Genomic DNA, 130,567 nt, shown 5'->3' with positions numbered 1-130,567 from the left:
GCGCTTGGAATACCTCGGGCACATCATCACGCCGGATGGGCTGTTGAAAGGCCCTCGGAAGGTGGAGGCAATTCAGCACATGCCACCGCCTCACGACAAGACGCAGCTGCGCTCGTTCATCGGTATGGCACAGTATTACCAAAGATTCGTGCGCGGCCTCAGCTCGCAGCTTGCGCCGTTAACGCGGTTGCTCAGGAAGGACGAGCGCTGGGCCTGGGGGCCTGCACACTAGGCGTCGTTCGACCGCGTCAAGCGGCTGCTCACAGAGGATACGGTCCTCCTGCACTACGAGCCTGTGCGTCCGCTCTTATTGGCATGCGACAGCTCTGCCTATGGCATCGGGGCAGTGCTCTCCCACACGATGGACGATGGTTCCGAGCGGCCTGTTTGTTTTTCATCCCGGACCCTGTCCACAGCAGAGCGGGAATATGCCCATATCGAGCGCGAGGCTCTCGGCCTCGTCTGGGGTGTGCGGAGGTTTCATCAATACCTGCTGGGGCGGCATTTCACTTTGCAGACGGATCACAAACCACTTCAATTCATCCTGAGACCCGAACGTGGGGTACCGGTGGTGGTGGCGGCCGCGCGAATACAGCGGTGGTGTCTATTTCTTGCTGCTTACAGCTATGATATTCAGTCCCGAAGCACCGAAAGGCATGCTAACTGCAACGGGCTCTCGCGCTTGCCTTGCGCGGAGGGTCCAGCTTCGTCTGAATCGGCCGACCGGGTTGATGTGTTTGCGCTGAGCCAGGTCCAAAGCGGGCCGATCACGGCCAAACAGGTCGCGGTGGAATCGGCTCATGATCCAGTGCTCGCCCGTGTCGTTCAGGCGATTTCTACGGGGAATTGTAGCAATCTACCTTCAACACCGGCATTTCAGCCTTTCGTGTCGCACGCATCGGAGCTGTCGTTGGTCCAACGGTGCGTTATGTGGGGAATGAGGGAAGTGATTCCATCGAAGTTCAGGCAGCAGTGTTTGGAAGAACAACATGTCAGTCACCTTGGCGTCGTGAAGACCAAGAGTCTTGCACGTAGCCTGTTGTGGTGGCCGGGGTTGGACAAAGACATTGAGCAGATGGTTAAGCATTGCACCATGTGTCAAACAGATGCTGATAACCCGCGTCGAGCTTCGGGACTGTGGCCAACTCCAGACAGGGCCTGGCAGAGGGTCCATGTGGATTTTGCGGGGCCGGTTAATGGCAAAATGTTTTTGATTGTGATCGATGCATTCTCTAAATGGCCGGAGGTTGTTGTAATGCAACAGTTTCTAAATTTATGCTGTGTCCCTCAATGTTGAAGGTCAAGGTTATACGGCAGTCCGAAAAGAATATGGATATCATTGGATCACGATCGCTGAGAGAAGCTTTCCCTTAGCGATCGCTTTGTGATCGCAGATCCCTAGTTTATACCATTCGTGCATTTTTCATCTATTTCTCCTACAGACTCTAAAAACGTTGAAAACAAAATGAGATTATCTTGAACTGTATACGGCTGGATGTATCACGGGGCTGTGACAGCATTATGGTGCATTACGGAGTTTAAAGATGTTGTGAAGGAACCCTAATAGAGAGGAGTGAGGAGCCTGGAGGCAGAGGTCAAGTGCCAGAGATAGCTGATCGAAAGATTGGAGGTCCTAGTGATAAGTATGAGCTGAGGAGAGTAGAGCCTTAATTGCAGACACCTGTATTACTCAACCTGTGCACAAAGCCCTGCCGCTTTGAGCGAGTTTGATTCCGGAGGCAGCCTCGTGATTATTGCTATCAGGCGCTCCAAACTATAATGGTGGACCTCAGTTTGTGCCACGTCACTTTCGTCTTGCCCAGAACAAACTGAGAAACTGTTGCTGTCGAAGCGAAAACCTGAGGCCTAAAAACTGCTCTCGTTTCCCATTTTAGTGTTGTCCCTTTGTTTGTGCCAGGTGTTTAAGCTCAAATAATTTTAGGTTTTATTGAAATTCCCTGCAAATACTACTTGCTTCTCGCTGGCTCCTGTGCTGGTTGACTTTAACATATTGGATTTTAATATCCGTAATATTGTGTTGAACTATTTGTTTGAGTATATACAGGGTGTTCCAAAAGTCTGGATCCATAGGCAAAATTTTACTTAAAAGTTTTATTACAGTAAATGCTCAAATTGACAGCCTTGGACTTCGCGACACTTGTTTATACGTTGAACATTTCTGAACCTAAAACGTTTAAACACTTTAACAGTGGCATGTGTTATTGGATGCTTTCTATTGAATTCGGCAGCAACTCTTCCATGTGAAGAATCCTGTCTTGCGCACGTGAGAATGAGTTCAATTCGATCTTCTATTGTTAGTTTCGAAGCCATCTTGGATCTGAAAGAAAAAGAAAAATATCAAATTGTATATTCGGTAAAATGCCTTTGGATCCAGACTTTTGGGACACCCTGTATATTGTTGCGATATTTTGGAAAGCTATCGCACTCAACATTCAGGTCCTTTAGCTCAGTTATATCGGTAAGTACATGTTGCCAGTTAGGGTCCCATCCCTTGTTTAATGGGTAAATATATGCGCTGCGATTTGTATTATGAAAACCATCTGCAACACCAACAGCCACAAAATGCCCGTTGGTGGCGGACACGCTGCGGAACAGCGAGCGTCCCCTGCGCGCTCGCTGGAATGCGGGCGTGTTCATACTGCATCCCCAATCTGGATTCCTTACCCAATATGGGCATAAAAGCAGTTTGCGGGGGGAATGGAATGCGACAGCCCCCACCGGCGGCGGATCAGTCAGGCCGGAAGAAAAGGCGCGCCTGAGAGGAATGCGAGAGCTCACGGCAGAAGGCGTCCGTCTGTGAAGGAGACGGAGAGCTCTGAGGAGATCGACGAGAGCTCTGAGGAGATCGACGAAAGCTCTGAGGAGATCGACGAGAGCTCTGTGAAGGAGACCGAGCTCTGAGGAGATCGACGAAAGCTCTGAGGAGATTGATGAGAGCTCTGTGAAGGAGACCGAGCTCTGAGGAGATCGACGAGACTCTGAGGAGATTTGGTCAGTCGGTGTGGGTCTTCTCCCACCAGCCTGCGCCCTGCCGGCTTCGCCAGCTTGGATCCCCCGGATCGTGCAAGGGGTCCAGTTCGGCCGCGAGGACCAGGTCCAAGATAGACCCTTACCTCCAGCTCACCTTCCCTCCGAGCTGGGGGTATTAATAAAGGCGATTGCCACCATTTCTGTCTGCGTGTGCGTGTGTCTGTTTGTGGCGCCAGTCTGGATAAGTAGAATTGTTGCTAAGTGCATGCTCATTTGTACATTCCGCATAGAACCGGCTGAAGGCTTTGCTCGTGTCTCGCCCCATTCCCACCATTCATTGATTGCTTACGTGCTTGTTTTAAATCCTTGCCCATTGTTTGAATGTATTCACCTGCTCGTCGTGTTGTTTCCTACCATTGACTGCCATGGTGCGTTCAGAGATTTAACTAGCTTTTTAAGCCAATAAACGTGATTATTTGGTCCGACGGGATTTGGCGATTTAAAACCGCTCAGCTTCGCACACGGAACGAGCACGCTTAAGCGGCTCGTTTTCATACAAGTCCCGTCGAAGTATAAACTCTCGGTATTTCTGTCCACGCGAATAGTTAGGTGTATCGACAATTCGGCGATTGACCCTGTAGTTGACCGCGTGGACAGAATAATTGACTAGTTTATGATGCGTTAAAGCATCCGTGGCTGGATTCCGGGGTTGCTCCGGAAAGCCACGACTGGATTGCGGCCTTCAGTGGGCGCGCGACCGCGATTTGGCTGAAACGGTCGTCCGCACGCCGAACGCGGCAGATATCCATAACAATATATATATATATATATATATATATATATATATATATATATATATATATATATATATATATATATATATATATATATATATTGATTATACCGGAGTTATTTTACTATTGCAACCCCTGAATAATTGTCCCTGTACGTCAAGAGAATTTGAAATGTTTGGAATGAATTTCATTTTTATCTTTTGCAAAACAACTTCAAATTGTGATTCCTTGCCCGCTTCTTTGCCACACAAATTGCGATATTACAGCAGCCAGTTTACTATATCACTCTTGATAGGAATTAAAATTGCCGCTTGGTTATTCTTCCAAAACAGGGTTGCAGCAAGACCAGGTCTCTGTGATCGTTTGATGGCATCTCATGGTGGTACCTGTTGGCAGATGTGGCATGTGCAGAGGATATTTACCGCTGACTGCATTTCAAGCCAACTTTTCAAATACATAGTTCCACAGTGCGAGGATATCCTTGCTGTATGTCCATCGGTGATGCTTCCTTACATGCGTGGCGTAACGGTTAGATGCCTGCCGTGAGTCTTGGAGGTCGGCAGTTCAAATCCCAGCGAAGTCGATGCCATAGACTTTTAAAAACAACAAAAAAAACATGGTACGTGCTGCTTACTTGCTTCATGCTCAGCTCAGCATTGCTTGATGCTCAAAAGAGGATGGGGCACAGACAAACAACCATATTTTGGCAGCCATTGCACAGGCTTGATGGGCTGCATATCCTCCTGCTGCATCGAAGTTCTTTGTAAAGGAACCGAGAGTATGACATGTGGCTTCGAGAGCATACAACGACCTCCAAATGTGCCATGGATAGGCACATGGCTGCCTTATATTTACTTTGCGCAGGACAATAATGCAGTGCATCTTTAAGTCACTTCTTTTCAGACTGGTTTTAGATGAAGAATGTTGAAACCTCATTATGATGGGTATTAAGGTACAGTATACAAGTGCTGTGTGGGCGAAGCTTTGCCAACCACAACATTCCCGCATTCAAAAACTGGCTGCAAAACACAGCAGGTTCTCTATTACCATGATGTAGGTGTAATGGACAATTTTTGGAGCTCTTTCTTGTTGCTCCTTGTAAATCCAGCCCTGGTCGCGAAGCTGAATGGACCTGCAAGTCGCGGCATCAGTTGCAAAGGTGTGCACTCATGGCATAGGTGCGAACAATTAAACCTCCGATTATCTTCGCAAATCTGACATCACATTTATCTGGACCCGAGCTCGTGTGAGTTTCTTGTTTCCCCACCGGCCGTGGCACAAACCTTTATCGTCGCTTCTACGAAGAAAAAAGGTTTTTGCAATCGCAAAACGCCTGCTGCTGCCACCCATTACATCAGTCACCCGCTGGGGTTTGTATTTGCAATGTCAGAAACCATTACAGCCATCTGGAAGTGCCTTTTACAGGGAAATTTAGCCATGATGAGGTTGTACAGTATTCATAAGGAAAGCAAGGAGTACAGACTCCCAAGATTGGTAATTTTCCCAAAGGAAGGGATGATCCATGATGCAGCACCCACTCTGTGCAGCCTCAAATGGTCTGCATTCCATCCTTGTTGTGGACAAAGCCGCAATGAGAATTGTCCAATATTCCATCCACTCACCTGCTCAGTAGAGTTTCAAGGGCTCCCTCACCTCATCCTCACCTTATTGCAGCATTTTTTAACTCTGATATTTTTTTTCCTTTTTTCTTTGTCTTCACTTCTGCAGCACTTTATCACATCCTACCCTTCCTTTATAATCCTCCTCACCATTAGTGTCTCCTCCTCGCATCATTTGTTCTATTTACTTCATTCTCCTCCTCCTCCTCCTCCTCATACCCCGATGCAATTAATTAATTCAAAAACTGATCGATTGGGTTGATGTGATGTTGATATGGTGCAGTGCAGGCCTGATGGGCCAAACGACCTCCTTCTGCGTTAAAGCTCCTTGTACATCCTCATTACCCCCCCCCCGCACAGCGAAGACGGAGTTTTGCAATCACTTCTGTCTGTCTGTCTGTCTGTCTGTGTGTCTGTCCAAGCCTAACTTTTTTATGATTTGAGCTTTTGTATTCACATTTTCAACAAAGTCTTATTATGAGAATTTGGAGAAGTCAAATTGATAAATTTGTTAAAACAATTTTCAATGCTATTATTTTTTATTAACATTATTATTACTGTTATTATCCCCCCCCCCCCCCCTGGAGGGAGGGAGCAGGATATTGTAATCGTCCGGTTTGTTTGTCTGTTTGTTTGTCTGTCTGTTAGCAACTTTACGGCAAAACGGCTTTAGCAAACACTATCAAATTTAATCCACAGGTGGGCAATGAACCTTGGCCGACCCCATTAACTTTTGGGTCCAATTGGATCAAAGGTCAAGGTCAAGGTCACGAAAAGATCAAAATCGCTTTTCCCTCATAACTTCGTCAAAAATGATCTGATTTACTTCAAACTAAGCTTATAGTGAACCTTATTCTGTTTGTCACTTATAATCCTACCCATAATGGGCGGGATTTGTTGTGCCTGGCACCAATTGTTATTATTATTATTATTATTATTGTTATTCGACCATTTTTGGGCCTTTTTTTTGCCCAATTATTTTTCAACATTTTTTTTTTTTGTCAACCACTTGTCTGATTGACAAAATTTTTCAGGGTAGGAGCGACCCCCCCCCCCACCGGGAGAATATTTTAATGATAATTCTGATGTCATCGGTAAAATTAATATGCAGCCATCTTGGATTAGACAGAAAAACATGAAAGCATTATATCTCTGAAAGCGCTGATCGGAAAAAAAATGAAAATTGACACATCTCATTCTAGTCCCATCGGGGAATAGAGGATTGTAAGGATGACATCATCAGTGAAGTGGTAGAGCAGCTATCAATATTTTAATCGAAATTCTCGTTTGCCATTGAGCTTCAGTGTGTATGTCCAGGCCGTAACATTTTTACCAATTCAGCTTTTGTAATGAAATCGTCAACAAACCTTTATTATGAGATTGTGAAGAACATAAATTAATAAAATGTACAAATTTTTTAGATCCTCATTGAGGATCTCGAAGTCTTACTCATGTTGTTCTTCATCTTCTTCTTGTGGACTTTTTTGTTTCACAGCCTACAGTTTTCATCGAAACTTCCTGAAACTTGGCATATGTAAAAATACCCCGCGCAGACAGTAACCATCTCCGATTTTGAAAATTCCTCCTAGAAAAAAAGGTATGACGTCAAAATATCTCCGCTAATGGAAATCGCCTAAAAATTATCTCCGAAACTAGGCAAGCTTTTTGAATTCTGTTTGCGGGAATCGAACGGGACATTAGCAGAGATGAATTACCGCACATATGATACATCACTATAATGTCATATCAATTTTTATGACGTCATTCCTATTTTTTGACATTTTTTGTTTCACAACCCAGAGTTTTCATCGGATCTTCGTGAAACTTGCCATGTATATGCAGAAAGCCCACGTGCAGGCAGTAACCATCTCCGATTTTTGAAATTCTTCCTAGAAAGAAGTTGACATAATATCGCCGCTAAAGGCCCTGTCACACCTTGACTATTTAGCCAGCGTATGCCTGACGTATGCAAAATTTGGCAAAAACGTTGGCACACGTCGAATACGTTATCGGTAAGTTTGTATACGTTAAGAGCACGCTGGCATACGTCGTAGTACACTGCCTTTTTTTTCGTAATACGCTGGCATACGTCGTAGTACGCCGAGGTGTTAGACAAATTTTCCATGCTTGAAATTTTTCGACGTATGCCAGCGTATGACGCACGTTCCGCATACGCTGGCCATAAGTTGTAGGCACGTTATGCAATCGTTGACACACGTCCAACACGTTACTTGTAAGTTACTCATAAGTCGAAACACGTTGAGGTAATGTTTAGCGTACCCGAAACTTATTTCTAACCTATGAGTAACATGTTGTAGGCACGTTACGCGATCGTTGACACACGTCCACACACGTTACTTGTAAGTTACTCATAAGTGGAAACACATCAAGGTAATGGTTAGCGTCAGTGTTTCAGACTCCCTGGCTTTTTTTTTTCGTTTTTTTTTTCTTCGGTATGACAGTGATGTTGACACTTCGATTTCGACTGCGGTTATAATATAATTAATAGGCAGCCGCTCAACAATTTAAATCATAACCGCACTAGAAATCGAAGTGTCAACATCACCGTCATACCGAAGAAAAAAAAAATAAAAAAAACAGGGAGTCTGGAACACTGACGCTAACCATTACCTCGACGTGTTTCGACTTATGAATAACGTGTGTCAACGATCGCGTAGCGTGCCTACAACTTATGCCAGCGTATGCGGAACGTGTGTCATACGTCGAGTACGTAGAGAAATTTTCAACCTGCTGAAAATTTCTCGGCGTATGACGACGTATCCCAGAAAACTACGACGTATGCCAGCGTGCTCTTAACGTATACAAAACTTACCCATAATGCAATCGACGTGTGCCAGCTTGGTTCGGCAAATTTTTCATACGTCGGCATACGCTGGCTAAAATGTCAAGGTGTGACAGCAGTTTCACACTTCGATGTCTTGTGCGGTTATGATTTGAATCGTCGAGCCGCAGCCTATGAATAGCCTACGCCATATGATCGTCGGCGATACGCTGCCGCGCTATGCATAAGTTAGACTATCGTTGGGCATAGGTTGTGAACGCCGACAACATGCTCAGCATTCGTTGGTACAAGTTATCTATATGTGATTAAAACGTTCTGTGTATGTTACTAATACGTTATGCATACGTCCAACACGTTATTATACGCCCAAAACTTTTTTTAAAAACATCAATAGTTCAGCGTACGCCAGCGTTTCACATACATTTTGAGACCTTGCCATACGCTGGCTAAAACGTCAAGGTGTGACAGCCCCTTAATGGAAATCGCCCATACCATTATCTCCGAAACTAGGCAAGCTGTTTGAATTTTGTTTGTGGGAATCAAGCCGGGCATTAGCATGGATAATTGATCGCAAACCTGATACATCACAATGATGTCATATTCGTTTTTATGACGTCATTAAGAGGACGAGGATCTTAGCTCATTTGAGCTTGTTTTGCTCAAGTTTACTTCAAGCACAAAGTCGACATGGACAGGCTTTGCATTTTGAGATGCTTTCGAGTTGTTTTCTTTGCACTTATTCTCCTCATCGTCATTGTTCCCTGTTGCTCAGACATGACTATTGTTACCTCTTCTTCTTCTCAGCCCACCTCCTCCTCACATTTCGGTTATCTTCATTCTCTTATTTTCATCACTGATCTCGTCATACATCTCACATCATTGTTTTTTGGGGCTTTTCTTTACCTCATTCTCCTCCTCCTCCTCCTCCTCCACTTGTTTGCCATCCTTCTCACCTTTTCTTGATCATCACTTTCCTCCTCCTCCTCCTCCTCCACTTGTTTACCATCCTCACCTTTTCTTGATCATCACTTTCCTTCTTCCTCCACCTCCCTCACCCCAAGCTCCCCACCTCCCATTCCTCGATTGCTTCATCCATCCTCTCATCCTCACCTCCTCGATCATCCTTCTCCTCACTCCCTTCAGGTCCCTTTTTTTCTCATTTTCTTATCCCTACACCCCTCCCCCTTCTCCCCTTCCCTTATCCCCCAAACCCACCCTTTTTCTCGACGTCTGTATTTTTTGTGGATTTGTTTTTCTTCCACCGTTCGCTTTATTTAAATCTCCTCAGCACGTCATTCCATCGCTCTGTATATCCGTGTCGGTGCGTTCAGACGGATCCTTGTGCACGGTTTACGTTCATTAAGATCACGATCTTGTTTTGGTTCGTGTCCTTAACGCTCTGTTTGTGCCGTTTGTTCTGAAATAAAAATCTCCGCACGGTGGATCCGCACTGCGCATGCGTACAACGCCGATCAGCGCAGCCTGCACGCGACGCCGCGTCTATCACGGATGTCCGAGTCAGACTCGTCGTACACACATTCCCTCCATCCATCTCACCGACCTTCAGCACCGTGAGGCGCGGATTGCACAACACGATGGGTCTCTGAGAGTGGAGGACGCGGCTCTCCGCTCAATGCGTCTCGCACGGTGGATATAGCGCCACGGCAGGTGTAAGTCTGGGAGGCAACCAAGAGTAATCCGGGTGGGGGTGGAGGAGGTTGAGGAACCAGCGGCTCCAAGCTGGGGTCGGTGAGGCCGTGAAGGTAGTGGTGTATCTCTGAGTTCGGACGACTGGAGGTCACGAAGAACCCGGGAGGCTCAAGGAGCCCTGGAATCCGAGGACGAGGAAGACTGCAGAACGCAATAGGAAGCCGTGTTCTGAAGATCCTGGCGTCGGAGACGGGCAGGGTCCGTGGCTGGCGTGATGAGGACCTTTTGGTCGACCCTAGCTCTAGGGCTGGCTGCCCTGCTATCTCCGGCCCAGGGAGCCTTTCAACCACAGGTAGGGAAAGAATAAATGGATTGATGAGTGCGTGATGTATTTGCACAGAGATGATGTATTGTTACATGTACCAGAGGGACAATGATAGGATTGTGATGCGATTGTGGAGAAATAGAAACGGTCAACATGTCAAGCTTGTCCTGAGAAGAATACAAAGTCTCCATGCTTTGTGAGAGGAGTAGGAGGTGCATGTGCCAAGCATATTGCTATGATCTGTGGGATTGGGATCTGTCCAGTACAATGCATGTTAATGGAAGAGGGAATGGTTCCTGTTCACATAAGTGGGGGGAAGTAGGAGTAGAACCTGTCCAGCAGATGGTGAGGCAGTGGGAGTGACATCGATGCACGTAGTGAAGGCAGTCGGATTGGTGCCACCTATCTTCGTAGTGAAGGCAATGAGATTGGTGCCACCTATCTCCATAATGAGGGCAGTGCGATTGGTGCCATCTCTCCACATGGTCAAGGCAGTGGGATTGGTGCCACCTATCTTTATAGTGAAGGCAATTGGATTGGTGCCACCTATCTCCATAATGAGGGCAGTGGGATTGGTGCCACCTCTCTGCAGAGTGAGGGCAGTGGGATTGGTGCCATCTCTCCACATGGTGAGGGCATTGGGATTGTTGCCACCTATTTACATAGTGAAGGCATTGGGATTGATGCCACCTTTCTCCAGAGTGAAGGCAGTGGGAGTGGTACCACCTATCTGCATAGTGAGGGCAGTGGGATTGGTGCCATCTCTCCACATGGTGAACGCATTGGGATTGATGCCACCTATTTACATCGTGAAGGCATTGGGATTGATGCCACCTTTCTCCAGAGTGAAGGCAGTGGGAGTGGTACCACCTATCTGCATAGTGAGGGCAGTGGGATTGGTGCCATCTCTCCACATGGTGAACGCATTGGGATTGATGCCACCTATTTACATCGTGAAGGCATTGGGATTGATGTCACCTTTCTCCAGAGTGAAGGCAGTGGGAGTGGTACCACCTATCTGCATAGTGAGGGCAGTGGGATTGGTGCCATCTCTCCACATGGTGAACGCATTGGGATTGTTGCCACCTATTTACATTGTGAAGGCATTGGGATTGATGCCACCTTTCTCCAGAGTGAAGACAGTGGGAGTGGTGCCACCTTTCTCCATAGTGAAGGCAGTGGGATTGGTGTCACTTTTCTCCATTGTGAAGGCATTGGGTTTGGTGCCACCTATCCACATTGTGAGGACAGTTGGAGTGGTACAGTATCTATCCCCATCGTGAGGGAATGGGAATAATGCTTTTTCAGCATGAAGGCAGTGGGAGTGGTCTGCAGAAAGCCACTATGGCACAAAAATGACGGACATACGATGAGGTGTGCCAGAGAGCATTTTCCATCCCCTGTTTTGTGGGTGTGCACATCAAAGGCCCTCTGAAATGCTTCCAGCAATAATATACTGATTACCAATGGGATCTTTTCCTAGATACCGACTAATGTCCATTTTGAAAAACTGAAGTATAATACCTTATCGTTGCTGAAGTTTTCACCTCATCTCCTTCAAGACAACGTGTTCTCTCTAAAAAAATCCCAACTTTACTTTGTGAATTTTCTGGGTGGCCTGGGTGAATGAATTTCCTTGCAGAGTGGCCTTGTCTTTGGAGGTTCCTGAACGGTTGTAAATAATGTTACTTATGGACCATTCTCGGCCCAACTCTGGTGGGAACCGTGCTGCCGAACATTCGTGGAAATGCACTCTATAAATTTTGTCATTTTTGAAATAAATTTTATTGATTACATGTCATGCTCCATATGTATACAATAAGAGAGACGTGTGTGTGTGTGTGTGTGTGTGTGTGTGTGTGTGTGTGTGTGTGTGTGTGTGTGTGTGTGACCAATTTCCTCAGAGATGGCCAAACAGATCTTTGTCAAACTTTCAGAGGTTCGTCAGTGAGTGCTGGGGATTGTTTTAGCCCCCCCCCTCCCAAAAGTCGGATATTCTTTTTTTGGGGATTTTTTTAACCACTCTAATGCCTAAGCTTTTGCAGCAATGTGAAAGGTGATATTAAATGATCCCTGGCCCCCATTTCATAGTGGGTGTCGGGAAATGCTTTCGGCCCCCCACAAAAATATAGAAAGAAAACAAAATTCCATTTCTTCAAAATGCCAACATGATTAGAACAGCACTGTGCAACGCCGGGTATCCCTGCTCGTTTGTACAAAAAGAGAGCCGTTTGTCTGTGTGTCTGCGTGTTGCCATTTTTCTCAGAGATGGCTGAATGGATCTTCCTCAAACATTCAGAGGTTCTTCAGTGAGACGACATCGTGAAGGGGAAAGTTTTAGGCAAAAAAAGTTGGATTTTGGAGTATTTTTTCTTTTAATCGCTAAAGTGTTTTAAGCCCCCACAAACAAATAGACCAGGAAATACCGAGTACCCCTATCCCTGTGAGTCTACTTTCTCAACAATCCTCTTGAAGTCCTTTCATTCAAGCTCCTTGGGTCTCTCTTTCTCCCATGATCTTTCTTGGGAAAGCCACATCTTCAAGCTGGCCTCAAAATCCAGTCGTCGACTACATCCTCCGTCATGCAAAGTCCTTCCTTGGCACACCTGAGCTTCTATCCACTTACAAAGCTTTCATCCACAGTCTGATGGAGCACTGCTCCCCCCCCCCCGGGATTGTGCTCCTGCCTCACACCAAGCTCGACTTCACGCTGTGGAAACCAACGCTTTTAGGATCGTTGATAACTCCCACGATGAAGCCGAGTCTTTGGGTCTCTCACTCTCTCAGTGGTCTTTGCCTTGGACCATCTCCTCTGCGGCCTCGCGCCCCCCCACCCGCCCCGCTCTGCCTGTAATCTGTTCCCCTGATATTTCCTCAGGTTTGCTCAAGGTCTGCCAAAAATCCCCTTCTGGTGAAACTGCCAAAATCAAGAATCACTGCTCACTTTCACTCTTTTATTCCCACCTCTGGAACAAACTCCCACACTCTTTTCAATTCCACTCCTCCCTCCAAATCTTCAAAACAGCTGTTCACCACAATCTCATGTCTTCCTCCATCCAAAATCTTGATCTTTACTACCCCCCGTTAATCCACCCCAAACTCACCTCCTTCATATTCCCTGTTTTCTTCCTGAAAATCCCTGTAATACCATTTTGTTTACCCCGTGTGCCCCACCTCATCCCTCTCCCTTCCACAGATCTCCGATTGTCTTTGTTTCCCACCATTTTGTACTTCCCTTTCCTGCCCCTCTTGTCTCCTACCTTGTTATATGTTTCTGTGTATAAGCTCTTAAATGAGCTTTGACTTAGTATTCCAAGAAATAAAAAGGAAAATGATTTGTAATACCGGCTACCACCAAAGGTGGCGCTATTCCCACCACAACACACACACACACGCACGCACACACGTCTATAGTCATATACGCATCCGCTTCATGAAAGATAAGAGCATTCATGCTGCCTTCACAAGAACGACTGATGTAGATTTACTACAGGTATCATTGCTGTGAGGGTAAAGTTAATTAAAAAAAACTAATCAATAATTAGATCGTGCAATTTAAAGTTTTAAAATACACGTTGAGTTCAGTTTCCCTTTAAATGGTACTCTATGGTGATAGTACACGATTCAAATATTTGTTAAAATCTATTAAAACTCATCAGCAGTTAACATTGTTATTTTGGTACTTTTGCTTATCTTAGTTGTTTCCAAAGGATCATTGGTATCCTGTTTCACTTTTATTCTCGGGTTGATGGCCGTTTTGATCACCCTGGCCAACCGAAGTGATGCTATCTACATATTATGTACAAAACAAGGGGAAAGAGAGGTGGATTGAATTGAGAATGAAAGGAAAGGAGGGACGTGGGCTTTCAAAAGGGAGGATGGGGAAGCTGATTGTTGAGTTGTGGAAAGCGTGGAGAGAAAGGTTAGTAGGAGATAGGGGGGTTGTGTTGGCAGAGGGGGAACAGTGGGATAGGCACAAGGACATCACCAGAGTGTTTCTTCCACTCCCCTCCCAACCGAGGGATGAAGAGGGCTGGGTGAGGGCCAGGGGTGGCAGAACGAATTTGAAAGTCGGGGAGGGGGGCAAAACTGATTAAGGTCACCCTCGCCTGGGAGAGGGGCACTGCAATATCCCATCCAACCTCCCCCCACCCCACCCTTCCTATGAACTGTGTATCATATTTAAAGTTCCACCATCTCGTAGATTTGGATGCAAACGAGTGGAGTTGGTGAGCAGAACTTTCGTAAAACATGTGGCGGGTTTCTAGTACCTTTCATAATTCTTGATTCAGATTCACCTGCACGGCTACGTCTACTTTTGGATCATCAAAACGTCAACCTTTGTTCATTGCCTCTGCATGATCTTGTGACTTGGAAGGCTTATCGATTTATTTATATTTTTTTCAGGGCATATTTTCCAATTGCGAAAAATTGCTGAGCAGAATGCACCTTCTCCATAGTTGCTGAAATTGATAAAATTGTTTGATTGCCCACATTTTCAGGAGCAACAGAATATTGTGACTTTTGATCAGCAATAGCTGACCCATGGGCATCCCGTGAAAATCACTAATAGACAAAGTCTGTTTCTGTTTTTGCATGAGCCTTGACTTGTTTTGCCGATGTCCGTTTGATTTCCTCAGCTGTTTTTAAGCTCACCTGCACTTTAGTCTGGTGAGCTTATGCGATCGAGCATTTCCGTAGGTGAGTGAGTCGGTCAGTCAGTCTGTAAACACTTCAGTCATTATCGCTTGAACCAAACACCCGATTTTGATGAAACTTGGCCACAAGCTTCAAATCTGATGCCTAACGAAGGTTATTGACCACATCAAAATCTGCACTCATTGAGGGAGTATACGGGAAGGGAGAATTTGATCCCTCCCCACCCCCCCACCCCCAAATAGGTATTTGCTCTCGTCTCAAACGACAAACGATTTTGATGAAACATGACCACAACCTTCATCACCCATGATCTACCAAAGTTTGTTCGTGGCATTAAAAAATTCAGATGTAAGGGGGTTTGAGTGACTGTTGCTGCTGATCCAGGTGAGCTTCAGGACACGCGGTCCTATTTTTATGATGAAACCTCGGCCGGGTACAGCAGTGAGCCTGATATGACCACGACAGCTCTGTTGAACCCTCTGTCGATTCTTCATGTCTCCTTTTCGTCTTTTTGGATACTCTTTCTCAGAACTTGTGGTCTGGTTTCCACCTTTTCATGTCTGGCAATCGGCTTTCCTTGTCTCATTGTTGGCTCTTCAGGTCTAAATTTAATCAGTTATTCTGGTGTGGAAGTCGACTTTGCCAGTCTGACACTGCTCTTGCAGTTTTGCTGCCTGCTCTTCTGATCTGATTGTCGATTCTTCCAGTCATGCCGCTTACTCCTCTAGTCTCACTGTCGGCTTCTCCATTCTTGATGTGGGCTCTTCTAGTCTGACCGTCAACGTTTCCCATCTGGCTGTCAGCTCTTCTGGTCTGTATTCTGGCGCTTTGGGTATGATTATTGACTCTTCTGGGTTTGTTTCCATTTTGACGTGTCTTCTAGCTTCCAACTGGATTGGACAAACTTGTTCCCAACTCTGTCTGTCTTAGTACTTGCAGAGCAGCTCACCAGATGACTGCATTGGGCCAAAGCCTTCAGGCCCCCCCATTCTTTGATGACAGGAGGAAAAGCGCGGGATAACCTTCCGAGTTCGGATTGCAGTGGTATGTGTCTGGGTGGTGCTGAGTTGTCCTCCACCAGATGGCAGTCTCCTTGGGTTAACAAGAGGCGATCCCTTAGGGTGGGTGTCTGCAATGTCCTCTCCCGAAGAGAGGATGATCACCTGTCTCTGCTATCATCTGAGCTCCAGCGTTTGGACATCGGTATTGCAGCACTCTATGAGGTTTGGAGACCGATAGTGGTGAGATCATGGTGGGTGGTTACACCTACTACTGGTCTAGTCACTGATTGTTACCATTCCCAAGGAGTTGCTCTATCTGTGTCCAATTGCTGACTCCCATGACAATTGAGGTAACACCAGTCAACAAGCATGTTATGAGAATGAGGATTCGTCACTCCTTGGGTGTCGTTTTCCTGGTCTCTGTAAATGCTCCGACTGAGGCGAGTGATCTCACCATGAAGGATGCATTCCATGCCACGCTCGAGTCTGTGGTTGATCAGTGCCCCAGGTGAGATACTCTTCTAGTCTTGGGGGATTTCAATGCATCGACTGGAACGGAAAGGGATGATTATGAACATATGTTGGTCCCCATGTGTCTGAAACTGGGAAGCAGAATAGCACTAAGTTTCTTGACCTTCTAAGAAGTCATGGACTTGGATGGTTGGTTCATGGTTTCAGTGCCCACAGGCTCATTACTGGACTTGATATTCCAACGCTGGTGGTGTGGCAACGGAGATTGATCATGTACCCATTGTTGGAGTTGGGGGTTGATCCAGAACTGCAGGGTCTACCGGAGTGCTCAGTTCCTCAATAACGACCACAGGCTTGTTTTGGCAACTCTGAAGTTTCAGCTTAAATCCAGGAAAATGGTTCCTTCCAAATCTTGGCTGAATGTTAGCAAGCTCAAGGATCACAGGGTTGCTGTGGAGTTTGCGAACAGGCTGAGTGGGGATTTGGGGGGGTCTGGTAGTTTTGGGGAATCCTAAAGGGTTGTGGAGTGCCTTCAAGACTACCTACCATCCTTGATGTTGACCGTGCATGTCTTGGAAGCCACTGCCAGGCGAAGAAGAACTTTGTCTCCCAAGGGACACTGGATACCATTGATACCCATGGGACACTGGATACCACTGGATCACAGGGCCTGGCTTAGTGCCTCAGGCCGATATGTAAAACAAGTTGATGTACATCCCCCTTCATGAGCCTAAGGTCCGCCACACATGAGTTGATGCAACGCAACAAGACAGTATGCGACAGTTTCGTCTTGGAAAGTCTTTGATTATCGTGTACTGTGCGTTGGTTGATTACCGTAGTCAACAAGGTTTTCAGGCGTGATGGTGATCGTCGTAAAAATTTAATATGTTCAATTTTTACGATTAAGTTATCGGCAAAAGTCATGCATCGTCATGTACTGTGTGGCAGTCTTCGACGATCAATGATTCAGCGCAATGTATTGACCAATCAAATTTCAGCTTTCAGTGACTTTTTAAAAAATTAAATAGAAAAAACATGCATTTTTTTTTTAAATTTCAGTTCCTCATGTGAACTTTGAAAGGCAAAAAGGTGTTATGAAAGTTCAATGTAGTAGCCTAAGTCTCACCTGTGTTTCCTAAGTTTGAGGTGTGCTTACCCATCACTTCACTGACTGGTTTAATCAAAGACAGCATGTTGTCCTTCTAAAACACATTGCATGTCCACCAGTGAATCTCAATGAGGATGTAAAATGAAGTGCAACAAAAAGAAAATTAAATATTAAATGAAATTTTTTTTTTTTTTTTTTTTTTTTTTGTATATTATATCACAGCAAGAACCTTTTAGAATTAAGGGTAATGCGTGCACGCACACACACTCACACACGCACACGCACACGCACACGCACACGCACACGCACACACACATGGACAAACGAATACTTCTCCTTTTAGTAATAGATTTAGCAAAGCTTCATCTATCTATCATATATATATATATATATATATATATATATATATATATATATATATATATATATATATATATATATATATATATATATATATATATATACTAGTAGTAATGCCCGGCGTTGCTCGGGCTTTCTTGCAAATTTCCTGAATAGCGGTTAGGGTTAGCTGTTAGGGTTAGTGTTAGGGTAGCTAACACTAACCCTAACCCTAACAGCTTGGCATAGCGGAGGTAAACAGCGCCCGGGGCAAAGTGGAAATTTGCGTCCCCCGTAGGCCTTAAACTTGAGTGGATTTGAATGGAAAATCCCATAAGGGATATCGATTTATCGATTTTTTTTTTCGAATATCGGAAGTGTTATGGAAAAAATTTATAGCCAATGACCTAAGTTGGACCAAAAGCCATAATCGTACCGAATTTGAATGGAATCCGTTGGAGTTTGTGAAAATGCATCAAAACGAATTTTGAGGGGCCTCTTAAGGAAGACAATAATATCATTAGTATATGTGCCAAATCTTGTTTCATTTCATGCAGTAACAAAAATCTGATGGTGGAACAAAGAAAGGGGCGTGCCGAAATATTTATTTATATATATATATATATATATATATATATATATATATATATATATATATATATATATATATATATAGATATATATATATATATATATATATATATATATATATATATATCCTGGTGTTGGCGCAGTGGTTAGGGCGGCGGCTTGGGATCCAAAAAGATCCTGAGTTCAAGCCCCGTTGGGCCACTGAATTAATACACCAGGGGGTTGACTCAGCCTGTCATCCTTCCGAGGTCGGCGAAATGAGTACCAGTCTACTGGGCCGGTGTATACCCTGGTTAAAATAGGTGTACCATATCCCTGTGTCGTAAGAGGCGACCAGGGTTGCGTCAGGAAGGGCATCCGGCGTAAAACATGTGCCAAATCACTATGCGGATCATACGGATGATCCGCTGTGGCGACCCCAAACGGGAGCAGTCGAAAGAAGAAGAAGAAGAGAGAGATGTGTGTATATATATATATATATATATATATATATATATATATATATATATATATATATATATATATATATATATATATATTGCTATGTTTGTGGGGTAGATGGAGGAATTTCATGAGAAAAGATAGCATCATGTAGAGTTGCTTGGCCCATGGATGTGTAAGGGACATCTCAATGTAAACTAACTCGGGAAACTGTAAGCTTGTGTTACTTGTCACCAGACGGGTGGGGGTGGTGGTGCGGTGTTAATTAGATAGGGATTAAGAATAATTTACCCCAGTATGTAATTAATTTTCTTCATTTTTGTGTTTACAAGCCAACTATGGAAGAATTACATTTTTATAATAACAATCATTACAACAGAGCTGCATGTCCAAGCAGGCGAGAAGCTGCGCCTTCCCAGTTTTCATGCAAACAAGACACGCCCCTGGAGTGGATGATTGATAGGCGTGACATCGAAGGGAGATCAGAAGCGAATGCACGAGGGGAGTTTGGTCTGAGCGAGGCGATCAGAGAAAACGGCGTACGTCTGAAAAGAGATCGGGGATTGCCGTTGTTGCAGGAGGAGAGAAACATTGTCGAAGACGAAGGCTCGAAGTGGGACAGAAGCGAGAGAGGCAGGATCGGCGGTCGAAAGAGCAAGGCATTTCAGCTGGTTGTCCTTTGATGCATGAAGAAGACGACACGATTCTTGTGTTCGTGCTGAAGTGAGTTTGCCCACGTGTGGGACGAGCGCCAAAGCCTCATGTTGAGCCATCGGGTGAAAGAGACGGTGCCATTCTGCAAAGCAGAAGATCGACTTCGGCGAGGACGATCGACGAAGAGGCTGCACGGCGGTTGGTGAGCCTTGGCGACGAATACCGCCTCACGAATTACCTCACGTACGTTCCTCGCCCAGAGAGCGGCTTGGCATCATTTTGGTGTGCACCCTCCCGTGCAGTGACAAAATGGTTTGGTCACCTTCAAGCTACTGAGAGCATCTCCTGGACCCAAAGCTAAGTGCTGAAATAAAGGAGGGATTTTTATTTGTTTTATTCTGTCCCCTTGGTTGTATTTGAGTCTGTGTAGAGGTGCCTCAAAATTAGATTTATATTACCTCACATCTTGATTCATTTCCATGATAATTGTTGATCTTTCTTTTTATTAAATCATTATTTATTTAAGTTGCTGGTATCCGTGTATCTGTTGTGGGTTCGAGAGTAAAACCTCTGTGCTGTGCTTCCTTCCTGGTGAAGCGCCTCGCTGTTTCTTTCCTGCGCACACCATAATCTCCGAGACTCTTGGCTGTAAGCCTCCAAGGGAGAACCGTTTGACCATCTGTCCAGGTAGGGGGATAGACCAAATGGATGCGACTATATATGTATGTATATATATATATATATATATATATATATATATATATATATATATATATATATATATATATATATATATATATATATATATATATATATATATATATATGTCTGTTTTGGCCTGTCTGTTTGTCTGTCGTGTTGTAACTTGAGAACGGATTTAAATAAATGCAAGTACAGTGGATTCAGGGAACGCTTGGGAAGGTTTGTGATGGAATTTTTTTCTTTTTTTTTTTGAAGGGTACATTGGCACACGTAGCAAAACTGAAAACACCAACTTGCAATGCTGGTTATCCCTGCACTCACAGGAATCCCTTTTTCTTCTTATGTTATTGATTCGCCATCAAAGCAAAGATTGGTATTTCCGTCAGCGAAGCGACTGGTCTTATATTCTTGTAAACAATAAAATAGTGCCATTCTTGGTACATTGTGTTGTAAAAAAAACTTTTAATGACAAAGTGTCGACCTTTGAATTCCACTGAGTGTGTGAATTTGGGCGTGCCAGTGTGTGGGTTTATGTGTTTTTGGGGTCAATGCTTGTTTAAGTTGCAGCGCTGCATTACCTGTGCCCCAAAATGCATTACCTGTGACAATTTTCCTACAATAGTGTCCGACAATTGTGTCGTGGGTGGCAGTCTATGACAAAATAAGATTGTACTAGAATCATCACAGTAAGGCTTTAAATCACAGTAAGGAGGGGTAAAGCCTGCCACAAACACACCAATATGACAAGACCTAAAGGGTTCCTGCTGTTGTAGGATAATAAAAATAGGACTGTTGGAAAGCTAATACAGTAATCCATTTACTTGGTTGGAAAGCTCAAAATTGATTTACTTAGAACAAACATTTGTGGCCATTGATTGTTAAAAAATAACCGTTTTAAAAGCCTGTCTTTTCTAGATTAAAGAAGAAGCGGGACTGTGAGCTTCATGCAGTGATTCGAACAGTAATATTAATTGTACGACAGCAGGAACTCTTCAGAAGGACACAGAAGGCGCGCACAAAATTATTTATAGTCATACCAGTACTTCTCAGAACAAGAGAAAAATAAATGTAAATGTACACGGAAGGAACATCCAAACAACAACAACAACAACAACAACTACCATGACAGCAGCAACATCTACGTGTTATGAAATATGCTTTTTTTCACGTTTCACTTCATTTTACATCCTCATTGAGATTCACACATAGACATGCGCTATGCTTGGGAACGACAACGTGCTGTCGTTTAATTAAACCCGTCAACTGACGAGTCGGCATGCCATGTACTTAGGAAAGGTAGGTCAGGCTCAGGCTACTACAATTAACTTTCATAATAGCTCTTTGAGCTCCAAAGTACACATTTTTAAAATGCCTGTTTTGTATTTTTATTTTTTAAAGTCACTGAAAAGCTGGTTGTATTGGTCAAAACTTTGCGCTGCGTCTGTGATCGTCGAACACAGCCACACACTGCACGACAATGCACGACTGTTCCTGACAACTAGTCATAAACGTTTAACATGTTGAACTTTTATGACGATCGTCGCCACACCTGAAAACCTTGTTGACGACGGCCGTCAATCGCTGCACATTACACGATTATCAAAGACTTTCACAGACTAAACTGTCGCTGACTGTCTTTTTGCATTACGTTGGCTAGTGAGCGGTGGGCTTAAGGGCCACCAGGACCACCCTAAACTTATGGCCATCATGTTAAGGCCAGCAGAACTACCCTTTACCCTCTACTTGGAGTAAGGCATTTTATAGTGGATGCATGTCATTAGCATAATGGCTGAAGTCACTGCTCACATCAAGAGAGAGTTCTTCTTAAAGTGAAACTACGCTCAGTTCAAAAAATGTGAATTGCTCTATCTTGTATTTCATAAAGTCTCCACTTCAAATGCTGCACTTCAAAAAAAATGAGTGTGAGTATTTTCTGTTGCATGCCACCACTTCTTGCCAGTAGGGGTCACCAATTGGCCATGAAGATCATGTGATAAATGAAGCATTTCACAAATGGGGACCTTTCAATAAAAGGCATGGCTGTGTGCATACAAATTATTGGAACCTTCACTGAGTTGTATTTTCTGCTTCGTGAGTTTTGACAACACGATGGTGCAGAGGTAGCTCATTCGTGCCTTGTCTAGTGTGGGTTCAATTCCCGACCCGACCATAAGCCGTTAAATTGATGCATCACAGGCCGGATTTTCTGCTCCGCAGGCTGGATGTTGCACCAGATGAATGGTAAACTGGCGTCCTGTCTGCTAGCATTAGCTGGTGGACGTTAAAGATTCCCACTTGTACCCTGGCCAAATTTGTGCTCTAATGTGCAGAGACACAGCATTAGCGGCCTCACCAATATGGAATAGCCTGGTGTTGGCTTAATGGTTAGGGTGGTGGGCTTTGGATCATAGGGTCCTGAGTTTGAGCCCCGTTTGCCACTGAATTAACACCAGGGGGATGACTCAGCCTGTCATCCTTCTGAGGTTGGCGAAATGAGCACCAGTACACTGGTAATAGAGGCACTGCATCAGCGGCATAGCCGTGCCCCTAACCAATGATGCAACCAGCAGCCAAAAAGACAGCGACACGATGAGAAGCAATATGGAATAATGATGCAACCAATGGGACAAATTCGTAATTCAATGCAGGTCCAACATCAATTTGCGAACACCTGTTTCATGGTGCACCTTTTTCGTCTCGGGTGTTAAGTGAAATATTTGATGAAGATCAGATTTAATAACTTTTATTTTAAGGAGCTGGAGTTTAGTTCCCCTTTAAGATTACCAAAGACCACAATCTGACCGTGTGTGTGTGCGTGCATGTGAACCTGTTTCAAAGCATCGGTGATGATTGTTTCTGGCGGCTTGTTGAGCAAGTGAAATTGTCTTAAAATGCAGAGCTTGCCACCAGGCGGCTTATATGCTGAGAATTTATTTGGGATGGGACTAAAAAAAAAAGCGAACGTGATGGATGAGGGAGAGGGAGGGGGTCTGCAGACAAGTCATGGCTGGAGTATGGATAAGCAAGTACGTGGAAGGAAATTAGTCGAGTACAAAGTGGGTTATTGATGGGAGAGAGAGCAACAGAAAACAAAGTGAGATTAGAGTAAGGCAAGATGATGTGATGTGTGTAGTTTTGTGGTTTGAGGAAACTTGAACCATGTAGAGGAGAGGAGATGAGGTGGAATAAGAGGGAAGCAAATGGTTAGCGATGAAAAAGCAGGGTCGTGCAAAATGAAGAGGAAGACAGCAGGCCAGTGCGAGTGGGGTTGGACAAGCCTTATCGTTTGGAATAAAGAGAGGATAAGGGGAAACCTAACAATATCTTGGACTTGTTTATGCAGAAAGGGAATGTAGTGGCTCTTGAAGGGGGATGAGAGGAGGAGGAGGGTTTCGGGAGATAGGATGGGGGGACGGAGATGGGAATGGGGAGAGATGACTATAAAAAAAAATGCTTGACCAGCATATTTTTCCATTATCTGTGCCATCTTGTTTCAAATAATGTGATGTGTTGGAAACAGCTGACCTCTTAGTTGGTGCTTTACTCATCATTATGGAACATTAATATTGATTTAATTTGGCCATCCTGAAACTACTCTGTTGTGCGTATATTGCCTTTGACGTGACTCTATCTGACAATATTCATTGTTGATGCTTTTACAGTTATATACACCGTATATGGTTGTTCAGCTATGTCGTGAGTTTTTGGTTGTATTATTTTGCTCATTGTTTTATTTGGAAATGAACAGGAATAGAACATCATAGATATATGTGGAAAAATTACGGGCCCATACCGGGAATCGAACCCAGGTCCTCTGGCAAACCGTATCAGTACTCTGTCATCTGAGCTATCTGGTCGACCCACCGGCTGAGCAATTGGGGGAAAGAGAGTGGCACTTGTATCTGTGGAAGAATTGCGTTGCTCAGCCGGTGGGTCGACCAGATAGCTCAGATGGCAGAGCACTGGTTCGGTTTGCCAGAGGACCTGGGTTCGATTCCTGGTCTGGGCCTGTAATTTTTCCACATATATTTATCACATTGTTACAGTGGCCTGCTTTACAATAATCTTAACCACATTGTATGTGCCCTTGAGGTCATGGACATTGTACATGTCTCGGAAGTTGTGGATAAAGTATGAGGTTATGTAGATTCTGTATCTGTGAGGTTGCATATTGTTACATGCATGAGGAAGGGTGTGAGCTCCTGGTGATGTCTTGATGTCATCAAGAAATGCCATCACATTCATACTGTTTGCCTCGCCTCGTCTTGCGGTGCGGGGCTTTTTCACTATGCATGAGGTCATCTGTCAATCAAATAGTAGCATCGAATAGAGTCAGGTAAGTCTGAGTTGAACCATCGACATCCCTCCTTTTATGATTATAACTCCTCCTAATTCATAACCCACGATAAAATCCCCACCATTCCATTGGGTTTGGTTCCATGGCTTTGAATTGGTGTGAACTCCTTGTGTTGGTGCCGGAACATTATGTGGAGCAAGCAGAACTTCACTGCTGTTGTGATATAAAAGGACAAATGCTGTGGGTGTGCAGTGAGTTCGCTACAGATGGCAGTGGAAGTTGAGCAGAGTTGGAAATTAGTCATCAAAAGAGATGGAGTTGGCAATTGAGAAGAGAATGTGTTTGAAACCTACAGGAATATGGGAGAGTGGAAACTGCCTTGATCATCCGGTGCGAGACAGTTTACACCCGTGCAAGTCGCTACAGACCGTTCCTCCATCAGATCTCGTCTCCAGCCTTGTGCCCTAGTGCCAACTCACAGCCACAAAGAGAGACGGCATTTCCCCCCCCCCCCCCCCCGTTACCTCACATTTACCTTCTATTGCCCCAGCTATTTTTCTTCTTCTTTTGCAAAACCGTCCACCTCGACATATCCCTTTGTTGTTCGACTTGCGGCTGTAGTCTTGTAAAAATTTAAGTACATGTTTAGTGTTGTCTCGTTGTGGCTCCATTGTGATCTGTACCCTTGTCATGGAATTTCGTTTATGTTGTAATTTATTGAATACCGCTGTTTGTTAGATTTATGATTGCCATAATTTTCTTGTAATTAAGACTTTCTGTTAAAATGAGTGAGTGGCGACATTTTCCCTTCTTGGCTTTGGTCTGTTGGAAAGAGAGGAAGCCTTCATAGAAGCATGGGTTTACCAATTCCCCCACGCGCACTATCAAATTTGGTCAGTAATCGTTCGGCTATCCTGGGGCCATACCCCTCATATAGGGTAGGTTGAGCGAGAAGTTTTCACACCCCATGCAGGAAAAAATCTATTCTGTGGATGGTTTTGGCCAATGATAAATCATCCCCATGGAAATTGCACAAAATGACATCCCATTTGGATGTGGATAGAGTAGTCTCTGGGCCCAAGGAGGCTCCTTCCCTGGCACTGCACCAACCTACATTCTTTTATCGTGGTTGTGCTATGACTGAATATAAGCCCTCAACCAAGAAGCGTAGCAAAACACGAATGTTGGTTGACACCAACTATGGGATGAAGCTTCAGTGGGGCTGTCCCTACCCAATGGGGGATATCTTTTTTGTGCAAGTACCATTAGGATGCTTTTCTACTGGACCAAAACTCCATTAAATTCCCATGGGAATTTTGTTGTACATTTGCATAAGGGATATTGAGGTTGCATACATGCTACGTACCTGTGTAGTTGAGTGCATTATTGGTTGTCGTGTGGTTTTGTGCCTCGAATCACCTCACTCCACAGTTAGGTGCATTCTTTGGGATAGTGTGCTTTTGTACATTTTAGACTCTTAGAAAGGAAATTGTTTTGAGGAAACTCTCGCAAATTTGATTGATCGTAGCTCGTTGGCTATAACGCTTATGCAGTGCCCCACTCATCTGCGGGCATTAGTTGATGAGTGCTAAAGATCTCATGGTGCCTCTAAATGAAGAGTAGGCCATCGCCGACTCCCTCGCGGAATTCCAATGTTCTTTCCCAAACGTGCAGTGCTCCTCATTAGTGATGCAACCAGTCGGTCGAATTTGTAATTGAATTGCCGTCCAATATGCATTTGCTAATGAAGATGATGCAATGTCCCAAGATGTCCGAGAGTTGTTCAATTGGATTGAAGTTGATTTTTCAATTGTGGTGTCCTCGAACCAATTCCTGATAGACACAGCATTAACATAAATTGCACCCTCACTGTAGTGTTACTTCAACCCAAACATTAATAGGGGAGCATTATTTTCTCTAAAAGTGATCTCAGGCTCTTTGTAGAATTTGGACGTACTAGGGTATGGGTAAGCAAACTCGTCATACAAGTACATGCATTACAAAGGCACGAGGAGCCAACAGTGTATTTTTAAATAAATTACAAATAATTTGGTACACAATAGATCCATTTAAGAATATTGGATTTAAAATTTTATCCCAATGTGGGAATGCCAAGTAGGCCAACTCAATTGTTGTTAACATTGTCAGAATGCCAAATAGGAGATGCGGCTCTTCATTTTGGGGGGAAACATACGCAGGCAGGTGGCGAAGGGTTCCTTTTAAGTTCAGGTGTGCGATTCCAATAATTTTGAACTTGAAATATATTTTATGGACATGTGTGGTTATTTATGGCTGTGCATGTATTTATGTTGTAATGGAAATGGATGGATGGGTTCTTCCTCTTCACCTCTTCAATGATTCTTTCTCCACACCAATAATGTGGGCGGAGCGAAGGAGAGTTGGCTTAACGAGGATGGAGATGAGATGAGAGGGACGTGCACGTAGGCCAAGGGGGGAGCTGAAGGACATTTAGGTCAGCAAGGGAAAAGAAAGAACAGTTGTTAGCAAATTAATTTTTGACTGCAATTCATTTCTGAATTAAACTCACTGGTTGCATCGTAACTTAGGCACAACTGTGGCATTGATGTGATGCAGTGCCCAATGTCAGTCCATGTAAAAATTCGAATATGGCCAAAGTACCGCCAATAACTTGCTTCCTCTTCATGAAAGATAACATCGGATCTTTAACATTCACCAACTCATGCTCGCAGAAGGGGCAACCAGTTATTTTTTTATACAACGGTCTACGCTCATGGAGTTGCTAAATGGAAAAAGGCAGCAGGTTGACAAACTTCTAAGGGATATGGGGAGATGTTCATACACAAGGAGGAATAACACAAAATGGATAGCAATGGCCTGGAAATGAACAGAATGGGAAAAATGTATCATGTGTCGAACAGATTGTGCATATGTATGAGGTAGTGATAGGCAATGCATTTGAAAGACTGAAGTGAGGAGGAAGAAACAACGGACATGTGGAGATAATTCCACAGTTGGGAGGATAAAGCGACAAATTAATACAGGTGGGCAGCAAGCCTGGACTTTAACATGGTGAGCAGGTGAGGGTTGCTCGAGGAACCCGTGCCACCTAGGTTGACTTCGAGAAAGCAGACGTACGAGAGAAGAAGAGGAGCAAGGCCAGATGTAAGTTATGACAGAGAGTGGGCACAACATTCTGCCTGTGGGAGAGTGACAGTCCTTGGGAGTCTGTCGCATGTCTTGAGATTACAATGGTGTGAAAGGCCTTATTTTCGACCAATTTAAGAGCAGCAAGGTGAGGAGCCAAAGTCTGCCCTGCAGAATCCTCGGCGGGACAGAGTCACGTAACAGGCCGAGACACTAAGCCTCATCATCAGAGACTCAATTAATTTGAGGGCCTTGGTTTCCATGGCATCAAGCTGAGCAAGGTGTGAGGCAGGGGAGCCAGCCCAGAGAGGAGAGCAGTACTGCATCAACCTGTGGATGAAGGCCTTGTCGGTGGATAAGAATTCAGGAATGCCAAGGAAGGACTTTGTATGATGGAGCATGCCCAATCAGCAGCTGGCTTTTTGGAGGCCAACTTTGAAATGTGGTTTGCCCAATCAAGATTGTGGCTGATAATGTAACCCAGGAGTTTGAGTGACTGAACTTCCTCAAGAGGATTATTTAGAAAGTAGATCAGATGGTCCTTCCTGAGAGAGAGTGAGAGTGTGAGATTTGTCAGAACTGAAAGACATATTCCAAGTGTTTGACCAACTTGTGATTTTTGTCAAGGTCTGAAGAAAGGGAAGAGGCTGCTGCCTGCCTATCTGAAGGATGAGGGATTTCGCAGTAGAGGGTGGAGTTGTCAGCAAAGAGATAAGTATGATTTTACAGGGAATCAGAAACAATATTGATGAAGGTGTGGGACAAGATTTGGCCCAAGTTACTGCCTCGGGGCATGCCAGCCTTTCGAAGGAGAGAAGATGAGGATCCTGTTAAGAGCTACATGCTGACTCAGGACCGGAGGAAGTCAGTGATCGGTGAGAGGAGGTGGCCTTAGATGCCATAAGTAGAGATTTTAGAGATCAAGGTGGGGTGCCAGACTGTATCAAAGGCTCAAGATATGTCGAGAGAGACGACCCTGATGTCATGTCTGAGATTGAGGACTTCCATCCATTGTTGGGATAGAAGCAGCATGCCTAAGGTAGAATGACTGGGTCTGAAAACAAACTGATGATCTGAGATCAGGCTTTTGGAGAAAAGGAGTGACTTGATGTCAACTGCAATGATATGATTCCATGACGTTGCTTATAATCTGCGACTTTTGAAATATGCGACTAATCTGCCCCAGAATGCTCAGCTGTGTCCTGAATGAATGCTGTAGCTGTGTCCAATAAGCTGACCCCAATGATAATTGAGGTAACACCGGTCAACGAGCATATTATGAGATTAAGGATTCGTCACTCCTTAGGTGTCATTTCCCTGGTCTCTGTTTATGCTCCGACTGAGGCGAGTGATCTCACCGTGAAGGATGCATTCTACGCCATGCTCGAGTCTGTGGTTGATCAGTGCCCCAGACGAGATACACTTCTAGTCTTGGGGGATTTCAATGCATCGACTGGAACTGGTAGGGATGGTAATGAGGTGTGTGTTGGTCCCCATGGGTCAGGCACTATGAACCAGAATAGCACTAAGTTCCTTGACTTTGACTTTGCAAGAAGTCATGGACTTAGGGTGGCTGGTTCATGGTTTCAGCGCCCACAAGTGCATCGCTGGACTTGGTATTCCAACGCTGGCGGTGTGGCAAAGGAGATTGACCATGTCCTCATTGACGGTCGTTGTAGGATGATCCAGAACTGCAGGGTCTACCGGAGTGCTCAGTTCCTCAATACTGACCACAGGCTTGTTGTAGCAACTCTAAAGCTGCACCTTAAATCCTGGAGAATGGTACCATCCCAGCCTAGGCTGGATGTTGGCAAGCTCAGGGATGAGAGAGTAGCTGAGGAGTTTGCGAACAGGCTGAGTGGACACTTGGGGGGGTCTGGGTGCTTTGGGGGGTCCTGAAGAGTTGTGGAGTGCCTTCAAGACCACCGTCCTTGATGTTGCCGGTGGATGTCTTGGAGCTCACCGCAGGGCAAAGAAGAATTTTGTCTCTCAAGGGACACTGGATACCATTGACCAGAGTCGCAGGGCCAGACTGAATGGCAGAGCTGAGCTGTTCAGGGAGCTGAGGCATAAAACTGTACGTGCACTGAGGGTGGACAAGGAGGCCTATGTGCGAGGAATCTGTGAGGTGGTAGAGCATCACCTGTGGACAGGTGATTCTCGTCACGCTTACAGGGGAATTCGCGCATTGCGTCCATCCAAGCCCATCCCTCGGAGCACTGCAGTTCGAGCGGAGAGTGGTAGGCTCTTGACAGAGGAGTCTGAAGTGAAGGCCCGCTGGGCCGGTTACTTTGAGCGGTTGTACCAGGCTGATCCCCCAGCTGTCGAGTTGGACGTCAAGGGTGTTACAATCCCTGTTGCTGACCCTCGAACCAACTGTGGTCCACCTTCGCTTGTAGAAACACGGGCTGCGGTGAACCATTTGAAACGGGGCAAAGCTCCAGGGATCTGTGGCATCCATGCTGAACTTCTCAAGGCTGGTGGAAATGCTGCACTCGTGTCGTTGCATGCAGTTTTGTGCTCTGCCTGGAACACAGGCATCATTGCAACTGACTGGAAGAGGGGCCTTGTTGTCCCTCTCTGGAAAGGGAAGTGTGATCGCCAAGACTGCAACAACTACCGAGGGGTGACGCTGCTCTCATTGCCGGGCAAGGTCTTTGCTCGGATAATTCTTGATGGGGTTCGCCACCATCTGCTTGAGCACCAGCGTCCAGAGCAGTCAGGCTTTACACCAAAGAGGTCAACAATTGACCGTATCCTTGCCCTTCGTGTCCTCACCGAACGCAGACGAGAGTTTCGGCAGGGGCTGCTTGCAGCCTATGTCGATCTCTGTAAAGCGTTCGATTCAGTGAATCGGGATGTCCTCTGGAGGAGTCTTGGTCTTTGTGGGGTGCCACCAAAACTGATCGATCTGATGTCTGAACTCTACTCTGTTACTGAGAGTGCTGTGAAGTGTGGTGGTACCATCTCTGACTTATTTCCAGTTGTTACTGGAGTTCGTCAGGGGTGTGTACTGGCCCCCACACTTTTCAGCACTTGTATGGACTGGATTTTAGGGAGGATGTCGGAGAGATCTAGCTGCGGTGCATCGTTTGGGAATGTCAAGATCTCGGACCTTGATTTTGCAGATGATGCAGTCATCTTTGCGGAGACTTTAGACATTCTTTTGGGGGCCCTCGAGGTGCTGAATGAGGAATCGGAGCCGCTGGGATTACGGGTTTCTTGGGTCAAAACTAAGATCCAGGCTTTCGGTGACATCTTGGATGCTGCTGTCCTGTCTGTGTCTGTTTGTGGTGAGGATGTTGAGGTCGTGGAGAGATTCACTTACCTTGGCAGTGATATTCATGTCTCTGCTGGCTGCGAGTCAGAGGTCAATAGACGTCTGGGTCGGGCCTGGGGAGTCATGGATTCACTGGATCATGGGGTGTGGCACTGCCGGTACCTGTGCGGGAGGACGAAAGTCCGAGTCTTCAGGTCCTTGGTACTTCCAGTCTTGCTATATGGATGCGAGACTTGGACTCTGACCAAGGATCTGAGACGGAGACTTAATTCCTTTGGTACCAGGTCTCTTCGGAGAATCCTTGGCTATCGCTGGTCGGATTTTGTGTCCAACGAGCGGTTGCTGAGAGAAACTCGGATGAGATTTGTTACCTGCATAGTCCGTGAGCGTCAGTTGCGGCTGTATGGACATGTGGCTCGTTTTCCTGACGCTGATCCTGCTCACCAGATTCTCTCAACGAGGGATCTCATGAGTGGAGGAGGCCAGTGGGCCGACCACATGCCTCGTGGTTGCAGCAGGTTGACCATCATCTCAAGGAGATGGGGATGGGCCTGGCATCTGCCTGGGGGATAGCCAGACGGAGGCCCCTGGAGTACCGGCGGAAAGTGGACGCAGCGACGCGCTGTTCTGGCACATGCTCCCATACCTGACCTGACCTGAATGCTCAGCACGCATGCGCAGAAACCCCTAGCAATAGGGGTCATCAGGGCAGCCTAATGTATATTGTGTGTGTGAGATAAGGATTGTTGTCTAAAATGGCTCACAAAGCTTCTAAAAGAAGCCAAAAGTACTTGGAAACACACCTGCAAGAAAGGGCTGTCCCTCTGCCTAACAAAACTTGGAGAACTTTCTGAACTCGCACAAAGAGTTGATCGCTTGAACATCCTCATACTGCAAACTCTCGAGGCCACGTGAATCAGTGCAAGGACTGAAGATGTGTAGATGGGCACATCCTACCCAAACCTTCGACCATTGCTGCCAGTGAGTGGACTATGAACTTTGCTGGTTTACCTCATGTGAACATGGCAGGCTTGGTGATTTATTTAATGGACGTCTGCAATCGGCAAGATGATGCAGTCATTCCCAACATTCAAGCAGACTTCCCAGAGGGAGACACCTTATCTGGTTTGCTTGCTTCTTAATACCGATGGGAAGGTCATATATGGGGCTTGTCAATGCACGGTTTTAGTTTAAAATTATATTTACTATTCATCATACTGGAGAGGAAGAGGGGGTGGGAGGGGTAGCTATGAGGGCTGTTATAAATAAATAAATGTATACAGTATACATATTTGTTTGGTTGGTTCAGGGGTCAAAAGATAAATTCTACTAGATTTTTGTATTTATTGGTAAAAGTTGAAGTGTATACGTGTTTGGAATATCCATTGCGGTTGCTCAGCAATTGTACGAACAGGAAAAGGTATGAACTCAACACCTCTCATCCACGCATATTTCCCACATTTCTGCGAGTCTGATTTGCATTCAGGAACAGATCAATTATGGTGAACCATTTTTAAATTGCCCCTCTTTCGTCTAAATGCTAAAAATTGTGTTAAAAAGACTTTCACGCTACCAATGGTAGGTTAAAAGTGACCAGCGATCAGAACCGAGACACTGAAAATGCACACGCAGCGCATGTACAAAAGGCCTCGTTAGCATTCATACGTCATTTTGAAAGTCGCATTGGAAGCAAACTTTTCGGCCTGGAGTTAAGAGGATCTGTTTTAGCGCCATGTTTGTGCATTGCAGTGATGTTGGCTATCTTCCAGGCAGATGGAAACTGACCCAAAGAGAATGATCGAGTGAAGAGCACAAAGAGGATGATCAAGAGCAGCAGAGCAAGTTTTTAGCACACATGCACTGATGCTGTCCAGGCCTCTCACAGATTCAGAGTCGAGATTTGCCAAAAACCTGTTCACCTTCTCAACTGTGAAAGATAGTATCCAGCAGCAGTTGGGTATTATATGTGAGGGTGAGGTAGATGTAGTGGTTGGTTCCAAAATGTTTGGAAGCAACCACAGAATTGAGGCATTCGGCTTTCTCATGAACAAAGTCAGCTGTGGTACCATTTGAAGTGAGGGAAGGGATTGAGCAGGAGTGTACACCAGAGACAGACTTGCCAACATGCCACCAGGTTTTTGAAGGATACAGGTTTGAGAGTTCCACCTTGAGGTTGGACAGATGTTGTTTTCTGATTTTCCTGAGAGTGGACACACACTTATTCCAGGCTTTGTGGAATCGTCTGGAGTTGCCTTCAGTCAAATTTGCCTTCCGAGAAGAGAAGGAAGTTATTTGAAGGCAACTGCTTCACCACAGGATTCTGTGTACCAGGGCGAGAGGTATAATAACTGCTGATGAGATGGTACAAATCTGTACTTAAGGGAAAGCACGCTTGTGTGGACGTATTCCCAGGCAGTGTTAACATTAGGAGAGGTGGAGATGTAGGACCAGTCTTGACATGAGAAGGAAGCTTGAGTGACCTCCCAGACCCGATGGCACTGAAGCAGCTCTCTGACAATAGCCAGAGAGATATTAACTCTCAAGCACATGATTAGATGAACCAATTGGAGCAGAAGTGGAACAGGAGACATTAGCAGGAAATTGTCATGTCCAGAAGAGAGGATATGCCATTGGGAGAAATCCAGGTCAGTGAGTTCATGTATTGGGTGAGGCCCATGGAGTCATAGAAGTCCTTTTCTGCAATGCCATGGCTGGTTGAAAAGGTACCAACACCTTCGTGTGAGCAGGATATCTTAAACCATTGTGGATGGATTCAGATGAAACTTGGTGGACAGGTTGTGTGTGACAAGGACTATTTGATTCGATTTTGGTGAAGATATGAATCTGGATCTGGATACAATAATTTTTATGTGATTCTTCACCATTGAGAGATGGGGCCCCAAACTATATACAGTATAGCACGATATCTCAAAAAGTTGTGGACGGATTATCACAAAACTTGGTGGGTGGGTTAGGAAGGATAAGAGCAAGCCGATTCGATTTTGGTTCAACAGCAGATCCGGCCTATCGGTGGGATACCGAGTACCGTTCTACTTTGTAAAGCAATACATGTTTACTGATTTTCACAACCTTACCTCTTATACATAATTAGATATTGACAAAATGTAAGATATTTACCGTTTTTGGATGACTGTGAGAGTCTCATTATGAAATCCCACTTGAACGCCACTCATAACTCGAAGTCAAGCTTCCATATTGAAATCTTTAGATTGTTGCTTGCAGGCAGTCTATGTGTGATACGATAACCATTCCTCCCTATCAATACGATTACCACAATAAAATACAACGCAAAAAGTCACCATTTAAACTCCCATTTTAACAAAGGTAAGCACAATTATGTCGTCCATGTGTAGTTTTGCTTTGTTTGCAAGTACTCCAAGATGGCAGATCGCAAATGTGGTGACGTCACACACACACACCATCTTTTGAAGGAGAAGTTGTCAAAATAGCATCTCATTTGTTATTTAGATACAATTCTTTCATTATTGGGATTCTCACTTACGTGCTCATTGAGGACCAGGGCACTACCTGCTTTTTAAAAGGGGGGGGGGGTCTGTGGCATTTGGCGGGTTCATATTCTAAACTGTGGCTGGAGGTTGAGGCTGCACTATTGCCAACAAGATGTCCAAAATAACCACAGCGGACGATGTGCGGAGCACACTGTGCAAGTCGTGCTCCCAGGATTCACCGAAAATTGGATGTATTTTACTGTTTATCATTACCAAAGATCTCGAGTATTATTTATCCTTTTGCAACACTCAAAGATTTTAATGAAAATTTCTGGAGAAAAGAGGAGGTTCGATCAATCAGGGTCTGGAGCCACACATAAGTCTGTCAAGAGGCTCATGCGGCTTCGGGGCCGCAGGTTGCTGACCCCCTGTCAAAGCTATCTTGAGAGGGCAATTTCGTTTCGATCGGGCAAGCATTGGTCGAGTTATGGTGAAAATTGTTAAAAGGGCTATAATTGGGTCATGACCTTAAAAATTGGGTCAATGTCAAAAATGTCAACCCCACATACTTTTTATTCCCATTATTGATGCAAATTTTCATTCCAAAAGTCCCAGCCGGATCCTTGATACAGCTTGGGCATTGACAGGAACAAAAAAGGGAGAAAACATAAATGTTGGTTTTGTACTCCTTTGGGTGTAAGAAACTCAGTGGTACCATTTAAATTGGGGGCACTAATTGAAGAAACAAACCGGACAACACATATAAGCCTCCCCCTATATGACAGAGGGAAGCTTAATGATTGTTTTCACACTTCCAACGCTGACATCTAATTCTTCTGCATTTCCACACACACATTTAATGTTTGTTTGAGTGACTGCAAGTGGGTTCACGTGAGAAAGCTCAGGATAGTTCACTAGCGAATGACAATTTTTGAATCCACTACAACATTGAAACATCAAATTGCATGAAAGACATACATCACAAAATTGTGCAGACAGTCTGTTGTGCATTTCAGCTCGTTTGATGTGTGCCGAGCACCCAACTTGTCAGTTTCTTAGTCCGTGTTTACATGTCATCGGACATTCCCAGCCTTCATTACATGTTGTTTACATCTGCAAGCATTTCTTTGTCATGATGAACATGCAGCAGTGGCTGCTGTTGGACAATTTGATGTCCGTCATTGAGCCAAATCATTCAACATGGCTGTTGATTAGGTTTGCAATGAAGGTGTGTGGAGGCTATGTTTTCACCGCTGTTTGTCTGTCTGTGAGCAGAATATCTCAAAAAGTTATCGATGGATTCTGACGAAACTCGCTGGACAGGTTGGGTGTTTGCCAAGGACAAATTGATTCGATTTTGGTGAAGAAGCAGATCTGGATCTGGATATTAGAACTTTTTAAAAACTGATTCTTCACCATTGAGAGATTGGGCCAAAAACGATACATAGCATATCTCAAAAGGTTTGCGATGGATTCGGATGAAACTTGGTGGATGAGTTGGGTAGGTGACGACAACAAGCTGATTCAATTTTGGTTCCGGTCCACATGCAGATGCGGCCTATCAGTGGGATACAAAACGTAAACTGTTCTGCCGTGGCAGAGGTACGTGCTCTACCGAGTGTCGTTCCAGTTGTATAATGTGTGGCTTCGTCTGATTGTAACCTCTCAGGGTGTAATTCTCAGTGAAAGGGGTCCAAGCTGTTATTAGACATCTTGCTCATTAGAACCCCCACTGTGCTGTTTTGCCTGGCATTATACAGTTTTCGATTTGTGTTGAATGTTTCCCAGCATTGGAAGGTTCATTTGTTGCTATTTCAATCCTCTACGCAGGCAGGACGAGAAATTGAGGGTATGTATACTGACGACTCCCATAACATGCCACAATGATCACCTGGAGATGTTTGCCACCGATGCTGATATATAAGATTCTGAAGCCATAATGGTTTGCATGCAACCCAAATAACCCTTGTTGGACATACAAATCAAGTCGTTTATATCATCGCATCATTTGTAAGCTATTTTACACTCGAGTGTAGTTTTGAGGATTATTACAGTCGACAAAACATGTGACAGACGTTAAGGATATATGGAATTGCATTCGTGTTGAGGCCAAGTTGGGTAAGGGTGCCATGGCTTTGTCCACCTGGTGTGCCAGGTGAACATTGCCTGACTGTACTTTTCCAGGTCATGCACTCTGTGGCATTGTGCTAGTAAATAAGCCTCAATGATAGCAAAGATACAAATCCGTTGCCTTGATACGTGTGTGCTATGATCGGAGATGACGATGCACTTACTGTAAAACTCTTTGGCTCAACCCCCAGGTTCCCTCATCCAGAAGTTATATTTGCAGTGATTGTGCAAATTGGAGGCAGAGTATCGTCGTAGTTTGGTGATTGGACACAGCTGGCCGGACACTGCAAGACATTCCAGTAACCCTCTGGCCTTCGGCCTTAAATCCTTGCTCATTGTGCCAAAACAATCCATGAACACACACTGTGCACCCGGCCAGCTGTGAGTGGGCTCTTGAGGAAACAAAAGCAATTAGGGAGCAATTGAAATTGTACAGTGATGTGCTCGCCATAAGAGCTGCTTTCTCGTGGCCTTCAAATCCATTGCAAATTACCATTCTTGACGGATTCCTGTGCTTAATCAGCTTGTATTTGGCTCGATGAAATATTTCATAAATGTGTCATTACTGTATTAAAACGTGGGTACTTTGATGTCTCCACCGTTTTAACCTATTGCACTACAAAGCAATAAAACAAAGTTTTTATCCTAATCGTTTGGGTAGTCTGGGTTTGATTCCTGTCCCAACTCTAAACTGTCGGATTGGTCTTTCACAGGCAGTGTTGCATTTCAGTGTGTGTGTGTGTGTGTGCGTGCGCGTGTGCGTGTGCCATCGCTCAGATGGATGTGAACCCGACGGGTAGCCGTTTGCCAGCATTAGATTTTTGAAGATAAGACCCCACGGTGTCTTCTGCGAAGAGTACGCGGATTATCACCGCCATCCTCATTGGAATAATGGGTAGATGGTCCGCTCTGAGGCTGGGAGGTTGGTGGTTTGAAACCCGGCCGAGTCGTGCCAACGACCTTTGAAATTGTACGTGCTGCTTCCTTGCTTGATCCTCAGCATTTAAAAAAAGATGATGCATGGACAACCAACCATAGGTTTGCAACAATCTCTCAGGCTTGATGGGCCCAATGGCCTCCTGCTTTGATGCTCCTTGGAAAGAAAAAGTGTTTTTGTTTCATTACGTGTCAAACAAGTTTTAAATTCCTGTTCAGATCACCTTCAGTCGAACATCAGGTCTGGCCAGCCATTCCCCAGCCGAACCCACGAGAAGATGGGAATTGTTGGAGCCGATTAATGAGGTCGTAGTAGTAATAATTTATATGTTCCCTTTACCAGGATCCTCGATGCAAGAGGAAACCATTGGGCCCATCAAAGCCTGCACTAGTATTGCCTAACTATGGTTGTTTGTCCATTCTCAATTCTTTTTAAATGCTGAACATCAAGCAAGGAAGCAACACATCCCATTTTTAAAGTCTTTAGTACGACACGGACGGGGTTCGAAATACCGACCTCCCAGACTCGGAGCGGATGCTCTAACCATAACCCCACTGAGTCTGGTGAAAGGGATGCTTGTCCTTTTGTTCCTTGTGTAGTCATGTGGATGTAAATTGGTCCCTAGGGATGTGACCATGGCTACATGGACTGCTGGGACATCAATTTGGATATCGATGTTCAATTAGGGATAACTTTGCTGAGAAGTTTGAACAACATTTAATCGTGTCTCTGAGGTCTTCAAACATTGTTGAATGCCCTTTGCATTTAATCTGTATTCAGGTTTTTAGAATTCTGTGAAAGTTTGCAATAAATCAATTCGCAATTTGTCCAATGTTCATTTGTCTATTTAGGACATATTTCACATTTTGAGCGTCTCCAGGAGGTGCATGTTTCATATGTTGGTTCGGTGATTGCTAACCACGTGCCAAGCGAGCCGTTTCTTATCAACCGTTTCATTGGAGTGCTTAAGCCACTTGGTGAGCACCCTACAATATTCGCACTGTCACTGGATACTGTACGTCGATCACCAATTATATATATATATATATATATATACAATGTCAAGGCTCATATAAGAGCTAACACACACAACGTATAACAAGGGGAGCAGGAGACAAGAGGGATGGGAGAGGGAAACACAAAACAGTGGAGAATAGACACATGAGATCTGTGGAAGGGAGAGGGATGGGGCGGGGTACAGGGGGTAAACAAGATGGACACTACAGGGACTTTTAGGAAGGAAAGCAGGAAATTTGAAGGAGGTGGATTTGGGATTGATTAACGGTGGCAGAAAAAGATCAGGTTTTGGGGATGGGGGAAGATAAGAGGTGGTGGTGAACAGCTATTTTGAAAAGACCTGGTGGGAAGTGTGGGATTGAAGAGAGGGTGGGAGTTTGTTCCAAAGATGGGAAAAAGAGAAATGAAAGAATAAATGTGAGCAGTGATTCGTGATTTTGGTGGTTTAACCAGAAGTGTTGCTGGCGGTCCTTGAGTGGGACATGTGGAAACATGGGCGGGACAGATAGCAGACAGAGCAAAGGGGGGGGGGGCGAGGCTGGAGAGGAGATGGTAGAAGACAGAAAGACCACCAACCTGCCTGCGGTGAGAGAGTGAGAAACCTAAAGACAGCTTCTTTGCAGGAGATACAAATGATCTTAAATGCCTTGGTTTCCACATCGTGAAGCCGAGAAAGGTGAGAGGCGGGAGCACCAGCCCAGAGGGGAGAGCAGTACTCCATTAGGCTGTGGATGAAGACCTTGTAAGTGGTCAGGAGCTCAGGTGGGCCAAGGAAGGACTTTGAACGACGGAGGATGCCCAATCGGCAACTGGCTTTGGAGGCCAGCTTGGAGATGTGGCTTTCCCAGGAAAGATCATGGCAGACTGTGAGACTCAAAAGTTTAAATGAAAGGATTTCTTCAAGAGGATTGTTGAGAAAGTACATGGGGGTGGGGGCTTCTCTGTAACCAACCTGTCCCATTCTTCCCTTCAGTAGCAAAAAGTTCAGTTCATTATCTTACTTTTCATTCTTCGACGTGATTTTTTTTTTAATCCTCATCAAGCAGCCTCCTCTTTTCCTACAATACCCTGCATTTTCCATTTTAATCACAGATGCTAATGTGTCATATGGAATTTTATCTACAGGTGTGGTTGGAGAAGTATGGATACTTACACAAAGGTGATGCCGACTTGCAGCAGCCGAGGTTGCTGGCCCAAGCCATCTCTGCAATGCAGTACATGTATGGCCTGAACTCTACCGGCTGGCTTGACAACACTACCCTCATGTAAGGCTATTTCTTCACAACTGAACCAAATTACCTGCTTCTTCGACTGATAAATCCTGCTTTGATATATACTATAGTCTCAAAAAGTTGTGGGAACCACAGAGCGGGAAGAAAGCCAAAAAACAACCATTTTGAAGGTTTGTTAAAATTGACAAAGGCTTATCCACTTTCTGAGCCTTTTCCTTTTGAATAACTTCGATATGGTAGTACATGCGCATTCACTGCTCTATGATTCCCGCAAGTATGGTGATTATAGAATCTCCCAAATATAAACTTCTCTTTGACTATCATCTCACTATGACTCCTTTTTTCTACTTTCTACATGTCTTCCAAAGTGATCCAAGTAGCAAAAGGTAAGCTCTTCCTCCTCACTGATACTTCTTTCCATAATTTTTACCAACATCTAGCTTTTCAATGAAGAATCACTTTCTGTGTAACTTCCCATTGGATACTAATATGGGTAGAAGACCAACCAGTGGTATTGTTCTGCAGGTGGATGAGACGACCCCGATGTGGCGTGCTGGACCGACCGATTTCTGGAGGAGTTGTGGGTCGACGTAGACGCTATGCCCTTACTGGCCAGAAATGGCACCACAGACGGATCACTTACAGGTGCACCTAACATTACTGACACTAGGTGGCATTGTCTGATAGATGTTGAGTATGACTTGCACTTGGTGAAGTTCAGTCAGTGAATTTAACATGACAAAGACTCCAGCGGTCGACATTACATTGCCGTGCTTCCAGTGCTTGCGTTGCAAAAAAATACAATTTCTTTTTCAAACCAAATGTTTTTCCAAAGTGTAAAACTTTGGTATCAATAAACTACTTTGTTTGCAATACTGTATTGTATACTTCCCAGCGAGGGCACCATTATTCATATCCATGACTAATTGGATGTCACCAAACCTACTAGAAAAATAAAACATCCAGGAACACACAACTCTTGTGAAAATATTTATTTGCCCACCTCTTCAAGTTTCATTTGATTACGCAAATGAAATGCATCAATCACCGGACACCACTGGAAAATCGACCAGTTGGCACCTGAGGCGAGCAAAGTGAAGGGCGAACCCTTTACTTCCAGTATGACAACTAAGTTGACCGTTTCATACTCCTGGATGCTTCCCCCTGTCACGGCAATGCTGTCACATTCCATGTCGTGATTTCAAAAGCCAACTGATTGAATTTTGAGACGAAGAATACTTAAGGTATGATGGATATTAAAATATGATTTTGAAAAATGTTACATCCGATACAGTTTAAAGCGACTACTTTAACATGCAGTGTGCAAGATCTGCTGTTTGCTGCACGGTGATTGCGAAACAGGTCTCGGAGCAATAATAATTAATGATAAAATTACGATAAAAACCTTTAAAGTGTACATTTTTGTACCACTTTTGAGAACATCGTAAAAATGGAAGCTATTGATATACAAGCTGCAACTTTTATCCTTGGCACAAAACATTGCCTTGTAGAAAGTTGTTCAACTTGTTAAACACATCTTCAATCAACTCGCTTAAGTAACCACGTGTTCTTTTGACACGTATCATGAGGCAGTGCATTCCATGTTGTCACACTATTGTGTTCAATGACTTGCAGGCAACGACTCTACTTCTCAGTTGAATCGGTGTGTGCCAGACACGGTTTGCATCTCGTTTGGTTGTGGTAGCTGCTGGGAAACTTTGCGTGATTATTAAAGGATGTGGCATACTTCATGTTGGCCTTTCAGGTGATCAGGTGATTTGATGCGCAAGTTGATCTTCACTTTTCCAAGGATGTGCCTCACCAGGCTGATTGCTAAGATGAACTACAGATCCGCCACCATGTTTCATAAGATATTGTACATTGATTATGATCTCCTCTCCACTGTCAAATAAGCTGTTGTTGATTTTTGCTGAACAATTCAAACTTGGATTAACCTCTATAAAGGGCACACTCTCCAGCCTTGCTCATCCCACTCTTTGTAGTCCGACGCCCATTTCAACATTTTGCTGTGGTTCCCTTTTCTCAGCAACTGTTTTCTATCAGATGCATGTCTATTGAGGCCATATTTTCCCCCTGTATATCGCTTCTCTTGAGGTAACATTCCCACCTATATTACAGCTAAATCATTGGCAAGATTTGGACTTATGCCTGGTGTTGGCTTAATGGTTTGGGTGGTGGGCTTGCGATCCCAGGATCCTGAGTTCAAATCCCACTTGGCTCTTGAATTAATACCAGGTGGGGCTGACTTTGCCTGACATCCTTCTGAGGTTGGCAAATGAGTGCCAGCTTGCTGGTATCCTGTGTCGAAGTGGTGACCTGTCCAGGATTGTGCCCAATCGCCAAAGAGACTGCTTAGGCAGCACCAACGCTCTGCACAGAGTATGGTCCCAATGGATGGATGGATGGATTTGGACTTGACTATCATCTGTCATGTGAAGAGCACACCCACTGTTTAGAGAGTTGTGGCATTCTACCTGAGCCACATCCACTTTTAATACGGCCAATTTAATGGACATACGACTGGGTATGTTGTAGTTGTAGCTCCTAATTGAAACATAATTTTCCGATGGATTGTCCTTCATCAGCCTGGATAATGCTTTTTACATGTTTTCCATACAGTACTTCAGTCCAGGAAACCATTCCTGGATTTGCACTAATACTATTGAGCCTAGTATTATTCCCTGTATTGGTGAGATGACAACGAATCAGCATCACCGTGTGTGTGTGTGTGTGTGTGTGTGTGTGTGTGTGTGTGTGTGTGTGTGTGTGTGTGTGTGTGTGTGTGTGTGTGTGTGTGTGTGTGTGTGTGTGTGTGTGTGTGTGTCACTGCTGTACATTCTAAAAACATTTTTAATAACATTTGTTTGAAAGTTAAATGTGTCGTGTAATACTTGGAGTTTCTTCCTTCATCATATCACTCTTTACCATCTACCTTGAACCACCCCCAGTCTACAAAACTACACGCCAAAGGTGGGAGAAGTGAAGACTCATCAGGCAATCCGGCGTGCCTTCAATGTGTGGCAGCGTGTCACGCCACTGTCTTTCGAAGAAGTAGAGTATGCTGAAGTGCAAAGTGGGCGCCGTGAGGCTGACATCCTCATTTTTTTTGCTTCTGGATTCCACCGTGATAGTTCTCCGTTTGATGGTGAAGGTGGCTTCCTGGCTCATGCATACTTTCCGGGTCCCGGGATTGGTGGAGACACTCACTTTGACGCCGATGAACCCTGGACTCTTGGAAACAAGAACAATGATGGTTGGTGTAATGCAAGGTGTACACTTCTCCAGTGTGATGGACTAATGGAATTTCTCATGGGTTGAATGTGTGAAAACTGGGTACGAAGCGTCTGCAGAGTTTAAAATGCTGAGGAACCTATGTTGATGCGACAAACATCTTTTCCTCGTCTGACAATTTCTATTTGATATTGCCTCGCAGCTGAAATAGGACTCTGAATTGGACCAAATACTGGAGTACTTTAACCCAGGTTCAAATCTCAGTTCTTTATAAATTGGTCCATTGCCTACTAATTGGTCCACTGTCAATTCGTCCTTGGTAAATTAATGGGTGCAGGGGGTAGTACATCAATGCCTACTTATGTCATTATCCTTCATATGTTGCATACAAACTCTTCTCTGAGCCTTGTGTTTCAAAGTTAAATGTAGGGTAATGTTTAGATGTTTCTTCCTGGGTCATTAAGGGTTGAGGAGTATTCGCTGAAACTTAAATCCTATCTACATTCATTCTGACGACTATATCCTTGCTCTTTGCTTGGTCGAGTTCCTTCTGCTAATTCCAATGCAGTATTTTATTTGGTCTTTCATTTGATTTGATCACTGTCGAGAAAATAAAAATAGAATGTGACGAAAACAAGAATTTCAAAAGCTGCAAAATCCTACTCGTTATAAGATATGCTCATTAGCTAAATTGTTGGTAGACAATGTTGAAGGCCAGAGCGAGAGGTGGACCAAGAATTGCGTCAATGGCCGTTACAGAGTAGTAGACAGGACTGAAGTACGCAGAATGTTCGAGGTCAGCGGACGGATGGACGGCTTGGATGTCTATGGTAGCCGAACTTTCCGTATTGGCTGCCAGGGACCTGACAGCGCCTGACTGGTGGGTCTGATGAGATGTTTAGACACGTGACCTGACCTGAATATCACAACCAACACAGATATGCAAAACTTCTGCCAATTGGTGGATTTATTTTTCTTTATTCTTGCCTCCAAATTGATCAGTATTTTAATTGGATTAATTTACTTCTTTGGTGATCGATATGATATCAACTTGGGCTGTTCAGGAGTGCTCTTGTATGAATGATTAATGGAAACAAAAAATTTCACGAAGCAACTTTCACGAAACTTTTTTTTTCAAACTTCACCTCTTCTAATTCAAAACTCCTTTTCTCCTTGTATGCTTCCGTTACTGCTCCTGATTCCCACCGTCATTTCAGCTCTAAACTTTGTTTGCTTACCCACATAAAGATTATGACGGTTACTAAGAGTGCATTTTTCCGTGCCACAGGGAATGACCTCTTCCTAGTCGCTGTCCACGAGTTAGGCCATGCCCTTGGCCTGGAGCACTCCAACGACCCAGCTGCCATAATGGCTCCTTTCTATCAGTACATGGACACAGAAGACTTTGTTCTGCCACGTGATGATGTCTTGGGTGTACAGCAAATTTATGGTGAGCATCCAAATTTTTTTTTTCAAAATCACTTTCTATGTTGTCTTTTCACTTTCCACAGTCCCGTTCCCTCCTCACATCCTCAGCTAAATTCCTACTTTTTGTTCACAAACTCTACAATATTTAAGCACACAAAACATATGGCTGTGAAACGTAGGCGAACAAAACAAAAAGGTGCAGCTCAACCATAAATTCTGCATTTCGTGTTCTTATTTTTCTTATTTATTCACCCTTTTACATTATCACTGCTCATCCTACTGCTTAACATGCCTGGGTCTCCCCACCCCAGTGGGTGCTCGATGCTGTTTCAACGTTAATCTTTTGGTGGAAATTAAGCTGTGACACTGAACAATAAGAATACACCAATTCAAAGTTGGTGATGGTTGTTGCAACGTATTTCTCACATGCAGGTTCTGTGCAAAACCATGCTCCACTATATGTGCATTCCATGAGGTCTGAGGCCCTGTACACATGGGGGTATTGCCCCGGATAACCGAGCGGTGGTTGCTTCATTTTAAAATGCAGTGCAGGAGGAAAACTCGTACTTTACCAACGGCTCTAGATTGTACCAAATAGCCTAATGAGGGAAAAGGAGACGTCTCACTCAAGTGATTTAAAGCATGATTTTATTAATAACAATGACAACAAAAACCATAATGGCACTCGGTGGAGCGTATAACTCCGCCAGGCTGAACAGTTCACGTTTTGTATCCCACTGATAGGCCGGGTCTGCATCTGGACCTGAACCAAAATCTAATCAGCTTGTTCTTGTCACCTACCCAACAGATCTATCTAGGTTTGTCATGACGCATCCACAACTTTTTGAGATATCTTGTTATATATCGTTTTTGTCCCCACCTCTCAATGGTGAAGAATCACTTAAATATATATTTTAATTTCTTATCCTGATCTGGATCTGAGTCTTCACCAAAGTCTAATCAATTCGTCCTTGTCACACACTCGATCTGTCCACCAAGTTTTGTCCAAATCCATCCATAACTTTTAGAGATCCTGTTCACAGACACAGACTTTTTCAGCAGTGAAAACATAACCTCTGTCCACCTTCGGTAGTGGAGGTACCTTCAGGAAATATATACGTGAGTTGGTTTGACGTTTCTTCTGGAGCGACAGGGTATGACGGTAAGACTTGTCAGGATTAAAGAGCATGCTCCATTGATCAGGCCAGTGTCCAATTATTCCCAGATCAACAGAAAGTGACGCAGCTGCAGTCTTCCTGTCAGTGGGATGACGGTACTGTATGACACGATGTTGAGTCATCTGCAAAAAGGATGAGAGATTTTTTTTTTCAGAGCACCAGAGAGGTTGTTTATCGATGAGGAACAATCAGAGAAATTCACATTTATGACATAGCCATAATGGTGTTATAATGTGGTTGTCTTTCTTAGGAAGACTGGTCCCAAGACACTACCTTAGGGTACTTCAGCCTTTATTGCAAGAATAGAGAAGAGGGTTATATTGATAGCAACGCAATGACTGCGTGAGTGAAGATGTCAGGCAGCCAAGTATTAAGGCAGCCTTGTATTACTGCATGGGCAGAGCTTCGCATGCTAGACTGTTGAACTGAGACAGTCATGACCTCTTGTGTTTTTGAGATTTAGGGCTGAGAGAGGAGCTGAACCATGTCCAGAATTAATTGACTGGGAAGGAATCAAAACTGATGGTCAAAGATCAGGCTTTGCTTTTTGTTTACTTTTTTTAAAATTGAGATTTTCCCGACACAAGGCTGAGTGCCATTAAATGTGTAGAGCTACAAAAGAAAAGAAAAGATGAACGATCAAAGATGACGGAGGTCGTAATTTATATTATTCTTGAAAGAAAATGGATCATAAGATGTGGGGAAGCATGTGACCGGCAAAGAATTCCAAATCGATGCAGCCTGTGGGGAAAAGCGACTTGCATCGCTCTTCGTTCTACACCTAGGTATGGCCAGAGTGTATAGGTGTGAAGTGGTGGCAAGATAAGTCTCCCGACCAATAACCCTGACAGGAGGTACCAAGTTTGAAAGAGCAGGAGAGCAATTACCATGAAAATATCTGGAAAACAAACTTGGAGTAGCAAAAGACATACAATGTGAAAGTGCTTGTAGACAAGAGCCGAGCTCGACTCCAACCAAATTGACTTCACGCTTATGGAGCCTGTCCAATAAGGACAGATGACAAGCTGGTGCTAAAGCCCAAATGTGGCACCAGTACTCCATAATGGAGCATATAGTTGTCTTTTACAAATAGAGGATAGCATCCGAAGGTAGATATTTCTGAGCTCGATCGAGAAAACCAACTCGTATAGAAGCACTCTTTGCAATACCTAATATATACGTCTCCCAGCTGAGATTAAGGGAGCTATCAAAGGCCAAGTAGACACAGTTCTGATGCTTCTGGCAAAATCAAAGTACCCATGTGCACAGGAGGAAAAGAGCCATTTCTAGAATGAGACAGGGACAGCGATTTAGTCTTCTTGGTATTGATCATTACCGTTGGCGTTGATTAATTAATCTAAGCCTGGTGTTGGCACAGTGGTTAGGGCAGCGGCTTGGGATCCAAAAAGTCCTGAGTTCAAGCCCCGTTGGGCCACTGAATTAATACACCAGGGGGTTGACTCAGCCTGTCATCCTTCCGAGGTCGGCGAAATGAGTACCAGTGTACTGGTCCGGTGTATACCCCGGTTAAAATAGGTGTACCATATCCCTGTGTCGTAAGAGGCGACCAGGGTTGCATCAGGAAGGGCATCCGGCGTGTGCCAAATCACTATGCGGATCATACGGATGATCCGCTGTGGCGACCCCTAACGGGAGCAGCCGAAAGAAGAAGAAGAAGAAGAAGGAGGTATTGATCATTACCAGCCATTCATGACTCAACTTCAACATGTTCTCTGAGGCACAAACCATTGTTTCGTGAGGCACAAACCTCACAATGAGAAGTGTTGCTTGAATTAAGGGATACACAGTAGAGTGTGGCATCGTCGGCATACATGGGTGAGCTGGGATGAAACGTTCTCAGACGAGTCATTGATGTATACCAGAAAGAGAGGACCAAGAACAGAGCCCTGAGGAACACCAGAATTTACAGAGCAAATAGGGGATGATTGACCATTAAGGATCACCTTCAACTTTCGGTTCGAAAGGAAAGCAGAAATTATGGATAACATTCCACTTGACACACCATATGACTGAAGATTGCACAGTAGTCCCTTATGCCACACATTATCAAAGGCGTTTGAAATATCCAAGGCAACAACGAAATGGGTCTCGCTGCTAAAATCTAAGGCTGTTAAATTGATCAGTAATTCAGGAGAGAAAGTTGCCAGTCGACCTGGAATGGAGAAAGCCACACTGACGGTCAGTAAGAAGTTCATTCTCCTCAAAGTGACTAAGAAGCTTATGATTGATAAAGCATTCAAAGATCTTACAAATCACAGGAATAAGATTAATGGGACGGTAATTATAAGCCAGAGAACGCTCATCGACTCCCTTAAAAGCAGGGACAACGGAAGCCACTTTCCATAATGAGGGAAACACTGAATCGGCCAAGCACACATTATATAGCTTGGCAATAATTGGTGCAAGTTCAGACCAACACGATTGCAATATAACTGCAGGAATCTCATCAGAACCAGCAGCTTTTGAGGCACCCAAAGAATGAATAATTCTGGCAACATTCTTTGGAGTGACAAGGGGGACAGGACCTTATCTGTGCGAGATGGAAAAACATGAAGAGAATGCCCATCATCGTTAAGTGAGGAATTGGAGGAAAATTGCTCTGCAAAAAGATTGGCCCTATCCAAAAGGGAGGTAAGAACCTCAGGACCATGAAAGAGAGGTGGTATAGAGGAATAGCTGAGGTTAAGAACACTATTGGCAATCCTCCAAAAGTCTCGAGATCCAAGCTGCTGAGTTGTGATCGAGCCAGTAACAGTCTGCATGTTGCTGCTTGGCATCTTCCAAAACTCTCCTACAGTGATTACTAGTTTCAAGAAACAGACGCTTTGAATCAAAGGTCCCCAGAAAATGGTGCTGCTTGAAAAGATGGTTACGATGAGCAATTGCTGCCACACAAGCAAGAGTGAACTCAGATTGAGAATGAGCCTTTTTCGGATAGGTACAGTGATGGAACATAATTATCAATGCCAATGTGAATCCATTGGGATATTTCCTCAGCAGCCTCAGCAGGTCCAAAACTCCAAATCTGGACCCAGTCTGAAAGCTGATGCCCATGGCACATCAGACAGAAAAGAACGAAATCCATCCCAATCAGCCTTCCCAAACTAAAAAACAGTTCAGTGAAAAGGATGGAAAGTAGTTGTGGGTGAAGAATATGAGATGTACAGAAAACCGTCGATTGATCCGAGTTACCAATTGGAGACAGAAGCTTCTTGGTAACACATTCATCCGGGTTGGAACACATGAAAATATCAAATCTGTGCCTTCCCTCAGAATCATGATAAGGAATACAAGTTAAGTAGGAGATGCTATAATTTGGGTGAGATTTTGAGAAACAGAAAAATTATCAGTTTCAATGCCAGGAGGGTCAGTATGACAAGATTATATCAGCCATTCTTTGTAGTGAACGTTTAAGTCACCAAATACTATGATCCGAGCTGAAGGATGGAATAAAATAGTCTGAGATGGCATCTAGTGCTGCGCAGGAGGATGAAGAAGGTGAACAACATCGAAAAAAAACAGATATGTTGTGGAATGGAGGAGAGCAAGATGAAAACACGTAAACTCATGAGTGTTGCATTCAAAGGAATTTTCATGAGCTACAGACAAAGAGTCTTTGACATAAATACCAAGACCATGAGATGGAGGATGATCAAGTCGATAAAAGATGTTACCAGATATTACAAAAGAGTCAGAAGAGATGTCATTAATATAAGAGATGTCAGGCTGTTTGAAAAGAGGAAAGACCACATCAGCAGCAATGATGGATTCTCCAACTTTGCTTGTAATTGGAAGTTCGTGTCGTGGTAGGGTTGGGCACACATCGACTTTTTCTCTGTTGTCCCGTTGAAAGGAGTGTTTTTTTTTATGGCCATTTTTCACGCTGATCACAAATCCGTTGAAATTTTTGACCTTGAATGATGTCTTAAAATTTCAATAATGAGGTCTTACTAAGACATCATCCTAGGTCAAAATTTTCAACGGATTCGTGATCAGCGTGAAAAATGACCATAAAACACTCCTTTTAACGGGACAACAGAGAAAAAGTCGATGTGTGCCCAACCCTAATATTACATGCCCTAGTAAGCCATAATTATCAAATTTTACGTGAAAAGTGGGTAAATTTGGCGGCCATTTTGAATTTTTGCATTTTACCAACCTAAGACATCATCCAATGTCAAAAAGTTCAACGGATTCGTGATCAGCGTGAAATTTGGCCATAAAAAACACTCCTTTCAAAAAAAGTATTGTTGTATGCCCAACCCTAGTAGTGGTCTGTATTTGAGAAGATTTGTCTTGGATCATTTTTGTGGACCGGAGTGAAAGTGGCAGACTTCCATTCAGACTGGAGGTGGCAAAAGGAGGACAGACAGAGGAGAAGCGAGAGCAGCAGAGCTGGATTTGAGAACATGGGCACTGATGCCATCTGCAGTAGATGGCCTTGCCTGTTACTGAAGGGACGGGAGAGACTATTGTAATCGGTTTCTTGGTCAGTGAGAACATGTGTGATTGTGCATGCAGTTCTACCTTATAGTAATAATCTATATGTTAAAGTAGCGGCAGTTTTCTTTCTGTCTGTCTGTCTGTCACGCTATGTTATTACCTCTGGGACGTCATTTCGGCATAGGACAGCATAATTTTAAACAGAAATATCATACATCCACCATTTTTATTTTCATGCCATTCAGGCCTGACACATCGTCAAGCCTGTCCTAGTCACAATCACCATGCCCTACCTTTATGTTTTCCGTTCGATGTGAGACACAAACAAAGCGATTGTTCAAGTGATCATCAAACATCGAAAGGAAAGGTGTCACTGGCCTTCCAACGACACAATCTGTGTCGGCCTAAGGCTTCATGCCTAAAGCCTCACATTCAAGCCGCTTCAGGTTTGTTTTTTTCTGGAGTGATCAATGCAGCCTTCCAGACTTTCTGTTGCCTATACACTGCCCAGGTTTTTTTTTCCTCGGAGAGTTGAAGGTAGCACTCCATTTTTCACCACCCGAATGAAGGTCTTCTCCCACGGCCAACAAGGGCTTTAACCGTGGAATTAGTGAATTCCCCTAGTTTTCTTCATGCGGTAATATCGTTTTTGTAATAATAGTAATATTAATAATAATAAATAATAATACTAACTATAAACACAACACTGCAATCCCTTTGCTGTGACTGCAAAGCTCCTGGATTAAAGCGGTGCACTATTTATGGCTCAATGAGAAGCAGTGTACTGATAACTGCTGACAAGCCATAACTAATTCGCTGGGGTTGAGGGTTCTTGGGGGAAGGGGGAAGAAAGTTTGGAGGTGGAGAAGAAAGTTGGGTTGGAGGGGTGGAGAGAGTTGACGGTGGTGGGGCAGAAAACTTTTCATTCTTGGAGGAGATTATCATCAAATTCTTCCGGTGGTCCGATGAGGGAGGTAACTAAACATCGTCAGCACCTGCATGAAAAAACTCTCCATTGTGGCGGCATTACACGATGCTAACTTGAAGAACAAATATGCACGTGTTCAATCAACTTGATGGTGCGGATGAAGGAAGTCGAAAACGACTCGAGCATTATGCCGATTGCTTGTTGCAACTGGGTGAAGGGCGCCTGCCTTCTGTGGAGGGTAACCTTTACGATGACGTAATTCCATAACCACCTGCTCTTTGTGTGAACTCTGAAGATGATGTTATCAACCATGTGTATGCCGGGCTTGAAGACCGTCCAATTTCTGAGTGATTGGCTTCACGTGCAATTTTAACCACAATTAAATGTTGAGAACATCAACATAGTTGATGTTCTCAACATTAAGATCATTGACTACCTGTCGGGTGACACTTGATCGTCAGAAATGTCGATTCTTTGGCCGATCAAAACCTATCTGCCCTTTATTCACCTGAGTTTCTCAACTCCTTCAATCTTTCAGCTGGTGCCACCGCACGAGATGTCACTGAAGGTTAACACTCCCATCATGCTGTTGCAAAATCGCAATCCTCGCAATGGCCACTGTAACGGGAACATGTTACATCTTGACCAAGGTCAATGATCATCTTCTTAAGGTGCGGATGTTCGGTAGTGAGCGTGCCGGGTCTCTTCTCATTATTCGTAGAATTCCTCTTTCTTCATCTGACACGGATCTTCCTTTCCAACAAAACCGACGACAGTGTCCAGTCAGGCTGGCCTTTGCGATGACTATCAACAAAAGCCTGGTTCAGAGCCTGCAGCAGTCTAGAGTCCTGCTTCCCATTCCTGGAGTCCTGTTTTTACACACCGACAGTTGCAAAGAGTAGAGTATGAGACCCACTCGATCTGCGCATCTTTGTCATCCAGAACGAATTCCAGATATGGAGAGGGACTGAACATGTTGAAGGCCGACAAACCCGCAACATTGTTTATATTGAGGTCGTATAAACTCAGGGGTAGATCCAAGGTGAAATTTGGAGGGTTAACAGCTCCCAAGAAAATGTTGCTTTTAAAAACTTAAAATGGACTCATTCGGCTCAGTCAACAAAACCTTTTATAGTTCATTACAACAAACGTAGGTTATATGTAAAAATTGAATTACAAGGGCCACCATCCCACCTCCCAATCCCCAACCTCGATCCACCACTGAAAGAAAAATTTTTGTTTTTCTTACTGATTGTCACTATTGCTCGCCATCACAAGGCATAAATGATTCCAATGGAAACAAAAGCGATGCCCGTAGAACGCTAATTCACAAAGTTTGTTTCGGTGAGATAAATAAAACAACACGTAAAAACGTGATTGTCACTTTAATTCGCCATCATCGACACTTTCATTTTGCAATTTATTATTTATTTTCATTTCAACATGAGATCGATCTCTGGAACATAAAACAAGCTCATAACATTTTTTGGGGGAATAAGTGTGCGGATGACGAAAATTAAAACTAGGTTATTAGCAGTAAACATAAACTTCCGGGAGCACGTGGGGCAGCGCTTCGTTGCCGATACACCGCCCAAAGAAAGGAAGTGTTTTCCGTGGAACGGGTCCCTGCTAGTAATAATAATGAGTTCCCTTACAAGAAACTTCGGTGCAGAAGGAGTCCATTAGGTCCACCAAGACTGTGTAATGGTTGTTAACCTCTGATTGTCTCTGCTCTAGACATGAACACTATAATTTAGCATGAATAATACTTGCTTTTTTCTGGGAGCAAAACATTGTGTCAATACCCTCGTCACTTCAGCAGGGGTCAGTGGTTAAAACACTTGAATTTTGCCATGTTTACAGGCGAAAAATGCAAGTCATCTCCCCACTTTATTGAGGGGAGGGGATGTGAAGGGAGGTATTTATTTATTGCCCATGACATGACCCTATGCAAAATTATATGGAGATCATCCAAGCTGTTTTTGATTCTATGAGGTTCACACATAGATTCATACATACTTAATTACATGCAATTGCAGGATTGTAGTGTGATCAGTCTTCATCACCAAGGAAAGTGGCTGCAGTAGCTTTCTTTGAGGAACTGCATGTGAAAAGTCAGAATGCCTAAACTCTGTGTTTGCATCTAAATCTTGTGTCCGAAACCCTTCGCTTTCTGTACCCACCTCACCCAGTCGCAGCCAGCTGTCCTTGGACTGTGTCCTTTTCTTCTGACAAGGTGGAGAGCTTGCTGTCAAACCTCGCCTCAGACTCTGCAACCGGTCCAGACGGCAACAGCCCACGTGACCTAAAAACCTGCTCCTTTGCTCTTGCTCACCCTCTCTCTGTTCTATTCACCCTCTCATTTGCTCAAGGTCATCTGCCATCTGCTTGGAAATCAGAAAACATTACTGCCCTGCATAAAAAAGGTTCAAAAACAGATCCCTGCAACTACAGACCAATCAGCCTTCTCCCAATCATCAGCAACGTTGTGGAATCCATCATCGCTTCAGACATTAAATCCTTCCTCTTCTCAAATGGCTTGATTTCCGATCAACAATTTGGATTCAGACCAAGTCACTCTACCCTGAATATACTGCTTCTGCTCTCCCAACAATGGATGGAGGTCCTCAATGCCGGACATGAAATCAGAGCCATCTCTCCAGACATATCACGTGCTTTTGAAACGGTCTGGTGCTCTGCCCTGCTCACCAAACCTTCTTCCTATGGTATCCAAGGCCTTCTCCACTCATGGCTCTCATGGCTTTCAGATTTCCTCTCCTGTCACAGTCAATGTGTGGCCCTTAATGGAGTTCTCTCATCACCTCTTCCTGTCTCGGCTGGAGTTTTTCAAGGCAACGTTCTGAGCCCTGTTTTTTTCTGGTTTTCATCAATGATCTCTCCGACTCTCTGGAAAATCCTCTTTATATCTTTGCTGATGACTCCACCCTCTGCCGTACCATCTGTCATCCCTCAGACCGGTAAGGAGCAGCTTCTTCGCTCTCTGCGGATCTGGGTAAATTCACAAACTGGTCCAACACGTGGAACGTCTTTCAATCCTGACAAATCTCACACTCTCACTATGTCTCTCTGAAAGGACCATTTGGAACCCCCCCCCCCCCCCCATCTACTTTCTCAACAATCCTCTGGAAAAAGTCCTTTCTTTGAAGCTTCTGGGTCTCACTATCTGCCATGTCCTTTCCTGGGAAAGCCACATTTCCAACCTGGCCTCCAAAGCCATTCGCCGAATGGGAATCCTCCGTCGACTGAGCTCCTGATCACCTATAAAGCTTTCGTCCGCAGCCTGATGGAGTACTGCTCTCCCCTCGGGGCTGGTGCTCCTGTCTCTCACCTTTCTCGGCTTCACGCAATGAAAACCAAGGTATTTAGGATCATTGGTAACTCCCGCGATGAAGCTGAGTCTTTGGGCCTCTCACTGTCACCACAGGCAGGTCGGTGGTCTTTCTTCTGTCTTCCACCGTCTCCTCTCCAGTCTGCCCCCCCCCTGCTCTGCTCTGTCTGCGATATGTCCCCCTATATTTCTGCAGGGCGCTCAAGGTCTGCCAGCTATCCCCTTCTGGTTAAACCACCAAAATCAAGAATCACCGCTCACCTTTATTGTTTCATTCCTCTTTTTTCCCGCCTTTGAAATATACTCCCACACTCTGCTCAATCCCATTCTTCCCTCCAGGCCTTCAAAACAGCCGTTCACCACCACCTCTTATCTTCCCTAATCAAAAACCTTAATCTTTTCCACCCTTGTTAATCCACCCCATCCCTCTCCCTTCCACAGATTTCCAAATGTGTCTGTTCCCCACTGTTTTGTCCTTATAGTCTGGCAGATATGGGAAAGGATTGTGCCTTTGATGATACAAGCATGAGCTTTGGCATACTGTTACAGCATGCCCTAAGGAAGATATGTAACAGGCCATCGCAGAATTGTCCTGTGGCCAAAATGGCAGCCATTTTCCAAAATGGCCACCACCGGTTGTTATTTTACCAGCAGCTCAGGTTCTAGACTCCCGAGGATATTGATTCTGGTGGCTAACCGTACATTTTCAAGGATGAGGATTGCAGTGGTACTATTTACAACATGCTATAACTACTCTAACAACTACCTAACTACATATATCTAGCTTTCAGGGAAATAAATAATAGTAATGCAGTTCTGTGTTGCATGCAGTTCTGTGCTCTGCCTGGAACACAGGCATCATCCCAACTGACTGGAAGAGGGGCTTTGTTGTCCCTCTCTGGAAAGGGAAGGGTGATCGCCAAGACTGCAACAACTACCGAGGGGTGACGTTGCTCTCAGTGCTGGCCAAGGTCTTTGCTAGGATAATTATTGATAGGGTTCGCCACCATCTGCTTGAGCACAAGCATCCACAGCAGTCAGGCTTTACACCAAAGAGGTCAACGATTGAGCATATCCTTGCTCTTCGGGTCCTCACCGTACGCAGACGAGAGTTTCGGCAGGGGCTGCTTTCCCCTAATGTTGATGTCTGTAAAGCATTTGATTCAGTGAATCGGGATGCCCTCTGAGAGATTCTTGGTCTTCGTGGCGTGCCACCAAAACTGATCAATCTGATGTCTGAACTACTCTGGTACTGAGAGTTCTGTGAGATGTAGTGATACCATCTATGACTTATTTCCAGTTGTTTCTGGAGTTCTTCAGGGGATTGCACTGCCCCCCCCCCACACACTTTTCAGCATTTGTTTGGACTGGATTCTGGGGAGGATGTCAGAGAGATCAAGCTGTGGTGCATCGTTTGGGAATGTCAAGATCTCTGACCATGATTTCGCAGATGATGTGAAGACTCGAGATATCCTTTTGGGGGCCCTCAAGGTGCTTAATGAGGAGTGGAAGCCACTGGGATTACAGATTTTTGGGGTCAAAACTAAGATCCAGGCTTTCATTGACATCTTGGATGCTGATATCTTGTCTGCACCTGTTTGTGTTGAGGATGCTCAGGTCACGGAGAGATTCACTCTCCTTGGCAGTGATTTTCATGTCTCTGATGTCTGTGAGCCAGAGGTCAATACATGTCTGGGTGGGGTCTGGGGAGTCATGGATTCAATAGATCAAGGGGTGTGGTGCTGTTGGTACCTGTGCGGGAGGACGAATGTCCGAGTCTTTAGGTCCTTGGCGCTTCCAGTCTTGCTCTATGGATGTGAGACTTGGACTCTGAGCAGGGATCTGAGATGGAGCCTCGATTCCATTGATATTAGGTCTCTTCGGAGAATCCTTGGCTATCGCTGGTTGGACTTTGTGTCCAACGAGCGGTTGCTGAGAGAGACTCAAATGACATTTGGTCCCTGATAGTCCGAGAGCATCAGCTGTGGCTGTATGGACATGTGGCTCGTTTTCCTGATGCTGATCCTGCTCACCAGATTCTCTTAGTGAGGGAGCTTCGTGAGTGGAGGAGGTCAATGGGCCGACCACGTCCTTCATGTTTGCAGCAGGTTGATTGGCATCTCAAGGAGATGGGGATGGGTCAGGCATCTGCCTGGGGGGTGGCCAGACGTAGGTGGTGGGATGGCGGAAAGTGGACACAGTGACACGCTGCTCCCGCGCATGCTCCCATACCTCGCCTGACCTGACAGAGAGATTTGGTGTGGAAAAAATCCAGAAGAATCCATTTTGGAAACCTTCAAAAGTGAAGAATTGAACCTGAGCACTACTAGTCAAACGAGAACGGCACACGGTGGAATGATTGCCTTTGCCAGGCTGAACAACTTACAATTTGTATCTCAATGATCGTCCGGATCTGCGTCCGGTCCGGACCTGATCCAAAATCTAATCAGCTTGTTCTTATCACCTATCCAACTCATCCACCTAATTTTGGCATAATTAATCTTGAACCTTTTGAAATATCTTGAAGTGAACAGGATATCTCAAAAAGTTGTGGACGCATTCTGGCGAAACTTGATGGACGAAGAAGAATCAATTTGATTTGATTTTAATGAAGATCTGGATCCGAGAATTTTTTCAAGTTCTTCTTCACCACTGAGAAATGGGACCAAAAATGATATACCGCATCGCATATTTGAAAAAGTTGTGGACGAGAAATGACACAACTTGGTGGATGAGTTGGTTAGCTACTTGGCCGAGAGCACCTGCCAACAAAATACTTATCTTTATTCTAAAGACATGATAGGGTCTGTCATGTCAACATGATAAAGCTGGCAAGTGTGTGCTCAGGTAGATGTCGCATCCCATGGATGGTGTACTCCGTCTGAGATGCAATGTGCTGCCTGCAAAGCATCGGGGTCGCAGTGTATCATCGGGTTCGGAATCAAACCCAGTCTGGACAGCTCGCAAGCAGGCCGATTCATGAATGTGTGTGCCGTCCCTCGGATGGACATAAAACTGGACGTCCCATCTGCAAGCATGAGTCGGTGGACGCTAAAGATCCCAACTGTGCCCTTCGGGAAAGTTGGTGAGTTATCACCGGCATCCTGAACACATTTCAAATTACTTCTCCAACTTACAGGAGGCCATGCATCAGCAGCAGCCAAACCTCCAGCAAATGATGCGACTTGCAACCATGTGCTGCATACAAATTTGAAAATTTCTTAGTGAGGTCCCAATAATCCCTTTTGTGTGAGGAAGGATGTGAACAATTTGGGGGTCTGTTTGTGTTTTTATCTGCAAAGGGTTAAAATGCAGCATTTATTTCAGAACAAAGGGCAGAACTTGGGAAACAAGAACAGCACTCGGGCTTCACCAGGTTGAACACTACATTTTGTTTCCCACCGATTCCCACTGGTAGGCCGGATCAGCATCCAAACCTGAACCAAGATTTAAACGGCTTATTCTTGTCACCGACCCAAATCATCCGCCAAGTTTTGTTATAATTCGTCCACCATTTTTTGAAATATCATGCTATGTATCATATTTGACACAATCTCTCAAGGGTGAAGAATCACTTCGGAAATTTAAAAATTGAGCATCCGGATTTGGTTCTTCACCAAAATATAATCAATTTGTCCATGTCACACACCCAACGTGTTCACCAAGTTTTGTCCAAATCGGTCCATAACTTATCGAGATATCCTGCTCACAGACAGAGAAACAATCAAACGGGGATTAAAACAAAACCTGCATCAACCTTCGGTGGAGGAGGTAACCAGAAATAATAAATGCGCAAGGTCAGAGACACAACAACAAAGGATTTAAGTAGATCGCAGGACTAATTCAATCGGACACGTGCAGCTTCTGTAACGTTGAAACAGGAAGCACCATCACTTCTTGAGAAGTAAAAAAAAAAAAATCATTTCTCGAGATGTAAAAAAAACTGATGTCAGAACAACTACACACAAAAAGGCACAACCATGTGTCAAAGTGGCAACCCATCTAGGATTGTGCCCAATATCCAAGGAGACTGCTTCGGCAACACCAACGCTCTGTACAGAGTATGATCCCAATGGATATATGCAGAGTGATCCACTGAGATATCTGCAAAAGCTCAAACATCAAGGCCCCAGAAAAGTCATGGCAACATGAACTAAGGGCAATCAATGGCAAGGAGGACATTGTGCTCACATACGATGTGACCATCCCGTCAAGTCTGAACATAAAAAAACAATGCATTGTTATAATACCCAGTGATTGGTCCAAAGATTGTGGGAATCAGAAAAATTACCCAGTGCCTTCACTATCTGAAAAATGAAGTCAAGTTGATTTGGAAGCTGAGGAGTCGAGAGAACATGGCAGCTGAGAAGCCAAGAAAGCATTGAATCATAGAGTTTGACGAGTTTAGAGAATGTGGAAGTTGTGGAGTCTAGAGAATGTGGAAGATGAGGTCTCAAGAACCTGGAAGTTGAAGAGTCTGGAGAACCTGGAAGTTGAAGAGTCTGGAGAACCTCGAAGTTGAGAAGTAGAGAAAACGTGGAACTTGAGGCGTCAAGACAATGTGGACTTTGAACAGTCAAGAAAGCATTGAATCATAGAAGTTGAGGAGTCAAGAGAACGTGGAAGTCAAGGAGTCAATAAAACATGGAATCTGAGCAATGCTTGCATTGTACCGGTAATCGTCAGAACAACTGTAAAGATAAAACGAAACCTCACTGAGATTGTGCGAGCAACATCAGGAAATGCTGGAACAAACAACAATCAGAGGGTTCAATGACAATCCTTAAAAGCTGTTGGAACAAAGACAGGAGAACAAAAGGATTTGTGAAAAACAACACAAGCTTGGTCCTCAAAATGTGATCCGAGTGAAAACAACAAAAAGGGCGAGATACTTTGGGACCTGGGAGGACTTCCTTCCTCTCCCTCACACAAGCTAAAAAAGATTTGAACCAAGGTGGAAAGCCTGGGAGAATCAAGATGAATAATTAAATCCGTTGAAAGATTTTAATTTTCCGTTGCAGATAATCTTTGGACTTTGGAGAAACATCATCTAAAAACGATAAATTATCAAAACAGTCTAGAGAAAGAGAGCTCTGCAAAAGATGAACACAAAGTAAATTGCACTTCATGTCAAGCAAAAAAAAAAACAGATGGAGGAACATGGACCACGAGCAATCTCTACTCATTCAGCATCCTCACTATGTTGTATCTTATTCATTTACATGCTTCTTCTTTTTTCATAAGTTGCAATGTTGGCTGAGAGCATGGATGTGTAACAGATACAATGCCCTCTGTCCGTTAAGGCATTAATTTGTAATTGGTTTGGGCTCACCTACTCTTCACAAAAGACACCATGGGATCTCTAATGCTGGCAGATGAGACTCCCGTTTAACGTCCATCCGAGGGACAGTGCACACATTGATGAATCACCCTGCCTGTGAAAAACGGGGATAACAGTTTATAGCTGTGTCAGGATTCAACCCCAGGGGAGACATAGTGTTGTAGATAGTAGAAAAATCGTGCAAATTATGATACAAGCATCAAATTTGGCATTTCTGTTCTGCAGGGCTTTCTGATCAAATCTGCTTGATTGGCCATTTGAAAATCCAAATTTTGAAGAAAAAAAAATTTGAAGTCACAGCTGGCTGAAATTGTTGAAGCGCAAGTGAACGTCCCAGACAGAGAACCAAGGGGAGATGCAGTCATCATTGATGGCTCAGCACTTATCAATGCCCTACCTCCACGCACTTCAAAGATATTTGATGACTATGCGAAAGAAGACATTATCCCAAAGGTGGAATCATATATTGTGCCAGGTACAAGAGGGTGGACGTAGTGTTTGATGTGTACAAGAAGTCAAGTCTGATGTCCGAGGCAAGGTCGAAAAGGGGGCAAGGAATCAGAAGAAGAGTGACAGGAACCAGTAAGACCCCAAGTAACTGGAGAAGCTTTCTTCGAGATGACAGCAACAAGACTGAGCTGTTTCACTTCCTTGCGGAAAAGATGTGTGAAGCACAGACGACAAGCACAGTCATTGTCACAAAAGGAGAAGATGTCATTAGCAACACAAGGAAGTCACTGGATGCTGTTTCTCCATGTTGTCATGAAGAAGCTGACACTCGAATATTTGTACACGCCAGGGATGCAACGAGGGATGCAACTACGGTTGGTAGCAAGTCCATTATCATTAAGGCTAATGACACGGACGTACTAGTCAAAGCAATATCTGTATTGCCATCCTTACAGGAACTAGGTCTTGAGAACATGTGGATTGCCTTTGGCCAAGGAGCCAAGGCGCGATGGATTCCAGTCCATGAGGTAGTTTCTGCAATAGGGCCTGAGAAAGCCAGAGGGATCCCATACTTCCATGCGTTCACTGGATGTGATGTCATGTCTGCCTTCCGCGGTAAAGGGAAGAAAACTGCATGGCAGACTTGGAACGTCTTTGATGATGTTTCTGAAACATTCACCAATCTCAGCCAGCATCCAACATTGATTCGTGATCTTGACTTTTTTGAAGTTTTTTTTTTTTTAATTTTTCAAAATTTGGATTTTCAAATGGCCAATCAGGCAGATTTGATTAGAATCCCCTGGAGATCAAATGTTCCAAATTTGATGCTTGTATCATCATTTGCACGATTCCTCTCAAAAATTGCTGTTATCTGCCCCACTAACAGCTGAGAGGAGAGTTTACACCATCCTGCCAGCCATTTACAAGCTGAAAACAAGTTGTCCAACATCATTTTTTTTCTGATGTGGAAATGGCTTTTGAAGAGCTTGTGTGGAGGTATGCTTTGTGTTGGCTTAATGTTTAGGGTGGTGGGCTTGGGATCCCAGGGTCCTGAGTCAAATCCTGCTCAGACATTGAATTAAAACCAGGTGGGGTTGACTCTGCCTGTCATCCTTCTGAGGTCAGCAAAATGAGTACCATCTTGCTGGGAAGATTGAGCTATTTGAGTCTCCTGCGTCGGAGTGGTGACCTGTCCAGGATTGTGCCCAATAGCACAGGAGACTGCTTCAGCAGTACCAACGCTCTGTACAGAGTATGGTCCTAATGGATGGATGGATGTGTGCTTGTGACAAGCACAAGATTATGACAATGAACAAAAATTATGTAAAACATGAAAATGGAACCATTAACTCAATGAATTTGAAAATTAAGTAGTTTTGGGCCATGTTCTTTTTCTGGTTTTCATCAATGATCTCTCCGACTCTTTGGAAAATCCTCTTTTCGTCCGGCAGATATGGGAATGGATTGTACCTTTGATGATACAAGCATGAGCTTTGGCACACTGTGAGAGCATGTCCGAAGGAAGATATTTAACTATAGGGCCATCGCAGAATTGTCCTGTGGCCATAATGGCCACCACCGGTTGTTATTTTACCAGTAGCTCAGGTTTTCGACTACCTAGGATATTGATTCTGGTGGCTAATCGTACATTTTCAAGGATGAGGAATGCAGTGGTACTATTTACAACATGCTATAACTACTCTAACAACTACCTAACTACAAAAAACTACATATATCTAGCTTTCAGGGAAATAAATAATAGTAAAATTATAAACTCATTTAATATTGGTGGAGTTATACATGTACATGTTTTGAAACTGTGACATATTCATGAGAGTACAATGCAGTCTTCGCAATGTTTCCTTTATAATATTTGGTAGTTTATTTATATGAGCACACAGTTCATGAGATTATGCTGTATCTTGCAAATCAATAGTGCATGTCCCATTGTTGTTTGACATGTTAGTGGTGAGGGCAAGTCTACGACAGTCCTTCCATTATTAACCAGGTATGGCCTTCCATGGTAATAGTACAGGTTTTCAATGAAATGTAATGTTAGTTTCGAGAACACAGTCCACCACAGTGGCAAAGGGCAGTGCACTGAAGTGCTGCCTTGACACATTTGCACTGTCCTCTGCACCCCTTTTTGCATCCACAGCATATGAGTTCTCGACAGGCCTGGGTCTCTTCTGGCAGTGTGGTCCAGTGAACTTCCCATCCACCTGTGTCCTTCTTCTTCCACCCCCAGTCACCTGGGGATGGGAGTTCCGGGACTGCAACCATCGTATGTCCCCTGCAGTGACCAGCTTGGTAGGCAGCCCTCTTTGTGTGCTGAATCAGTGCTGCTTGTGTTGGAGGGAGTCCTTCAATGTCTCTACCTTTCTGGGTGAACAGCTGATTGCGTGCCTGATTGACTGATTCCAGGCTGTTAGTGCGGTCATAGAGAAATACCATGAATCGCTCCAGAGACTCCATCCAGTTGTCTATGGTGTCTGGGGTGGCAGCCAAGGCACAGAAGGCTTGAGTGACATCATCAAAGGCTAGATGATCAAAGCTCTGGCTAGATGAACTGCATCATTGTCAGCATCGTGATCACATGCTTTCCCTAATGCAGCACCAACATCCTCATTGCACACGAGCACCACATCATGACCCTGCTTGTGAGCGTCCATGTCTGGGAAGTAACCCAGTATTCTGTTCTTGAGTTTAGTGGAGTGTACACGCCCCGTCACGTGTGCCCCCAGTTGTTCCAGCCTGGTACTGTACAGATTCACCAAGTCTGTTAACTTGAACACCGGTGCAACCATCTTGTCCATGCGCACTTCCTCAATATCGGCGACAAGTCCAGCGAATGCAATTCCATGGTTAAGTGTCTACATTAGATTATTGTGCCTTTGTGTCCCTTGCTTTATTGTACAGAGAGGCAAGACACTGAGCATGGTACTTAGCCTCTTGGGCAATGAGATCTCCAACACTGAGTTTGGATAGGAGGTGTTTGTCCTGCAGTTTGAGAGCACACTGTCTCACACGAATGTCAGGTTCGAATGTTGATGCATTACGCAAAGCATCTCTTGCTGCAGATTTGCCACAGAAGAAGCATGTGTCTGTTGAATGAGTTTCATGTTCAATGCTCTGATGGGTGAACTTGTGGGTTTCTGGGTCATCATCGTGGTGTGTTTCCTCTTTTCGGCCCTCTGAAGTTTTGTTTTGTTATACTGCAGTCTGCAGAAGTCATGCTATTTGGCTTTGTGAACCCAGAATGCTGTCTCGATGCCCTGACCCTCATCCAGTTGTGACAGTTTTAATGTTCTTGGCAGGCAACTGATCTTGTCGAATGCTACAAGATGCTCAGCTATGGTCCTGTATCCTGCCCCATCTGTGTCACTTGCTGAATTATATGGACATGTCAGCATCTCATCTGTTTCTTCCTGACACAGAACACATTTGTTCCAGTCTGTGGTCGGGCACTGTTTACCTGATGAGCTTGGCTCATCAGGGTCCACCACCTTGTATAGTTTGGCCATTGTCCCTATGCACTATGCTACTTTAGAACAGTATCTACTAGTTATAATATGAGAACAGTATGTACTAGTTATACCACCACCACTCTACCATGAGCTGAAATCTCTAGGAAAATATGTTGGCTGCCACCACAGTCACAGTCCAGGTCAACTGAAAGCATACAGATATACATGCAGATTAGGCGTTGTTACTCGGTGTACACAAGTACACAAAAGCTGTACTAACAACATAGATGATCATTGTTGTTGTGATGTTATTATGATGTTCTGTGTGAATATGCAGCAAAATATATGAATACACATAAACATAATTATGAGGACAGCACACAACTCATGGGCTGATTCTGAAATTCCAGAAAATGTGCATAACTCTGCTAATATTTGATGGTTTTACTATTATTTAATTCCCTGAATGCTAGATATATGTAGTTTGGTAGTTGCTAGCATGTTATAAATAGTACCACTGCATTCCTCATCCTTGAAAATGTACGATGAGCCACCAGAATCAATATCCTAGCTGGTCTAGAACCTGAGAAACTGGTAAAATAACAACCGGTGGTGGCCATTTTGGAAAATGTCCACCATTTTGGCCACAGGACAATTCTGCGATGCTCCGATAGCTAAATATCTTCCTTAGGGCATGATCTAACAGTGTGCCAAAGTTCATGCTTGTATCATCAAAGGCACAATTCCCCCAAATATTTCACTTATCTGCCGGACTATATATTGTTGCGGAGCCGGGCGTCGGCCGCGGGCACGACCGCGAGATGGAGCCACAAGTCGGCTCGACCGATCGCCCGGAATTCAGATCGTACTTCTCCGGAGAATACGGGTCCTTTGCTTTGGACCGTGAAGCGTCAATATTTCCACCACGTGGTACAGGGTTATTCGCCAAATCTCAAAATACCTAGAGACCACGTGGCGATCTACCGAGTCTTCACACCCTCGACGGCACCCGTATGGAAACGAGCCGCTTCGCGCGCTCGTTCCGTGTGCGATTCCAAGCGGTTTAATCGCCGAGAACCGTCGGTCCCGATTGTCCCGTTATAACGGCAATGACCAGCTAATTCCCCGACACGCGACACGCTCAGTCAATGAAAGAATAGACGCGAACGAGCTGAAAACATTTTACAAATGGGGGTTTATTTATACAAGAGGTGGGGAATGAGGGAAGCATGTCAGGCAAGAGCTAAACCGAATAATAGAAAGGCAAATAATGTACAGCAAAGCACTTATACAATTACTACTTAGAGGACGGGCCCACACACACACATACACACACACACACACACACACACACACACACACACACACACACACACACACACACACACACACACACGAAGTGGTGGCTGACGCCTTTATTTCGACCTTCAGCTCGGAGGATAGTGGAGCTGCAGACCAGGGTCTATTTTGGACCTGTCCACCTCATGCGGTCTTCAGCGGCTCGATCCGCAGAGGAGGACGAGGACCAAGGCGAGAGAAGGCCAGCCCGACGAGCCCAGCAAGATGACCACCCCAATGGCGACCACCACGCCAAGAAGAAGTCCCCCCTCCAAGACCAGCCAAGACGAGATGTGATGTCCCACGAGATGTGATCTCCCACGAGATGTGATCTCCCACGAGATGTGATCTACAACGAGATGTGATCTACCACGAGATGTGATGTACCTCATCAAGATCAGGGCCCGCGTACTTATTCACCCTGTTTCGGGGGAGGGGGGGGACGTCTCTGCCCTCTCCGTTCTCGATCTGAGGTGGTGAAGCCCCTGATTGGCCAAGGAGCCCACCCCTCTCATTCTGGGCGGAGTCCCGATCTGAGGTGGTGAAGCCCCTGATTGGCCAAGGAGTCCACCCTTCTCATTCTGGGTGGAGTCCCGAGCGAATTCCTGCCAACGTTCGTGGGTTGAACGCACGAAGAACAATGGCGCCGGTCAGAGTGAGGGGAACATGGAAAAATAAAAGAAAAACCCTATCAAAGTAACTCACAGCGAATTTACATTTATTTACCCATTCGACAAGGGAAAGTAAGCTATCTATAAAACACATACTTACCAATATAACTAATCTATCGGACCTTAATGTTGTGTGCGATAGGTTTCCAAATTCATAACAATATTACCACTCCCGCCCCTCTTGTCTCATGCCCCCCTAGCTGTGTGTTGTGTGTTAGCTCTCATACGAACCTCGACAATGTGTACAAAACGTCTGCCGTTTACATTAATACTTGTGTGGCAGCTGGAAACGCACCTAGAAAATCTAGTCGAGTGAAAATGGAAAGCTTAGGCCTCGTGTTCAGTGGAAAGGTAAGTGAGCATAAACTCTTACAAGTGCTGCATTCACTGGTGAAAGTACTACAAAACCTTAAAGAAGAGATTATTAGTCTTGCCCCGAAGGGGATGCGAGACTATTGTCGTGTGTGCGTGTGTGCGTGTGTGCGCATGTGCGCACGCGTCCGCATCTATATATTTTTGCTTTAAAAATGGTTTTCTCTGCAATCCCATCGTGAATCTTTAAACCAAGGACGGACTCCCCATGGAGAATATTTTAGTGCTAAGTCTGATGTGATGGGTCACATGGTATGGTAGCCATATTGGATTAAAGGGAAAAAATTGGAAATTATTTTCTCCGAACCCACTTAATGTAAAAAAATTGAGTTCCTCAAGGCTGCGTAATCGCAAATGTCATCAACTCGCCATGAGGTATATCGGGTGATAATGATGATGCTATCGGTGAAGTGGTATTCCAGCCATAATTGGTTGAATTGAAATCCTTATCAGAAAAATCTGAAACTTCATATATCTGATCTATGACCGGATGTGAGTGAAGAATTAAATTTGAGACGTTCATAACTCATGCCAAGAACATGTGACATCATAGGGTGCATGGATGGTACACGTATATGGTCATCGTAGCAGTGGGCCATATTCATAGCGTGTTCAGTTAAACACGGTGTTTCCGTTCAGAATGAATGTGTGAGGCGAGACTATGTGCTCTACAAGTTCCGTTCTAGTTTTGAAAAGTCATTAAACATCCAATAAATGACAACAATGAAGGCATTTCTGGTTGCTCAGAATTCTGCTGCTGCTGCTGCTGCTGCTGCTGCTGCTGCTGCTGCTGCTGCTTCAGTTCGATTATACCCAGTGTGTGTACACAATGTATGTCAGCAATAGCGCGTAAGCATGCGATGGATGCTTCCACTGTGTAAAACTATGGTGGATGTGTATGGTGATTACAATTCTTGAAAATGTCTTCCCCCTAGGTCCACCAAAAAAAGACTCTGAGCCGACAAAGCAGCCTTGGCCCCTTGCTCCTCATCGCCACGAGCTGCCGAGTTGGCCCAGCCGCCCTGGAAAGCGGCCACGCCTACCTAATCAACCTGCGGAGCGGAAGCCCGATTTCACCAGCTCTCTTCCCACCATTTGCCAAGGGAACTTTGATACCGTAGCTTTGCTGCGAGGAGAGCTGTTTGTTTTCAAGGTGCTTCTTGCATCCCCATGCACTGCTTTTAATTCCTTCTATCGACTGATATTAATTGGTACTTTATTGACATCAGGACAGGTGTTAATGTAAACCAGTTAAAATACATGTGACTGTTTCACAATGCCTCTTTTGTAAGGAGATTCATGGTAATGGCCTGTGGAGATATTTCTGTTGATTGATAGTTCAATTTCCTTAAGTTTTTCTCCCACCTGAATTCATTCTTCCGAGAAAGTGGTTAATTTTTCATGAGAATGAGACTGCTAGATTTTCCAGGATTCAAAGACCTGTTCCATTCATCCGACCAGTATCTAATCAATTCTAGATCAGAAAGTGACGCGGCTACTGTCTGCCTGTCAGTGGGGTGGGATATTAAACGACACAATATGGAGTCACCTGCAAAAAGAAAGTTTTTTTTTTTGGAGCATGGGAGGCAGTTTATTTAGACGAGGAACAAGACTGGGCCTGAGAAAGTGACTTCAGGCAGCCCAGCTTCCAATGGGTGAGGATGGGAGAGGAGATGGATTCATTGATAGCAATGCATTTGATGATTGCACAAGTTAAGTGGAGGAAGTCAGAAAGTTATGTGTGGAGGTGGTCTTGTCGTATGTCAGAGGCAGCAAGCTTCACAAGCATAGCAGGATGTAGACTGTGTCGAATGCTTGAGATATGCCAAAGAAGACAGTCCTGACCTCTTGTTTGATATTAAGGGCCTCTTGACCATTCCTGAGAGAGGAGCACCAGTATGTCCAAAGTTGAGTGGCTGGGATGGAATCCAAACTGATGCCAGATATTGCGCTGTTTGAAAAGAGGAAAGACTTGAGCTCAGCAGTGATGATGGATTCCATGACTTTGTATAAAATTGGAAATAAGCTTACAAGCCTGTAGTTGAAAGGATCTGTTATTGCACCCTTCTAGTCTATGGGAGTGATGTTTGCTGGCTTGCATGCAGAGGGGAGAGGGCCAAAGGAGAAGAACAAACTGAATAAGGCAGTTGGAATAAGAGCAAGAACGGCAGAGCATAAGAGAAGAACATGGGCACTGATGCCATCTGGACAGATCACCAAAATAGGGTCAAGACTGGATGGAAGTTTCTCTACCCACTCGGGTCAGAATGACACAAAGGCCAGTCGACATTGGTGTAAGATGGGAACATGGCTGAGATGTGTTTGGTACATGAGATTTGGAGACATGAAGTTGAAACATTCTCTCTATAGCAGATGGTGATTCTGTTTGAGGTGAGCGTCGAGGTAGAATGGGAGCATACCCCAGAGAGGGGCTTGACAAGGTGCCACCATGACTTTGAAATAGTCTACTTGGAGAATTCAGCTTTGAGATGCTTACTGTCTTGCCTCAGGATGGACACATGTTATTTACTCCCTCAAGGAATGATCTAAAGTTGATCTCCGTCGAATTATCCTTCCATGTTGAAAAGGCAAGCTGTTTGACCACAACTGTGTTGCCAGAAGAGTCTTTGTACCTGGGGTGAGAAGATAAATCGTTTAGTCAGGAGGAATGGAATAATCAATTGCAAGAGATTGAGGTGGCTTTTGTGAAAGTGTTGTTATGTTTGTGGGGTAGATTGAGGATCTTCATAATAAAGGTAGAATTGTATAGAGTAGCATGGTCTGTGGACAAGCAGGAGATGATTCAATGTGATTTAAGTAGGGAAACTGTCAGCTTAAGTTGTTACATGTCACCGCACGTGGGGAGGTGCTGTGTTAATTCGGGCGGGTTAAAGCCAATTTATCCCAGTAGGCGATTGCCCCCTGTGACCTTTTCCTATGGTTTTGCATTTACAAGACCGGCGATAAGAAGGAATCACATCCTTAAAACAACAACAACTGAGCCGAACGTTCCAAGCAGGCGAAACCCCCAAGCAGCCTCCAGGAATCACAACTAGCAAACCATGCCGCTGGGATGGATGAGGGATGGGTATGAGGTCAGAAGGTTCAGGGGAGAGGAGAGTTGTGTGAGGTACGCGGTGGAGACAAAAAAGGATCGAGCTCACTGGCTTCCCCTTGACACAGTGAAGAAGGCTGCACGATTCTCGTGTTTGTACTGAGGAAAATTTGTTCATGGGCTGGAGCAAAATGCTAGACATTGACTTGTTCGGCTGAGTCGTGAAGCATGTACATTTCTGAGGATTGAAGAAGAGCGTACCTCGTGGCCTTATCACAGGGCCTCAGAAATCGTCTCCTCGTATGGTCGAGGAGGAAGGTGGGCGATCGTGATGAACGGACCTGGTGCAAGAGAGGAACGGTCGTCATATTCGCTCGTGAAAAGAAGCTGCATGGCGGTTTCTGAACCCTGGCATTGAATACCACCGCACGATTGCCTCAAGTATGTTTCCCACCCAGAGAGCGGCTCAGTGCCATTTTGGGTGCAGTTTCCTGTGCAGGACAACATGGTTCAATCGTCAAGTTCTAAAATCTAAAGGATAATCTCTGGACAAAGCTAAGTGCCAGAATAAAGGGAGGGATTGCCTTTTATTTTATCTTTCCCCTTGTCTGTTTTTTAACTGTGTGTAGAGGAGTCTCTCTCGACTTTAGGCTGTAAATTGCGTCACGTTTCATTTACCTCATGCTTTGATTTATTTTCATTATTACGCTTTGATTTGTTCCTCTTATGAATACTTGATTTATGTTAATTAAACCCCTATTTATTAAGATTGCTTGTATCTGTCTATTCGTTGTGGGTTCGAGTATAAACCCTTGTCTTCCATCCTGGTGAACGCGTCTGGTACATGCTTTGCCGCCCTCCCGTCCCCCACATGCATTAATCTCCAGGGATCACGTGTTCGCCTCCAAAGTAGAACCGTTTGGCTCTCCGTCCATGTCGGTCTTAACTGGCATGGACATGACAGTATTTCCATGTGAAATCAATTTGAGATGCAGTGGAGATGATGGCCCGATCCTTTTGTTAAATGACAGGTTATCAGCCCTGTTAGTTGGCTGATGTGAAGAGCCAAATTTAGTGGTGCTGAGGTTGTTCCCTCACAAAATCCAGTGAAATATGCGCTTTGACAAGAGCATCGGGAAGCCAACAAGGGCGGAGGAACCGGAGAGGTTGGATGGAAAGTTCAGCATTCCTCAGAATGGCAGAGAGGATGTGCCATTATCAAAGATGTGTGTTGGGAAGTTTATCGATTGGGTCAGACCCACATTGTCGTGAAAAGCCTCGGTGACAATGACAAGGCTGGTTATTGAGAAGCTGACATCAACGACACCCAGTGTGTTCTGGGAAGTAACTCCCCCCCCCCCCACCCCAAGGTAAACATACATGTTTGGATGATGTCATGTACTTTGTTTTCTGTTGTCCCTATCTGCCTGGGAGTGTGTGAGACAGCTCTTCCATGAGTTTTATAAACTGCACAAAACAATTTCTTAGCAAGGACATCTTGACTATTGCTGGACCAAACTGTTAGGGAAGGTGAAGGAGGAGCAGTGGCTCACCGAGTGTGGGCAGCAGGAAGCAGGTGGAGAGCGTGGGGGTGGGGGGGGGAGGAAGAGGGAGAGGGAGATGAGGGGCGGTAAGATGTGGGGTGGTGGTACAGACATGAAAGTTAATGGCTGTGAGGCTGCACAATTTGCATGCCGAGTTTTTCCTCTTCATGCAAACTTTTTTTTTCAAATGAAGAGAGTCATCCTGATAGGGTTGAAGGAAATTAGCATTGTAGGTTCACAACGATGAGATATGGGTTTGAGTGCTTGCGAGAAATGGAACATTAAGTGTGTGAAGAAGAAGAAGAAGAAGAAGGAAAAGCTGTCTGGTGACATGGCATTTGGAGAGAACAGTAAAGGGAGATGTGAAGTCAATAAAAATATATTTTATAAGAATAGTTGAAAAGAATCAAAAAGCAATTGTATCTCTCAAGAAGAGAAACTGCACACATGACTGACTGACTTCCTGCACTCTCCTTAGCCAACGTGTCTCTCTCAACGGAATCCTTTAATCTCCTCTCCCTGTCAAGGATGGAGTGCCCCAAGGCAGTGCTCTGGGCCGAATCCTATTCTTAATCTTCATCAACCCTCTCTCTGACTCTCTGTAAAATCCCCTTTATCTATTTGTTGATGACTCCACCCTCTACCGTAACATCCCTCATCATTTCGATATGCAGGCAGCAACCTCTTCCCTCTCTTCAGACCTTGATAGAATTGCATGCTCGTTAAACACTTAGAATATGTCTTTCAATGAATATAAATCTCTCTCTCTCTCTCTCTCTCTCTCTCTCTCTCTCTCTCTCTCTCTCTCTCTCTCTCTCTCTCTCTTTCTCTCTTTCTCTCTCTCTCTCTCTCTCTCTCTCTCTCTCTCTCTCGCTTGGCACGCACGTGCAAACGCAAGGGGCTGTTGCTCAGTCTCTGGCGGTACGTGTGGAGCCTGTGTTGCTTTCTCTCTTCTTATCATCTTCTCCTCTCTCTAATGTATTTTTTGGGGGTGTTCCTTGTGTATAAATTGTTGTCAATGCTTTATCGATTACTTGAAAATTGAATTGGTTTCTTCTCTTCTTTTTTCCACTCTTGTATATAATCCTTTGCTTTGTTGTATTGAATTTTTACCTTTTATACTTTTTTGTAATAAAAGGACATAAAAGTCAAAGTCACTCTCACTCTCACTCTCACTCTCACTCTCACTCTCTCTCTCCAAAAGCACTCTCTCTCTCTCTCTCTCTCTCTCTCTCTCTCTCTCTCTCTCTCTCTCTCTCTCTCTCTCTCTCTCTCTCTCTCTCTCTCTCTCTCTCTCTCTCTCTCTCTCTCTCTCTCTCTCTCTCCCCCCGAAAGCACTCTCTCTCTCTCTCTCTCTCTCCCCGAAAGCACTCTCTCTCTCTCTCTCTCCCCGAAAGCACTCTCTCTCTCTCTCCCCGAAAGCACTCTCTGGCAAACCCTGCTATCTACTTTATAAACAATCATCTTGAAGAAGTTCATTCACTCAAACCTTTGGGCCTCACTATCAGACATGATCATTCTTGGTTGAACCACACCTCTAAGTTGGCCTCCAAAGCCTGTCACCAACTGGGCATCATGCAAAGTCCTTCCTTGGTACACGTGAACTCTTATCCACCGACAAGGCCTTCATCCGCACCTTGATGGAGTACTGCTTTCCCCTCTGGGTTGGCTCCCCTTCCTCACATCTTGCTCAGCTTGATGCCGTATAAACCAAAGCCTTTAATATTAATGGCATCTCGCGCCATGAAGCCGAGTCTATGGGCTTATCACTTTGCCATCGCAGTCTGGTCGGTGGTCTCTCTGTCTTCTACTGCCTCCTTTATGGTCTTGCACTCTCTGCACTTTCTGTGCTCTGCCACCCCCCTCCCCCCTCCCCCTCCCTTTCCCACCAGGTTTCTGCTGGGTGCACATGGTTCGTCCACCATAAACTTTCTTCTGGTGAAAATCCCAAAATCCAGGATCACAGCTCACCTCCATTGATTCATTCCTCTCTTCTCCCACCTGTAGAATGAACTTGCACATTTTATTCAATCTCATTCTTCCCTCTTTTTTTCAAGACACCTATTCACCACCATCTCAGATCTTCCACCATCCAAAACTATGATCTTTTCTTCCCCAAATAACTCTCCCAAAACCCACCTCTCTACAGCTTACCTGTTTTTCATTGCTGAGAGATTTCCCCTATGACCCCCCCACTCCCCGGGGGGGGGGGGGTTTCTTCAAAAGTGTGGTGAAAATAAAGGTTTATCAAATTGCATAGGTACCGTTTTGTGGTCATCCTTTATATAAAAGAGTGAGAAAGAAGTAAGGAGGAGGCAATTGATGTTAAAGAACAAAAAATGTGCTAACTAAAAGAGCAGAATGAGTTTTGGGGATTTCTTGGGTTTTTATATTTTTGCCTTGAAAAAGGGCTTTTGCCCAAAACTTCATTGCTCATTCTTTTGCTCATTCTTTCCCAGGGTCATGGGTCAAAACGGGGACAAAAAAAAAATTAAAAACTCAAAATTTGATATTGGGGCAATCCTGGTGGAATTTTATGCCATCTTTCAAGCATACCTCCATCGACACATGGTTAAGAAAATGAGTGGTACTTATGGTATGCAAGTACCTCTTCTTTAAAATGTACGAGACCAAACTCAATGGTGCATTGTCGCAAATCCCCAAGCTTCCTACCTCAAGCAAAATAAAAAGATGGCATGAAGTTCCACCAGGATTGACCCAATATCAAATTTTGTGTTTTTAATTTATTTTTCCCTGTATTGACCCCTGTGACCTAAATCCCTTCTCTCTAGGGTTTCAACCGAGGGTCAAATCTAAAAAAAATCGTTATTTATTTCATGCGTCCCCCAATGTTGATTGTTTATACAAAGTTTCTTGAAAAGATGTTTAAAAATGTGCCTGTAATTGCGTTTTTTTGGTATTCGACCTTTTCACCCTGCCCCAGGGGGCGGGGCCAAATGATACTGCCCTCACACCTTTGTGCCATGTGGTGATCATAACTACTAAGTTTGGTGAATTTTTGCACAACCGTTTAGGAGGAGACAGCGTGATGGACGGAGAGTCAGACAGACAGACAGACAGACAGACGGAAGGACAGACAGACTGAGCCGATTACAATACCTCTCCCCTGTGTTTTTTCAAAAAGCGTGGGTATAATAAAAACAAACTTTATTGTGAGAGATGCTCTCTATCATGTAAGAATGAAAATTTGAATCTCACTGCCCAGTTAAAGGTTGATTATTAAACTGAGCCGGGCCATCTCTTCTGGTTTGCTTTCTTTGCAGGACCGTTGGTTCTGGCAGATCCGGAACAACCATGTACTTGAGGGCTATCCAGTGCTTATTAACAAGTTCTGGCAAGGGCTTCCTCCAGGGATTGATGCTGCATATGAACGCCCTGATGGGAAACTTGTCTTCTTTAAGGGTAATAATCCATCCTTTCGATCCTTCACTGTTTGGCATATTTTTACTTCATTTTTGTTGTTGTTGTTATCGTTGTTGGTACTCATGATGTTACGTGACCATTGGTCTGACACCATTGTATTTTTATGTTGGCATCTGTTGTGGATGCTTGGTGTTGGCATCTGTTGTGGATGCTTGGTGTTGGCTTAATGGTTAGGGTGGTGGGCTTTGGTTCCTAAGATCCTGAATCCAAATCCCCCTCAGCTGTTGAATTATTACCAGGTGGGGTTGACTCTGCCTGTCATCCTTCTGAGGTCGGCAAAATCAGCTTACCAGCTTGCTGGTATCCTGTGTCGGAGTGGCAACCCGTCCAGGATTGTGCCCAAAAGCCAAGGAGACTGCTTATGCAGACCAATGCTCTGCGCAAAGTATGGTCCCAATGGATGGATGGATGGATGGATCTCTTGTGGGCAGCCTCATTTTTCTGCTTTTAACCAGAAAATTTTGTTCAGCCAAAGATCAAGTTTTCAAATGTACATTATTTTGTATTTGTCAGGGAGATCTAATGCTCAAACCTTTCATTCAAATTTCTACAAACATCATGTGAGAATAAAGACAGTCATTCTGTGATTTTTTTAGAAATTACAAAATTGTAGAAACTGGTGCCTGACATCAGGAACTGAATAAATCTCATTTGGTCAAACCCGCGCGAAGAGCAAAAATCATACTGTCAGAAATTCTTCACACATGTATTGAAGTAAAAGTAAAGAAGATATTCGAGAAACACAACATAAAATAATCGAAAATAAATAATGCACCATTCTGCAGCAGATTTCACTATGACTTTACATGCAGTTTGCCATTGTGGATGTAGTTTTTGTCTTACTTCTTTTGGATTGCAGCACAAGGCTGCAGGGTAGCATAATTGGATAATAAGCCGCTGATGGCCCGCTAGACTGGTTACTTTGCGCGGCTGCACCAGGCTGACACAGCAGCTGTTGATTTGGACGTCAGGGAGGGGTGTAAGTATCCCTACAGCTCCCTGTAGATTAAGGGAGGAATTTGAAATTTGTTGACTGTGCCAACGATAGGTCACCTACTCTTCGAAAAGGACACCATGCGGTTTTTAATGTCCACCTACTCATGCCGGCAGACAGAACACCCAATTTAACGTCCATCAGAGGGGCAGCACACACATTGATAAATCATTCTGCCTGTGAAATACCGGGATGACAGTTCATAGCTGGGCTGAGATTCAAACCTAGGCTTGATAGCTTAGAGGTGAGTATGTGTACCTCTGGGCCATCCTGCCAGCCCAGTGGATGCAGGGATTCGGCGGATATCTCACCCCCCCCGCCCCCCCCCAACCAGGTTTGCTGATGAGGAGGATGTATGGATATGGACACCCAGCAGGATTAAAAACAAAACCTGTCAAAGGGTAGAGTAGGTCTTTGTGAGCGAACGGTCATCCATATATCTAGTGCCCAACTATGCAGATGTCCTCCTGCAGTTGGGTTACCTTTTCATAGGAGGCTGGTGCCAGGATTTGTGCTCCGGCCACCGTAAAGCGCTTCATTCCGCAAAACACGCAAAAAACACAAGGAAAACGAAAAACCCACTCCACGAGAGTACCTCCTATAGAGCTGCCCCTTCACAGGGCAACTCACTGGATGACGGGGTTAAGGCAAAGCCTTCAGGATCCCCATTCTTTGATAATAGGAGGAAAAGCATGGGGTAACCTTCGTGGACCGGGTTGCGGTGGTGTGTGTGGAGGTGGTGCTGAGGTGTCATCCACCAGACTTCAGTCTCCTAAGGTTAACCTGAGACGGTCCCATCAGGTGGGTGCCTGGAATGTTCTATTTTGAAGAGAGGATGATCACCTAGCTCTGCAATCAACTGAGCTCCAGCATTTAAGCATCGGTATTGCAGCACTCTCCGAGGTACGGAGGCCGGATAGTGGTGACATCATGGTGGGTGGTTACACCTACTCCTGCTCTGGTCGATCTGATGGCTACCATGCTGAAGTAGTTGCTGTAGCTGTGTCCAATAACTGACTTGCATGATAATTGAGGGAACACTGGTCAATGAGAATATTATGTGACTGAGGATTCATCATTCTTTGGGTGTCATTTCCCTATTCTCTGTGTATACTCCAACTTAGGTGAGTGATATCAACTGAAGGGGGCATTCTATGCCGCGCTCGAGTCTGTGGTTGATCGGTGCCCCAGGCGAGATACTCTAGTCTTGGGGGATTTCAATGACATTGACTGTCACTGATAGGGATGATTATGAGACATGGGCCAGGAACTATGAACTACAATAGCACTTTGTTCCTTGACTTTGCAAGAAGTTATGGCTTTAGAGTGGCATGGTTTCAGTGTCCACAGCCTCATCACTGGACTTGGTATTCCAACGCTGGTGGTGTGGCCAAGGAGATTTACCATGTGCTCATTGATGGTGGGGGATTGGACCATGCTCATTGGTCGTTGGAGGATGCTCCAAAACTGCAGGGTCAACCAGAGTGCTCAGTTCCTCGATACCGACCACAGGCTTGTTGAGGCAACGCTGAAGTTACAGCTTAAATCCGGAAGAATGGTACCATCCCAGCCTAGGCTGGATGTTGGCAAGCTCAAGGATGAGAGGGTAGCTGAGGAGTTTGTGAACAGGCTGAGTAGGAATTTGGGGGGAGGTGGGGAGGGTCTTGGTGTTTTGGGGAATCCTGAAGAGTTGTGGAGTGCCTTCAAGACTACCTTCCTTTTTGTTGCCGGTGGATGTCTTGTAACCCACCGTCAAATGAAGAAGAACTTTGTCTCCTAAGGGCCATTGCATATCATTGATCAGATTTGCAGGGCCAGGCCTGATGGCAGAGCTGAGCTGTTCACGGAGTTGAGGCATAAAATGTACATGCGTTGATGGCGGACAAGGAGGCCTATGTGCGAGGAATCTGTAAAGGGGAAGAGCATCCCTTGCAGTCAAGTGATTCTCGTCCTGCTTACAGAGGAATTAATGCAATGCATTCCTCCAAGCCCATCCCTTGGTGTACTGCAGTTCGAGCGGAAGGTGGTGAGCTCTTGACAGAGGAGTCCAAAGTGAAGGCCCGCTGGACTGGTTACTTTGCGCGGCTGCACCAGGCTGACACAGCAGCTGTTGATTTGGATGTCAGGGAGGGGTGTAAGTATCCCTACTGTTGACCCTCCAATCAATTATGAACCACCTGCATTTGTGGAAACACAGGCTGTGATGAACCAGTTGAAAGAGGGGTGTGAAGCTCCTGGGATCTTTGGCATCCATGCTGCACTTCTCAAGTATGGTGGAAATGCTGTTTCTGTTTCTCAACGACAAATCATGTCGTTGTATGCGGTAATTTGCTGTTTGAAGCACAGGCATCATCCCAACTGACTGGAAGAGGGGTCTTGTTGTCCCTCTCTGGAAAGGTAAGGGTGATCACCAGGACTGCAACAACTACCGAGGGATGACGCTGCTCTCAATGCCGTGCAACGTCCTTGCTCGGATAATTATTGAAAGGGTTCGCCACCATCTGCTTGAGCACCAATGCCCAGAGCAGTCTGGCTTTACACCAAAGTGTATAGTCTGTGAGCATCAGCTGCAGCTGTATGGATATGTGGCTCATTTTTCTGACACTGATGCCGCTCACCAAATTCTCTCAATGGGGGAGCCTCGTGAGTGGAGGAGTTCAACAGGCCGACCATGCGCCTCATTGTTGCAGCAGGTTGATCGGCATCTCAAGGAGATGGGGATGGGTCAGGCATCTACCTGAGGGATCGCCAGACGGAGGCTGCTGAAGTACCAACAGAAAGTGGATGCAGCAACATGCTGTTCTGGTACATGCTCCCATACCTGACCTGACCTAACTAAAGTATCTTCCAATCGTATGCACCAATTGGAATCCACAAAAGCATCTATCTATTCATCCTGAGGAATCGGTAGGGAACACACATAGAAACATTTGGATTGGTTTGAGGATAATTATAATCACATGAAGGAGCTCAATGACCACAAACACACTGCATTTGTACACAAGCAAAATAACACAGACCGAGGCCAAGAAAACATTGTACCATGACTCATGGGCTTAATTGCTATGTATGATCCATGCGATTAATATTCTATGGTGGGTTCACAAAGCCCAGGAGATGTCAGACTTATATGCAGATGGCTACAAGACTCCTGACTTTATCAGTGTCATCAATACTTTGGGTGAGCTTGAAAGGAGCTGCCCTTCTGTGATAAAGTGACGGTACATGTATTGTCAAAGACTGTGTGGGAATTCTACAACATTGGAAGGAACACTTCCGAGATCTTCTCAATCAGGATTCAGACATTGATAACCAGAGAGCCGACGAGATCCTTCAGTACCAGCTCATATCCAAGCTCAATGAGCTCCCAACCTTCAATGAAGTGCACAAGACTTGAGATCACGTCCACAATGAGGTTGCTGGACCAGGTGGTATGTCGAGTGAAGCTTATAAGCAGGGAGGTACCCTTTTTTTCCCATCACCTTCACCTTCATCAACAAAGTGTCTTGGCCCAATATTTCATTCAAGACAAAAAATACAAGTATCACTGTCTTCAAGAAAGGAGAAGAGTCAGACTGGGATAATTATTGTGGTATTGCCATGCCCTCAATAGCTGATAAGGTTCTGTTCAAGGTGTTCCTAAATAGGCTACTGCCCATCGTGGAACAACTCCCAGAATTGAAATTTGGCAATAGACCCAGCAGGGGAACCATTGACATGACTTTTGCTGTTTGCCAAATACAAGAGAAAAGTGGAGAACACCACCATTTCTTTTACATGGTCTTTATTGGTCCCACCAAGGTCTTTGATTCGGTGAATGGGGAGATTTTGTCAAGGATCCTTCATCATTTTGGCTGCCCTAAAAAAATGTCTCGAAGTGCAAACAATAACAGAAAAGACACTGTCCTTCACTGTGGATCACAATCTGAGGTCTTCCGCCCACCCCTACCCCCACGCCCCACTCCCATCAAGACCAGTGCTGACGTGACATGTCATTGCCCTGAAACTTCTCCGTTTATCTGGCAGCTTTCCTCACCCACACCTCTATCAGGAGTTGACATCCAGAATCATTTAGATAGGAAGCCATTCAATCCAAGGTGCTTACAGGTGAAGACAAACATATACACAGCCACCGTCATAGATGTAGACTATGCTGACAACTGCAACTGTTGCCCATTCAGAACAATACCTTCATGTGAGCTTTGACAACTTTGTTGATGTTAACAATGTTCTGTTTTGCAGTGATGTTCCAACCTGCTCTGGACTCTGCTACTCATCCTTCCATCACCATCAATGAAAGCACTCTTGAGAATATGATAATTTTGCCTATTGAGACAGCCACTTTTCCAAGTCTTCAGTCATCAACGAGGAGATCCAACATTACATTGTGTCCCTCCACAACCTTTGGCCATCTGAGAGCCCACAACTTTGATGAAAAGGGTCTAACAAAAGTAACCAAACTAAGTCTCTATTCGGTAGTCATCACTCCCACCCTGTTATATGGTTGCGAGACATGGTTGATGTATGAAGGCATCTCAAGGTCCTGGAGCATTTCCATCAAAGCACTCTTCGTGCTTCATCCAAATGTGTTGGGAAGAGTACAGAACACAAACCCAACTGCACTAGCATAGAATACTCTTTCATTATAGCTAAACTTTGCTGGACTGATCAATTGTGTCTAATGCAATAATCCAGACTATAATAAGAAATAATAAACATTCCTTACACGCCATGAGGTGCGTAGGGTTACCGAGGAAGTTTAATTGATTAAGGAGTACAGTCCTGGACAGGTCGTCACTCCAATGCAGCATACTCAAATGGCTTATTACCCCAGTAAGCTGGTACTCATTTTTCTGACCTCGGAAGGATAACAGGCTGAGTTAACCCTCCTGGTATTATTTCAACGGGATGACAGGGGCACAAACTCATGACCCTAAGATCTTAAGCCAGCCACCTTTACAGTTAAGCCTTAATCAAGACAATACCAAAGCAGATACTCTTCTCTCAATTGAGCTAGGGCAGTGAAGTGTTGCTGGCCAGAGAAAGAGATCTAAAGACACTCTTAAAGCTATACCATGAAGCAATGCAGTAATAACATCAAGATCTTGGAAAATGTTGCTGCTAACCACTTCACGTGGACAACCACCTGGTTGGGGGAGGAACACCTTAGCCGGTTGCAGAAGGCACACCTTAGTGTACCAACCACCCAAGCTCTCATCCAACTGTGTGAAGTCTGTGTATGTACTGAAGTTGTAGATCTAGGACAGAACACTTAGGTCACCAAGGCCCACCATTTAAAAGGTCAACTGTAGTTGCTGCACTTCACCTTAATTGATACTAGCATAACCCGCGCTCTGCGCGACATGTTGGGGTAGGTGTGTTTGAGAAAGGAACTGATGCAGAGCATCAGTAGTAATTTTACTTTAATGCAGTAAGTGAAATACGATTTCACTGTTTCAGAACCATTTTATTTACTCTTTTTGTACCATGCACCTCATATGGTCTTTGAGATAATGCAAGCCAAATATCACGTTACTCGAGCGCAGAACAAAGTCGAAGATAGCGCGACACGAAACCACAAACTCGGAAATAATATATAAGATTGACCTGAATAGCTGAATTGATCATTTTACTCGATTGTTACAGAATTGCCAAGGAGGGGTGGTTGAGGACTAGTCTCGATTTCTGCAAATAATATGTGGTTTTAAGACTTCAGAAAGTGGCACAAGATACTGAAAAATGCACTGCAATGCAGTCTATTTAACACCGAAGTTTTTGTGGTAGGTGTGTCACCACATACCCAGTCCTCACAAGAAAGGCCATTCCTTCAGGTCAATGGTACTTCACTTGAGTTGTTTCAGACTCACATGTTACATGCGTTTGGCAGTGGGAATGTTTGTTTGTTTTTATTGTGGAAGGTTTTGGCCTGTCATAAAGGCTCTGATGGTTCTATAGTATCGTATGCCTTCAACTGAACATACTTGCATTTTCCTGCATCAGGAAATCGTTTTTGGGTTTTCAACGAGAATGGGCCAGAACCTGGATATCCGCGACCTCTACGGGAACTTGGCCATGGGGTTCCACATGATCGTGTCGACACAGCTCTCTGGTGGGATATCCCAAACAAGACGTACTTTTTTCGTGGAGACCGGTATGTCCTGAGACACAAACATTGGTTTGCTTCCTTGTGCTGTTGCTTTTGTTGTTGTTGTTGGCGAGACTAGCGGATGAGTTAGAACACCGAACAGATCAGGACGTGACAGATAGAAAGAGGGTGAGTGGTGGGGGTGGGGTGGGGGGCATGCCAATAACATGGTTGAGGGACAATTCAGAGGGAGACTTGGAGAAATATGGGATGTGGGAAAGAATGAGAGCAAGTGGAGGACAATCGGTGATCAAAATCGGTACAACCGCAAACTCTATCGCAGAATTGGAAGGACAAAATTGAAATCCAGAGAGAGTTGCACTTTGGAAGGGTTAATGGGTGTTGAAAGATCATCGTTGTGGATGGGGAAATGATTTGAGATGGTGGTAAACACCTGTCTTGAAGCCCAGGATGGAAGAATGAGATTGAAGAGAGTGTTGAAGTTGGTTCCACAGATGGAAAGAAAGAGGAACGAATGAGTGGAGATGAGCAACGAGTCTGGATTTTGGGAATTTCACCAGAAATGGGTTGATTGTGGACCGCATGCACCGCACGGAAAGAGCAGAAGGTGCAAGACCAGAATGGAGGCGGAGAAGGCTAAGGAACCACAGAACCTTTGTGATGTGGAAGTGATAGGGCCAGAGATTTGAGTTCAATGCAGGATTTTCCAATGATTTTGAAAGCCTTGGTTTCCATGGTATCAAGCTGAATGAGGTTTGAGGCAGGCGTGCCAGCTTAGACGGGAGAGCAGTACGACATCAAGCATCTGATGAAGGTTTTGTGGGTGGATAAAAATTGATGTGCTCTGGTAAGACTTTGCACAACAGAGATTGCCCAGTTGGTGACTGGCTTTGGAAGCCAACTTAGACATGTGGTTTTCCCACAAAAGATCCTGGCTGATGGTGAGGCCCAAATGTTTGAGTGACTGAACTTCAAAAGGATTGTTAAGGAAGTATATGGAAGGGTTCGCCAGACAGTCCTTATATTATGGAGAGAGAGTGTGTGAGATTTGTCAGGATTGAAAGGCATATCCAAGTGTTTGACCAGCTTGTGAATCTATGAAGGTCTGAAGAGAGGGAAGAGGCTATAACCTGCCTATCTGAAGGATGGGGGATGTTATGGAAAAGGGTGGAGTCATCAGCAATGATCGAGGATTTTCCAGAGAGTCAGAAAGAGCGTTGATGAAGATAAGAAATATGACTGGGCCCAGAACACTGCCTTTGGGGACTCCAGCCCTAACAGGGAGAGGAGATGAGAGGTTTCTGTTGAGTTCTAAACGTTGGCTATTAGAATGGAAGTCAGAAAACCATGTGTAGAGTTGGCCTTGGATGCCATTGGCAGAAAGTTTGGAGAGCAAGGTGGGATGGCAGACTATTGAATGCTCAAGATTTGTCCAGAGAGATGGTCCTGATCTCATGTCTGGCATTGAGGGCCTCCATCCATCGTTGGGAGAGTAGAAACACATTTCCAGGGTGTTTCTTTTACATATATATATATATATATATATATATATATATATATATATATATATATATATATATATATATATATATATATATATATATATATCCAGGGTGTATATTTAGGTGGACGAGTGACCTGGTCTGAATCGAAACCACGATCATCTAAGAAATGAAAGTATTTTATGTCAACTTTGATGATGGATTCCATGACCTTGCTGAAGATTGGAAGTAAGCTGATAGGTCTGTCCTTTTGTGTATTTTGTAAATACACCCTTTGTGTATTTTATTTTAAAGGCCCTGTCACACCTTGACGATTTAGCCAGCGTATGCCGACGTATGAAAAATCTGTCTAAAACGCTGGCACACGTCGAATACGTTATGGGTAAGTTTTGTATACGTTAAGAGCACGCTGGCATACGTCGTAATTCGCTGGCTTACGTCGTAGTACGCCGAGCTCGTCGACAAATTTTAACATGCTTGAAATTTTTTGAGGTATGCCAGCGTATGACTCACACGTTCCGCATACGCTGGCCATAAGTTGTAGGCACGTTACACGATCGTTGGCACACGTCGACACACGTTACTTGTAAGTTACTCATAAGTCGAAACACGTCGAGGTAATGTTTAGCATACCTGAAACTTATTTCTAACCTATGAGTAACGTGTTGTAGGCACGTTACGCGATCGTTGCACACGTCGACACACGTTACTTGTAAGTTACTCATTAGTCAAAACACGTTGAGGTAATGTTTTGCGTCAGTGTTCCAGACTCCCTGTTTTTTTTTTTTTCTTCGGTATGACGGTGATGTTGACACTTCGATTTCTAGTGCGGTTATAATATAATATAATTAATAGGCTGCCGCTCAACGATTTAAATCATAACCGCACTAGAAATCAAAGTGTCAACATCACCGTCATACCGAAGAAAAAAAAAAAAACAGGGAGTCTGGAACACTGACGCAAAACATTACCTCAACGTGTTTTGACTTATGAGTACCTTACAAGTAACGTGTGTCGACGTGTGTCAACAGTCGCGTAACGTGCCTTCAACTTATGGCCAGCGTATGCGGAACGTGTGTCATACGCTGGCATACGTTGAAAAATTTTCAACATGCTGAAAATTTGTCGACGAACTCGGCGTACTACGACGTATGTCAGCGTGCTCTTAACGTATACAAAACTTACCCATAACGTATTCGACGTGTGCCAGCATATTCGGAAAATTTTTCATACACTGGCGAAAACGTCAAGGTGTGACAGCGGCTTGACACTTCGATGTCTAGTGCGGTTATGATTTGAATCGGCGAGCCGCAGCCTTTTAATAGGCTACGCCACGTGATCGTCGGCGATACGCTGCCGCGCTATGCATAATTTAGACTATCGTTGGGCATAGGTTGTGAACGCCGACAATACGCTCAGCATTCTTTGATATAAGTTATCTAAACGTTCTGTGTACGTTACTAATACGTTATGCATACGTCCAACTCGTTATGAATACGTCCAAAACTGGAAGAAAAAAACATCAATAGTTCAGCGTACGCCAGCGTTTTACATACATTTTGATACCTTGCCATACGCTGGCTAAAACGTCAAGGTGTGACAGGGCCTTAAAACACGTATGTGAAGACATTAAAATTAACCACCAATCATTGGAATTCCAACCTTTGAAGGACCATGGCGCATGATGATCTTTAACCACCCTCGTGATGAATATGTGCTTGTTATGCTGTATTAATGTTTTGGAATCCCCAAAAACAAAATTCTGTGCTTTCTGAAATCTGTAGCTTTGGATGAAAGAATGTTCGTGTTTGCCTATAAGTTGGCTTTGTACTTGTGTGAGAATGTCAGGTAAGATATAGTTTAATTATGTGTCACAAATTCAGCTTATCACACGTCATAATTCCTTGGCCCTCACCAAGTCGATTATTTTGTTTATGTCGAAGCTTTTACTTACTCGAACCAGCATCTCGCCCAAGTATTATTGCAATGTTTCAAAAACACAAATAATGTGAACGAAAAGGTTCTACAAGGTTGAGTCGCAGTGTGAGCATGAAATGTTCTACAAACGTATGTCAACTGCTACTGACCCAGAATATGAGGGGTCACGTGCTATGTGATACCCATATGATGCCAGCCTTTTTTCTTTTCTTTTCTTTTCTTTTTGTATACACAGTTAGAATCAGTACACTGAACGGATCAGGGCACACCAAGCCAAAAGGAACGGTTGAGAGAGGGGGAAACACCAACAGGAGAGTTGAAGGTCGAGATAGAGGCAGACTTGGACAAACAATGGGTGTGGGGTGGAATGAGGAGCAGGAGAGGATGCATAGGGTGGATAAGATGGATACAGAAAGAAACTCTCAGGATGGAAACTGAAAATTTGGAAGGAGGAGGGATTGGGGTGGTGTGAGGAAGGGGGTTAATGAGGCTAGAAAAGATCATTGTTTTGGATTGGGGATAATCTGAGATGGTGGTGAACAGCTGTCTTGAAGACCTGGAAGGAAGAATGAGATTTGAACGGATGTGGAAGTTGATTCCACAGGTGGGAGAAAAGAGAAACGAATGAGTGGAGGTGAGCAGTGATCCTGGAATTAGATAGGCCATTTAGGCCTTGACCCCAGAATTGCATCTTTATCTTTGTCAATGAAAACAGGGTCTTGCAACTTTTTGGACAAGGATGGCATGGATATAGGAATAAGCATGGATGAGTCTAAATCTCTGCCTCACCGACAACAACAAGGACTCTAATCTCCAATGAGGGGTGAACATGCTCATGGACGCTGTGGTCAGAGAGATGGGCAAGTGTAACTGCAGTGTTGCTCCGATGTGCAAAAAGAAACACCTTAACCTGGCTTGAAAATAACACAATCCTCACTCTTGACTGGTCAAAGAGTCACTTACTTATTACACACCAAAAAATGATGGAATTTTGACACCTTTCCTTCCCCCTTCCCCCTTTTGAAATGCAGGCATTTTCATGCAATGGATGAATCGATTTGACGTTTTGTTGTATCAAAACACAATGTTGAATGGCAATCATTTTCCCCAGCCACACCAAAATTCAGGTTTTAGCCCCTAAGAATCCGAATTTCAGGGGTGGCTTTGTAGTACATTCACTGGATTACCATCCAAGAAGTTGAGTTCAAATCCAACTGAGAGCAACAGTATGAAGGATACGAATTCCCAGCTTCTGGATACTAATCATCTAGTCTTAAGAGGATTTCCACACTGATATCGGATCGAATCCATTGATCAAAAGCCCATCTGGCTCACTTGTGACCTTAACTGGGTGTGTATTGTCCCCCTCGGAGAAAAACTGCTGCATTTTGCTTTGACTACTTGCTCGATTATTGTAAACTTGTTGCGTGAGTCATTTACACACATATAGCCCCATGATGCACCCCTCACCCCCTTTTAGTTCAGTAAAGACAACACATCATAACATCACCCACAAACTCGACCTTTGAAGTGCTGTTTATCATTATCATCACGTACATCGTATCTTCGATACCTTTCAAACCGATTCATTTACGAAGGCAGTAGGAGATGTATTATTGAAAAATCATGACATTTGGTCACGGTGTCCTCGTGACATCTCTCAATTAAAATCGAATTATATTTGTTAAGTTGTGCTCACAGCTATTCTTGTGTTGAAGGTACTGGCGATTTAATGAAGAGAAGCGAACCGTGGATGCCACCTACCCAAAATCGATAGACATTTGGAAAGGTGTCCCCGATTCACCGAAAGGTGCCTTTGTGGACAATAAAGAAAGTAAGTGAAACCCATACATAGTATTGCGAATGATAAATGGTGCCATTGTATGACCTTGCCTGAGGCTGCAATCTTGCGTTTTTGGCATCATGGGAAAGCTTGGCAGAGGGGTGTAAATGAATCCTACAATTTCTGTCCCTCGGAGAGCTTTTTTCATGCCTAGCTTCGCCTAAGTAAAGGGTTAGTTCAACATAAGTAGACCCAAGCCTCTTATTGGCACAAAGACGAGCCAAAAATATTTCTCTACACTTGTATTGTGCAAAACGGAAACTGAGCTTGGTTCCACTTGGTCGTGTCTAATTTCCCTCCCTGTCCTGCATTTGTTGTGCAGCATATACCTACTTTTATAAGGGCAAGGACTACTGGAAGTTCAACAACAATCGGCTGCTCGTGGAGCCTGGGTACCCAAAGTCCATGCTACATGACTGGCTGGGATGTTCTCGTGCTCCGCACGCCCGCGGACCCGTGGCTCCCGGACTGCCGGCCTTGCCTGGGATGGACGGGGCGGTGGCCGTGGGTAGTGGTGTTGCCGGTGGCGGTGGCGGCGGAGCTTCAGCGAGTCCCATGAACGTTGTAGCAGTTGTTATCCCATCAACATTTGTGGTGTGTGCATTAGCACTCGCGTGTACGCTGCTGCAGCTAAAGCAGAAGGGTGCACAGGCGTATGTGGCACGGTGCAAACGATCCATGCAGCAGTGGGTGTGAAATTCATTCTTCATGGTGAACTTGGAGACTGAGTGTGAACATGGACGCAAGTGCCAGCAGTCAGGGTAAAGTAGGCAGACAAGCGACTAAAAAACGCCGGCAAATGGTCATACGAGGCAAAAGGTCATGCGAGGCCAGTTATACTAGGTGACACGGTTTCTTATCTCATCCTGTTCATTTTGGTATGAAGAAACGAATTTGGCGGTCACCGAGAGACGAAGTGCAACAAACGTTTTGGGATCAGGTGCAATGATCATGGAATTTGGGTGCAACAACCATGGAAGGAAAGGGGGCAGGTGGTGTGGGGGTTAGGAGGGGAGTGTAGCAACAATGGAGGAGTGTAGAGTGGCTGCGATTGCTTATCGGTGAAGGACATCCGGCTTTGTTCTTAAACACACATGGAAGTGAATCAATATGGAGGTATAAATGCCTACTATAATCAAACCTTCGATTATTTTTCCATTTTCACAGTGGATCCATAGGTGTTAAAGTTAAGTTCCAAAAGCGGTATTGTTTAGAATTATTCTAAAGGATAGCATATACACTTTGGCGACTTGAGTCGAGGTGCGAATGTTTCGTGTTCGGTTTCTTGGTCTTGGTTTACATTGAGGTTTGCAGGATGGGAAAACCGAGCATTTGCCTTTTCTTGTGCGGCCTGCAAATTTGAGCGTGACCTTTACGTGAGTTTGATTGGATTGCCATCAAGGTGCGATGTCTAAACTGCGCGATTTGTGATACAAGTATTGGTAAATTGAAATCTAACCCTTTACCACTGTTTAGCCTTCTTATTAGATGTGTGGTAAAATTAATAATATATTAACCGCCAGGGTTATAACTCCTGCTGCATTTTGGAATGATGATAAAACGGTTCACGGTTATTGTAAGGTAGATTTAGGGGTATTGGCGAGGTGATGTGTTCTCAGCGATTTTAAATTTTAGGCTTCTTATTTCGTATGTGGCACATGGTTGCAGGTGGCATCACTTGCTGGGGTCTCAGCTGTGTCACTGATGTAGTGCCCCCTGTAGATTAGAGCAGGAATTTGTAATTTGTTCATGGTGCCGGTGATGGCTCGCCTACTCTTCACGAAGGACACCAAGGGATCTTCAACGTCCACCAACTAATGCAGGCGGATGGGACGCCCATTTAACGTCCATCTGAGAGACGGCAAACATGTAGATGAATCACCGTCTGCAAAACACTGGGATGACGGTTTATATATTTTAGGCTGTTGATGACGAGATCCCACCAATCCGTTTCTCGTAACTCCGAAAGGGGGGAGATGAACAATGGTGTTGTCAAATTGCGAAACCTTGCAACAACGACCCGGGCGGTGATTTTTCTGAGTGCACGATGGAGGTAGTGTCGCCTGTCGGTAGTTGGATGGCGTGCGGTGGTTGACCCTAGTACTTATTCTGAACCCACTTGAAGAACCAACAAATATTCCGCCAAACTGCATTGCCGCATGCGTTGTGCACTGGTAGTTGGATATGACGGAGCAACGTACACTGCACTGTTTTATATTTGGGTAATTAGTAGGATAAATTTTAACCTCAAGCCTGGGATTGTGATCCCACTGTTATTCCCAATAACGGCGGCCATGTAGGACCTGTGCAGACGAGCATCGCTATCGGGTGAAAAGGCATCCTTGAGTTTGTTTCCTCAATGGCAGTCAGGTGCATTATTTAGCATCACAACACCTGTTAGTGTAACGCTTTCATACTACTCAGTTAGTCTTCACATCAGTGATGTATCAAGGAAAAGTGCACTTCCTTGTAAACAGGCCATTGAAGCCATCATCAATGGGTTTTTTTTTTTAACCTTGCAGTGCGTCAACCTCACAATTATGGACACCGGGAGATTAAACGAAGGTATACGTGCCCAGGATGTTCGGAAACCCTTGTGAATGTGCATGGAATTCAGATACACATACACTTGTTGATCACGAATGAGTCGTGATTTGTCGTGGTCATGTACTCATCAACAGACGCACGATACTTGGAGCAATGTACCCCAGGGGTGGTGGTGGGTATACGTGGGAAGCTCGTGGATCGAGTGATACAGTACAGAAAAAGGAGTCAACTTGTCGTCAATCGATTTTTGAGGCCTGCAAGCAATCTTCAACCCGCCTGCCCACCGCTACCGGGCATACCCGGCACACACAACATGAGCGGTTGTGTATATAACAAATATTGCGGAGCATAAAAGAAGCGAAACTTTTCTTTTTTGGGGGGCTGCCAGTTTGGAGTAAATGTTGGATTCTGGAGCACGTGCCCCAATTTCTCCAGGATTTGACATGGAGGTTTATGTTCTTGGGTACTCCAGTGGCTGAGAGGTTTTGTTTTATATATTCGACCAGTTGTGAGTTCCTAAGAATATCAAAATGTTTCTTGGATTTTGAGGCCTGTCCCCTGATGCCAAACACTCGACAGTACTGGATCCCCCAATGCTCTCTTTGCTCAATGATGATTATTCCGCTCCGTTATGTTCAATGGGAATTTGGATTTATTTTTAATTTTTTTTAATTTTTCCTACATTTCATTTTAATTTCAATTACGGTACTCTGTACTCGTGCATTTAAAGGTGGGAAGAATTTAAGATGGCCGTCTACCCAACACTGTACAGTTGATGATGATAGACTTTGTACTTGCACCGGAAGGATTTACCCTGATGTGAGATCAGGAAAATAACCAGAGAGTTGTAATGAGATGTCGATTGCAATGAAAGGCCATTGTGCCGAATCATCACTTGTTTGTCTCACTTGGGCACTGCCATATATCTGTGAATGAAGGTTCATGGGAGAACACCATTTGGCCCATCATTGTTGTGTTGTACCCCAAAGCTAGCCTTAATGCATTTACTTTAACTGCATTTTAACTTGACATATACTTTTATGTATTTATTTTAAGAATGAAGGCACCACCAACTGGTATAGCTGGTCGCCAGACAAGGCTCCTGATGTCTGACGTTTCCACCATGAGTGGTCTTCATCCAGGATGGTGCAGGCACCATTTGCCAGGTGTTAAGTATTCTACCAAGGTGGAGGGGGCATCACATGACTGGTGTGCAGATGGTGAGACCTAATGTTTTCATCAACGTGAGGAAGTGATATAACGAGTGTGAGGAAGGGATTCGTCATTGCAAGGAAGTGATGCATCATCCAAATCCCAGTGGTTCATGACATTGGGGACCCACGTACTTATACGAGGGACCTTTTTATGGCTTCAGGAATGGGGTATCCATGAGCAACCTCGAGCCATGGTTGTTTGCTCATAAACTTACATGTTTGAGGTCTGTCTAAAAAGTAATGGGACTGACTTCACAGAAAGTTTATTCCAAAAAATATATTGAAATCACAACTTGTCCCCTTCAAAATAGTTTCCCTCCAGTCTCACACACTTGTCCATCCTCTTCTTCCATGCTTCCATGCACCCCCGGAAGGCTTCTTCTGGAATCCTCCGGAGCTCCGTCGTCATGGCCCTTTTGATGGCCTCCACATCAGGAAATCGAAGCCTGGTGTTGGCTCAGTGGTTAGGGTGGCGGCTTGGGATCCAAGAGTCCTGAGTTCAAGCCTCGTTGCCTGCTGAATTACTTCACCAGGGGATTGACTCAGCCTGCCATCCTTCTGAGGTCAGCAAAATGAGTACCAGCTTGCTGGAATGATCGAGTCGTTCGAGTATCTTGCGTCGGAGTAGCGACCCGTCCAGGATTGTGCCCAATAGCCAAGGAAACTGCTTCGGTAGCACCGACGCTCTGTACGGAGTATGTTCCCAATGGATGAATGGACATCAGGAAATCGGGTCCCCTTGATCACCCCCTTGAGCTTGGGGGATAGGAAAAAATCACAAGGGGTCAAGTCTGGTGAATACGGAGGGTTGCTCCAGAGTTGGCACGTTCCACTCCGCCAGAAACTGTCAGATGCTCAGGGCACTGTGAGCAGGGGTGTTGTCATGGTGGAGCACCCAGGCGTTGTTCTCCCACAGATCCCTCCTCTTGTCCCGGACTGATCTCATGAGGCACCAGAGGATCTCCTTGGACACGTATTGATTCACTGTTTGACCCTGTGGTAGAAACTCGAAGTGGATGATGCCTTTGATGTCAAAAAAACGTGATGAGCATCACCTTGACCTTCAACTTCGACATCCTTGCTTTCTTTGGTCTTGGTGATGCCAGACTTTTCCACTGACGACTCTGCCGTTTGGTCTCTGGATCGTATTCGAATATCCACGATTCATCGGCACTAATGACTCTCCCAAGCAGGTCTGGATCGTCCTCGAGGCGCTCGATAATGTTTTGATAGACAGTGACTCTTTGCTGTTTCTGGTCCTCGGACAACAGCTTGGGGACCATCTTTGCGCACACCTTGTACATTTCGAGATTTTCAGGGATGATGCTCCAGACAGTGTCCTTGTTGATGTAAAGTTCCTCAGCAATCATCCGCACCATGAATCGACGATCTGCACACACCATCTGCTTCACACGCTCGATGTTGTCCGCCGTTCTGCTCGTTGAAGGTCTTCCAGATCGTGGATCGTCTTCAACCTCCTCCCATCCCTCTTTGAACCTCTTGTGCCATTCAAATGCACGTATGCGTGACATCGTTTCTTCCCCGTAGACTTGCTGCAGCATTGCGAAGGATTCGGAAGGTGTTTTGCCAAGCTTGGAAAGAAACTTCAGATTGGTTCTCTGCTCACGACTCATAGTGTAAAAACTCAGATTCGATGTGTAAAGCAAGACCTGTAAAAAATCACACAATGAGCGCAGTCAACCATCACCAATCATATATATTGCTGTAATGTTGCGAAAGACTGTGACACAACCCGTTCATTCAAGTTGTGTAAGTGGAGCACACAGCAGGCTCAGTCATGTTACTTTTTAGACAGACCTCGTATGTTTGTTCTATGCCAGTGTTTCTCAAGGTGGGGCGTGGCAATATTTTGGTGGGGCATGAGGATTCAGAACGAATGAATCAATATATGATCGCTTTCATAGCTTTGCTGTGAGTTCCCTTCTTGGTTGACTCAGCCATTTCTGGTGAATTTATCTAAAGTACCAGAGCAATACCAAGAGGAGTTATGCGAGTTGCAACAAGATGAGTCTGTGAAAACTCTTTTCAAGATCAAAGGAACCATGATGTTGTTGTCTGAGGAGAGCGAAAAGAAACACCCAAACTCGACTACTTTGGCAAGGGAAGTATTGATAAATTTTCCATCATCTTATTTCGTCGAATGTGGATTTAGTGTTGTTACCGATTTGCTGCAAGCTAAGAGAAATCGACTGGAAATCACGAAACGTGGTGATTTAAGGCTGAAACTGACGAAATTGGTTCCTCAAATCCAACAAATCTGCAGCCAGCGTCAAGGGCAGGGCTCCCATTGAAGTGAGTAGCAATTGAATAAAATTTGCGATAAAGTTTTAATAAAGCCTTTTGAATACATATGTAGTATATACTGGAGTGTCTCCAATCATGGTGGGGCATACGATATTTTTAAAAATCAAAGTGGGGCATGGGGCAAAAAGGTTGAGAAACACTGTTCTATGCCATTTGTTTTATTAATGTAACAATTTTCTTGTTTCAGAGTATCATCCAGAAGTTTGTGCATCACATCATTATGGATCTCACTGAAACTGGGCATTGAGGTGTCATCAAATCTTTATGTAAAGAAGATGCATCTCTGAAGAAATCCACTGACACATAGTCATGTATGGTGAAGGTGCACCCTCATAATCCATACCATCCAATACCAGCTGCCTTTCAGCATGGACAAGAGTCCCATGTGAAGGTATTAATTGTGGAGGATCGTTGCAGTGAGTTAAGGCCACCAACATCACAGGATTTGGAATTTCTCAACACAGCATGTTCACAATGTCCAAGATCTCAGTAAGTTGGGTCCCCTGAAACAGGTCAGGTCAGGTATGGGAGCATGTGCCAGAACAGCGTGTCGCTGCGTCCACTTTCCGCCGGTACTCCAGGGGCCTCCGTCTGGCCATCCCCCAGGCAGATGCCAGGCCCATCCCCATCTCCTTGAGATGATGGTCAACCTGCTGAAACCACGAGGCACGTGGTCGGCCCACTGGCCTCCTCCACTCATGAGACTCCCTCGCTGAGAGAATCTGGTGAGCAGGATCAGCGTCAGGAAAACGAGCCACATGTCCATACAGCCGCAACTAACGCTCACGGACTATGCAGGTAACAAATCTCATCCGAGTCTCTCTCAGCAACCGCTCGTTGGACACAAAATCCGACCAGCGATAGCCAAGGATTCTCCGAAGAGACCTGGTACCAAAGGAATTAAATCTCCATCTCAGATCCTTGGTCAGAGTCCAAGTCTCGCATCCATAGAGCAAGACTGGAAGTACCAAGGACCTGAAGACTCGGACTTTCGTCCTCCCGCACAGATACCGGCAGCGCCACACCCCATGATCCAGTGAATCCATGACTCCCCAGGCCCGACCCAGACGTCTATTGACCTCTGACTCGCAGCCAGCAGAGACGTGAATATCACTGCCAAGGTAAGTGAATCTCTCCACGACCTCAACTTCCTCACCACAAACAGACACAGACAGGACAGCAGCATCCAAGATGTCACCGAAAGCGTGGATCTTAGTTTTGACCCAAGAAACCCGTAATCCCAGCGGCTCCGACTCCTCATTCAGCACCTCGAGGGCCCCCAAGAGGATGTCTAAAGTCTCCGCAAAGATGACTGCATCATCTGCAAAATCAAGGTCCGAGATCTTGACATTCCCAAACGATGCACCGCAGCTTGATCTCTCCGACATCCTCCCAAAAATCCACTCCATACAAGTGCTGAAAAGTGTGGGGGCAAGTACACATCCCTGACGAACTCCAGTAACAACTGGAAATAAGTCAGAGATGGTACCACCACACTTCACAGCACTCTCAGTACCAGAGTAGAGTTCAGACATCAGATCGATCAGTTTTGGTGGCACCCCACGAAGACCAAGAATCCTCCAGAGGACATCACGATTCACTGAATCGAACGCTTTACAGAGATCAACATAGGCTGCAAGCAGCCCCTGCCGAAACTTTCGCCTGCGTTCGGTGAGGACACGAAGTGCAAGGATACGGTCAATCGTTGACCTCTTTGGTGTAAAGCCTGACTGCTCTGGACGCTGGTGCTCAAGCAGATGGTGGCGAACCCTATCAAGAATTATCCGAGCAAAGACCTTGCCCGGCACTGAGAGCAGCGTCACCCCTCGGTAGTTTTTGCAGTTTTGGCGATCACCCTTCCCTTTCCAGAGAGGGACAACAAGGCCCCTCTTCCAGTCAGTTGGGATGATGCCTGTGTTCCAGGCAGAGCACAAAACTGCATGCAACGACATGAGTGCAGCATTTCCACCAGCCTTGAGAAGTTCGGCATGGATGCCACAGATCCCTGGAGCTTTGCCCCGTTTCAACTGGTTCACCGCAGCCAATGTTTCCACAAGCGTAGGTGGACCACAGATGATTTGAGGGTCAGCAACAGGGATTGTAACACCCTTGACGTCCAACTCCTCTTCCTTCCTTCCTCTTCTCCAATGGCTTGATTTCCAATCATCAATTTGGTTTCAGACCAGGTCACTCTACCCTAGATATGCTGCTACTGCTCTCCCATCAATGGATGGAGGTCCTCAATGCCAGACAGGAAATCCGAGCCGTATCCCTGGACATATCACGTGCTTTTGACACAGTCTGGCACCCTGCCCTACTCACCAAACTCTCTTCCCATGGTATTCAAGGCCATCTCCACTCATGGCTCGCAGACTTCCTCTCCTGTCGCAGTCAACGTGTGGCCCTAAATGGAGTTCTTTCATCCCCTCTTCCTGTGCAGGCTGGAGTTCCTCAAGGTAGCGTTCTGGGCCCTGTTCTTTTTCTGGTTTTCATCAATGATCTCTCGGACTCTCTGGAAAATCCTCTATTTCTCTTTGCCGATGACTCAACCCTCTGCCGTACCATCTGTCATCCCTCAGACCGGCAAGCAGCAGCTTCTTCGCTCACTGCAGATCTGGATAAAATCACAAACTGGTCCAACACGTGGAACATGTCTTTCAATCCAGACAAATCTCACACTCTCACTATGTCTCTTCGAAAGGACCGTTTACAAAACCCCCCCATCCACTTTCTCAACAATCCTCTGGAAGAAGTCTTTTCTTTCAAGCTTCTGGGTCTCACTATCTGCCATGACCTTTCCTGGGAAAGTCACATTTCCAACATTGCCTCAAAAGCCAGTCGCCGACTAGGAATCCTCCGTCGTGCAAAGTCCTTCCACGGCCCTCTTGAGCTCCTGACCACTTACAAAGCTTTTGTCCGTAGCCTGATGGAGTACTGCTCTCCCCTCTGGGCTGGTGCTCCTGCCTCCCACCTTTCTCGACTTCACGCTGTCGAAACCAGGGCTTTTAAGATCATTGGCATCTCCCGCAATGAAGCTGAGTCTTTGGGCCTCTCACTCAATCACCGCAGGTTGGTCGGTGGTCTTTCTGTCTTCTACCGACTCCTCTCCAGCCTTGCCCCCCCTGCTCTCTCTGCGATTTGTCCCAACCACATTTCCACAGGGCGCTCAAGGTCCGCCAACAACCCCCTTCTGGTAAAACTACCAAAATCACGAATCACTGCTCATCTTCACTCTTTCATTCCTCTTTTTTCCCGCCTTTGGAATAAACTTCCTCACTCTATTCTTTCCCATTCTTCCCTTCAGGCTTTCAAAACAGCTGTTCACCACCACCTCTTATCTTCCCCCATCCAAATCCTTGATCTTTTCTACCCCCGATAATCCACCCAAGCCCACTTCCTTCAATTATCCTGCTTTCCTTCCTGAAAGTCCCTTTAATGTCCATCTTCCCCTCGCCATGTTCCCCGTCCCATCCCCATCCCTCTCCCTTCCACAGTTCACCTGTGTCTGTTCCCCAATGTTTTGTCCCTTCCACTCCCGCCCCTCTTGTCTCATGCCTCCTTGCTGTGAGTTGTGTGTTAGCTCTCATACGAGCCTCGACCAAGGTATAAAAAAAAAAAAAAAAAAAAAAAAAAAAAAAACTCGACAGCTGGGGGATCAGCCTGGTACAACCGCTCAAAGTAACCGGCCCAGCGGGCCTTCACTTCAGACTCCTCTGTCAAGAGCCTACCACTCTCTGCTCGAACTGTAGTGCTCAGAGGGATGGGCTTGGATGAACGTAATGCGCGAATTCCCCTGTAAGTGGGACGAGAATCACCTGTCCACAGGTGATGCTCTACCCCCTCACAGATTCCTCGCACATAGGCCTCCTTGTCCACCCTCAGTGCACGTACAGTTTTACGCCTCAGCTCCCTGAACAGCTCAGCTCTGCCATTCAGCCTGGCCCTGCGACTCTGGTCAATGGTATCCAGTGTCCCTTGAGAGACAAAATTCTTCTTTGCCCTGCGGTGAGCTCCAAGGCATCCACCGGCAACATCAAGGACGGTGGTCTTGAAGGCGCTCCACAACTCTTCAGGACCCCCCAAAGCACCCAGACCCCCCAAGTGTCCACTCAGCCTGTTCGCAAACTCCTCAGCTACTCTCTCATCCCTGAGCTTGCCAACATCCAGCCTAGGCTGGGATGGTACCATTCTCCAAGATTTAAGGTGCAGCTTTAGAGTTGCTACAACAAGCCTGTGGTCAGTATTGAGGAACTGAGCACCCCGGTCCCCTGAAACATCGGCACTCAATGGACAGCAATCGCTGGCGTCGTGCCATAAGCTTCTAAGATTGTGCGACGCAGTTCGGGCAAATTTTATCGTTTATGTGGTGGCGGCTAATGAAACGTGGCTTCACCAATGGGATCTGGAAATCAAACTAGAATTGCTGCCACCCGATAATTTTGCACCCAACTGCTCAACAAGGAAGATCACAGTCATGATTTTCCGGGATTCCAGTAAAATACTGCTGGTTGATGATGGGCCTCACAAAATTGCAATCACGGGGTAATATTAGGCCAGCCTTTTGGGAAATTAGCTGCAGGCCATCAAGGACAAATGCTGAGGGATGTTAACCAAATTTGTATTTCTTCTTCACAGTGACTTGCTCTGCGCACAAAGCCCATGTCATGCGGATGGCCATTCATGATCGTGGCTTTCAGCTGCTAGATCATCCTCCCCCCTCTCCACCACCCTGCATATCCTCACGACCTTACAGCCCAAACCTAACCTCCACTGATATTTTTTTGTTCCTATCTGCATGGCCGCCATTATACTGACATCGACAGTTAATTGAAAGATTAATGGAGCAGGTGCATTTAAGTGAAGGGACTCGACCTTGAAAATTACAAAAAAAACGAAGCAGTTGGCATGTCCTGGACAATCGTCTCGTTCCTTCATGAACTTTCCGAACACCCCTCTTACATACACAAATCATGGAACAGTTCCATTATTTGTCACCGTAACATGGAAGTTGTTCGTATCAAAACTCTCAATGCACTGAACAATGAATCTGCTTTATTCATTTTACAATGGCAGGATATCCAAAGGAGGTGCAGACCATGGATTTGTCCGAGATCAGTGGGATCTACTGTTATTCAAGAATGGTTTACGGCTTACCGGAAAAGATCTTCCAGTAAGGAAAATGATTCGTTCCCATTTGACACGTTTATGGTAAGAATACAAATCGTGTTTATAATACTCACAACTAAATCGCTTCACTCTTAGAAGCAGATAACTATGTTTTTGCTTCATGCACGTAACCTGGGTTATTTGTCTTTGCCGATACACCACCCAAATAAAGGTTTGCGTCAGAAGAAGGTGTTGCATGCTTGGAACTAGATCACCCATCGGGCAGGTACTTTGCTGGTTATAGTCAGGATACTAGCGTGTATCGACTCGCTACGCTTACCTCTCCACACATCATTGCAGAGATTCCATCCATCCATTGGGACCATACTCTGTGCAGAGCATCGGTGGTGCTGAAGCAGTCTCCTGGGCGATTGGGCAAAATCCTGGACAGGTCACCACTCCGACGCAGGATGCTCGAATGGCTCAATCATCCCAGAAAGCTGGTACTCACTTTGCCGACCTCAGAAGGATGACAGACTGATCAACCCCACCTGTTACTAATTCAATGGCAAGAAGGATTTGAACTCAGGATCCTCAGATCCCAAGCCCACAAACCTAACCATTAAGCCAACACCAGGCATGGTTGTTGCAGAGATCGATGTCACAGATTTGCTGTGTTGGCATGATTTACACCAATCACAATGCTAACACTTCTTTTGTACAAATTTATTTGTGATATTGATTATATTATATTTATTTGAACAGATGTTTGGTACGATAGAACTTTAATGTACAAGAAAACAAACACGACAGATTCGCCAAAGCTTTTCGTGCTGTCCTTCTCAAGGTTGAATCACAACAAGAGAACCAGGAAGTGAGAGAGCGTGCATATCCTGTATAGGCTTGTTCATGTAATATCGACAGTGATTGGTTCATCAGTTATGACGTCAATGGTAATCTTAGCCCCCATTGGTTAGCCCACAGTCTTCGGTATATATGACTCCGATAGAGCGGATTGCAGGGCGATGACTGACCATTTGCATGCATACCTTGAACCTGGTCGGAGCAACAGTTTTGATGTTTCCATGTTGAAAGAGAATAGACAAATTCCTTTTTAAGACAGCACAGGGTCCATGGAAAGGATGAAGGTTGATTCCAACATACGTCGATGTGAAACACTCCGACCTCGACTCAATATCTTAAATATATCTGTTGATGTTCTGCCCACCTCACGAATCAGCAATGTTATCTCTGAATTTAAGTGCTGATGTGAAGCTCGGTATGTGGGCCGTACAACCCAAAGGTTGGCTGATCATATCGAACAGCATGTCCCTCTGGCAATTCGAGAAAATAACTTGAGAGATAGGACACAACCAGTGCGAGCATGCAGGAATGTTCAAGGACCGTTGGCCATTTCTTGTTCTTCTGCCATTGCACGGCACTCAGTTGCCAACCCTGTCTGTGCAGACCAGTGCAAAGCAGATATGTTTCAGATATTGAGTAGAGGTCAGAGTGTTTCACATCAACAGATGTTGGAAGCAACCTTCATCCTTTCCATGGACCCTGTGTTATGTCGTCAAGAGGAATTTGTACAGTCTCTCATTCTCTTTCAACATGGAACCATCAAATCTGTTGCTCTGACCACTGTCCAAGGCATGTATGCAAATGGTGAGTCATCGCCCTGCACTCCGCTCCAGCCATTCGGAGCCAGAGATGCCGTCGACTGTGGGCTAACCAATGATGGCGGCTCAGATTACCATTGAGGTCATAACTGATAAACCAATCAGTGTCGATCTTACATCGACAAGCCAAAATATGCACGCTCTCTCAGTTCCTGCTTCTCTTGCTGTGATTCAACCTTGAGAAGTACGGCACAGGAAGCTTTGGTTAATACGTCATGTTTGTTTTCTTGTATATTTATTTATGATATAAATAGGTCCAAGTGGTCTAAATGGTCAAGGGTCTAAGCTGTCTAATCTGTCTGAAGGGTGTTAGGGGTCTAACTGGTGTTAAGGTCTAACATGTCGAAAGGGTCTTATGGGTCCTCGGTGACTTTTGGGTCTTCGTGGTCTTTTGATTCCTCGGAGTCTTTTGGGTCTTCAGTGTCTTTTTGGGTCTTCGGGATATTTCGGTATTTTTGGTCGTCGTGTTTTCTGGGGTCATCTGGCTCCTTTGGGGGTCTTAAGGGTCTTGGGGATCTTGAAGGGTCTTCAACGGTTGAAGGAGTCTCAGCAGTCTTAAGCTTCGAAAGGTACATTCCAGTAGTACGTAATTAATAAACGTATGTGTGTGAAGTCAGGGTGCAACTGATGTTCAACCAGTCCGTAATTAATAGACATAGTCACATGGCTTCACTGTGAAAGGAACATTCTAATAGTATGTAATTTATAGATGTTAATGCAGTCTGCAACCAACGTTCAAACAGGACGTAATTAATAGGCAGAGAGTTACACGGATTCACGGACTGAAGGACGGATCGTGCTTTTCATTTTTATTGGATACTAGCAAATACCACCTACTTCACTGACAGTAATACAAAAGGGGGAGGAAGAAAAAGAGGGGAGAAGAGGGAGACAGAGCAGGGAGAGTGAAGAGGTGGAGGGGAAAGGAGAGACGAGGGAGGGGGAGCAAGGAGGGGTGGTTGAAGGGAACACCGTGTGAGGTGAGTGGAAGGGAAGGCAGACGTGTGCTGCGAGGAGGGTGCTGCACTGTATTGGGAGGGGGGTAGAGTAAGGATGGGACAAAAAGAAAGAGAGGGAGAGGTGTGGATAGGGGAGTTAGCAGAGACAATATGCTTTGCTTTATGAACAACACACACCATGCTTGAAAATACACGTGCTTGGCCGATCTCGGCAATTTTATCTTGGCCGATCTCGGCAATCTCGGCAATCACCGAAAGACAACGTTGCATTTATATAGACATTTCAGGGAGATGTTCACAAACGTTAGCTACCTATACATTACTAAAACTCTCATCTTGTATATATGTATGAATGTTCCCGAAATACAGCCAAAACGGTACACGATAGCGCAAAAATTTGCTGAGTAAAAAACCTTACTCACCATTCTCCTGCAGTGTGCAGTATCAAGTTTCGTTCAAATCGGGCAACGAAAAAATTATTTAAAAATCAATTCCCGATTCAGTCAAGTACTCTTTGGGAGTATTTGATCAATGCAAACAACCTCAACGGTATAGTTCGCTGGATCTATCTTTTTTTTCTTGAAATGATTTTTTTCATCAACCGCTGTCACAACAGGAACCCGTGAACAGGTTCACAGGTTGTCTAGTTCTTTATAAACAGCTGCGTGTGAAGGGTGGAAAAAAATTTTGGCTCAAGTATTTTGAAAACATTAATATGACAAACGGCTCTGGAATCGGGTGTTATTTCACAACTCGATCAGGATGGTGGAGCACGAACCACTCGCTCAGGCTGCCGGAGCACGAACCGCTCGCTCAGGCTGCCGGAGCACGAACCACTCGCAAGGGCTGCCGGAGCACGAACCGCTCGCAAGGGCTGCCGGAGCACGAACCGCTCGCAAGGGCTGCCGGAGCACGAACCGCTCGCGAGGGCTGCCGGAGCACGAACCGCTCGCGAGGGCTGCCGGAACACGAACCGCTCGCGAGGGCTGCCGGAGCACGAACCGCTCGCGAGGGCTGCCGGAGCACGAACCGCTCGCGAGGGCTGCCGGAGCACGAACCGCTCGCGAGGGATGACTGAGCACTCGCCGCTCGCGAGGGATGACGGAGCACGAGCCGCCCGCGAGGGATGACGGAGCACGAGCCGCCCGTGAGGGATGATGGAGCACGAACCGCTCGCTCGGGATTATGTAGCACGAACCGCTCGCTCAGCATGACGTGCTACAGAAAAAGCATCCGCAGTGAGTGAACGATTCACTCAGAATGACATAGCGCGGTTGTTGAGATGAAAGCGAGGGAAAAACCTTCGGAGTGTAGGCTTTATTTCACTTGATTGAAGCCGCTTCTACAGACACATCAGGGAATACATGTGCAACAAGGAGTACATGTGCAGCAAGGTATACACGTGCAGTCAATCACCGCAAAATAAATCAGCAATTAGCACGGAGTCCGGTATACCCTCAATTCTCACCATTCAATGAGCACCAAGTGAACCACCGCCGTAAATGACAATGCCCCAGGGACAATGCCACCGACCGCGCAGAATCTCGGTTTTATCTGTCCCGTGTGCGAGCCGCGCGACATGTGATCACGCGTCACATCCTTCAATTCATCACATTCTCCCCGTCTTTAAAATGTAACTAGAGGCTCAACTAACGCACCATGATTACTTCAACGCTATAGGAGTATACATTTCAAGCAGCGCAAACTATTAAAACTACAGAAGCATACATTCCAAGCAGTGAGGATTATTTTGAGTGATAGAAGCATGGTAAGGTGCCATCGAGGGATGCCGATAATCCCCTTTACAGATCGAGTCGGCGAGGGGGTTTTATCCGTCGACCTCTCCGGGAGTAAATGGTGGTTTCACTTGAGGGAGGCTTCCGATCCTCTTGGGGAGCCTCGACTCGTGCCGGGGATGACTCCTCGATCGCTCTCGGGTGGAACGTGGCAGCTCCGTCGCCATCATTCCCGGGTGGAGTTCCTGGGGGGGAAACACCTGGGGAGGGAATGTCAGAGGGAGGAGTACCAGATGGAGGAGTACCTGCAGGAGGAGTACCTGCGGGAGCCAGATGGCGAACCGACACAGTGGTCGCCCTGCCATCAGGAAGTCTAACATGAGCATACTCAGGATTAGCATCGATGAGTTCGACCTCCTCCACCATTGCTTCATACTTGCTTTGTCGTACCGGGCGTTTCATGAACACTGTTCCGGGATAGGTTAGCCAGTTGGGCACCGATTGGCCGTCAACATAACGTCGTTGGTGAGTAAACATTCGTTCGTGAGGAGTAGCATTGGTGGACGTACAGAGCAAAGAGCGTATGGAATTCAAAGCGTCGAGAAGGGTAACCTCCCACCGCTCAGGCCCCAGTCCTCTTGATTTCAGCACCAGGATTACGGCTTTCCAAATGACTCCATTATACCGTTCCACCTGCCCATTACCCTGTGGGTTGTAACCCGTCGTTCGACTAGTTGCTATGCCGTGCTCAAATAGGAACTGTTTTAGCCCGGCCGACATGAAACACGGCCCTCTGTCTGAATGTATGTACGAAGGTTTCCCAAACATGGCGAAGAGGTCAGAGAGACATTTCACGACAGTGCCCGAAGTCATATCCGAGCACGGGAATTCGAATGGGAACCTTGAATATTCATCAACAACAGTGAATATGTATCTGTTGTCTGTCTTGGTCGGCAGGGGTCCTTTGAAGTCTATATTTAGTCTCTCGAAGTGAGAAGTGGCCTTGATCAATCTGCCGGGAGCAGAGCCATAGAATCTGGGTTTTAGTTCAGCACAAGCAGGGCAAGAAGCATTCATTTGTTTAATATCTTCGATAGAATAGGGAAGGTTTTGTCTGCGCATGAAATGTGCCATTCTGGTTACCCCCGGGTGGCTCAGAGAACCATGAAGGTCTTGCAAATCCCGACTGATTGTCGCCGAACAGTAGACCCGAGAGAAGGTGTCTGCAGCAGGGTTTTCCCTCCCGGGCCGATAAACAATGTCGTAACTATAACAGGATAGATCTATCCGCCATCTCATTATTTTCTCGTTCTTAATTTTCCCGTTATTTTTCCCATCAAACATGAAGGCAACGGATCGCTGGTCCGTGACGAGTGTGAAGTGGTTGCCCAGTAAATAATGTCTCCATTTACGCAGGGCTTCGACAATAGCGTACGCTTCCTTCTCTATTGCCGAGTGTCTCTGCTCGCTTCCAGAGAGAGTTATCGAGAAGAATGCGACGGGTCGGCCGGACTGATTGAGCGTCGCGGCGATCGCGTGATTGGAAGCGGTTCCACCACGAACGGCACCGAGCTGTCGATCGATAATACCACGGAATTACTGATATCATCTTTGAGGCTGTGGAAAGCTTTCGCAACAGCGACATCTGGTGGGAAGTTTTTGCAATGCACCAGGGGATGTATTTTTTCAGAGTATTGGGGGATCCATCTAGCGTAGTCAGTGAACATCCCAATCACCCGACGCATTGTCTGCAGGTCCTGAGGTGGGGGTAGCTCACGAAGTGGGCGCAATCGTTCAGGATCGGGCTTTATTGTGCCGTCGGCTATTGTGTAGCCGAGAAGATTAATTGACCTTGCCGAGAATATGCATTTCTCGTAGTTGAGGGTCAGATTATATTTCCTCGCAATGCTCAAGAATCTGTCCAGATTCATATCATGTTCCCCCCGATCCTTACCGCACACCGTGACATTGTCCACGTAAACAAAAGTGTCTTTGAGGTTTTCATCCGAGATGATGTCGTCCATAACTCGTTGGAAGCAAGCTACTCCATTCGTGACACCGAACGGAATCCTCCTGAATTGATAGAGGCGTCTACCTGTCTGGAACGCGGTGTAAGGTTTGTCTTCCTCTCGGATGGGAATTTGATGATAGGCGCTTCGCAAATCGATGGTGCTGAATATTTTGTAATTGGCCACGCGTTCGACCATCTCGTCTATGCGCTGCAAAGGGTAGGCATCGAGTTGGGTGAAGCAATTGACCGTTTGAGAGTAATCGACAACCATTCGTTTCTTATGGTTCTGGTTGGTGGTCACCAACACCTGCGCGCGCCATGGCGAATCGCTCGGTTCAATAATACCTTCTTCCAGTAATCGCTTGGTCTCAGAAGTGATGAAGTTCATATCGGCAGTGGTATATCGTCGCAATTTGATCGCTATTGGTTTACAGTGCGGCGACAAGTTAGCAAACAGCTGGGGGGACGATACCTCTGCGGTGGTCAAAGCATTTAGAATCAGACGAGGTTTGCTTCCTCCAAAGGGTATTTCGACACTCACGTGCTGCTTGAGGACATTATGACCCAGGATTACATCTGCGCATAAATCACGAAGCACCAGTACCCTTACATCCCGATGCGTGTACCCTTTTACGTCCAATTCAACATTGCAGTACCCTCGTACGCGGGACTGTAGTGATGTGGAGGCCATGCATACCGTATTGTCTGTCGAGTGGCTCTTCCATTTCCTGCCCTTCACTAGCGATCTGTTGACGAAACTTTCAGAGCTACCGGTATCAATCAGAGCTTCAGCCATATGCCCGTTAATTCGTACGTTGATGATAACTTTGGATAGATTCCCCGGTGAAGCCGCTGTTACTTTCTTTTGTGAGTAGAGAGCCGCAGAAGTGGGTTTATTTCTTCTAAGAGTAGATTTGCATACCCTGGCATAATGCCCTTTCTTGTCACAATTCATGCATGTGGCATCCCTGGCGGGGCATTTGTCGCGGGGGTGTCTTTTGTACCCACAAAAGAAGCATTTACCAACCGAAGTAGTTGCTGAGGAGTTTGACGAGGTCTGGGTATCCGATTCCTCGGGTTTATCTCCACCCTCAGTGTCGGAGGTGTCCCGGGGGGTTCCTTGAGTTTCCGCCGTAGCAGCGTTCATTAGCAGCATCGGTGTCCCATATGACTCAGATTGCTGCTGAGCCATATCCATAGCTCGGGCCTGGTCAGCTACCATTTCAAGAGTGGGTTGTGTTTTCTCCAGTAAGCGTTGCCGAATGGGGGCTAACCTGAGCCCTTGGATGAACGCCTCTCTGGTCGCTTCATCTCGGTGTTCCTCGGCGGTTACAGCCCGGAAACTGCAGTCTTTGCCCAACTGCCTCAGAGCTTGCAGGAACTGATCGATTGTCTCCCCAGCTGCTTGCCTGCGTGTGTTGAGAAGATGTCGTATGTACACCTCGTTCTTGCGCTTCACGTAGAGCGCCCGCAGCACGTCGATCGCTGCATCGTAGGTGTCACACTCCGAGAAGAGCCTGAATACGCTGGGCGAGACATGCTTTACAAGTGCGGCCAATTTGTCGGCTCCCTCTTCAATAATGGTCAGATAGTGTGAGAAGGAACGGAACCTATGCGACCATTTCATTTCCGAGTCAGTAGCGTTTGGGTCCGCATCGAACCTCTCCGGCTTGTAGATCTTGTCCATGGTTGGTTGAGGGAGCCGAAGGGATCAAGTGAAATAAATTGAAATGAATGCGAGGGAAAAACCTTCGGAGTGCAGGCTTTATTTCACTTGATTGAAGCCGCTTCTACAGACACATCAGGGAATACATGTGCAGCAAGGTATACACGTGCAGTCGATCACCGCAAAATAATTCAGCAATTAGCACGGAGTCCGGTATACTCTCAATTCTCACCATTCAACGAGCACCAAGTGAACCACCGCCATAAATGACAATGCCCCAGGGACAATCCCACCGACCGCGCAGAATCTCGGTTTTATCTGTCCCGTGTGCGAGCCGCGCGACATGTGATCACGCGTCACATCCTTCAATTCATCACAGTTGTTCTTTATTTCTTTTTGGGGTTTAATGACGATTTCAGAGCTACCAGGCTCAATATATGCCACGCACCTAAACACCTCGTATATGGATAATGGAGGGTTATATTGCCAGCCCTGTTTCTTTCATGTTTTAAAACTTATAAAAAAAAAAATTAAAGAACCGGGGGTGCTTCTCAGTCGGATGGCAAAAAGCATTCGGCAGGCCTGACCACGTGATCCCCATGACACGGACAGAATGCAGTCGACACGATCTGGGCTCATTGTACCAAGGGCAAAGACAGAAAACATGAACCAAATCCTCGGGAACATTACACCGGTCACACAACTCCGTGGGGTGACGCCCTATCCTGGGAAGATAGAGGTTGAGGGAACAATGCCCACGTGGTTGTTGTTGTTTAATTAAATCCGTGCTGCAGCAAAAACACATTATCAGAAAACGCTTCTCCTTGCAGCAACTGCCGACAGTACATCCTGTTCAGGACAGGAACTACACCGCCATTCACTGTTGGGCGCTCGGCAAGCGGCTGAAGCACTCAAGCAAGCACTCCAATTGAATGGTTGGCTAGCAATCTCCAAACTATGTGCAAATTGGATAAATGATCACTTTTTATACACCATATATATATATATATATATATATATATATATATTCGAGGCATATTATTAGGAGTTGGCACTGCTGGTACTTTCAAATCTGCAGCTGAAATTTTGTAATTTTGCTTATTTTAAGAGATTCTCTCGGTTATTCATATGCGGAAGTGAAATAAAGCCACACACGCTGGCGTCTCCAGGCATTTATAAGCACTGCAATGTACCCAGCGATTTGTGGCTATGATGATCAGGCATTCGATAATACTGGTGAGGAAAGTGAAAAAAAAACTTTGTCGTTGCAGTCAAGGCATGGTTGAGCAGGCCAAAAAACATGGAGGCTTCAGACCCAAGCGAGGTTACCCAGGAAACGCCGAAAGACCCCAGAGAGTGAGGTGGCCGAGGATCACCTGATGAAGGATATAATTAAATGAGGCTGTTAATTATCTTCAAAACAGGTGTTTTAATTAACCCTAACACTCAATTTTCACTCTTGCATTTCCTTTAAGTTCTCTTAGTATGCATGCAAATTTCAGGCTGCTAGGTTTTATAGTTTTGGAGGAGACACACACACACATTTGTTTTATTCTCTTTTTTTGTATGCACTGTCGAGGCTTGTATGAGAGCGAACACACAGAACATACAAGAAGGGGAGCAGGAGACAAGAGGTGTGGGAGAGGGAAGGAAAAAACAGTGAGGAACAGAGACATGGGGAGATCTGTGGATGGGAGAGGGATGGGGTGGAGTACACAGGGGAAACAAGATGGACACTACAGGGACTTTCAGGTCCTTACATGAGAGGGACTTTCAAGAAGAAAAGCAGGGAATTTTAAGGAGAGGAGGTGGTTTTGGGTTGGATTAGCATAGGTAGAAAAGATAATGGCTTTGGATGCGGAAAGATAAGAGATGGTGGTGAAAAGCTGTTTTGAAGACCTGGAGGGAAGAGTGGGATTGAGAGTTTGGGAGTTTTTTTTTCCAAAAGTGGGGAAAAAAGAGGAATAAAAGAGTGAAGGTGAGCAGTGATTCTTGATTTTTGTAGTTTTAGCAGAAGGGGGTTGCTGGCGGATCTTGAGCACCCTGTGGAAATATGGGGGGCATATCTCAGACAGAGCAGTGGGGGCGAGGCCAGAGAGGAGACGGTAGAATACAGAAAGCCCACCCACCTGCCTGCGGTGAGAGAGTGAGAGACCCAAAGACAGCCTCATCGCGGGAAGTACCAATTATCCTAAATGCCTTTGTTTCCCACAGTGTGAAGCCGAGAAAGGTAAGAGGCGGGAGCACCAGCCCAGAGGGGAGAGCAGTATTCCGTCAGGCTGCAGACGAAAGCTTTGTTTCTGGTCAGGAGCTCAGGTGTGCCAGAGAAGGACTTTGCACAATGGAGGATGCCCAGTTGGTGACTGGCTTTGGAGGCCAGCTTGACAGATCAAGGGGAAATTTCACACAAATGTCCCCCAAGCCTTGGGGATACCAAGGTGTTCATGAATAAGTGATAGGTCACATGGTTTGGCAGCCACATTGGATTGAATTAAAATCTTTTAAAAATTATATCTGTGAAACTTCACATTTATGATATAGTAGTTATGGGGAATATATATATATATATGTTTTAAATGTCAACCTGACCGGATACATCGTCTGGCATCCATAGTTATCCCGCCCCCTCCCGGAGGGACGGGGGCGGGATATTGTAATCATCCGGTTTGTTACTTGACGAAATATACGATTTTGTCATGTTGGTCGGTTCAGTTTGAGTAGATTTCATCAAGTTTGTTTGTTTGTTTGTTTGTTTGTGTGTACGTCTCGCTCTACAGGTGGCATTTCGAGTCGGAATGTCATGGAACTTCACCAATGGACTTATTGGCCACCAGAATAGAACCCTATAACTTTTGGCATGTCAAGGTCAGGAAAAATTCCTGAAAATCGCGAAAATCCGTATCTTTTAGCATGGGCCGATTTTCAAAAATTCATGTCTCCGCCAAATCTTAACGGATTCCTTTCAAATTTGAAACACGGACGTAGGAGGGGAGTATATTTGACTGGATTAAAAATTGGTCACATCCTTTACGGATTACGGAGGTGACAGGTATTTTAATTTAACATGGTAAGTGCTATCTCCGGTTTTTCATGGTAGTCATGATCACTTATGAACCATAATGCCACCAAATATTCAGAAAAATTACCATTCACAGTGAACAATTGAACGGAATTTAAAACGAATCTCCTCGGCCTCGAATATTACACAATCCTCTCATCGCAGATCTGAACCTCGGGGTTCAGATCTATGGGGTTCAGATCTATTCTCTCATATTGAAATTCTAGAAAAAACCTATGAGTAGGCGTAGCGTAATACGCACGTGAAGTCAGCAATATAAGCCGCACCGGGCCTGCTTTTTTTTTCTCTCAATAACTCTGCAAAATGTTATCGGATTCATTTGAAACTTAAAACATATGATGTATAGTGATTAGTGTGTGTTATTATATGCATGTTGATGGGTGTACACTGTGTATTGCACATGCTACGCGCATATATTAATACATGAGCGATGAATTTCGTCAAGTCCTGGCCCTATGGGCCACTTTTATTTGTCTGTTTGTTTGTCTGTCTATCTGTAAGCAACTTTACGGCAAAACGGCTTTAGCAAACACTATCAAATTTAATCCACAGGTGGGCAATGAACCTTGGACGACCCCATTAACTTTTGGGTCCAATTGGATCAAAGGTCAAGGTCAAGGTCACGAAAAGATCAAAATCGTTTTTCGCTCATAACTTCGTCAAAAATGATCTGATTTACTTCAAACTAAGCTTATAGTGAACCTTATTCTGTTTGTCACTTATAATCCTACCCATTCCTATCGTGAAAAATGCATATTTGTGAAGATTGGTAGGGTCCGAAGTTTTAGGGGTCATGGCCATCGGTCAAAATTACAAATTTCCATTAGAACTAAAACATGGTTACGAAAATACAACTTTACGGGAAAACGGCTGGCTCAAACACCGTCAAATTGTATCCATAGGTGGGTAATGAACCTCGGACGACCCCATTAACTTTTGGGTCCAATTAGGTCAAAGGTTATCTTCACACAGAACGTGCTGTTCTGCCGTTCAGCAATTTGATCCCCAAAAATACTCATAAAAAGAATAATCTTAGTATCACGTGGTACAGTGTAATTTTTGTCAGGTCACGAAAAGGTCAAAATCTTTTTCGCTCATAACTTCGTCAAAAATGGTTTAATTGACTTCAAACTAAGACTAAAATATTCCTTATTCTATTCCTTATAATCAACATTCAGGTTAAGAATATATCAAATTTAAATTTGATCCCCAAAATAACTTTATGCCTGAAATGGGCAGGATTTGTTTATGAAATGGGCAGGATTTGTTGTGCCTGGCACCACTTGTTATTTAATGTTTTGATGTGTTATTTTTTTTATTTTTTTTTTAAATAAGGCTCACTTGGCTACACCTACATGGGTTTGAGGGTGGAGGAGTAGCAGCTGAAATGTGAATTCTATCCAGGTTCCTTCTGATGATTTCATCTTTGCCTTTTGCTTGTTTGGGTTCCTTCTGATGACTCCATTACAGGACTGTACCTATTTGGTCTTACATTTGATTTGAATTGAATTTATTTTAATCCCATTCTGAATTCAATTGAATAATCATGAAAAACGTCATGGGTCAGGGTCAGGTATCCGTTCAAAGCGGGGTTGCATCATAGCGGGACGTCTTGGTACCCGGTCATCACTGTTAGCAGTTATAATAAAGTCACAGTTCTAGTTATGTCTATGATTAATTACGTAACACACTAGTTCACAAACACCACACAAAATGCACCACACAAAACTACGCAAACACCACACAAAACAAGTCCTGGCGAGGGTCTGCAATCTCTGTTCTTTTTCTAGCTTATAATGTTTCCTGATCTGTCCTGTGTTCTTGGTCTTCCACGAGCCCAGACCATGTATAAATATAATAATAATTAAAAAATTTGGCCAAATAATATATCGTCTAAGAACAAGTGTAGTCGGTGTCAGTACTGGGGTTAAGGCACAGGTATAAAAGGCCCAATTGTCTCAACCTGTGTCCGAGTTACTTTGTGAAATGTAAGCATCTAAAAGGGCATATTTCAAGTTTCGATTTGAAACCCAGAGTAAAACAACCGAACACATTTTGGATTCTTTAGGCCCAGCCCTACTCCGGCCATGGCAGCCCAGTCTCGAGTACACAGGCTCGAGCTTGGAGGAAAGGTGCTAATGAAGTTTTAGTATCACGTGGTACAGTGTGATGTACCACACAGGGGTGTCAAGATAACTCAGTCAGCATACCCAGTGGTTTGATTCGTGACTCTCTACCTCTCACCCTGGACTGCTGCATTTGTCGCTCTTGCGTGTGGCTCACATTCATATAGTAAAGGCTTTGTAAGCTCACCAGAAGGAAACGCAATGAATACTCCACTTCTAGGTGAGTTTAACAGACTTTTGTAACTTTTTTTCATTTTTTTTTAGCCTGTTGTGCTGAACTCGAGGTTGTTTTTGTTTGTTTTATCCGATAGAGTTAGAGACAGCAGCGATTGCAATTAGCACAACATAAACGATGAGGATAGATTTTCCTATGAAGGAAGATGTACATTGGTAGGAGGTCATGAGGGCTGCTGTTCAAAACGTTGGATTGTGCTTGTAAGTCTCTTAACTTAACGACTTTTTTTGTTGTTGCCTTTATACAAACAAGCCGAATCACCATTGAAATAAGGATTTTCCTTAGTTTAACAGTGAAGTATATTTTTTGAACCCCACCTTAAGAGGGCCTGGTAGGGGCTGTCCTGATAGCTGAGCGGTATGCACACTCGTCTGTAAGCTGTCTGCCTGGATTTGAATCCCGACCCAGCTGTAAACTGTCATCCTGTTGTATCGCACTGCATGGACTGCATCGTGACATAAAGGTGGCAACAGCTCTGGGATAATCAAGTTATATTCAGTCGTCAAGTTATGAATTTCTTCTTCTACAGGGGGCGCTGCATCAACTGTGCCCCCAGCAAATGATGCTTCCTGTAGTCATGTACTGCATTAGAAAGAAGGAGGATGGTGTGGTTAAGCTTGAGCAGTGCAGGGAGCTTGTATCTTGCAAGGTTGGAATGACCTGGCTGGTGAAAATTCCAAATTATCTTTTGTGTATTTGTCTGTCCCCCTTCATAAGGACGATTTAAAAAGGGTTTTAAATGCCAATCTTTTAACACGACTGTGTTATTCACTACGGTGTATTTTTTCAGGACAAAAACAACTCGAAAAACATTATTCATAAAAAGAGTAATTACGTCTCCTCCATTGGAATTGTAGACGGTGACTTGCAAAACTGAGCATGAAGGGCAGTGTGCGGAAGCGTTTTAAAAAATAATAATAAATACAAGGTGCAGGGAGGTGAAATTCGCTGCACGTGATGTGTAACGTGCGCAGAGTAAAACTAGTGTTCATTTACATCCGTAGAATGTCTAATAAATAAAGATTTCAGCACACCTGATGCTCGGCCAAGGCTTCAGACTTTGGCACGCGCACGAGGCTGTACCGTCGAAACACAACGTCCCAGAAGATAATGAAAATATGTTCACATTTGTACGTGGAGTGTTTTGAAATGACGCTTCTTGCTACGAAACATCATATCTTCCCATCTCCTTGAATATGTCACATAAAATTACTCCAACCCAGCATTTTTGACCGGCTTTTAGAAAGTAAAGCAATAATAATAATAATAATTAGATTAACTGTTCATTATAATTAGTGCTTCTGTCCGAGAATTTGAGACATGTTTGTTTCCTCGAGCTAAGGTGCTGTGGATATGACAAAAACACTACAGTTTCTGTGAGAATAACATCCTTGATGTATCTATCTTCCCCTTTGTGGATCATGCTCCAGTCATGAGTTTGGCTTTAATCATCGTCATTATTATTGAAAACCACTCGGTCGAGTGGGCAGAAGCAGGACCTTTTATCTACAAGTATCACAGCTCTTGGAATAGCAGAATGATGTGGGCAATGGCTCAACAGACAAAAATGGGGAGCAGAGGGGTAATAAGGATAACAACAAATGGATACGGCGCAGAAGACAAAGAGAGGATTTGCAGGAGAAAAGAGGGAACAGGGTCTCACCTTGAGTGCGGTTAAATTTAGGAGGGGAAATGGGGAGGACCATGAGGTGACAGGCTGTTGTTGAGATCCTTTAGGGAAGAGCTCGAGATAACGGACTCGGGAAGACAGTTCGACAAGTGCTACCGGAGTGAGATAAAATAATGGAGATGAGAATCGAGTTTATTCCTGGTGAAGGTAACGAGCAAATGCTTCTGAGAGAACGTGTGATGTGGAGGAGAAGTGGCTGGATGGAGAGGTGAGAAGATGGATGACAAGCAAGACCACAATCGAGCCGGTTAAAAAACAAACAAACCGCAAAGCCGCCAACTTACTACAGAAGCAAGAAGCCCACCCTGAGATTCCAACAGCACAGAGGGTCTCAGATTCCAGGGCCTCAAGGGTGCCAAGTTGACAAGATGGCAAGCAGCAGCACCAGTCCACAGTGGCAAGCCATATTCCATGATGCTGTGGGTGAAGGCTTTGTACACAGCCATAAGCTGAAAATGGCAGAATAAGCACTTGGCTTTGTGGAGAATTTGGAGGCAGTCGCTGGATTTGGACGCTAGTTTTGCGATACAATCTGCACAGGACGGGTCATAGCTGATAGTAAGGCCACAAGCTCCAGAGACTGTACCTCTCTCGGAGGATGACCACAGAAATAAAGTGGGGAATATACCTTCCAGTCCTTATGGAGGTAGAAAGTGAGAATATGGGTATTTCTTACATTAAAAGACATGGTCCAGGTAGATGACCATTTGCTTATTTTCTCCAGATCGGAAGCCTGCTCAGTGGAGGGGTTCAGAATTATCCTGCAACACAGAGTGGAGTCATCGTCAACGTGATATAATGGATATTACAGGGTCGAAGACCCATCGATGTCTATTGGAAACAGGATTGGTCCCAGTACACTACCTTAAAGGACACCAGCCTCGAAAGGTACAGCACAAAACACAATTCCATCCAAAGAAATCCAGTGCTTGGGAGCCAAGAGAAAATCTGATACCCAGTCTCGGAGGGAATACCATTGACAGTTGAAATCAAGGTGAGGTGCCAGACGCTCAACTGTGCGTGTGGGATGTCCATGGAGATGACCCGAACTGACCTCTTGTTTGAGATTAAGGACAGCAATCTGTTCCTGTACTGTACCTTTCTACGAAGAAGCAGAACGTCCAAGGTGGAATGACCTGGGTGGAAGCCAAACCGATGGTTGGAGATTTGAGAGTTTGACAACAAATGAATCTTGAGATTATGATGTAACTTTCCCTTTCATCAGTTTGCTTGCAACAATAAGAATGCTGACTGATCTAGAATTAAGGGGTCACTTTTGGTTCCGTTCATGTGATTCAGGCTATGTTGATTACTTAAGGATATATAATTGCCTAATAAACCATTTTGAAATTGATAAACATTCCTGCGTTCTAATCTGAAATGGTATACTCCATGATGCCGCACCGTCTACTGCTCCTCGCCCATAACAGAGTGCATGTATCACAAAGATACTTCAATCAGATGTATCTGAGCAGGTATATTTAGCCATGATTTTGAAATTCAGGTTTTGTAGTTTTAAAATCTTTACTTCACTGCGCTCTCTCTGCCCTCTGCCGTACCCTCCATACACTGCACCTGGGGGTCTTTGTACACCTCACCTTGCTCCGTGTCCAAGATTGCAGCAGGAAGACATGTCCCAACACTTCAACAGTGGTAGAGAGCATACCTCCGCCAGTCTAAACAGTTTATGTTTTGCATCCCACTGATAGGGCGCATCTGTATCAGGACCTCAACCAAAATCTAATCGGCTTGTTCTTGTTACCTACCCAACTCATCCACCAAGTTTTGTTTTAATCCATCCACAACCTTTTGGAATATCTTGCTATATATCGCTTTTAGTCCCATCTCTCAATGGTGAAGAATCATTGAAAAATTATAAAATTTGAGTATCCGAATCTGGATCTTCTCCAAAATCTAAGCAATTCGTGCTTGTCACACACCTCGTCCACCACTTATTGAGATATCATATAGATATTATATAGATATTATATATATATATATATACATGTTGTGCCAGTGATGCAGGTTAGAGTAGAGATTTTGTAATTGTCCAGGGTACCAGCCTCATCCTGCATTTGAAATGCCAGGATGACAGTTAGTAGCTGGGTCGGGATCCCAAACCCAGGCTGGACAGCTCAGACGTGAGGGTGCCCATCCCATCCTTCACCCACCTCTTCACCCTATTCTTTTTTCCTTATTATTTGGTTACATGTAAAGAAGTGTATTCCACTGCTCTGAGGCTCAGGAACTTTTCTTCATGGAAAAGACCAGAGAACGTGGAAAAAATGACAAGTTGCGACCGATTCAGCTGATTTGAAGAGGGTGTTGGAGCAAGACTGCGAAGTGGGGGCACCCGGCTCTCAGGAAGTACACACTGAGCTTGGGATTTCGGCCCTTCTTGGTGGCACTGCAGGTTGGTATGAAGGTTGTAACCCCATCTATGTGTGTCTGTTACACCACTACAGTAGCATATCCAGACGATGTGGAATCGAGGGATAGGGTATGAGTAGTCTGACATTGGAGAACACGCAAGGGCTGTCTGAGTGAAAATAGAGGGTGAAAGACAGGGTCGTTCAAAGCATGCACCTTCCCATCAAACATGGTGTGAAGGAGCACTCTGGATTTTCACCTGCAGCACAATGTGGTGCTTTGTAAGATCCACAAGGAAATGCAATTATACCTGTATACAAGGATACACAAACAATGAAGGAGGAGACAATTTTTTTGAATTTCAATACGTGACTTTTGAAATGCCGTATGAATGCTAATTGAGGTCCTTTGCGCATGTGTGGTGAGGTGTGTGCATTTTCAGTGACTCGCTTATGCTCGCCGGGCACTGTTAACATACCGTTGCGATAACACGGAATCTGTGATTCAAACCGTCTTTTAAACATAATTTTCAGCATTTCAAGGAAAGTGGCAATTTCAGAGTGGTTAACTAACATTGTTCAATTCACAAATCTAAATCACACACACAAATAGAGGTAACCAGATGGTATTCACAGAATACTTACCCCACACAGTCTTGAAAAGGACTTGGTGCAAGCCAACTCCTTTGGCAGCAAATTTGTAATTAAAAAAAATTAAATTCAAATCGAATGTAAGACCAAATAAAATAGGTATTGCATTGGAGTCATGAGAAAGAACCCAAAACAAGCAAAAAGTAAAGTTGAAGTCATCAGGAGAAACCTGGATGGGACTCGGGTTTCAACTGCTCCTCCTCTGCACTTAAACCCATCCAGGTGCAGCCAAGTGAGCCTTATTTTTTGTTTTTAAATGCAGGCTCAAAAAAATCAAATAATTCTCGCTGCCAGACCATGCGTCTGATCAGGTTGAAACTTGAAACATGTATTCCCCATCAATACTACATCATAATTTTGAAGTTTTGACGTAACGCTTTAACGTACGTACGTATGTACATACAAATTTTGTTTTCTCTGCAACAGCTTATCCGATTGATAGGAAATTTTGACCAAAGATGTGACTCATCATGTAGAATTTTTAATGATAATTATGATGTCATAGGTCACGTGGGTTGGCAGGCAAGTTGGAAAAACTTTGGAACTCTGTATCTCCGAAACCGCAAGATGGAAAAAAATTGAAACTTGGCACGTGGCAACTACTCTGCATGGGGAATAAGAGTGATTTGACTATGACATCATCGGTGAAGTGGTATCCTGTTCAAAATTCGACAAGTAGAACGCTGCATTCGATCAGCATGAAAATTTGTGAGGCAACGCACAAAAAATTATTACGTCATCTCTCACGTGGTTTGGCAGCCATATTGGTTTTTTTTTTTTTTTTTAAAGGAAAAAAATCTTCTTCTCCAGAACCACTTTACTGATCAAAGTGAAACTTCACACAAATTATCGACTATCCATGCTGAATAAAGTTTGATAACTATGACATCATAGGTCACATGGTTTGGATTTGTCCTCAAACCTTCAAAAAATCTTCTTCTCCAGAACGGCTGGACAGACTGAGGGAAAACTTCACATACATGTTCCCCATGACTTTGGGATATTTGGATGATCAAGAATAATTATTGATGTCATGTGGTTGGGCGGCCATATTGGATGGAAGAAAAATATTAAATAATGTTTTCTCTCGAGCCACTTATCCGATTGAAGCGAAATTTACCAAGTATCATCAAACTGTACACTTGCATACAGTGTGGAAATTATCACATCATAGGTCACGTGGTGTGGCAGCCATATTGGTTGGAAAAACGAACCTCATCCGATCAAAAAGAAACTTCACACACGTGATCTTCCACTAAATCTTGGGCAGAGTCCAAATTTTCAATGCCGTTGGCCACGTGGTTTGGCAGCCATGTTAGTTTGAAAACCGAAAATGAAAAACTCTTTTTCTCCAAAACCGCTTAACAGATCAATATGAAACATGTGTTACATGGAACAAGGGCATTGAATCACAACTGCAAAGTTTCTCCTCGATTGCTGCAGCAGTTTCTAAAATATAATTTTCTAAAATATTTTCATTGTAACCAATTTGGCTGACACACCGCATGACTGATGACGTCATTTTTAAGTCAAATGTATGTAGCAAGGGCAGTGGATCATTAAGGCAAAGTCTGGTATTGATGGGTTAAACAGTTTCAGATAAATAATTGTTTAATTACTTCTTTAAAACCAATGTGGCTGCCACATCATGTGACTGATGAGATCATTGTCAAATAAAATATTTGTAGCAACAGTGGTGGATAATCGGTGCAAAGGCTCGCATCGAAAGGCTAAGCGGTTTCAGAGAATTTTTTTTTAATATGATCGACTCGGCATGGGGAATATTAGATGAAAATTTCAACATCGGTAACGTGGTCTCGCAGCCATGTTGGACAAAAACCCTTATCCAATCAAGGCAAAGCTCGACAGACGTGATCCGCCACCCATTCTGAATTTGATTTGGTAAAGAGGACGTCGTGGGTCAGGTGTCCGATCGAAGTGGGGTTGCATCGAACCGGGGTGGGATGGTTGTTTTTTTCACCCTAGACGTGACTACTCATGTAGGATGTTTTTGTGATAACTATGACATCATAGGTCACGTGGTGTGACAGCCATGTTGGAAAAAAAGGAAAAACTTTGAACCTCTGTATTTCCGAAACCACTCCATGGGAAAAAAAAAAAATTGAAACTTGGCACATGCGAAGTACTCCTCATGGGAAACAAAGGTGATTTTTTTTTATGATGTCATACTTCCTTATAACGTCATAATTTCATGTCAAACGCTTTATCCACTCTGTATGAAAATTTTGGAGTGTCATCTCGGGCTAAATTGTAATTGGCAAAAATTTTAAAATGATGACGTCATCAGTCACGTGGTTTGGCAGCCATGTTGTTTTCACCATCGGCAAGAAAAAAGATGTGCACACTGGCTTGATGGATGTTGTGATATCAACAAAAAGCGTCAGATACTGGTGGATTGCGGGAAGTGGTGTCGATAGCTACAGGAGCACTTGTTATGGTCACCGTCAACATTGATGTATCTGATGGTTTCGCCAATGGTGTGTGTGGCACTGTTCTAGCCCTAGACCATTCAGGCTCTGATTTCCTTGGAATTTTGGTCAAATTTCAACATTGGTTGACATTTGGGACAATGGGATGGGGGACAGTGATCGCGTTGGGAGAGAAGCTACAACCAACAGCCAGTCCAAGCAGACACATCCTGGAACTCATCAAATGAAACATCAAATCAAACACATCCCATCAAACGACAAGAGGTCAAGTTTTGCACTGGCAGAGGCAGAACTTCAGTACAAGCCGTGCGAGTACAAATTCCACTCACACTTGCATGGGGTTGCACGATACATTAAGTGCAAGGAAAAATTGTCTCAGTGGAAGGAAAAGGCAGATTTATGCCTGGCCAAGGTCATTTTACCTTAAGCAGTCTTCACATACTTTGATGAAAGTGCAATTCGTGTCAACTCAGATGTCAAGGAAGAAATGAATTGACTTCAAGGCAATGTTACTCAACTGGTTGAGATTCCACAGATGCAGGATCTTTTATTTTCTTTTAAATACACTGTCGAGGCCCGTATAAGCGCAAACACACAGGACATATAACAAGGGTTGCAGGAGACAAGAAGAGGGGGGAGAAGGAAGGAAAAAAACAGTGAGGAACAGAGACATGAGGAGATCTGTGGAAGGAAGATGGACGTGGCTGGGTACGCAGGGTAAAAAAAATGGACATTACAGGGACTTTCAGGTCCTTACATGACAGGGACGTTCAGGAAGGAAAGCAGGGAATTTGAACGAGGTGGCTTTGGGGTTTAAGGTGGACTAGCGGGGGGAGAAAAGATCATGGTTTTGGATGAGGGGGTGGTGATGAACAGCTGTTTTGAACTCCTGGAGGGAAGAGTGGGATTGAAGAGAGTTTGGGAGTCTTTTCCAAAGGCGGGAAAAAAGAGGAATGAAAGAGTGAAGGTGAGCAGTGATTCTTGATTTTGGTAGTTTTACCAGAAGGGTTTGCTGGCGGATCTTGAGCGCCCTGCGGAAATATGGTGGGGACAAATCGCAGACACAGCAAGGGGGGGGGGGGGACGAGACCAGAGAGGAGACGGTAGAAGACAGAAAGACCACCAACCTGCTTGCGGTGAGAGAGTGACAGACCGAAAGACTCGGGCCTCATCGTGGGAGATACCAATGATCCTAAATGCCTTGGTTCCCACAGCGTGAAGCCGAGAAAGGTGGAAGGCAGGAGTACCAGCCCAGAGGGGAGAGCAGTATTCCATCAGGCTGCGGACGAAGGCTTCGTAAGTGGTCAGGAGCTCAGGTGGGCCGAAGAAGGACTTTGCATGACTAAGGATTCCCAGTTGGAGATGTGGCTTTCCCAGGAAAGATCATGGCAGATAGTGAGACCCAGAAGCTTGAATGAAAGATCTTCTTCAAGAGGATTGTTGAGAAAGTAGATGGGGATGGGGGGAGGGGGGGTTCCAGATGGTCCTTTTGGAGAGACATAGTAAAATGTTGGAGGTAGTTGGCTTAAAATAGGCTTACTGAACATCAGATCATATCTGGAACATCTTCCAGATATGAAAGCTGACATCACCATGAGAGCAGCAAATGCTGTTTGTTTTGTGGAGACTTTCCGAGGAGAAGGACAGAAACTCAACTAGGATGCACAACTTGGCCTGAAATGAAATGTTTCAGAGCTGAAAGGCTACGCTCTGCTAACTTGGACAAGGGAGGCATAATGATCATGGCACCAGCAGAAATGTCACCAATGAGTCCTAACGCAGACATTAAAAACAATGGCGGATCTGGGGGGGAGGGGTGGGGGGTCACCGGGTGCACGTGAACCCCCCTACCCCCTCCCCTCCGCCCTTACAATCATGTCACATGATCGCCGTGCGAGATATCTCTGGATAATCGACAATCACACGTGTTTTGCTTTCACTCAGTAATTAATCCGAGCCGCGATACTTTTCTCCGCTGGTTCTGTATTAATCTCTGCGACTCGGTGTTTAGTTTTGACTCCGAAGAGAAAGGCAACATTTTCGGGATCATGTCTTACAGCAAAACGCAGAACAATCCTCAACTATTTCACCCGGTAATTCAACGTTTCCATGGCTACATGGTCCATTATTACAATGACTGATCTGATGATCCACAATGGCGAGTTTAGGTTTAGTGCTTGGGGTCGTTTCACCCCCATTTTGTGTTTGTCCGTTCGATATTTTCGTTGATTTGTATGTTTTGGAAACATCTTGTGTATTTACATTGTTGTTGTAAAGATTCCAAGATCTTCAACTTTTCTTTAGAATCAGTCAGTGACAGGCCTGAGGCCTTTTCGTCAAGCCGCTCGACATTCCCAAATTTTTCTGTGGAGAAAGTAAATTTGTGGTCGGACACTGTGAGCTCTGGATAGATGAACCGGTTTTTCCTCGACGATTACATTGACCTGAATAAGGCTTGGAGGTATATTTCACAATATGAGAACATCTTAACCTTAAATGAACCCCTTAAAAAAAATTCTGGATCCACCCTGAAAGGTATGGAATACAGAACAGTGACGGTGACAACACAGAAGGAAGTAGAAATCAATTCTGAACACGGATCACCCATGACAAGCTCCCCTTTGTTCATGGACAGATTGTAAGATGTGCTGACATCTTTGGATCTCCAGCAGCTGATTGTTGTCCAGGGCGATTTCAACCACGACCTTTTGAGTACTCCAGAACATAGCATCACACAACTGATGGGAAAATAGGGATTTCGCCAATATGACTCGGGGCCAACTCCAGACGATGCGTCATCGGGACAACTACAGACAACGACCTATTATTTTTGAGATCACCTTCGGCCAAAAAGGTCAATTTGGGCCAGATTTTCGAAGATGCTCAATTCTCATCCGATCAACTTGAAATTTGAACAGGATTTGCAAATCGGCCAAAAAGGTCAATTTGGACCAAATTTTCTAAAATCCTCAATTTTCATCCGATTGACTTGAAATTTTCACAGGGTTTGCATATCGGGTCAATTAATTCAACCACCTATTACTTTTGATGTAATCATGGATCAAAAGATAAAGATAGGCCATAAGGGTCAACCCAACATAGGCCAAATTTATAAATTGTTTCTGAAGTCCTCAATTTTCATTCAACCCAACATAGGCCAAATTTATAAATTGTTTCTGAAGTCCTCAATTTTCATCCGATTGACTTGAAATTTGAAGACCATTTGCATGTCAGGTCTCTCAATTCAAGCACTAATTATTTTTGAGATCAACATCGGCCAAAAGGCCAATTTGGGCCAAATTGGCCCAAATATTCTAAAATCCTCAATTTTCATCTGATTGACTTGAAATTTGAAGACCATTTGCATATCAGGTTGCTGAATATAACCACATATTCATTTTGAGGTTACCTTCGGCCAAAAGGTCAAAAATTTACCAAAACGCAAATTTGGCCCAAATTTTACAAAATCCTCAATTTTCATCTCATTGACTTGGAATTTGAAGAGGATTTGCATGTCAGGTCACTGAATTCAACCACCAATTATTTTCGAGGTCAACATCCACGAAAAGGACAACTTAGGCCGAATTTCTAAAATTGTCAATTTTCATCCGATTGACTTGAAATTTGAAGAAGTGTTGCGTATTTGGTCATTGAATTCATTTACCAATTATTTTTGAGGTCAAATTTGTTTTTATGGATTTTAAAAGTATAGTGCTCTGCATGACGTCTTCTTCTTGTTTGTTTGTTTTTGTGCAGGATATCTCAAAAAGTTGTGGACGGATCCTGATGAATCGTTGTGGACGGGTCCGGTCTGTGACAAGGACGAACTGATTACATTTTGGTGAAGATCCGGATCTGGTTACAAGATTTTTCAAAAATCTGATTCTTCACCATTGAGCGATAGGGCCAAAAACGATGTATAAGACGATATCTCAAAAAGATGCGGATGGATTCGGATGAAACTTGGTGGACATGTTGGGTGTCTGACAAGGAAGAACTGATTCAATTCTGGTGACGATCCGAATCCGGATCCGGATCTGATAATTTTTTAAGTGATTTTTCACCAGTGAAAGATCAGGCTAAACTTCACCACACTTACTCTAATTTCCATGACAAATTAGGTACACACACTTTCCGTTGGGATTTGTAAAAAAAAAAAAAACCTCTTCTTTCTACTCATCTTTTGAAGTTGTAAGTAGTGAACGTTCTCGTTTACACCAGTTCTGACATGATCCGAATTACAGTAAAAGGAATCTCTCAGTGTAGGCCAAGTTGCACAGGAATCGCTTTATCGTGAGGACGACGAACACCGAATGTGACGCTTCAATTTCAATCCAGTTATTGGATCCAATCCATAAACTGCTCTCTCGTGGGGATAATGGTATAGCTCGGAAGGGAATACGGCGTATGATCTTTCTTTGTTTTTAACTGTAGTTGGAGATTTGTTTTTGAGATCGGTATAAAATATACAGCGGATTGCGTGTTTCCAGTTTCTCATGATCCGTTCATGTTGAGGTTCTACCATATTTTCAAGAGTGGTCCTGGGCAACATCTGAGAGTCTGGCGGGCAACATGTTGCCTGCGAGTCAAGTGTTGGGGACCCCTCATCTATCTTCTTGCAATCCACAAACTCTACTTTTTATCAGCAAGGAATGCACAATCTCCACCCTCTCCGGAGGCTGGGTACCTTGTTAGTTTGAACAGAACTTCGATATTGAGCCACTAATTATGCACGACATCTTTCTTGTTTGTCTCTGTCTGTCTGTCTGTCTGTCTGTCTGTCTGTGAGCATGATATCTCAAAAGGTTACGGACAGATTTGGATGAAACTTGGTGGACAGGTTGGGGGTGCGACAAGGACGGATTAATTCAATTTTGGTGAAGATCCAGATCCGGATACAAGAAAGCATGATATTTCAAATAGTTGTGCATGGATTATGACCAAACTTGGTGGATAAGTCGGGTTTTGGTGACGATAAGCCGATTAGATGTTGGTTCCCGTCCGGATGTAGATCCGGCCTATCGGTGGGATACAAAACGTAAACTGTTCAGCTTGGTGAAGGTAGCTCTGCAAATTGCCGGTCCAGTTAGATCATATTGTAAGTTGAGGAATCATCAACTTATTCTCACTCTATTTTTACACGAGATGGCTTTTACTTGATGAGGGTCTTCAGAGGTTACAAGGTCTAAAGTGTCTTAAAGGTATTTTAGATCTAATGGGTTCTTGGGGGTTCAAAGGGGTCTTAAAGGTCTAAATCTCTACGGGTTTAAGGGGTCTGAGAGGTCGAGCGTATAATGGCTCTGAGGATCTAAAGTCGAAGGTCTCAAGGGTTAGAGGGGTCTAAAGTCAAAAATCTGTAAAAGGTCTGAAGGGTCTGAAGGGTCCAGTCAAAGGTTTGTACGCAATCTTCACGGTAGTTTTAGAGGGGGGGCACTTTGCCAATAAGACATCAGTGTGAGAGCCGCCACACCGCCTGCAGGACTCCGTAATGGCTGATATCAGTCCTGCCTCACCTCGTCTTCTTCATTGTGGTTAACTGGGCTGGAAGTCTACTTCTTTTTTTTTTTTTTTTTTTTTTTTTTTGTATACCTTGGTCGAGGCTCGTATGAGAGCAAACACACAACTCACAGCAAGGAGGCATGAGACAAGAGGGGCGGGAGTGGAAGGGACAAAACAGTGGGGAACAGACACATTAGGTGAACTGTGGAAGGGAGAGGGATGGGGATGGGACGGGGAACATGGCGAGGAGAAGATGGACATTACAGGGACTTTCAGGAAGGAAAGCAGGAGAAATGAAGGAAGTGGGCTTGGGTGGATTATCGGGGGTAGAAAAGATCGAGGATTTGGATGGGGGATGATAAGAGGTGGTGGTGAACAGCTGTTTTGAAAGCCTGGAGGGAAGAATGGGAAAGAATAGAGTGAGGAAGTTTATTCCAAAGGCGGGAAAAAAGAGGAATGAAAGAGTGAAGATGAGCAGTGATTCGTGATTTTGGTAGTTTTACCAGAAGGGGGTTGTTGGCGGACCTTGAGCGCCCTGTGGAAATGTGGTGGGGACAAATCGCAGAGAGAGCAGGGGGGCAAGGCTGGAGAGGAGTCGGTAGAAGACAGAAAGACCACCGACCAACCTGCGGTGATTGAGTGAGAGGCCCAAAGACTCAGCTTCATTGCGGGAGATGCCGATGATCTTAAATGCCCTGGTTTCGACAGCGTGAAGTCGAGAAAGGTGGGAGGCAGGAGCACCAGCCCAGAGGGGAGAGCAGTACTCCATCAGGCTACGGACAAAAGCTTTGTAAGTGGTCAGGAGCTCAAGAGGGCCGAGGAAGGACTTTGCACGACGGAGGATTCCCAGTCGGCGACTGGCTTTTGAGACGAGGTTGGAAATGTGACTTTCCCAGGAAAGGTCATGGCAGATAGTGAGACCCAGAAGCTTGAAAGAAAAGACTTCTTCCAGAGGATTGTTGAGAAAGTGGATGGGGGGGTTTTCTAAACGGTCCTTTTGAAGAGACATAGTGAGAGTGTGAGATTTGTCTGTATTGAAAGACATGTTCCACGTGTTGGACCAGTTTGTGATTTTATCCAGATCTGCAGTGAGCGAAGAAGCTGCTGCTTGCCGGTCTGAGGGATGACAGATGGTACGGCAGAGGGTGGAGTCGTCGGCAAAGAGAAATAGAGGATTTTCCAGAGAGTCCGAGAGATCATTGATGAAAACCAGAAAAAGAACAGGGCCCAGAACGCTACCTTGAGGAACTCCAGCCTGCACAGGAAGAGGGGATGAAAGAACTTCTGGAAGCTGGAAGGCTGGAATGGAAGTAATTATTTGTCTCCTGCAACCATATCCTGATGTAGTTCTGTTACTTTTAGCTTTACGTTGCAACACTCATTTGAAACTATTGGGTCAATTTGATAGTATTAATGGCGGATTATGATGGGGTGTTGTCACATTTGTGAATTATCGGCTGCAAGTCAAGGGCTGCACTTTAAGAACCACGGGCCTCCAGTGGCCAATGAAGAACAGGGGTCTAAGGGGTCTGATGGTTTAAAGGGTTCAAAGCTAAAGGTCTGTTGAAGGTCTCAAAGGTAGGTTCCAATAGCACGTAATTAACGGTACACCACATGCGAACAGTTGGGTAACAACATGGCGCCTATTGTTAAGTTCACCAAACTCCAGTATTCTCGGGCACTGATGCTTCACATCCTCCCCCCTACACACACACACACACACACACACACACACACACACACACACACACACACACACACACACACACACACACTGTCCTCCCCCCTCCATCGCCACCAGTGATCTTTTCTACCCCCATGAACCCAAGCTGTTCGGGTTCCTGTACGTCTCCTCCCCTTCCCTCTGTTCTCTCTCCCTCATTGTTCATTCCCTTCCTTATTCACTGCTCCCGGGTCGTCGTCCGGTCCACCGGCGTCTCGCGGAGTCAGGTTCTAACACTGGTACCAACCGCTTGTACCCGATGGGGGAGACTTACTCTTGGCGGTTGCCCGCGACTAGCCCTTGGCCCACGATCCAACGATGGCCATTTCTTTTTGAGACCGCCATTTGACCTTGATTTTTTTTTTTAACTCTGAGCTGTATCATGCAAATTAACCACAAATTATTTAAGGTTAATTTGCATGATATTTGCAATTATGTTGCAATTTATGATATTTGCATTTATGGTTAATTCACCTCACTCGCAGGTCTCGGCTATCTATAGAGGGCAATTTTGGTCAGATCAGACAAACCTCGGTCGAGTTTGGTGAAAAATGTTAAAATGTCTGCAATTGGGGCATGACCTTTAAAAAAATAGGTCAAGGTCAAGAAAATCAAGTCAACCCCGCATACCTTGTATTCCCATTATTGATGCAAAATTTCATTCCGAAAGTCTCAGACGGCTCCAAGATACAGCTCGGACATTTGGGAAATGAGTAGTGGAGGAATAAATAATAATAATAATAATAATAATAATAAACCAATGTCACCCGCAGGGTGACCCGTGTCTTGCCAAAAGGTGACCACGTGTGACTTCTTTAAGGTCACACTGAGGTGAACAGAGCTGCTATCCACCAGGAGCGACTCCTTGAGGAATATCTGCCTACGAGAGATTCCGATGAGAATCGTTCTACAGAGTAACCATGAAAAATATGCTTTTGCCTCATAACGTCACCAAATGACGTCATAATGTCTCAAGCTTGACATATCTAGAAAGCACTCATCGAGGTGTTCAATTTGAGGTACTACACGATATGGTTCCTAAAACTTGAAAATTTGACCTTGGGGTCAAATATGTTTGACCTGAGGCGCTAACCATGAAGGTCAAGGCCAATCGCCACCAAAAATTAATCAGCTGAGCGCCAGACCATGAACTATATTCCCATGAAGTTTGAAGACGATCCGATCAAAATTACTCAAAAAATAAGGGTTTCGTCGACTCCCCTGATTTGCAACAAAGTGACCTTGACCTTTGACCTTGACCTTCAAAATTTTGTGCACTGAAAGGGACCTCTATAGGCCTCTGATAGGCGAAGTTACAAAAATTTCCAATTATAACTGTGCTCTGCAGAATTTTTTATACGTGATTACAGACAAACAAAAAAAAAAAAACATACAAGCTGACTAACATATCTTGCAAAACCTTCGTTTTGGCAAGATAATAATAATAATAATAATAATAATAATAATGGTGGTTTAATATTGCTTGGAGTCGAAGAAACTCACTATTCAAGATTGGGGCACTAATTGTAGTTCTAAACAAACCTTACAACAGCAATATTAGTGTTCCCCTTTACTACAGGCCTCTAGTTAGAGTGAGTAATAATGGTAGTAATAGTAATACTACTACAACTACGACAAAACTGAATGATTCCTTTTACACGCCCCGCCCCTAAAATAAGCTCCGCCCACATTCGCCCTCCTTGTTTTCCTCACTTCCTCGTTGTCTTCCCGATATTGCCGGCTCGAGCGCGACGCGGGAGCGGACAATGTCCGTCGTGGCGGAAACCAAAGGTACATGTCTTTGTTTCAGCCATTCCTTGTACATCCATTGACCGATGTGTTCATCTCGGACTCATCGACGTCATAGACGATCTCCCCGCGCTCCCATTATGTACCGGCTTTTTCCGATCGTGCTCTCCCCGGGTCCAGCACGGCGATCATGACGTACGGTCGCTCGTACGGACCATCTGGCAGAGACGATTTCCCAGAAACCGTGTCCACAACAACTTACAGGCGGGAAGTTATTATTCCTTAAAATCCTCCTCTGCGAACACGGCGAGAGCACGTGACTCCCCTCCCCCCCCTCCGGCCATCGGTATTATTTAATTAAATATTCGTATGTAAAGGGTTGTGGGAGTAGTGGGGTCCAGAAAGAGGATGCTCGGGGTAGAGGGATGTGGAGATGAAGACCTCGTGTGGTCCGTCCCCTTCAGTGGGACTTTGCGGAGTCATTAATGTAGTCTGAGTAGTCGGAGCCATTAATGTAGTCTGAGTAGTCAGAGGCATTCAAGTAGTCTGAGTAGTCGGAGACATTCAAGTAGTCTAAGTAGTCAGAGGCATTCAAGTAGTCTGAGTAGTCAGAGACATTCAAGTAGTCTGAGTAGTCAGAGACATTCAAGTAGTCTGAGTAGTCGGAGCCATTAATGTAGTCTGAGTAGTCAGAGACATTCATGTAGTCTGAGTAGTCAGAGACATTCAAGTAGTCTGAGTAGTCGGAGCCATTCATGTAGTCTGAGTAGTCAGAGACATTCAAGTAGTCTGAGTAGTCGGAGTCATTCAAGTAGTCTGAGTCGTCAGAGTCATTAATGTAGTCTGAGTAGTCGGAGTCATTAATGTAGTCTGAGTAGTCAGAGTCATTAATGTAGTCTGAGACATTCAAGTAGTCTGAGTAGTCGGAGTCATTAATGTAGTCTGAGTAGTCTGAGTCATTAATGTAGTCTGAGTAGTCAGAGTCATTAATGTAGTCTGAGTAGTCAGAGTCATTAATGTAGTCTGAGTAGTCAGAGTCATTAATGTAGTCTGAGTAGTCAGAGTCATTAATGTAGTCTGAGTAGTCGGATTCATTAATGTAGTCTGAGTAGTCAGAGTCATTAATGTAGTCTGAGTAGTCGGAGTCATTAATGTAGTCTGAGTAGTCTGAGTCATTAATGTAGTCTGAGTAGTCAGAGTCATTAATGTAGTCTGAGTAGTCAGAGTCATTAATGTAGTCTGAGTAGTCAGAGTCATTAATGTAGTCTGAGTAGTCAGAGTCATTAATGTAGTCTGAGTAGTCAGAGTCATTAATGTAGTCTGAGTAGTCTGAGTCATTAATGTAGTCTGAGTAGTCAGATTCATTAATGTAGTCTGAGTAGTCAGAGTCATTAATGTAGTCTGAGTAGTCTGAGTCATTAATGTAGTCTGAGTAGTTGGAGTCATTCAAGTAGTCTGAGTTGTCGGAATCATTAATTTAGTCTGAGTAGTCGGAGTCATTCATGTAGTCTGAGTAGTTGGAGTCGTAATAGTAGTTTTAACTTCTCACCTTTTCGTACTTTATATGTTATGTGTATATATATATATATATATATATAATGAGCTCTTCATTCATTGTGATATCTCGTATGACGTAATAATAGTACATTTTGGAAACAAAACCCGATTATTTGCATCACAATCACGATCTCGGATCAATGGCTGTCTCTCGTGCAAATCAGTATTGTCGTGGATTTTAATTATTTATTAATGGAGTGTGACCTGTCACATCCGTCCATCAAAGGTGGATGGAGTTTATATATTCACCCCTGTCTGTCTGTCTGTCCGTTTGTTTGTTGTGGACAGATTCGGATGAAACTCGGTGGGTGAGTTGGTTAGGTGACGAGAACAAGGTGATAAGATTTTGGTTCAGGTCCGAATCCAGATCCAGTCTATCTGTCAGTGGGACACAAGACATAGACTGTTCAGCCTCGTGGAGGCATGTGCTCTACCTGGTACCGTTCCAGGTTATTACTGGTCTCCTAAAGACCTGCTGTTTGTACATCACTTTGGGGTGGATCGAGTGGGTGGGCGTACTCAGTAGGTTCGATGAATCCCGACTTGTCGTCTCATTTTGTCGAACCGGCATAATTTTAAAATTAATAATTCCCCAATATTCTTTATGACGTACGTGATGATGTCCTGCAATGACCTGGATTTGAATGATACAGGAACAAGAGGAACACGTTTAAAGTTGTTTGCTCATCTGTTTTGACACAACGTCACGGACGGTATGAAGTACACTACATGAGGGAAAAAATTCAGTGGAAAGGAGAGATTTGGAATGTTTTAAAGGTACACACAGACCGAAACAGTCCGACACACACACACACACACACACACACACACACACACACACACACACACACGCACACTCCTGATAACCCATGTGCTTTGATTCGAGTTCACCTGTTCTCACCTCTGGGTTTTATTTGTAGGTCGGTGATTCCACTTGAAATATTTGACCTGCTCTGTCGTCAGTAGGGGGTTACATCATGGAGTACACCAATCATCAGAAGGGACGTTTTGAGTCGTCTATCTTCTATGTTATGATGTCATTTGTTGCATGACTCGAGGGTTACGCAGCTCGCTGGGCCCATTCCCACAAACACAGCGTGTGAGACGGAGGAATACTCTGCCTTTTCAAGGCTCGTGTCATTTTCATCAGCAGACAATTCGAACGATCATTGATTGTATTCACCGAAAGTTAACAAAAGTGTGCTGACTGCTGTGGGCAGCAAAGAAAAGCTGTCGTTTCGGGATTTAGACCATCATCGGAGCAAGAGGCCTTAAATATTTTATGGACTTCGCAGCCAGAGAGACGGTTCAGCATAGAATGAGTCGATTGATTTCTCCCCAATCCAGTGAAACAAACTCAATGATAAAGATTGATTGAGTAAAGTTACACCCAAAATCAATATCATGGAGACGGACGATGAAACTGTGGGAATATAACACAGGCATGGTGTACCAAATGGCCTTCTCCAGTGTCCCACTGTTTACTGTCTGTGCCTTCAGAGAGGAAGTGAATCTTCAAGTTCACCAACCCTTGAGTTGATCCTCCTTTTGACGATTGAGTAAATCAAAATTATTCTTTTTGTTTCATTCTTTCTTTCATTTACGAATGTTGAACGTAGAGATGCACATTGACAGCGACGAACAATCGCTCCTGGTTCTTCTTTACGCAAAAGGAAATCTGAACATTGTGCGTCGTGTTTATACATTTAAAGGGCCATTGGCATGGCCGCACTCTCTTCCTCCTTGCAGCTTATTTCAGTCTACGGGAAGCCTGGTGTTGGCTTCGTGGTTTGGGTGGTGGCTTGGGATCCTAGGGTCTTGAGTTCAAATCCTGCTTGGCCATTGAATTAATACCAGGTGGGGTTGGCTCAGCCTGTCATCCTTCCGAGGTC

General features: G+C 44.7%; 2 protein-coding genes across 4 annotated transcripts in view; both read left to right on the top strand.

Moving 5' to 3' along the window:
* Positions 1-9,325: 9,325 nt before the first annotated feature.
* LOC147022371 (matrix metalloproteinase-16-like) lies at positions 9,326-89,742 on the top strand. Of its 2 annotated transcripts, XM_085893216.1 has the most exons (11): positions 9,326-10,209; positions 39,531-39,670; positions 40,006-40,023; positions 40,163-40,282; positions 42,607-42,911; positions 44,178-44,339; positions 66,811-67,028; positions 73,759-73,897; positions 80,913-81,063; positions 86,177-86,292; positions 86,624-89,742. In XM_085893216.1, exons 1-11 carry the CDS (start codon positions 10,132-10,134, stop codon positions 86,995-86,997), a joined length of 1,821 nt encoding a protein of 606 aa, XP_085749342.1. In that variant the 5' UTR covers positions 9,326-10,131; the 3' UTR covers positions 86,998-89,742. The 2 variants fall into 2 exon arrangements, with proteins under 2 accessions (XP_085749342.1, XP_085749343.1); XM_085893217.1 differs by lacking the exon at positions 40,006-40,023 and having other exon boundaries at positions 9,330-10,209.
* Positions 89,743-127,033: 37,291 nt separating this feature from the next.
* LOC147022370 (Y+L amino acid transporter 2-like) overlaps positions 127,034-130,567 on the top strand; it is a 106,221-nt gene continuing 102,687 nt past the window's right edge. For both annotated transcript variants that reach the window (XM_085893214.1, XM_085893215.1), the window contains exon 1: positions 127,034-127,160. In XM_085893214.1, the coding sequence (XP_085749340.1) occupies positions 127,136-127,160 (25 nt within the window). In that variant the 5' untranslated portion in view covers positions 127,034-127,135. The remainder of the gene's footprint in view (positions 127,161-130,567) is intronic.

The sequence above is a fragment of the Eptatretus burgeri genome, chromosome 8 (assembly GCF_056783735.1).
Source record: "Eptatretus burgeri isolate ZD-2024b chromosome 8, Ebu_testis_v1, whole genome shotgun sequence".
In the NCBI taxonomy this organism is placed as follows: domain Eukaryota; kingdom Metazoa; phylum Chordata; class Myxini; order Myxiniformes; family Myxinidae; genus Eptatretus; species Eptatretus burgeri.
The sequence above is the reverse complement of the archived record's forward strand: the minus strand, read 5'-3'. Positions and strand labels throughout refer to the sequence as shown.

Excerpts from the sequence above, each read along its gene's own strand:
- LOC147022371 (XM_085893216.1), top strand. The coding sequence starts at position 10,132 with ATGAGGACCTTTTGGTCGACCCTAGCTCTAGGGCTGGCTGCCCTGCTA. Across the intron at positions 81,064-86,176 it reads TACTTTTTTCGTGGAGACCG|GTACTGGCGATTTAATGAAG; the intron begins GTATGTCCTGAG and ends CTTGTGTTGAAG. Across the intron at positions 86,293-86,623 it reads CTTTGTGGACAATAAAGAAA|CATATACCTACTTTTATAAG; the intron begins GTAAGTGAAACC and ends TTTGTTGTGCAG.